Source organism: Chlamydotis macqueenii, chromosome 3 (assembly GCF_036417535.1).
Source record: "Chlamydotis macqueenii isolate bChlMac1 chromosome 3, bChlMac1.mat, whole genome shotgun sequence".
Classification (NCBI taxonomy): Eukaryota; Metazoa; Chordata; class Aves; order Otidiformes; family Otididae; genus Chlamydotis; species Chlamydotis macqueenii.
The window spans coordinates 111,275,587-111,393,454 of NC_141558.1; the positions used below are offsets into that span (position 1 = coordinate 111,275,587).

At 40.5% G+C, this 117,868-nt stretch overlaps 3 protein-coding genes and 1 long non-coding RNA gene across 12 annotated transcripts in view; 3 read left to right on the plus strand and 1 right to left on the minus strand.

Annotated features, from left to right (window-relative positions):
* The first annotated feature begins 487 nt into the window (after window positions 1–487).
* On the plus strand, window positions 488–68,694 carry SYNJ2 (synaptojanin 2). 2 transcript variants are annotated; one of them, XM_086745935.1, is made up of 27 exons: window positions 488–860; window positions 11,367–11,453; window positions 20,798–21,068; window positions 23,448–23,673; window positions 33,245–33,328; window positions 35,184–35,245; window positions 38,087–38,183; window positions 41,801–41,973; window positions 42,380–42,461; window positions 42,670–42,819; window positions 42,917–43,082; window positions 44,386–44,577; window positions 46,731–46,812; window positions 48,029–48,169; window positions 50,987–51,179; window positions 52,813–52,971; window positions 53,178–53,334; window positions 54,852–54,969; window positions 57,018–57,236; window positions 58,380–58,458; window positions 59,728–59,896; window positions 60,263–60,415; window positions 62,945–63,079; window positions 64,290–64,402; window positions 65,080–65,188; window positions 66,202–66,404; window positions 67,507–68,694. In XM_086745935.1, the coding sequence occupies exons 1-27, from the start codon at window positions 740–742 to the stop codon at window positions 68,305–68,307; spliced, it is 4,542 nt and encodes a 1,513-aa protein (XP_086602061.1). In that variant the 5' UTR covers window positions 488–739; the 3' UTR covers window positions 68,308–68,694. The 2 variants fall into 2 exon arrangements, with proteins under 2 accessions (XP_086602061.1, XP_086602062.1); XM_086745936.1 differs by lacking the exon at window positions 488–860 and having other exon boundaries at window positions 11,403–11,453; window positions 20,908–21,068.
* On the minus strand, window positions 68,366–97,861 carry SERAC1 (serine active site containing 1). 5 transcript variants are annotated; one of them, XR_015258306.1, is made up of 19 exons: window positions 96,083–96,103; window positions 94,149–94,240; window positions 92,768–92,804; window positions 92,311–92,447; window positions 91,882–91,971; window positions 90,809–90,940; window positions 88,656–88,777; window positions 88,272–88,400; window positions 86,510–86,623; window positions 84,991–85,153; window positions 82,066–82,216; window positions 81,109–81,250; window positions 80,207–80,307; window positions 77,847–77,944; window positions 77,098–77,280; window positions 76,489–76,632; window positions 74,113–74,296; window positions 72,375–72,480; window positions 68,366–69,847 (listed from the first exon to the last, which is right to left on the minus strand). XR_015258306.1 is itself a non-coding variant. In XM_086745940.1 (18 exons), the coding sequence occupies exons 2-17, from the start codon at window positions 94,237–94,239 to the stop codon at window positions 74,160–74,162; spliced, it is 1,971 nt and encodes a 656-aa protein (XP_086602066.1). In that variant the 5' UTR covers window position 94,240; window positions 96,083–96,103; the 3' UTR covers window positions 68,366–69,847; window positions 74,113–74,159. The 5 variants fall into 5 exon arrangements, 4 of the variants coding, with proteins under 4 accessions (XP_086602066.1, XP_086602065.1, XP_086602067.1 ...); XM_086745940.1 differs by lacking the exon at window positions 72,375–72,480; XM_086745939.1 differs by lacking the exon at window positions 68,366–69,847 and having other exon boundaries at window positions 69,994–72,480.
* Window positions 97,862–98,003: 142 nt separating this feature from the next.
* GTF2H5 (general transcription factor IIH subunit 5) lies at window positions 98,004–100,761 on the plus strand. 2 transcript variants are annotated; one of them, XM_086745942.1, is made up of 3 exons: window positions 98,004–98,039; window positions 98,412–98,531; window positions 100,189–100,761. In XM_086745942.1, exons 2-3 carry the CDS (start codon window positions 98,497–98,499, stop codon window positions 100,367–100,369), a joined length of 216 nt encoding a protein of 71 aa, XP_086602068.1. In that variant the 5' UTR covers window positions 98,004–98,039; window positions 98,412–98,496; the 3' UTR covers window positions 100,370–100,761. The 2 variants fall into 2 exon arrangements, with proteins under 2 accessions (XP_086602068.1, XP_086602069.1); XM_086745943.1 differs by having other exon boundaries at window positions 98,027–98,115.
* A 13,485-nt stretch (window positions 100,762–114,246) lies between these two features.
* The window catches only part of LOC147601401 (uncharacterized), a 20,901-nt gene continuing 17,279 nt past the window's right edge, over window positions 114,247–117,868 (plus strand). For 2 of the 3 annotated variants that reach the window (XR_015258307.1, XR_015258309.1), the window contains exons 1-3: window positions 114,373–114,416; window positions 115,563–115,640; window positions 117,063–117,186. This is a non-coding gene — a long non-coding RNA (uncharacterized LOC147601401). Of the gene's footprint in view, window positions 114,274–114,372; window positions 114,417–115,562; window positions 115,641–117,062; window positions 117,187–117,868 lie in introns of those variants that run through there. The other variant, XR_015258308.1, reaches the window with a different exon arrangement.

The window sequence follows — 117,868 nt, forward strand, 5'->3', positions numbered from 1 at the left end:
CACATGAGGCGGGACGCCGCTTTCTAGGTGCGGCCGAAGCGCCCTGCGGACATGGCGGCGGCCTCACGGCCGGCCGGCCCGCCGCCGCCGTCCCCGCCCCGAGAGCCAGGCCCGGGCGGCCGCTCCCCCCAGGAAGGGGGAAGGAGCGCGGCTTCTCCCGGGGCAAAGCGGCGCCGCAGCGGTCGGTTGGACACCGCCGGCCAGCCCTGGGCGGGCCCGCGGGGGGCTCGACGGCCAGCTCCCCCTCAGCCGCCGCGGCCCGGGCCGGGGTCCGTAGCGCCCCGCCATGCGCGGCAACGCGGCCAGTCGGTCGCGGGCGGTCGCGGCCGGCGCTCCTCCCCTCTCCCGGGGGCAGGGGCGGATGGCGGCGCCTCGTACCTGTCCCGGAGGAGGAGGAGGAGCCGCAGCCGGGGAGCCGGAGGGACAAAGTTAACTGGGAAGTTTACCAGGGACCGTGGGTGGCAAGGGAAAGGCGCAGGCCAGGGACTCCCCGAGGAGGAGGAGGAGGCGGCAGCCGCAGCGGACGGGGAGAAGCGGCAGCCGCGAACTTTCCGCTCCCTTCACCGCTGGGTGACCGGCTCCTAGGGAGGGGAGGCGGCCGCCGCCTTCCTTGTCCCCCTCCCAGGGCGTCCTCCCGTCGAGGAGAAGCGGGCTGCGAGGACTGGAGGCTGCTGGCGGCCTCCCCGCTCCCAGTTCGCCGGCAGCCCCTGCACTTTCCTCCCTGGGGCCGGCGGCTGCCATGGCTCTGAGCAAAGGGCTGCGGCTGCTCTGGAAGCAGGAGCCGGGGCCGAGCGCCCTGCTGGAGGCGCGCACCCGCCAGGACTGCCTGTTGCTGGAGGCCGGCACCGTGGCCGCGCTCAGTAAGTGCCCCAGGGTGGGCCGGGCCGGGCCGGGCGGCTGCCCGCGGGGGAGTCCGCGGCGTGGGGGAGGTGGCGTGTCCGTGGGTGGACACCCCTGGTGCCTCTTGTGGGGCCTGCGCGACTTGGCGTGGCGCCAGCCGATGGGGGTTGCGGGGGAGATGCCCGGGAGGTTTGGGGCGCTCTCCCCCGTGGCGCGGGGGTGAGGAAGGGGGACAGCACAGGCCCGGGCCCAGTGGGGCACTGACCTCGGGGATCTCGCTCACCTCGCGGTAAATCCCGGCCTCCAGCGTGGCTCTCCGGGCCTGCCCGCTTTGCTGCCGGGTTGGGGTGACCCTGCCGTACGTGGAGGGTTGGCCGGCATCTCCTCCGTCTGCTGCTGCAGGCCCCATCCGTGTCTTCTTCTGCGCTGGGTACCTTGAGCCTCTTAACCAGCAGCCGGGGTGGAAGAAGGAGGAGAGGCCACCTGCCTGCCTGGTGGCGGTGGGGTCTTGGTGCTGGGCACCTTTACTGCCCAAGCCTTGTGTTCTACAGCATTGCGCAAGCCTTACAGACTGCAGAGAAGGGTCCAGCTAAAGAGAGGGGGCCCACTGCCTCTTGTAGAAGTTTCTGTTCAGCTACATCAGGTGCCAGCAACCAGCGTGGACGTCCAGTTGACAGTGGAGATTGTTTTGGATGGTTGACTTGAGATTCATGTAATAGAATAGAATGGTTTGGGTTGGAAGGGGCCTTTAAAGGCCATCTAGTCCAACTCCCTTGCAAGGAGCAGGGACATCTCCAACTGGATCAGGTTGCTCAGAGCCCCATCCAACCTCACCTTGAATGTTTCCAGGGATGAGGCATCTACTGCTTTTCTGGGCAACCTGTGTCAGTGCTGCACCACCTTCATTGTAAAAGAATTTCTTCCATATATCTAGTCTAAATCTACTTCCTTCTATTGTAAAACCATTACCCCTCGTCCTATCACGACAGGCCCTGCTGAAGAGTTTTTCCCTGTCTTTCCTGTAGGCTCCCTTTAGGTACTGGAAGGCTGCTATAAGGCCTCCCTGGAGCCTTCTCTTCTCCAGGCTGAACAGCCCCAACTCTCTCAGCCTGTCCTCATAGGAGAGGTGCTCCAGCCCTCTGATCATCGTCATGGCCCTCCTCTGCACTCACTCCAACAGGTCTGCGTCCTTCTTATGTTGGGGGCTCCAGAGCTGGATGCAGTAAAGAAAACTGTGGTGCCATACCTGCCCTTGTTGTTTGCAGTGTGTGTGGTTACTTGAGTGTCTGGCTTTTTGGAGCAGCTTGTCTCACCTGGGGCGGTGGAAGTCATAAACGTGCTCAGGGTTGTCTCATCTTGTGTTTTGATGCTTGCCACCCATGAGTTAATGCAATGGTAATGTTGATGCCGAGACAGAAAAATGAGATGACTGAGAATGCAAGGTGCAAAAAGTAATGCAGGGGAACACATTGTGCTTGTGCTGTGTTCTTAAATTGTTTTCTGTATAATACTAAACTGCTCCTGCAATCGTGCCGCTGTTTGCAGTGTTGTAGAAGTCCATGCTCCAGTAGCTGAAAGGAGAAGAGGAAGTCTTAAACTGTGAACTTCTTGCAGTAAGAACTGTATGTATGTTGTTGTTTGTGCAGTGTCAGTCACAACATCAGCTCAGGATCCAGGCCCACTGAGCTGAATCTTCCATGAAGTATGGTGCCAAGACATCCAGACTAAAATGCTTAGTTTTCAAGGACTAGGGATTTTATGAATGAGGAAAGCCAAAAAGGTCATCAAGTGGCAGCTGATTTTCACCAGAATAGTTATGATAGTGGACAAGTTTTGACCTGTCATGGTAAAGATCTATTATTGCTACGCTAATTTTTTTTTATTATTTTATTGGAATTTTATACAGTGTAATACTTTGGGTGTTCGGTTTCTTGTTAAATTTGTTGGTAATAGTGGATATTAATGTCTTACATTTTTCTAGAGTTGTTTTTTTTTGTCTCAGTTCTCAATGAACTGACAAAGTGAAAAGTCTGATAGTACTGAGCAGCATTTTACTTACTTTCTCTGATTCAAAAACCTTTAGACTTTAAAGCTCTCCATTGAGATCAGTGCAATTTGGTTTGCATTTCGTTATTCTGAAACAAATCAAAAGCAGCTCCACTGCCTAAAGCCAATGTGCACAAATAAAATTGAGACCAGTATTTGTCTAGCCAACCCCAAGCCATTTGTATGACCAGTAGCTGAAAAGATTATTTGCAATCCCACTAATTAAGGGAAGGGCTGATTTATATTTTTCTCCCCCAGTGTTGCTATCCCCCACTTGAATTGCAATAGCCAAACATTATTAGATAACTTATATAGTTTCTCTTAAAATATATGTTTAAAGAATTTTGAAGTAACAATCTCGATAGTGGCTAGTACAAAAGCCTGTTTGCCATGCCTTTTGAAAGTCCAATGTCAACTATTGAGATATCTGTAATCATATATGCGTTGGCATCCGGCCCACTCCATGTTAATAACTTTGTCATTTTATTTCATTTGTTTTCTCTTTTCCTGCCAGGGTTGGTTCCTACATTGTAGGAAAAGCTAGTTTATCCAGTTGAGCCTGTCTAGTTAATTTCTTCTCTTTATGCAGCAAAGGACCAGAAAATGAGGGAAAACCAGCAGTAGGTATTGTGATGGTTAATTTACAAGAATTGTGAAGAGGGTGCCCGGCAGCCAGAGTGGTAACAGAAACAACTTTAATTCTGTTTTGTTTGACTACCCTAATCATAGAATTCTTCAGTGGAACCTCAACATCTTGTGTATGTGTGGTTTCCGCTATACTGGTCTTAGGATTGTGTTCATTTTGGCTTCCCTGTCTAATTTTCCATTTCTAAAATGAAGCTTTTTAGAAAATCAGATACCTCTGGTGAGGTGGAATTATGCATCTGTGCCTTATGCAAACTTCCACACTAAGTAAAAGCAGGTGTATATATACGTGGAGCGCTTCAGTTGTACAGCAGTTGATGCAGTTTTGCAATAACAGCCTCACAACAATGGAACCCTGGAGAGGAGTAATCACGGATGGACAGCGAAGGCCTGTGAGCAAGTTTTAGTCATTGTTCTTTTTCCGTAATTACCAGGTGTCTCTTTGCACTTGAACAGGCATAACAGCTGCATTTTTTGAAAGTTCAATTGCTTCTATAATACTTTAGTACTAGAAGAAAATTAAATATTGAATTTAACCTAGTTCAAATGTCAGAAAGGCGTGAGAATCACCCTAGAAGAAGTGGTGTTACAAGAAAGGAATCTAGAAGACCACACAATTGTGTCTGTGCAGGCCATAAACTTCTGGCAAACTCATAATTCAAATAAACCCTTTCTGATATGTAAACAAAAAAATTGATACTGTCTTGTGAATGGATGACTATACTTTTTTCCTCTCTTGGTATATTATAGAGATCATGATGACAATTTTAGTTGTAAATTGGTTATATTTCAGAATTTCCTTATTGCATATAGACATTTAACACTTTCAACTGGAAAAAATATTTGCACATTTGATATCAGTGGTGGGAAAGTATTATGGAGATCTTTAATTGTCCGAGTTGTCAGCAGTTTGTAAAATGAGCACACTAAGGCTGTAATGAAAATCTAACAAAAGAAACTTTTGGAAAAATCAAGGAATCAAAAATCACAGTGGGAAACCTAGCTACATAACCCCAAAACTCTTAACTTAATCTGTATAGCCATGTAATAGAAACATAACAGTTTTCTATTCTGTCATAAATTCCATAGTATTTTTGAAGATGGGAGTTTTTCTTCCTCTTCTCATGATGTCGCTGTAGGGTGTAGAGTAAAACTCACTGTTTTGAATTTAACAGCAGGTTTTGCAAGAGGCTTTCTTTGCCACTGGCAGCCCTGAAGCTTGAGTGCTCACCAGAAGGATGTGTGACAGCCTGAGACAATTCTTCCAGGAATTCTGTGAGCTAGAACATCAACAATTAGCTTCTATGAGAGAAACTTGCAGTCATGAAGGGTGAAGAAAAATTGTCACTGATTTAGAAGTGTTTGCTTCTCCAAGAGGAGTACAGATACAAATGTTGGGCCTACTTTTAACACCTTACCGTTTTAATGCTGTATAGATTAAGCGAACTGCACAAGGCGGTAAACTGAACTGCACTGAACTGAACTAAAGCTCTCACACTGAAATACAGTAATTTATCTTTAGTATAGCAGGTAATCTCAGTGAAATGATGCAGGAGTGCTCTGCTATTGAAATTCAGCATTAAAAAACTGGTTTTGTAAGGGCAGAGCAAAAGGGTGCACAGAACTTTTTTTTTTTTTTTTTGGTAAGCACTTTGATTCTGGAATTGCCATTATTAAAGGTTGTTTACAAGCTATTACAGTGGATCCTAAATGACCATGGTCTTTTGAAAATACTGAAATTCAGAGCTGAAAAAGTGCACATTTTTGCAAATACAGCTGAAGGTTTTCTTCCAGACTCACCCACAGATCTGGGAAGTAAGCCTTTACTAAGAGTTAAGGGGTGTCTGTGCTCTGTAGAGCAGCTCTGTGCCTCCTCTGCTGCTTCAGTTGCCTGTATGTGTGTGGTTCTCTGATGCAGCTGAGTGAAATCAGGGTGTAGCTTTCCAGGGGGAGGGATGCAAAACCAGGAAGTGGCAGTTATTTACCTAGGTCTCTTATTTTTGTACACAATGCAGTTTCTGTGCTGTACCTACATTCACTGTTTACAAATAGTTTTAGTTTTGTAATTAGGTGCATAAATATGCCACGGAGTGGAGTATGGAAATCAAACATCAATACTTGTGTAAATGGATTGTGAAGGTATTTCTAAGCAGTATACACTATCCAAAACAATGAGCCCTACAGCATAACTGATTTTTATTCTTATGCCAGGATATTTATATAGCTAATCTCTTATTCTGTCTATATTCCTAAGGAGGCAGTAACTCTTTAGCAGGGCCTATTGTTATAGGATGAGGGGTAATGGCTTTAAAATAAAAGGAGGTAGATTCAGGTTAGACATCAGGAAAAAAAAATTTACAGTGAGGGTGGTGGAACACTGGAACACGTTGCCCAGAGAGGTGGTGGATGCCCCATCCCTGGAAACATCCAAGGCCAGGTTGGACGGGGCTCTGAGCAACCTGATGTGGTAGAAGATGTCCCTGCTCCTTGCAGGGCGGTTGAACTAGACATGCCCTTCCAACCCAAACCATTCTATGACTCTATGAAATTAAAAAAAAACTTAAATAATCCAATTACACATTTTTATGATTTTTTTTTTTTTGTAGTTTAGTGGTGTTCGAACTTTTTCTGTTTGTGGATCCGCAGGAAACTTGTAGTGGAAGTAATCCACATAGCAGGAGCCTTGCTTTCCTTGGTTACGCTGGCCACGGGCACTTGCAAAGTATGGTTTCTCAGGCTGAAATTCACTGCTATGGTTTATGGGAACAAGTGTGTATTACAGTTCCTTTGCTGTTGTTGAAATGGAAATCAGGTACACAGAAGAGGGAAGATGTATAGATGTGGGGTGTAGATTACAAGACTTGTTATCTGTGCTAGGAAACTGGTAGTGGTTATGAGATAGGAGTTCTGCTTGGTGGTTTACGTCTGTAGTGACTACAAGTTTCTATGTTAATGTATGTAATCTGTGACAGGAACCACATAAAGATAATGGTCAAGCTGCAGAGAAATGATTTGGGGACTTCCCTTTTATCTTCATCTTCTTGGCTGCCTGCAGACCACGGCACTGGCCAGTAGAAACCTGGTGGTTTTATGAGTCCATTCTTCTTTGGTTGTGAATGAATGCATTCATAGATACACATGCACGTATGAAACATATCCCTCACTAGAAACAGAATGTTCTCCATTTAATATAGAAAGCCAGTGAACTGATCTTTCAAAAATGTCATTTTCATAGTTGTTTGTTGCGTCTTCAACCAGAAATAACACTTTCTAGAAAACTGGTAAATATCTTGCTTAATGACTCTCTTAACTGTAACTCTGACCACAGACCTCTTCCCAGCTCTGTATTGCTTGACCTACAGGGTGTTTCTGATTTGCATAATGCCTGTGTAGCTGAAATTGAATGTGAATGGGAAGATTTCAGTGATGAAAGATAATGAAAATAAATGAAAATACAACAAAGTGCTTTAGATATGTCTGAGGATGACAGAAAACAGAATTTGGAGACAAGTTAATTATCTAAACTCGTATAATACCAGACATTGGATGTATTTCTAGGTAAGATGCTGGCAGGAGTGTGTATGTGTATGCATTTTCTTTTTTCCTCACAAGTTTTGGGGTTTTCTTGTGTATGAAATTTCTGTTTGAGTACAGATTTGCCCTTTCTGGGCAAAATTCACACCTCTTTCTCCAAAATGCTAAGCAACACAAATAAAGGAAACAAGCTACTGAGACCCCATTGCATCAAACCTATGTTTCTAAAAGTACTTAGAAATGCTTCAGAATATATATGTATAGTGGTACCTGCAGCTAAGCAGGTGTCTGTTTCCAGAATCAGGGTTAAGAGTCAGAGGAGAGAGCTAGAATCTGTAACCCAAACCCATACGCTCTTCAAGAGCTTTTTCTTCAGTTTTATCTTTTGGGTTGAATAAAGGAAACTGTGTGTGTCTGGCCAGTTCCCACTAGCCGTTAAATTGAATTTGCAGCTTTTACGAGCAGGAAGTCGCACTTGGATAGACCATGTGGTATATGTAGTTGTGTGTCTTTTCAGGGTGGTTTTCTTTGGCTCTGAAATATTTTACGCATGGAAAAATGTCACTTCTAGTTGAGTTTCTTGTAGCTTAGTTTCACGGAATTATTGTGTGCCTCTTGTTTTGCAAGGTTAAAATTCTGAGCTGATGTACCAACCTTATATGTAATTTACATCAGGAGCTTTTACATAATTAAGAAAAGTGCTTGAGGAGGGCAGGCAGTGTGCAAGTCTCTGAAGCTGTTATAAACACAATATAGGTGCAGTAATTATTGCAGAAGGGTGGATGCTCAATTGTATGCTTAGTGAAAATAAAGATTACTAAGAAGTATTAATGGGAAGCTTTAGTGGAGTTTGGTAATTACTACGTGTACTGTTTTGTTACCTATAGTTGTTATTAAGTTTTAAACAAATGCACTATGTATTTGAAAATTTGACTTGTTCTCTGAGTAGAAAACTTTTTCATGAGTTTCATCAACTTTGGTAGCACTATATATGTATGTATCTCAAGCTGTTTGGCTTGAAAAAGGAAGGATTTTACATGTGAGCACAGTATATTTAAACACCCAGTCCTCGTCCTAAGTTTCAAACAGACCGCTCTCACTGCCTCTACGTTTCAGAATTTTTATGAAAGCCGTTGCAGAATAAAAAAGCCCTGACTTTGGAACATGTCACGTTTAATCATTTTCATGTTACCGGTTAGAAAAGTGCTGTGTCTTTGGACACATCTAGCTGTCGAACGCTGTTGCTAGAACAGTATTTTCAATACTGTTGAAACTTCTCTGATACGGTTTATATTTTCCCTGTTCATCAACAGTCCTTTAGAGTTTCGTAGTAATTTCTCCCTTTAATTCTCTTCTTCATCCAGCAAAGACAGTAGCACATCAGTTAGTTTTGTTCTCTATCTAGTCTCTCTCTCTCTCTGATTTTGGCTCTTGTGTCCTAGCATTATTTGTGAATACTCTAGGAGATGTTTCAGACCAGGTCTTGATGATAGTTATTTGAGTTTTCAATACTAACTTTTACAGATATTTATTTTTAATACTAAGATATGAACTTGGCTCAAGCCCTCTGCAATAATGTCCTTTTAAAGTCACACTTCAGTAATCCTTTCTAGGTATTGCTTTTTGTGATGATTGCTGGGGATTCCTCCTCAGGATTCCTGAGGCTCCTGCCCTGGCCCACACAAAATGGCGGTGGTTGCATTGCATCTCAGGAGTTTGTGCGAGACAGGGGAGTATAATCGGACAGTAGATTTCAAATTCCACCAATATCTGTAACAAAAGGATTTCCCTCCCACCCCCAAAAAAATTTGGTCTCTATGCACTAAAATATTCAGGCTTGTCCGTTTGTGTGACCCACAGGCATAGCTGTGTCTGTTTGCCATGTTCCTTCCCTCTCAGATGATCCACAGGTGAGGTCTTAGAGGCTGCTGTGTCTTCAGAGAGTGTGTGGAGATGTCCAGGAAAGACCACTTTGTCGCTGTTTTGGTTTTTGAGTCTAAGTTGCTTCACGGAGCAAAATGAACCCTACAATAAATAACAGAATCTGCCATGTGGTAGAAGTTACTGGCAAGTTGTCAGCCAGCCAAAAAGAGTGGCAAAGCTGCCCAGAGTCCTCCTGGAGCTTCATGTTCGGAGCCTGCTTCTCCCTTCCAGGCAGCTCTGCTGGTACGGATGCCCTGACTGATGCTACTGTGCAGGCAAGTGGCCTGCCCAGAGTGACGGGGTGTTTCTGTACCAGTTCTGGCAAAACACAGCTATTTGTCTGTCTATTTGGAAGAGCCTCGTGCCAGGAGCCGGGGCCAGGAACAGGAGCCATGTGATGCCGCTGGGAAACTTTGGTGGCTTCTGTACATGCCAGTGTCAGGTGCTTCTTGTCGTGAGCGGCATCAGTTGTGTGTTGCTTATTTCTGCACTGAAATAAATTCCATTCTTTTGGATCATGCTCTCACCAGACACTTTAACAGCCAGCTTTCCAACCCATAATTCTATTTTGAAGAGTATTACTGTGCTTTCAAGATGTCTTTTAGATGTTTTCAGGTTGTGCCTAGCCTGCAAGCTCCTGCATCAATCTGAGATCTGAATCTCTTGCTGTTTCTGTTCTCTATTTCTTCTTAGAGGTGGAGTATTTGGAGCAAGAATTTTGTAGGTAGTTTTTCCTTTTTATTTTAAAGGGAATGAAGATAAGGTTTTAAGGCAGAGAACAGATTTAAGAAAAAAAGTATGTTGTTGCTGCTTTTTTCTAGTGAAGGTGCCATGGAAAGTGAAACATCACTTTATAATTTTTTTTTTAATAAAACATTATTCTAGTTTATCTAAAGTGTTTTTGTTCTTTTGAAGTGCCAGACATCTGAGCTTCCAGAGTCTCGGCTCTTAAGAGGTGCTGATACTGAATATTTAAATCGTTACTGTCCAGAGGTCTGCCTTACCCAGTAAAAATCTCTTTATCTTCTTTCTGTTGCTTATGTTTTTTTTCACTGGTGTGTGTGGTATCAATGTTTTACTAGTTTCTATAATTTACTCAGTGTTTGTAAGAAAGCAAAATAGATAACTTGTGAAAGTCTGAAGTAAAAAATAAAATTAGGAAAAAAATTAACAAGTCTTCTCTATTTGTCATAAATGTAACAAGTGAGACAAATGTGTTTTGGTTTCCTTTGCGGCTTGCCTCTACTAAGGACTCCACAGAATTGTGCAAGTGGAAGTGTTCTTCCTTTCACCTCAAAATGTCAGCGATATATGAGATATTTATTTGTTTTCCTTGCTTCTGAGCTACTTGCTTCTTGAGGTTTATAAAGAGAAGTCTCTTACTTTTCTGTCCTGTCATCCATTGCAGGCAGTTCAGTTTGTCCTTTTTATGCCCAGAGGTTTCTGGTTTTTTTTAACTGCTCAAGTTTGTTAGGAGCGTAATGTTCTGAAGTATTTGCTAACCTCTGAAAGGACCGTGTTGCTGTTTATTTGTGGTTTGAGAAGTAAATGGGCATTTGAGGGTCACAGCCTGTTTTCCCCATTCATGAGACTGACCTTGCTCCTCCTTGGGAAATACATACAAAACACAGACTTACTCATTCAGGAAGTGCTTTGGGTTTACTTTGAAGTAGCCAGTGACAAGTTTGAGCTGTGTTCTGGCTTAATATCTAAATGTTTAGAGTGAGTTGTTGCAGAAATATACAAATCTAACATCAGCATCTTTACTTCTATTTATTTATTTTATACAGCTAATTCTTACTTACTAAAATATAAGTTTAATTCCTCTTTAAATCAACATCTGATGTGTCTACATCAAATTGTTCTCTTGCATAAAAATATTCTGATTCTGTCTGAAATGAGACTGAGAATCTGGAAACACTTCCATATTCTGGAAGACACTTCCAAATGTTTTGAAAATAACTTATTTTTGCATGTTAAGAGAAGATATATTATATTTTAGCTTATAGACAGAGAAATTATTATTTTTGTTCTTATTTTAGAATGGTGTAGAGTTTACATGAGCCTGCATATTCCTTTACTTATTCTGAAACTGATGTGGCATCTATACCATAGAATAAGAACATTAGTAATGATCACGTTGTTTGGAAAGGTAGTCGGTGCCCCTCTTTCTTCTCAGGTGGTGTGTGGAGTGGCTACGCATTTCTGTCCAATCGCTTTTTAATCACTATTCTTACAGCATTTTAACCCTACCCTTGTACAGTAGTTTAGGTTAGTGAGTGAAATCAACTGGGAAGCATTGGTGTAGGCTGTAACAATCTGAAAATTTGATGAAGGCTGGAAAACTAAGTTTTACTGCCTTTTGTTTTGTTTTTCAGCTCCAGAAGAAAAGGATGCAATTAAAGGACAATATGAAAAACTCACGGATGCTTACGGTTGCTTAGGAGAGCTTCAGCTTAAATGTGGTAAGTGACCATCTGTATGACTGAGATTATAAAATGCCCAGACAATGCCAAACAGCAACAGAAAGTGACTAAAGTTGTCTTATTCCTTAACTTAGGAAAGCTAATGGCACCTTGTTATGTTCAGTCTGGTAAAGATCTATTTCTTTTTCTATACTGTGCCAAAAGCATACTGCTAAGTGATAGTCTAAGAATTTTGGATTTTTTCTAACTTTTGTTTTGTCTAACATTCTTAGCTGAAGATAATTGTCTTTTTTTTTTTTTTTTTTCTTTCCTATCACACTTGGCCAAGGCAAACTATCATAGAAGCATAGAATGGTTTGAATTGGAAGGGACCTTAAAGATCATCTAGTTCCAACCACCCTGCATGAAGGAGGGACGTCTTTCACTAGACCGAGTCACTCAAAGCTCTGTCTAGCCTGGCTTTGAACACTTCCAGGAATGGGGCATCCACGGCTTTTCTAGGCAACCTGTTCCAGTGCCTCACCATCCTCACAGGAAAGAATTTATTCCTGTGTCTAATCTAAATCTGCCCTCTTCCAGTTGAAAGCCATTACATCTTGTCCTTCCCCTTGTCAAAAGTCCCTCTCCAGCTTTCCTGTAGGCCCCCTTCAGGTACTGGAAGACCGCTATCAGGTCTCCCCGGAGCCTCCTCTTCTCCGGGCTGAACACCTCCAACTCTCTCAGCCTGTCCTCATAGGAGAGGTGCTCCAGCCCTGTGATTGTCTTTGTGGCCTCCTCTGAACACGTCCATGCTCCTCCAGAGCTGGACGCAGTCGTCCAGGTGAGGGTCTTACTTTTTCTGAAGGATGATGTTTAAATAGTGATTAATCATGTTATCTGAGACTGCGGTGCTACACATTCCCAGTCCTTGCTATAATGCCTAATTGCTTTTAGTTGGGTAATTCACATGGAGAAGGATTTGCAGAAGCAGGCCTTTAACTTCAACTAGTATAGGAAGGAATATTTATTGTCATTGCTGTAAATTTCTGTACAGTTTGAGAATCTCGATTTAGCAAAGAACTTGCTATTACACTGCCTGCAGGAATGTTAATGGAAATAGCATGTTTTAGGAAAAGAACTGCAGTCATTGATTTGAAGATAATAGCACCTTACACAGCAGACTTCAAGTTCACTGATGAAAGAGATGCGTTAAACAAAACACACTATATGCCTTGTTCCTGTGGCCTTCTTACAGTAAGCCTTAATTTTGACTTGGAGGAATGACAAGACTGTTTTCCATGTAACTTAGTGCTTGGTCAAGGAATCTGCCAAAGGCAGTGGTGATGTGAGCGCTGGTGTATTTCAGACCAGTAGATATAACAGTATCTTGAGTAATATGGCTTGAGATTGATCTGAAGAGGCAACCTCAATCTGAAAGATTTCTGTGTCATAATTTAAAACTGTAGGCCCATCTAGTCTTTTTTTAATGAGTGTGGCTTTTTGTTTGTTTTGTTTCTTGTGGAGTTAATTAGGCATTTCTGTGGAGATTAATATCAGTTTGTTAATGTAATTAAAAATGGAGGGCGTGTGACTAGTTTTTCTTGGCACTTGGACCTATTTTTCTTCATAGAAGTCTAATGAATCCTGTTATAATAGTAAAGGAGTGTAGCTATTGAATTCAAACTCTTCAAGTTACAGATCAGGGTAGTTTCCTGTACATAATGGGAACTAAATAGATCTGATTTTAGTCTTCATATTAAAAGGTGAATGATTTCTAGTGGGATATTAAATGTTCTCAGCCTTATTTTTTCTCTTTTCTCCTTTTATTTCTGTGTTTCCCATGTCCTTACTTCTTTTTGAACAACACCTGCTGAACTTTAGTGCCCTTAAGGTATGAGGTGTTTCCTCTCCGAGCTTTGTCACTGCACCTCTGTCTTGTTCTAGCATTAAATTACAAGTCCTGGTACATGACTTCCTCTGAAAAGGACTGTTAAAAAAATTTATTGGTAATTGGATAAAAAAGTTAACTACTGGAGGCAAACTTCTGATTGTGATTGAGTGAAAAGTCAGGAGAGTCATGCTGTAATGGTAAGCAAAGGTAAGCAAACATTTTCTGCTGCTGAACATGTTTAAAAAAAGCAAAGATTGCATGCCATCTCACCATTCAAAAGGTAGCCCAGTTTTTTTTTCACAGCCTTAGTTAGATCTTCCATCTTACATATAAGTTCCATCCCTTTAGCTATTGCTTATATGAAAGATTGACACAGGAATGCAATGTAATTTTTTTTTTTTTTTTTTTTTTTTTTGTATAATGTATTCTAGCAGCTGCAAACAAGGGCATAATAGGCCAGCTCTTCACTGAGCATCAGTGATCACGTAGGTTTTCTTCAGGAGTGTCAGTATTTTCTTCTTACTACTGGAAACCTGCAGACCATAAGTACGGACTTAACTGAAAATATTTGTGAAAGTACATTCCACTGGGGTATTAAAAGAGTTTATCTGTAGAGCAGAAGGGGAACCTTTTTTTCAGGACGTGAAAGATGTCTCTTAGCACTTCAATTAATCTGTAAATATCGCTACTTAGGAATGCAAATAAATTACATTGTCTGCCTGCCAAAGTAGATTGTGCTTTTCACAAGAAAGTAGATGAAATATGTGAAACTGACTCACAAAGTTAATGTTTCCCACCAGTAATAACATTCACTTCTATGTACTTATGTCTCTTAACATGACTAAGTTCTTCTGCTTCCTCTTGTGAGATGGATGGCAGCAGAATGAATTGTACAGTGTTTCTGAGCTGTACTGCAGCCGAGATTTTGCTGCCAAAGAAGATCTAGCAAATACATCTTAAGCAAAGTGTTAAAAGACCGGGCTCTGCAGTGTTTGGTTCAGACCTGATGTCAGGATGAGGTGTATATATAAGGTAGTATTTTGACACCGTCATCACTTAGGTTGTTTAGTTTAATACGGCTGCTGTATTTGGAGAGGCCTTCTGAATTAATTTGAGTGTGTATACTCTTACTCTTGCACATATGCAATGTGTAGTTGAAAGAAGGAAGTTTCAAAGGCAAAAAAGGATGACTAAGTATCTTTCTTTAATTTTGAACATTTCCTAGTATGTAATTGTGTTTAGAAGAGGGAGAAAGTATCTTTGAGACTAAAAATGTAGTTTGGAAAATCTTGATACTTTTCATCATTCTGCTATAGATTTCCTCAGAGATTTTCAGCTAGATGGTTAGAATCTGCTCTTCTGCTGTCATCTGTTGCTAATTTTGAAGGCAGATGAGAGGCAAAAACACCTTGCGTATTGTTTTTCAGTGGAAGTGAAGTGGAGCTATGCGTGGAGATAGAACAGGCTGAGGGAACATGAGACAATGGCATGACTATGTTGGAATGGAGAAAGAGCAAAAACTGGAGGAAATTAATTTTTAAAAGGAAAAGGCAGTATTGAGTGAAACATTTACAGTTAAGAAGGACAGAATAAGAATTGAATATTGCCTCCTTTTCACTGCAGCTCATAATAAGTGACTCTGAAGTCATCCCATAAACTGCAGGGGAGAAAATTGCCTTGAGTCATGTAGACAGGTTAAATACAGAAACTACAGCTTATTATTGTAGAGTGTGACGTACGAGAACTTGGTTTCCTGTTCAACTTGGATTAAGGCAGTTAGTTTCACAAGAGCTTTTGAAAAAATGTTTGCAAGTTATTTTCGTCTTGTTTCTATGCCAAATATTCTCTATCCTGTGCCTCCTTTGTGCAACCTGATGAAAGGGCATTCAGCGCATACTGCTGTGAGTGAAAGAATTATTACATTTCTTAAAATGTGTTCTTTATAGACAGTTGTGGTAATTTATAGCTGTAATGGAGCAAAATAATGATGCATGAACATTTATATGGTTATGATGCATGAACATTTATACCCATCTGTCTGAGATCAAAATTTGGTCCACAAGCTTTGAAAGATTTGGGTTTTTTTCTCTTTAGTACTGTAGGTGGGTCTTACTTTTTCATAGATGTGTTGCTGTAGAAAGCATGACCAATAAGGAACACTTCACTTCTTGCTCTAAAATGGTTTCAGAGATTTCTGTAAAACATTCCAGATTACATCCTGAGGAAATGAGGGATATTTGCACAGGTATGATCATCAGTTGCAGTTCTTATGTTCCTAAATCACTTTAATCTATGTGTAAATTTTAGAAAGGCTAATATGAAGCAGGATTGCACATTAAACAACTTGTAAGTTGTTTTTTGTTGTTGTTGGTTTTTTTTTTGTTGTTTTTTTTAAAGTCATTTTCCAAAGTAGGGAATCTGGTAAATAGTCCGCAGCTGATGTGGTTGTTGGTGCAAAGTGAAGTGTAAGAGCCGGACCTGGAGCCTTGACTACTTCACAGGAAAAAGTTCTCAATTTTTTGGGGTTGCTTTTAATTGGCCTTAGTGCTGGCCCCATTCATCATGCACTTTGTGGTTGTCAGTTGAATATAACATGCTATATACTACTGTACTGCACATGAAATCAAGGGAAAATTACTATAATTTTTCCACCCAATGTACTTCCATTAATTACTTTTTTTTTTTTAATAGGACCTGTTGGGCTCCTGTTTCAAGAAATAAGACTGGAGCTTGACCTGTCCCCTACTCCAGATATGCAGTGAGCTCCTGAGAGCAGGGAGCCTCCGTAGACTGGCTGCAGTGGTAGTACTGGTAGGGCCACTGACTTTAGGGAATTTGATTTTGTGTTAATTCTCCCTTTAATCTTGAGGATAGACTGCCAGCATTTTAAAACTCAGCTTCCTGACTTTTTTGAGCTTACACATAAGTGGTGACTGCTCATTTCACGGCTTTAGTATTTTTTTTTTTCCAAGGAGCAGTATTTTAATGTAACTACAGAATTGGAAATGGTAGTGAGCTGCAGCTTTGAAAATTAGGGCTGCAGGGATTAATGGAATAGTCTCGACTGTTTTAAGGGGAAATACCTTCTAGCTTTAAGGAATGTCTGGGTGTCTCATTTCAATCTGTTTCATTAAAGTTGTGATGTTTTCACAGTTTGCTCAGCAAAACCAATTTAATTTTTTAAAATCCTCTCTTTCTTGTGCCATGGCCTCACAAATCCACCTACTATAGGAAATTGTATGTTGTGTTGATAGCAGGATTTTGTTGTTGTTGTTGATTGGGTTTGTTTTTTTTTTTTTAATTTTTGGGTCATGTGGGTGTAGTAAACCAGGAATGCAACTTCTTGCATTCTTTTGTGAGATTTACTGGATAATAAAAATGAATTATTTAGGAACTAAAAGAACTTCTCAGTAAATTCTTGTCAGCTAAAAATGATATTTTCCTTGCAATGAGTGAACAATTACTGAATAGCTTAGTATCTGCAATTTTTAGAAATGGAGAAATTTGATTTTAATTTTGATTTTTATAAAAATTGCTTTCTCCAATAGTAGCAACCATCCTAATTGAACGAATTTCTACCCTTAAATTTAAGTGAATTTAGGCAGGGTTGTGGTTGATACAGCTGTTTTCATGTTAAGTATCTATTTTCAACAGGAAAGATTATGGCTTGTTGACATTTATGTACCAGAAAAGAAACCACATTGACTTTTTAAAGTTTAAATTTAGAAGTAAATGGACTGATTTTTTTTTTGCTTTAATGTGTCCATAATAATAATCAGACTTGCAGTGACTGGCAAATAAGCAGAAGCATTTCTCCTGTGGCTGGTAATGTTAGGTTTCTGCCATATTAGGTACTATTTGGATATGTAATGCTTTTGTTTTATTCGTTGGAATAGCATTTTCAATCTGACAAAATGCCAAAGTGAAAGCATGACTGACGGGGAAACAGTGTGAGAGAAGAGGTTTGGGTTTGAAAGAAGAGAATCCCAGAGATAAGTTAGTTTTACTGGCAAAGAAGGAAAGATGTGGAAAGCTTTGTTTCATTGTATATAGCTGTATAGCATAGTGGGGGGTAATTTCTTAAACCTTAATGGAGGATGATTAAAAGATGAATAGCAGAATAGTGTTTTGGTAGCATTAATTTTGCTGCGTGAGGTTCTAAAAGGGTGAAAGGCTGACGGGAGCCCTACCTCTGCTCAGGACCCAGTGGCTACATCTGTGCTGTGAGTAAAAATGGGGCAGAGCACAGGCTTGAGCGCTGTCAAAAGGGTAATGTGATTAGTTTGCTCCCTGTGCCAAAAGCAGCATGCACATTGGACAAGAATCTTCCTCACCTCACAGTGCGGTGATAGCATAGAGCTGATTCCTAGGAACACTGCTAAATACCACCTGGGATGAAGGTGATACCAGGGGATGAGGCTTGGGACTTTTCTCCAAGTTACGGAGTCAGAGAGATTTGTGTTAAGCTGAGGCTGTGTTGTTGTAGGGATTTCTGCATTCTAGCTGTTCTGTAGTGTATCCGGAGTTATTTAAGCAAATCAGAGAGATTAGAGTTGATCTGAAGGCCACCTCAGCTCATAGAGCAGTCTAGGAGGACAAAGCAGGCTAGCTTTATCATAGCTTAAATCTGTCTTCTTTCTTCCTTTTTCTCTAATTTTCTGGGCTGTGTGAACTCCTTTGCCATCCTGTCTCTGTTTAAAGGCATAATAAAAAGTGCATGAAGGATGAAGTCTGCTCCATAATTTGGAGTACTGTAAGGAGACTTACACTGCATATATAGAATCATAGAATGGTTTGGGTCGGAAGGGACCTTTAAAAATCATCTAGCTCTGCCATAAGCAGGAACATCTTTTGCTAGGTCATGTTACTCAAAACCCCATCCAATCTGACCTTGAACACTTCCAGGGATTGGCTATCCACAGCTTCTCTGGGCAATCTGTTCCAGTGTCTCACCACTCTTGTTGTAAAAAATTTCTTCCTTATGTCCAATCTAAACCTACCCTCTTTCAGTTTAAAACCATTGCCCTTTGTCCTGTCACTACAGGCCCTAGTAAAATATCTGTCTCCGTCTTTCTTATAAGCTCCCTTTATGCATTGAAAGGTTGCAATAAGGTCTCCCCAGAGCAATCTCTTTCCCAGGCTTAACAACCCCAGCTCTTGTCATGTGTGGTTACTGCATAGTGGCAGGAAAGCGTGTTACAGCTTCAGAAAGCTATCGATCTCCTGATGCTTCAGGGACAAAGCGGTAGCTGCTTAGCTGTGATGGCTATTTTTGAGCTCGTTAGCTAGTCATTTAGGGGGAGTAGAGATGCTGGATGTCTCCATGTGTAGATGTGTCTCCGGTTTTGGGGGTTAGTGGTGGAGATAGTAAAAAGAGTCTAGAGTCTCTGCTAAGGGACAGCAAGTTTCTAGGTAAGGCAAAAACTGTGTGGTTTTGATTGGCTTTTCTGTCATGCTTTACTCCTACTCATTGCCTTCTTAAACTAAAGAATTACTTTCCACCGGTTACAAGCTCCTCAAAGGGCAGAACCACAGGTAACAAGACCACTATTATTAAATATTTGTTCTCTTTGGCTGTTTTGATGTTGACTTTCTAATTCAATCTTTTCTGAACCCTCTGGGAAAGTTTAAGGTCACTGAAGCCAATGAAAGTGTTTTTATTCTTTGTCTAGGCATCCCAGCCAGACAACTCTCCAAGTCTGTCACCACTGGTTTTCTGCCCCTGAAGCTGATAGATAGAAAGGCATATTAACATTGTTTCTTGTCGTAGTTCAGCCCCGATCCGGACTACAGAAGCTACCACCTTAGGCCCCCCTCACTAAACAAAACCAGAACATTTCTATACATTGCTTCCAAATTCTCATGAGTGAAGTTTACTTTGAGCTGATCAGTTTTGCATGATTTCAGCAAAGTCACAAAAGCTGTTAGCTATCCTGAGAGACAGCTAACTCCTCCTAATCCTTTCTGGATTTACTATTTAGTCAGGTATGAACTACCATGGTGATAACTGATGTATCTCCTACTCTTAATCCTTTATAATTATGCACACTCATGTGCAAAGGAGGAATAAACTGTCAGGCTTTATGTATTTCTAACCCTCCACTACAGTGTCATCTAGAAAAGTACAGCAGACATACTTCTTAAAAACACTCAAGAAGGAGAACACAGCATACCCTTGTTATAGCAAGAAATGTGATGAACAGAGCTTTTTAGTGAACACCACGTACGCTGGCCTTTATGCAAAACTGGAGTCAGCAGAACAGAATGAATAAGATCTGATCTCCTACCTTGTCCTGCCATTCCAGTCCCACGTGCCTACGCAAATATTCTAGCCCTGCTGAAACCCCTCCTCACTCAAGTTTCTGTGGCCGACCTGCAGTCTGGAAGCAAGGACTCCTCTGCTGGTGTTTCAGAAAAAAAAAAATAAATAGTTGTTTTGTGAGAGTCGGTCTGCATTTTCGGACAGTGGGCCACCGTGGAGGGTTGAAGAGTGGTCCTACAAAGTGTTCCCTTTTGCTGTCTGAAACCATACTGTCCCAGATTGTCACTGTGCCCTTAGCTAATTAGCTTGCTCTTGGCAGGTCAGCAGTTGTTTCTGCTATGCTAGAGCAATAAATCTTGGCTCACTTCCACCTTTTCTTACTAACTGGAGTAAATAGGATAACATTGTCTCCCTTAGAGGCCAATTTAAGTGAATCAGACAGTTTCTTCCTAGCAAAACCAGTGTTTTCAGGACAATTGCTCTACTGTTTGTTGATGACTTTATCATTTTAGAGAGAATGAGCGGAGGTTGAAATCCTACTGTATATGAGAGATCTGGTTACAGTGGTGTTCTCAAGCTTCAAAATTTGTCTCTTAGTTCTGGGGCCTTGGAAGTTCTGCTGCTTCATGATTTCGCACTTTGCTTCACAGCCATGACAGCAGGAATTCTTTTTAGTGATAGTTAAAGTTGTCATCTAATCATGTATGCTCTTTTATGGCATAAAAAGCAAAATCTCAAGAATTGGTAATACTGAAACTTTCTGAATGGCTGAACACATCTGAAGCCAGTAAGAAATCTGAATGCTTCGTATTCGTAAGATTCAAAAGTCAGCTGAAAAATCTGTAGTGAAGAATACACTTCGTCTCATAAATGACCAATCTTTTACCTTTCCTTTCAATCAAATCTGGTGAAAACTGTATGTTCTCTAGAGTGGTGAAATTTGATTTTTGAGTAGTGTCCAAACACCAAGCTCATTGCTGTTCATAAAGTAAGTGGGGAAAAACACATCCTGATGCAGCAAAGGATGAGAATGTATAAGTATTGTGGAATATTATGCAATTGCACTCACTTACCTGCAGTCGAAAGGAGTTCCGAAATGCGAACGAATGTAGGCCATGTGCATGTTTTCTTCTAAAGCAAAGATAGTGGCCTCTGCTGGAGCCCTGCCAGCATTGCAGATGACAGAGCTGATGTGAAATGACATAGCCTGTGGCCACCTATAACCCTTTGTAACTGTCTGTCACCTTCTAGGTAACACTCGACTGCACTTTCTGGTCCTGGTGACAGGCTGTACGTCGGTGGGAAAAATCCTGGATGCTGAAGTTTACAAAATTACTGCAACAGATTTCTGTCCTCTCCAGGAAGAAACCAAGGAAGAGGAGCGTGTTACTACATTGAAGAAAATACTGAACTCTGGGATGTTCTATTTCTCCTGGCCTAATGCAGGCTCAAACTTTGACCTGACTGTGAGGGCTCAGAAGCAGGGTGATAACCACTATGAATCTGGTAACTCGTTCTTCTGGTTAGTACTGCATGTTATACCAAAGTCTTCTGTCATCCCCACCCGTATCCTATGGGTCAAACATTCTCAGAAGAAAATGAACATAAGCATTTCAGGTGCACCTCCTTTCATTGTCGTGTCATTTTACAGGGCATGTGGTGTTAGTGAATTCATGGTAAACCCTGGGTCAAACAAGTAACTTCTGTTTAATTAAAATTAATCTGATAGTGAAATGCGGTTCTAAGAAGTGGATATTTTGTGTTTCTAAGAAGGAAACACAAGGTGTATTGCTCACACTACAGAAACATGCCTCTATATGTCATGAATAGTTTCTCCTGCAGTTCTTTTTAATAATTTACTTTAAAAGTTATCTAATAGAAACCTGGACTTGAACTGTTCATAAATCCCGTCATCTGTGCTGCAGTATGTTCTGTTTCTTAAAGGTGTATGTGTTTAAAATCTGTAGTTTAGTGTTTCAATAATGTGCCCTAGTTTTTGTGTTGAAAACATCAATATTAATGTTTGCAGCTCAGTGTAAATGTGTGTTGCACAGAAGGAAACTCTGTGATACGCTGGCCTGTATTTCTTACTTTCTTGAGCTTATGAAGCAAAGAAAAAGTATTTCTTGTTGTGTAAGTACTGGTTGAGTGGAAAGGAAAACACAGGATTGCTGGGGTTTTGTCTTCCCTAGGTGGGTTCACCATTGATGTAATTCAGTTTGTTTGCTTTGCAAGTTCTGGCAGAATGCTTGAATTCCTATACCCTCTTTTTTTTTCTTTTAAAACAAAAAGATAGTCACACAGGAAGCATAGCTATACTGGAAATAAATGAGGGCTATATGATGTACATGGAAAATAACTGGCAGAGTTACAAGTGAGTGTGCTGCTAGAATGTGTGATAAGTCTTGCGGGCCAAAGTAGGTGAATATTAAATAAGCAAAAAAGTTCATAATGGATGATAAATAAACACGAGAGAGCAGTTCATTCAGGCTAAGTAATCTTTTTAGCTATGACTACATAAGATGTAGTGTTTTGGGTTTAATTCAGAAGAGAGATAGAGAAAACTGTGCTAATTATGCATCCCTCTCAAAAAGCTCTGCAGGTATATCAAGTTAGACACGTGGCACAAACGAACTGTGTTCCAGTGATGAAACTCTTAAGGTGGAAGTATCCCTTAATAAAGAAAGAACCTTTTAAGAAACTCTTTTTACCTGAATTGTCTTTTGAAACTTTTCTTCTTGGAAGATAAGTATTTGAACTTTCCTTCTTTGCTGCTTTTGGCTAATCTAGAAGTAGCACTTGAAGAGGTTCCCTTCTCCTTCGTGTTGTAGAACAGGGATGAGTGGTGACAACATCATATTTAGGGCAAAAAGATGTTCCAAAGAAAATTTATCTTGAGGGAATTATGTGATATGGGACATTTCAGACCAAACAATAAATTCTTGAGAAAATTAAACAATGAGATAAATAGTTACATGATGAAAAGTAACAGATGACCGTAGTTTTAAGCAACACAAACTGCATGTTAAATGAACTGCAACAACAAAAAATTCTACTGGAATTTGTCTGAGTGAGGACTTCCTCTATGAGTAGACCTAGGAGAAGGAGGTGGAAGAGATACTGAAAATTGTTTCAGAGCAGCTTTTCTTCAGTTACATATTTAATTTTAAAATGTAAGAATGACTTGCATCTTTTTCAGAGAAATCCTGTAGTCTAGAACAATTCTTCAGGAGTTTCACTAGATGTAATAACTCTTGTTGAGCGAAAAATGATCATAAAAGGGCCCTAATCTGTGACTAAAAGGACATTTTGAAAAATGAAATTAAGAAAAACATCATAATGGAAGAGACTAGCATCACTGTTAACCATGCATGTTAAGTTTCTTGGGTTGTCAGTCGTTAAATAAATTGAAGATTCAAACAGATGTTCCTCTTAATTTTAGTAGCACTTTTTGCAGTATGTCCGTTGACTTGTGGGTCCAATTTCTGCTTGGAAAAAAAAATTCTGAAAATCCCAATGGGTTTTAAAATGGCTTTTCATCCTGTGGTGTATGCTAGGATCTGTGCAGTACTGTTCAAAAAGCAACTAGTTTGACAGCACTGTAATTTATGAAAAAGATTACTAAATATCAATGTATTTTTGGTGCTGAAAGAGGTGACATTTGCAACTGAGTTTATAAGACAGAAGGTATAAGGACAGCACCTTGGTGGTAGCTGTGCTATTAAAATTTGCCATGTTCTGTTCACTGTAGTAGTTTGCAAGGATTTCTTCCTGATCCTTCCTGGTTTAAAGCAGTCACAAAACGTTAATTGCCTAAATTAGTGGTTGTTGTGGGGTGGCACCCATGCCCATCTATCTTATTTTATTCAGTAATGTATCTGTATGTTGTTCAACCTTTCAGGAACCAGCTATTGCATGTGCCCTTCAAACACTACCAGGTGAACTGCTCTGACTGGTTGCTGAAAGTGATCTGTGGTGTAGTGGACATCCGCACCGTTTATGCTTCCCACAAGAAGGCGAAAGCCTGCCTCATCTCTCGCATCAGCTGTGAGCGAGCTGGTGCCAGGTTTCACGTCCGAGGGGTCAGCGATGATGGGCATGTGTCTAACTTCGTTGAGACAGAGCAGGTAAGTGGATGTATCCAATAGCTTTGCATAAGTCAGTCCACTCAAATTTAATTGAGGTAGAGTTTCCAAAAAGAATTAAAGGAGTTCAGCAAGTGGTTTTTTTTTTCAAGAATATTTAAAATATTGTTGCATGACAGATCTATTTGTTCTTGCCCATTAAGCATTTATTTCTGATCTGTTCTTTTTCTGTGTTTCTGAATTTTCTATTCACACAATTTCCATTAATAGTTTTGATTTTTTTTTTTTTTTTTTTTTTCCCCGGATGTGAAAATCTGTCCATTTGATATTGTAGTGAAATACAGACATTGGTTTTTAAACTGTTTGGAGAGCTCTGTGTGTTAATTCATGTGAAATCAACATGTGTAACAATTAGTTTCTCAATTGCACAAAACTTCCTTAGAGTTATCAGTCATGACGCCCGTGTATTAAACGAAAGAATGTTTTCAAGTCAGTTCCAGAATAAATGTCACACTTTTATACATTCTGCATGCATTTTAAAGTGTATTTTTTTCTAAAATTCATCATGTTTCCCATGCTATAGAATGTTGGAGAAGAACTAGTTTGAATATATTCTACGAAGTAACGGTCTTTACGCTTGATTTCTCTTTCATTCATTTTAAGTATCTCCGTCAGTTTGTACCACCAGGTTTGCTGGACTAGCCATTGAAAGTCCCTTGTGCTACAATGGCTTACCTTTGTCTACACTGCTGTAAAAGAATTTGGTTAGGGATACTGGGGGTGATTTTCAGCAAAGACTATAACTGAGATTTGCTTTTGACTCTAAGGAAGTCACTTTGATCGTTAAGATTTTATATGGTTCTTAAATACTCATGTTTCAAGTTACTCCTGTCTGCTGTGTTGGATTGAAGCTGTCACTTCTTTGTACACTAAATTTTTCAGCTATAAAATGAGGATGATTCTTAACTTCCTGCCTCACAGGACTTTTGCAGACCAGTGGGGACAACATTTATAGAAGATAAGTAGTATATGCTGTGCTATGGTGAAGAAGAACTCTCAGCACTCAAGTGTATCTTTCTAGTTAAGAGGAAGCTGCCCAGCAAAGGAGCTGTGTTTGCTGGGGCTCAAATAATCTTTGTCTAGTAAAGAAAACACAGAAGAAACACTGTCTTCTCAGAGTACGGCAAATTCCAGCGCAACTCATTTAGGAGGAGACCTTGCTTTATATTCCCCTTTGCTTTGTGGGGGATTCTCTCCAGTGAGAGGTGGTATGACACAGTTTTTGTACATACTTGGTAAAAAGCTTGTTTCCAGCTGATACTGAGACAAAATACATGAGTGTGAAATTCCTTTAGCAGGCTCTCTTGATTGACACAGCCAAACAAAATAACAGAGTCAATTGGTTCTATTACACATGGTTTAGCTTACTGCCTTGAAAATTAATAAAAAGCAATGGACCCTGCAGAATCTGAAATCCTCTGTGCCAGCTGAAATGAGTGCTTTCTTATTCAAGTATAGCACCTTTTCCTTTTAGAAGTAGTAATTACTAGCAGTCAGAACCATCATACAGAAATGGATGTCTCTATAAGCGGAATAGATAAATGGCTGGTAGTAGTTTTCAATAAAGGACAGGATCTGCTCCTAAAATTTGATTGTTTTCAGTGTCTTCCGGGCAGATCTACAAACCTGTGTATGTAGCATAGATTGTTTTCATATGTGTATGTACGTGTCTACGTATGTAGGTGCACAGACAACGGAAGTACATTGCTTAGGTGATGCTCATAAGGAGAGGCTAGTGAGACATCGCTGCGTGACACAGTGAGTGGAGCACAGAGATACGTAAGCTAGCTGTGTCATTACTTGTTCTGGAAGAGTTATAGCTGTGTCATTGTAGGAATGTGCCTGACTGCTGAGGGTGGCAGCCCCCTTCAAAAGTGCCCATACTTTAGCACTTGTATTTCCTCATGGCGTTGTGTGAGCGCAGCGGCTCGTGCTCAGTGCTGTCCGTTCTGTTATCCCACTGCATGAGGCAGGCATGCCTTCAGGCACCTGTTTGTCCAAAATCCAGCAATATTTGGGCACTTTCAAAATTTCCTCTAGGATGTTGCGTTGATGGTACAGCTTTAACCTCTTCACCTGGTTCTGCGTAGGGACACATGTAAAGCTACCTCAGACCTGACAGTGCTGTGTTGCTCAGCAAAAGGCCTGGAGGAGTTGCGGACTGGTCTTCCCCAGTCTGCTGGTGAGGTTTGATCTCCAAGACATGCTCAAAGCATGCGCAACGTTACAAGTGTGACTTCCTACCCAGTGTTCAGAGTTCTCACTGGGGACGTGGGTGACTTCTTGCTCATGTCCCTCCTTTTCCTGGTTTCCCTGCATTTTCAGTAGGCTGGTCTGGCAGCTTTCCACTTAGTGTTCAGGCTTTCACAAATTCTGCTTGTTGGATGCCAAACTCTTCCCCTGCAGTGCTTGGGTCTCTAGTGTCAGCCTCTGAATTCTCTGCTAATAATTATCTTTTTTGTGCCTCTGAAAGCAACTGCAATTCAAGTCCTGCTGCATCTACATCTTTCTAGAAAGTCTGTTGGTGCATGGTATGTAGATAGGTCTGTTCACCGAAAAGTGGAATTTTCCCCTGGAACTTGGGAACAGAAGAAGGGACATATGCCATTTTAAGTAATAACTTGGTACAATCTGCTGTTTCAGTTGAGTGCCTTCTCATGAGCATTAATGCAAAGTACGTTACTCAGGATTTGAAGAATGTTCTCTTGCTGAAATGCAGAGGAAAGGAAATGTTAGAAAGGGTTATCAGCTTGCTTTCAGATCGCTCTCACATTTGCGGCACGGCACTTAGCAGTTGTCTAATTATGGGAAATACGTCTGCTATCCTGCTCATTGGTTGGGTCAGAAGTAACTCATTCTATTTAATTATATTCCTAGAGTACATTATGTTGCAGATAATTAGCATGAAAAATAAGATGGCCTTTGCATCCCAGCAGAAAACCTGAGGATTGGCTCCCGGTGAGTGGCAAAATAGTACTTGGTTGCTAATGCTTCCCTTAGCTAGGGCGGGGTCAGGCTCTCCACAGGAACTGCTGCGCTTTGTTCCCGTTCAGCCAGGGGCTGCTGTGAAATGAGAGGACTGAAAGCTTTTGAGTGTTTTACAATTGGATAAGCAAAAGCGCAAGAGTGAAGTGGTTATAGGGTGAAAGGCTTGAGTAGGTTGAAAATTACAACAAGGGTTTGTAGTCTTAAAGGATTGTGTGTTTTTGTTTGTTTTTTGTATCTAAAGGAGAAAAGAAAGTTGCTGTTGCTAATGGTGATAAACACTAGTTTCACTAAGCAGTGTGTCCTAAGAAAGCAAAGTTGGCTGACCACTGAGATGCCTGAGATCCAGTTCAAGCTGGCATCCGCTTACCCTGAGGAAGGAAGAGTCCTAGAATAAACTCTCTCCTACTTTAGTAGTAAACTACTGACTAATTGCCTATGAGGTAATATCTTGGCTGAATAACATTTTGTTTCCATTTGCTGCAGCCTATACAGTATAATGGCATGCTGGTTATGTGCTTTCATGGATAAATAGCACCCTAGGATTCTGAAAAGCTAGGACTTTTCCTCCTTCATAGGAATTACTTCTAACATTTTTTTCTGTTTTTAGAAGAGGGAGAAACAATTAATCTTATCTCCGGCAGCTCTTTTATGCATAGATGGTATGCTTTTGTCTCCCACTGAGTTAGCCTTGTGGCATTTTAGCTCTGCAATGAGTCATTTTTTTGTGGGCTCACTTAACTGCTGTGACTCAGTGTTTGAGAAGACGAGGGAAAAAGTTAAATACCTCACTTAACTTTTGCTTTTTTTAAAAAAAAAGCTACTAGTAGATCTTTCAGATATTTGATCATTTGGCTTGCATCTTTACAAATTAAAAAGAAGAAAGAAAAAATGGTAGGAAACACTTAAGGAAAACCAAAACACGACAGGAAGAGGGCTTTTTTGAAATGCCTCTAACTCATATTTTAATATTTGCTGCCAAGATTTTGTAATGAGATGGCAGCCCTTTCTACTTGCAGTGTTGCAGTTAATGCTCAAGTAGTTTTAAACTCCATCTCCGTTTTCCTAGTGATAGCTTAAATATTTCCCTTCACCCTTTCTTCCTCCCATAGTAATCCCCTAAAGTTGAGACTGTATCACATTCTTTTAATTCTTTTCTGCTGATAGCGTTGAGAAACAAGCATGCTTTCTTCATTTAGTTTGTGTGCCTGTCCCTGTTTACATCTCAGCTCCTCCCCCAGTTATCCTCCAAAGAGTTGGGCTAAGCTTTTAATATCTCAGTATGTCACTTACAGGGAACAACTCTGATATACCAAAGATAAATGAATGGTTTCATTTTTTTTCTCCTTCATGGAATTGTTCAGTAAAGAAAATGGAGACCTTGACAAGGCATTAAAAGGAAATGCCATGAATTTGGATCAACCTTCCCTTTCTTCCAGTTTAAGGAAAAAATGTCGGGCATGGATTAAGAAAAATGATCCCTGTTTCACAATAACTCCTAGACCATGTTGGATAGCTCTCCAGGAAAGGAATGGATGCAATCATGTGGTTAATTTATTTTCTGGATCAAGTTTTAGTATGGCCCCAGGCAGGGCAAGGAGGATTATTTTGGCAAGTATATCCTTGGATCCCGTGGTCTGAGTTAAAGGGACTTTTGGAGAGGTATGTCGGGCCATCTGTTATCCATGCTCTTCGTGGGTTGTGTGGCAGAGCTGGAGATCCCAGAACAAGCCATACGAGTATCCATTTCATCGTGGACTGTGTCTTTGTGCCCCTTGAGTCTGTAATTAATTCTACTGTTTGAAGTTACAACTGGATAGTCATTTCCTTCTAATGAAGCTGAGTCGTGGAGATTAGTGAATAAATTATTCCAAGCAATGAATGGGAGCAGCATGCTGGGATTAGAACACCAGCTGGTTGACATAGGTGTTTGCTTCTTGCTCAGAGGCAATACCAGTTTGCTTCTTGCTCAGAAGCTTACTAGCAGTACCTGTGCATGAAGCTTGTGTTGCTAGGAAAGGTCTTTGGATCACAGGGGCAAGATCTATCCCCATGCAATGGAAGAGAAAGATTGAGAAACACCCTCTTGAACTGTCAGCACTATCACCCTTGATCCTGGAGTCAGAGAAAGAGACCACAAAAAAAGTCTAAGACGGCAGAAGTCAGAAGAAGAACATGGTAAATTCTAACACCAGAGGTCAGAGGGCAATCTATTATCAAAGTGAAGAGATCCTCCAGGTGGGTTAAGTATCCAGTTGTTGTTATGTTATCTGATAGGAAACTGCTGGAAGCGTGTCTGAAAATTCATCCAACTGACTGGATTGGATTGTTCTGTGGGCCAGACCCTTTGGGATTAATGAAGTAGTTATTGAGTGTTTTAAGGATTTGATAGGAATGAACATTCTCCGTGGGGCCAGTAGGCAACGACTTACTGTCATTTTGGGTCTAAGACAAAAGATAAGACTCCACAATGGTTTTTATGAAGCCCAAAGATAAAGATTTAGCAGTGTGTATCAACTGGAATGACAAAGTATTGTCCACTGATGTGGACACTGATTGTTGTTGAACTGTTAGAGGCAAACCCATGTGATCTTCTTAGGTGTATTTCTTGTGCATGAGTTAAGGAAAACAGAGGACAGGAAAATTCGGGAAGTAAAGTGCTGTTTAAGAAGGAATAGTTTCTTCTCTTGAAGATCTATTCATCTTTTGTATCATGCCTTAGAATAAGAGAAATGGATCTGCTAAAGGACAGGGTAACAAAGTCAAAACTGGAACGACGAAAAAGTGAGACAGGTACGTGCTTGTAGAAAACATGACATTGTGAACAAAAATGATCAAGACTTGGAAGAATATGAGAAAATAAATTCTGTACTTATCCATGCATAAATGCTGGAATTGCATAAGCAACGAAGTCATAATCTTTTATTTATAAGCATAATTTTAACCTGCATGTATTATCAATACTTATTTAAGATTTTAACAAAAGTGGTTTCTTATAGTGTGTATGAGTGTTAAGATTATGTCCCTTCCTGAACTGTAAAGTCTTCTTAGCCTCAGTCTTTCAACCTGCTCGCTTAAGAAGTCTGCTGGTAGGAAGGCTGTTGCCACTGTTATTGTAATGCCAATAGGCATACACAGTAGAAGGCCATGTCAAGATCAGGGATCATGTTGCTTGTAGTGATGAATGAAGGATAATGGATATTGCTGAAATTCAGGGAAGATTTGCACAGTTGTAATGCTTAACGAAATGGTTACAGTCTGCTTAGGAAGAAATGGCTGGCAGAAAAGGGTGTTACTCTCCCATTCATTAAAAAATACTAGGTCTTCTTCCAACTCACTGGCAGCTTTGAGGAAAATAATTTTGGATTCATCTGGGTCACGAGAATGAGGTGAGAGGATTGTGAAATACCACAGAATTGCTCCAGAGAACAGAACGATGAGCCCTGTAAGTGAAAAGAAAAAAAAATCATAGAATCATAGAATGGTTAGGGTTGGAAGGGACCTTCAAAGGTCATCTAGTCCAACCCCCATGCAAGGAGCAGGGGCATCCCCAACTAGATCAGGTTGCTCAGAGCCTCATCCAGCCTGGCCTTGAACATTTCCAGGGATGGGGCGTCCACCACCTCTCTGGGCAACCTGTTCCAGTGTTCCACCACCCTCATTGTAAAAAATTTTTTCCTAATTTCTAATCTAAATCTACCCCCCTCTATTTTAAAACCATTACCCCTCGTCCTATCACATCAGGCCCTACTAAACAGCCTCTCCTCATCTTTCTTGTAGGCCCCCCCTAACATGTGCTAATGTGGAGAACTTTCTTGTGAAAGACTGTGTTGGAGAGGCAATTGCATGGCAATGCACATAAAAATGTCTTTTTTTTTTTTTTTTTTTTTTTTTAAATGCCCTGTCATCATAAAGGAGTTTTTTGTATTAGACCTCATCCTGACGGAGGATGTCCCCAGCCCATCACATCAGGATGTGGGCATCCGATTTAGATCACAGGAACAATCCCCACGTAGTTTGAATTTTTTGTTGTTGTTGTTCAACTCTCCAAATGGACAGCTTAATAGAGCAGAAAACAGAAGAAGTAATGGGTGAAAACCAGTGGACAGAAAATGTGAGTGATAGTAGTAACAAACATCTGTTAACTCTTACGATGTTGAATGGCTAATAAGTGGAAATATGAGCATCTGTTAATGCAGAAAGGCAGAAATGTTTGTTTGGTATTTTTCTTCTGTATTTGGCATAAAAAAGGCAAGTTTTGTATTCAAGGTAACTGTGACGTAATACTTTCCATTTAAACAGTAGGTCAGGAAGATGTTAAACTGCAGGTATTAAAATTGTAATTATTATTATTACTATCTTTTAATCAGTGAGTCTAGAGAATTTGCAGCTGAGACTTTGAAAAGAGCTGGCCAAAGAGATACTTGAGCTGTCAAATTTTTCAGTTAGTTGTGGAAACAGGATGTTCCAGAAGATTTTAAAGAAAACTGATCCTCTGTAGCAAGCTGTTTGAGTGGCCAAATTGTAGTTCTTATGAAGCTTTGTCTGTAATAGTCATCATTAGATGTTTCATTTCAACTCATCACATCACTAATGTGATTATTCACGTCAAATTCTGAAGTGAGCCAGTCCTGACTCTTTTTTGCATAGATTCAGGATCTGACCATCATTTAGTGTGAGTCAGGATAATGCTGGGGCTGTCAGTGGAGCTACACAAATTTACTTTACCTTAGAATTGGCTCCTCTGGGTCCATGACTGTGAATGAAAAGATGATTCAGTGTTTAGAAGTCATTGACTCGTCTTGCTCCAACCTGTCTCAGTGAGGATGTGATAAAGAGGAAGAAGGTGAGCCTGCTCACTCCTCCTGTAGATCAACCCCAAGATGAACTCTTCTGAGCACAGAAGTGCAAAGAGAGGTGCACCAGTGTGTTGCCATGGTAATTAGCTCCTGCACTCAGGTACCAGCAATGTTTAGAAGACTTTACTGGGAGAGCATGTTTCTGAGCCACATCACTCAAGCTGTGAGGCGGGCCTTGAAAGAAAGCTGCGAGAATACCTCTCTCTTGCGGTATGTTGTGCTAGGATGGAGTGCAACAGAGGAGGGTTCTTAATTCATTGGTGTGAGACTAAAAACATCAAAACATACAGTTTTGCACTACATCTGGGCTAGCCATCATTCTAACACTGACATTGTGTCCTTGACAAAGCCACTTAAGTCTCTCATCTCAGTGAAATCAGGGTAGTTGCAAGTGCTGTGCAAAAAATATTGTAAAGATGAGTTAGATAAAACTAGTGACAGAATATTTAAATCCTTACCTCTCTGGTGCAGCTATACTTCTTCTTTTCACATGTGTATCTGTAAAAATTATATATTGGTAGTGATTATGAAGATGAGAGGTGAAGGTAAATGAAGGCACTTCCCCTGGGCCGCCCAGCCAGCACATCTAGTGGCAAATCCAAAAGCACAAACCCCAATAAAGCTGTAGAGTAATCCATTTTCGTGTTCTTTTCTATTTTGGGAGCTACTAGCCAGCTGGCAGCAGTTGTGCTAAATGATACGGTGCGGTTAGAGAAGCAGCTACCTGGATGACCTGGATACCATTCCTCCGCAGGGCTGCAGAAGACTCATTGTCGTGCATGAGATAACGGAGATGTGTATCGTGGGTATCGCGTATCCCCCCTGGAAAACAGCCAGGATTCCACTGCTAAGTATAGGCCAGGGGGGGGAGCTGGGCTTTGCACAGTTGCTCTGTGGTCGTACTGAATCTGAAGATAGCACCTTTTGTGCTAAGTTAACGTATAATATAACACTTTGCTTGGGGGCTGGTGAGGGGGGAGGCAAAGGGGAAAATCGGTCTTTGTACTTCGCGTAGATTGATTCAGAATCAGCTCGTTAGCAGTGATCTTAAGAACAAATATTAAGGGAGCGTTTGAGGTCTGGTTAGGGAAGGAAATGGGGAGTTTGGAGCCTCCTGGAAAGTAAGTCGGTCATGTGGTGTTCACAGTATCTCAGAATGGGAGTGGCGAAGCTGCTGGTTTCACTGAGATTTATTTGAACACCCTGACAAGGCACAGCATGCAGTGAAATAAGAAATAGTAAATAAAGCAAGAGAGAAGCTTATCCCACACCTGACATGACCCATCATCGGTCACAGGAAGCAATGACATTTTACACAGTTACATTTTGTGAGAGAGACAGAGGGAGTGTATGTGGCTGGACTTCCTGAGTGTCTCCACCAGTAGATCAAATCCATCTTCATTGTGGATGAAAGACTCCTTCCTTCTTGCCAGTGGTGGTGTTTTACATTTTCTCTTTTTTTTTTTTTTTTTTTTTTTTCTCTGGTGAGTAGTGAATTGAATCTGCTGTGATGTCATGAAAGCAAATAGGTTGTGCTTTGTTCCACTGCCTGTGGAACAAAGTGGCTGACCAGTAAGTGGATACAATGAGATACATGGTTTACTTTTTTTTATCCTTTGAGTTCAGTGTCTTAAACTGTCACCTGATGACAGGGTCACAGACTGATGGATCTAACTGCAGAACTCCTTCCCTTTGTTTTATTTTTGCAGACAATTTACTTGGATGATGACGTCTCTTCCTTTGTGCAGATCAGGGGTTCTGTTCCACTGTTTTGGGAGCAACTGGGGCTTCAGGTAAAGAAATAATCAAAAAGCCTACCTTACTTATCTCTCTTACTACTTATAATTTAGAAGTTACTTTTTTTTTTTTTTTTAAATGAGCTGCAAAGCTCATTCCATGAAAATGCTGAGCTCGTTCATTTTAGGTTTACCTTGTAGGAAATTTTGCATGTTTAGATAAATAGAACTAAACCAAGCAAATGGCAATAGTTAACTGAAGTTTGACATTTTCATGTCTTCATGTGCCTCTACAGGGAACTATTTCGAAGGGAATGTGTCCTAATGTTGTGAACTGAAGCTTACATCAATATCTGTATAACATTTTAAATTTGAATTGGAATAACCTTTCCTTCTGAAATGCTCGGTTGGCTTGATGATGTTAACCTCCAGAATAAAATTGTAGTATCTAGGGATACCAGGAGGTCTATGGAAACATGTTACCTTGAAACAAAGTATAACGTCTGGATGGTGTGTTTGCTAGATTTCAGTAAAAAGGATGATAGTGATCTAATCTGATATTCTGCAAAGAAGAGAAGTAGAGTTTCATCAGGAGATTATTGCATCAAGCCTAGTGAGTTATGTACAGTCTGTGACTTACAGTTTATATACAACTACAAGCTCAAATAAGAATCATCCTAGCACTGTATGCGTTCTCTGAACAGAGGGATAAGCAACTGGAGTGACTATGCACATATATGCATATATGTTAGTAGAGAGAATATGTAATAGGTATTTTTAATAGATTTTTTTAAGATTCTTTAAAGATCATTTGATAACTCTCTTTATCATTAAATCTAGCACCTAGGTACCATTCAGAACTACTGGTTTTAGCACAAAATGAAGATGACTAAAGGATCTGAGTTGTTGTCTGTTAGCATCACCCACTGCAATACTTGCTTCTTTTTATAAAAGCAGGTCTGCCCATATGGTTGTGCACACGTCCTGCCCATGGTGCAGCTGTATCCAGCACTCTTGTAATGTATGTTATGAAGCCATAGAGCTTTTCCCCATATATTTTTAGGTAGTGGGTAGCATCTCTACATAAACAGCATTTTCAGGTTTTTAGTAGGGACACAGTCTGGGGTTTTTTTGCCTAATCTGGATTAGATTATGCAGCTTTCATTTATGTTGGTAACTACTCGCAACTCTTATTCCTTGAATGTGAGTGTGCTGGCACTGATGTTAGAAAGAATTGCAGAAACCAACCTCAAGAAAAACAAAGGAAGATGATGAAGTACAGGAAACAATGCATGATCCTATAAATAATTAGCAGTGTAGTTTTTGGAGAGGAATAAAGCCCTCTGCATACTGTAATAACAGTAGCTAGCATTCAAAAGGAGCTTGAAGCTACTGTTGTTGACATCCATATTAAAAGTTGTGTTAGATTGATGGCACAGGATTTCATCCCTTATATTTTCAAAGGACTGTTCTGATGATTTTTAGTTTCTGTAAATAATGAAAGAACTCAGGACACGCAACCCATGCAGCTGGCATAACTGCAGCCTTTTCTGCCAAGGGAAGGGCAGGAAGAATGCTGTGCACACAGCGTACTCGTGTGAGGCAGTGTGGGATATTTGGGAGAGGAAGCTGGCAAAGGAATGTGATTTGGCCATTAAAAAGGTGTGTAGGTATCCCTTTGCTTAATGATAATAATGTTTTCACTTGTAGTTGTAAATGTTGTTGATAATAAAAGCTGTAGCTTTTGTATTAAGGATATTATGTGTGTGGGTGTGTGGAGTTTGTTAGAGGTGTCTGGTGCTGTTAGAGATGTTTTTCTCTGAAGGAAAAAGGGAGACATCTAGTGATTTAAGACTCCAGCAATTTAAGAAGTTTTTTCTTTCTTTCTTCTCTTCCCAATATTTTATTTTAGGTGGGTTCTCATCATCTAAGGCTTAACAGAGGTCTGGAAGCTAACGCTCCTGCCTTTGACAGGTAAGCTTCATTCCACTTTGCCAATAACACAGCAGCCTGCCGTTTAACCAAGATTCCACAACTTTATGCCTTCCTAGTAAATCCTGAGAGATGTGAAACGTCTCTCAGATGATGTAGCAAATACGCCAGGTGTTGCAGGGTTATTAAGTGGGTTTACTTTATTTATTCACTTGTTTTTGTGCATTTCCTGTTCTGTTTTCAATAGTAATTGAATTAATTTGGTCTCCTGGCTTGTTTCTGTAAAAGCTAAGAAAGAGTGAGTGGTATGCAAAAGGAAGGTCTGTGTAACCCTTTGTGAGCCAACAAATGTGAGTTTACATTTAAGATACACAGAACATATGTTCTTTACCACTGTAACCCAGGCCATTAAAAGGTAAACACTGCTTCCTCTCCAATCTGGATTTGTTTTCTCCTCATTGTTTTACTGCTGTACAGAAATACTTGTGTCTTATTCTATGACCAGTGTTGTATGATGCTGTCATGCTGATGCTTTTCTACTTTACCCAAAGACTGGCTTGTAAATGTTTTTAAACCATTAATACTTTGCTTGTCAGCTGGAAACTGTAGAAAAACCCCATAAGTTAGCTTGATTCCTTTGAATGTCTGACTGTGAAGTTCTATCCTTTAAGAGCAAACTCCCATGGACATCAGTGGGAACATTGCCTGAAAAGGACATGAAGGATTTGGCCTGTGGGAAATTTTCAACTTGTAAGTGCCAGGTCATGTGATTAATTCTATTTTGATTTGATTTTGGCAGATCAGAGTTTATGTTGATTTTGGGTAAGGCCTGTTAATTCCTTTATTTGCTGGTTAGCAAATGTAGCGTTAGTGACTGTTGCTAGTTTTGCAGCACTGAAGACCCCGAACAAGAATTAGAATCTAAAGCGACTATGCACCACAGCAGTCCCTGCTCCTATAGGTCTTAGCCTACATTCTCCAAGCTTTTCAAGGCTCTTAAATCCTAGTAAATTCAAGACTTGTGGTCTTGTGGCCATCTGGTACCATGGTAACTTGCCCTCCCGGTGTCCCCAAAGCTCCATCTTAGAGGTTTGCATTCCACAGCAGAGATAATTTATATGAGAAGGAAACACTAAGTTATTCAGCATCCTCTTGGGCTGCCCAAAAAATTGAGAGTACCTCAGCAAGGAACAACTCTGTAAAACCATTTAGCTCAGAGAATCTTTTCTCTCTGACCCTGATGCAACTGGTGAATAGTTTTCTTGTAAGAGACATGAACATGAGGATCAACTTGCGCTATTCCTCCTTTGCCTTGTGCACAGTAAAGCCTTTAGGTTAGATGAAGTTAGGGATCTGTCTGCTTACAGATCTGCAAAAGACCGTCCTTTGAAAATGGGCAAGAAGTAAGCAAGTGCTTATATGTAAAAAAACACTGAAACTTAACAACCTGCTACAGCTTTTCTGAGAGTATTAGAGTGGATTTAGCCTGTTACATTTTCCCATCTGATAGGTTAATGTGTTGAGAAGGCATTGTGAGAAATTAATGGTAGTCTTGTTAGTGGGTCTTCTTCATCCCCTCTCCCTAAGAAATCTGCAGGCAGCTCTGCTTACGGTACTCAAGCAGGTGACCTGAGCTTCAGCAGTTTTGTTGTAAGGAGGAAGCAACATTGGCGGAGAAGTAAGATCTTGATGCTGAGATCAGAGGAGTGCAAATGTATGGGAAGAGTTTGTGTACAGAGAACTGGTTGCAGAATCACGAACATAAATAGCACCCGAAAATATATTTAGGCATTTCTTGAAGGCCATGCTGATAACTTTTTCTTTCTTTTCTCCTATTCCTTTGTTTTCTGTGTGGCTTATATCTGGTTATAGGCCTTAAAGATGCATGCCAGAAGATGCGTGCATGCCAGAAGATGTGTGCTTGCTGTTTTTCTGACACTTTGCTGTTGCATGTTGCTTTGCTTATTTTATTTTTCTTGTCTATTTCTATCCAACTTCCTGTTAAATACTACTGCAATGTTGTTAGTACATGATGGAAGATGGCTTTTAGATCTAATTGTTTCTTGATGAGCCAGCACAGCGCCTGTAGCACACACATGCCAACTTGAAAAAAAAATTTATTGAGAGGAGAATGGGTGCCTCTGCATCTGGCTAAAAGCTCTTGACTTGAGAGTCCCTAAATGTCAGGCTTTGAGAGGTTGGGGATATATGCCAAAATAAAATACTGGTTTATAGTTGTCTTATTTTGTGTTTTTCCTGAAGAATCTGGGCCAGGCCACTTGTCTGAAAGGACCTTTGGTTTGATCCAGCCCAGCAGTTCTTATGATTACTAACCTTCCTGCTTAATTTAATTAAGTTGAGAGTGGATGTCTCAATGTTGTGGTAGCTCAGAGATGTTTGAACCCTGTCACCTATGACATAAGTGTTTGGGCCTCTCTGGCCTTGGCACTGGTGTTCTAGGCCCCATTGCTGCTGCTGACTTTTTGTTGGCTCAGCCCTGCAAGACGCTGGCTAATTCCTGTTGAAGTGTGATATGTTTTCCTCTCTTCTTGTCTTTTCTGTGTAGTTCCCAGGCTGACAGCCAAGAGGTGGGAGCATACAAAGGGCAATATCAAAGCTAACAGTGACAAAAGATCTGGGGCCTGTTTCCTAATGTGCTTCTTTCTTCAAGTTCAGTACAAAATACCGTGTCCATTAATTGTGTACTTTCACCATTTGTAGTATTTGATTGCAAGGAAGCTAAGGAAGATGTGTGTAGCTGCTGTGGCCTAAACTTTCTGCTGGATGGAGCAACCAGTGATTTATACTTCTGTATTTTGGAAAAGGTAGTAGGCAACGTAACAAGATTTTGTTTAGTACTTATTATGGTTACTTTTCCTGTAGGCATATGACGCTTCTGAAAGAGCAGTATGGAAAACAAGTGATTGTTAACCTGTTGGGAAGCAGAGGAGGAGAGGAGGTGCTCAACCGGGCTTTTAAGGTAAAAGCAATTATTTGTTTGTTTATTTATTTATTTTTTAAACTACTGATTGCCTCTGAGCCTTTATGTTCTTCTGTTTCCCATCTGGCCCAGTAGGTGATGAATAGTATATCTTAAGAAATGATGTTATCTATTTACTAGATGTTACATACTGAGAGAATGGTGCTTTGTAGTCTCGTGGCTTAATTTCCAGCACTGCTTTCCTGCTTATTTCTTCATACATTCATGCATATTCTCTTTAACCAGACTTTTAAAAAAATTACCCTAATTTTCCTAAGAGTAGTTCACATTTGCAAAAATGAATTGTGGTCAGCTTTATCATAGTATAGTCACCTATGCAGTCAGGTGCCTCTTGGGACTGCCAGAACTGCTTGGGTGCCAGGCCCTGACCTTGTCTCGCTGAGCGTAAGCAAGCTGTCTTGCTCTGATTGTAATGGAAAATAGCAATCTTGCTCTGATTGTGGTGGGAATTGGCTGCCTGAGCAGCAGATGACAGTCTGGTGTAGGAAGAGGGAGGTTTCCCTGGCCCCTACACGTCCCTAGGCACAACTAATACCTGAAAGCATCTGGATTGTGCTTTCAGGATGCCAGGCATTTTAGAATTAAAGCTGCGCTGAGTTCTAGTGCAGCATTTTTGTTGCCACATACTGAAAGCTCATGTGTACTTGAAGCCGGGGATTGGCACTGAGTGGGATTTGCAGCAGCGCGTAACTGCCTGAATCTGGCTGGAGGCTGATGGAAATCTGCCTCCTAAGTGCCTGTTGCTTTAAAAATCCGACACGGATACTTTGGAGTGTATCTTCCTAGGAATCATATGAAGAATGGTTTAAGTATGCACCTGGAGTAAGTGTTATGTATTTATCATTGGTAAAGGATGATACAGCAGTTGTGAGTTCAAATGTTTACTGTGTGGAACTAAGCAAAATGAAAATTGTAGTTAAATAATTCCTGATTTGTTTCCCCCTCTGTTGGAGTAATGTACTCGAGGTGGAGTGTCTTGAGTTTTTCGGCAGTTTTTCTGTGCGACCCTTTCCTCCTGCTCCAAAAGAGCTGGTGAGGACTGTTGGCTTCCCCAGAGGAAAGTGACAAAATGAAAGTCCCCTGTACAGAAGGTAGCCGAAGAAAGTGATTATGACTAAAGGTTCCAAGGCAATGAGGAAGGTACAGAAGTGAAGTCTGGTCCTAGCTTCTGTTTTCAGCCTCTAACTGAATTTCTGCATGACATAGGGCAATCAAGAGATTATAGAGGCTTATCTATCTTTAAAATAGTTTTTATAGTTTATTTTGCAAAAATATTGAAATTTAGGGGTAAAAGATGATCACCTGCAAAACACTCAACTTACGAGGATACAAATCTGACTTTTCTTGTTAATGTAAGACTGATATTTTATCAGACACTCGCATTCTTGAAGACAATGTTCTGGCTGGTATCATACAAATAGAGATTAAGTCAGAAACAGGGCATCTCTAGAATAAAGATCTTGCATTCGTTCATTTATTTTAAATACAGATCTGTTTTAATTGCTAAACTTTATTGATGTTTAAAAAGAAATAAATTATGAAAGCACTCTGAACTGAAAGAGTTTGAACTGACAGCACTAGAAACTGAAGTTTAGTACCTGTTCCAAACAACCACCTCTTAGTTTTTCTTTACCTTCGTGTTTTCATAAATGGATTTTTTGAAAGAGTAGATAGTTGATATTCACTTTGATGATTTTAAAGAGCTTGAATGACAAGGAAAGTAATTCATAAAGGAATGATTAAGAATGAAAACTTTTCTCCTTTTCTGTCATTAGTTTATTTCTTTGTTTCTCCATAGAATAGTTCGAGTTGGAAGGGACCTTTAAAGGTCAAGCCCCCTGCCGTGGGCAGGGACATCTTCAATGAGATCAGGTTGCTCAGAGCCTCATCCAACTTGGCCTTGGGACTGCCAGAACTGCTTGGGTGCCAGGCCCTGACCCTGTCTCGCTGAGCGTAAGCAGGCTGTCTTGCTCTGATTGTAATGGGAAATAGCAATCTTGCTCTGATTGTGATGGGAATTGGCTGCCTGAGCAGCAGATGACAGTCTGGTGTAGGAAGAGGAAGGTTTCCCTGGCCCCTACACGTCCCTAGGCACAACTAATACCTGAAAGCATCTGGATTGTGCTGAATGTTTCCAGAGATGAGGCATCTGCCACCTACCATCCATCTCCCTTTGCTTGTATTCCTTCCTCTTCTCCCAACTCTTGCTGCAAGCTTAGTAATTTTTATCAGAGTTCGTTCAAAATATTCTTGTAATTACCACTGCTGAGTTTCATTGATCAGAATGTCACTGCTACCATTTGTCTATGCAACAGGAACAAATGAAAAATTGTAAATTACCAGCTTACCTTCAGCTGTTACCTGGATCAGCTGTTACCAGACCAAAAAACCGATACCGTTCCCAGTAATGCTGTTGCTCTCATAAGCATCCACTATAGCAAATGTGATTATGTTTACAGTAAAAGCAGTGCTGTAGTGTAGAGTTACGATTTACACTGATGCAGTGGGTAAATATCTTCAAGTGCATTACTAGTGCCAACAGGCTGTAAAGGTAAGTTGAGATGTCGACAACAGAGAAGCAAATACCAAGTGTTTTGGCTTTTATAACAGTAATGAAATATATTTTGCATGTCTCTCTCCAAACACCAGGGAACCCCTTTAAATTTGTTTCTGCAGGGAAGGCTTAGTGCCTTACTTGATGCAATTTTACTGGTGTAACTGCTGCATGTACGCTTTTAATGTAATATCAGAATTGTTTTGTTTAGTTTTGTGCCACAATCTAAGTGGAGAAAAGCACTCATCTCTTGAGATGAGAATGTGCAGGAGGGAAGGGAATAGACAAAGGCTTGCATGGTTGGAGTCAATATAACAATTCTCTCTGGCTTTGTCCTGGAAAGCAGGATGTGTTATTGCCCTATCTGTTACGCATACCTTAATGAAATTTGTGGTGATTACGGAAATGGATGTGAGGTCATGGAAATGGGAGATGAAATGATGAGGCTATTTGTGCCTCTTCTTTCACGTTTGTGGTTCACCACAAACATTTTATAATTTATTTCCTGGGACATCATTTCCTTCTTACTTGCTCCCCAGGTACCCTCTACGTAAATTTAGAGCCACATTTTCCCATGTCTTGGCACTTCAGGAATGGTTAAAAAATACACCCATGCGCTTTTATACTCTTCTACCTTAAGTGTCTCTGGATACCCTTCCTATCAGGGTCCTGGTCCTGAGCCTGTCCCGAGCATCACCATTGCTGTACACCCTCACGCGCAGAGGTAGCAACTCACTGCTGCAGGGCTGCCACTAGCCAAGGTGCAGACAGGAACAATTCTGATGTATACTTTGCAGCTACAGTTTGAGTTCCCCTGCAGAAAAATTGAGGTCTAGCAATCCAGTTTAGTTTTGGGAAGAAAACAAAATAGGGAACTTCAGTTGCTCTTGGCATGTCTGGCCTTTTAAAATTCCCTGTGAACTTCTCAATATGAAAAACGTGATAAACAATCAAAGCTTAGCAATGATAAAAGCATGCTAGTGTCAATCCTTACATTGTGGCTTGAGTAGGATTTGTTTTCCTTCATTCTCTGTCTAAACAGAAACTGCTGTGGGCCTCTTCCCATGCGGAAGACACTCCCATGATAAACTTTGACTACCACCAGTTTACAAAAGGGGGGAAAACTGAGAAACTGGAAAATTTGCTGAGGCCTCAGCTGAAGTTGCACTGGGAAGACTTTGGAATCTTCACAAAGGGCAAGAATGTAAGTCCACGGTGAGTGTCCCTGCCCCTCTGTCCCAGCATCGCCACGCACCACCTGTCCTGGCCTTCCCAAGTTTCTTCCTGTGTGTGGACCATGAGTGTGAATGAACATCCTGAAATACAATTTTGAGTCAAAGTATAGTCTTGGCGCTAGATAGATTATTTGGCTTAATTACATTCCCATTGTTTGGAATATGCAAAATTACCAGTATATGGATTTGCTAGTACAGTGTTGCAGATGTAGTCAAGTAATTAAGTGTGTTAATGGAATACATTGTGCACAATGTGCTTGCACCATCAAAATGTGGGTGGGTGTATTCAGGCTGAACATTTGATCTTGTTCAATCAACTCATAATTAGATGTTATTTTAAAATGTACCCTTTTTTTCCTCCCTCCTTTTATGTTTGGTTACCAAAGTCTGCAGACAGGTACTTTTCGAATGAATTGTTTGGACTGCCTGGATCGTAGTAATAGCGTACAGTCCTTCATTGCGCTGGAGGTGAGTTTGTCATGGATGCCCGTACTGCATACATTGTCTGTTCCATGGGAAAGACAGGAAAGGAGGCTTAAACCTCAGTTATACAAGTCTGTCTTGCCAGCTCTATGATACAGAATGGTGCTGGCTGGGATACTTAAACTGAGGATAGAAAGTAAAAACACATTTAAGAACAATGTTGTTGATTTTTCTCCTTCTGCACCTAATCCAGATCCTGCTTGCTCAATTAGAGAGCCTGGGGTTGAACTCTAAATCTGTAATTGAGCGCTTTGTGGAATCCTACAAAGTGATGTGGACTCTCAACGGTCATAATCTGAGCAGAGTATTTACTGGCAGTCGTGCCCTTGAGGGGAAGCACAAGGTAAAGAAAAATGGCAAAACTGTTTATTCGCAAGTAAAGAAAGATGTCTGATTTACTCTTCAGTGTCACTTGCACTGATGATTCCTGTCTGATGTAGGTTGGGAAACTCAAGGATGGCGCCCGCTCTGTGTCTCGCACCATTCAGTCAAATTTCTTTGATGCAGTAAAGCAGGAAGCCATCGAGTTGCTGCTCATGGGTGACTTCTTCAGGGAGGAATATGCAGACAAAGGCAAGATGCTCATGGACCACACTGCACTGCTGGGTAAGGCCTGTGTAAATCCTTCGCTTTTCTCTTGTGTCTGTTTTTAGCTGTCAGATATAAGCAATTGCACTCTTTTGAAAAAATCAATTAATAAGCTACTTTTGCACAAATCTATTGTTTAAAACACTGCTTTCAAGTGACCATAGCGCAACTCTGTGTGTTTTAATTCCACTGTATATATTTCTCCTATTTTGTTTTGGACTTCTGAGTGTGTTTGTCTGCTCTTTGATGATGATCTCCTCTGACAGCTTAGAGGACTTGGACTAGAAGGAAATATTTTAGGGCTATATTCTCAGTCTAATCCTGCCTGACTTTGTCTTGAGGAAGCCTCTTGAGCTCAGATTTTTTTGTCTCTTTATTTTTGGCCTGCACTTTGTACATGCTTTTAACCATTTGGATCTTAAAAGGCACATTTATGTTGTTATGTGTTTGTTCATTCCCTGCTTTACTCCAGGGCCCTGATAGTCCACAACATTTACACACTTGTTTGCACCCGTTTAGAGTAAACCAAGTTATCTTTCTCTGAGAAGATACTTGTGTGCAAAATATAGGATAATTGCACCCACAAGCATTATCAGGTGGCCAGTTTGCTCCAGAGAACTACTGGATTTTAATAGGATAGATGTGAACTGTTCAGTGCCACTTCAATCCTGGGGCTGTTCCCTGATGGAGACCACTAGGAAAATATAGATAGCTTCTCTATGTCGGGCTGCCTGTGCAAATCAGGTGGTTAAAGATTAAGGTTACCTGAGTTGCTTACACACAAAAAACCCCACATTGCTAGTTTTCTAGACTCATAAAATATAAGTGAATATAGCAGTTTCCTGTGAGGAGTTCTAACCAGGCTAGAGAGCCATGACAGTGCTAGTTTTGAACTGATGTGAGACTGATGGCTCTCCACCTTTCCCTCCACACTCTAAACTTCTTAGGGCTTCAGTTTAAGTCATAACTTGTGACGTGCTTGATTGTTGTAGGCTAAACTACAAAGGAGGATGATTAAGGCAGGAAGAAGATTTTGTTTCCTTATTACTTGAAGAAGCGCAGGAAAACATATGCGAAAACTGAGTCACCAGCCCTTCACAAATTTTTAAAGGGTGCCTGGTTTCTGGAAGAGAAATTGCTGATGTCAACCCCAGTTATCTTGTAGTTATTGCCATTGGAGTTATCCCTTAGCTTTTGTGTTGCTGGTAGGGTGATGTCATTATTTCACAGTGACTGTGTCGCTGCTGTCTGTATGTTTTCTGTCCTTTTACAGCACATTCTTCTCTTACACACCCTCTTTCTCTCTCCCCTCTCCTGTCAGTAACTCCAAGTATTTTGAAGGCCATGTCAGAGCGCCAGTTTGAATTCACAAGCTTCAAACGTGTTCGTGTTGCTACGGGGACCTGGAATGTGAATGGGGGAAAGCAGTTTCGAAGCAACATCCTCGGTACCAGCGAGCTGACCGACTGGCTGCTGGACTCCCCTAAGCTTTCTGGAGTTTCTGAATTTCAGGGTAAGACTTCACAGTCAAAATGGGTAAGCAATATTTGCTGGCATCTCTAGAGAGGGTGAGTTGGGACACAAGATTCGCTGTTCTTTTCAAAGGCAGTGCATCTTGAAGGGCGTTTTATGTCAGTTCTTAGGGGTGTATTCAGCTCCATGTAGACTTGTGCTGTCCCCCTGCAGCAGTGGAATGGTGCGTGAAGAGTTGCTGACAGCCAGAGCAACTCCTGAGTCTATACCATGTCACTGTTCTGAACCTTCAGCAGGGTAGAATTCAGATGTTTCTTTTATGCTGTCATGAGATGTATCTGCCTATTCTGCATCTCATATTTCAATTTCTTCTTCTGTATCTCTGTTCCTTGTTCTTCATTGTGAGTGGGAGCTACATGCTTAGGTGCCCTCAGAATGTCTCTTTGGTCTTTATCTGGAGCTAGACATACCTGTACAATCTGAACTCTGAGATTGTCTGGAACTGTTACTATCAAAGCCTTCAGACAAAAAGATTTATTTTGTTGAAGGCAATTTCCTTTTTTTTTTTTAGCAGTATAGAAATCTCTTGTGCTTGTGGCTTGCTTAAATTGGCTGCTGAATTTCTTATTTACAGAACAAGGTCAGGTATTGGAATTGATTTACAGATTTTTATTATGGAAAATGAAAAGTGAATGCTCTGTAATTTAAAAATTGAGTAGTTGCAAACCTATGGCAAAACCTGTGCTTTTGTTGTTACAGTGGAACGTTTAGTTTCCTGCGGGCATCAAAGGGATAGTCCTGTGCCTAACCTTGAAGCTCAGAAATTTGTTCCTCAAATCCTTAGCTACTTATACAAGTTGTCTCAGTTGAACTCTTAATGCTTGAGTGAATGGATATGTGATTAGGTGCAGACCACTGTACTCTGAGAAGCGTAGGTGGATCATTGGTCCAGTCTGTTTCAGAAACAGTTTAGATGTGTTAGCACATGACTGTGCTCATGATATTAAAATTTGTTGAGAGCCTGTCATATGCTAACCTTGTCAGGCCTTCCCCAGAGAGAACTGGAAGAGTAGATCTACATGGTATAGGCAACCATAACGTGATAGGTCTAAGCAGCTTCTGGAAGAGAGCTGAGTTACGTGAATGGGCAGAGCTAGGGTATGACCATGCAAATATGTGCCCATGGCAATGTCAGTGCAGTGCCTACATGAATGGGTAAGTGTTCAAAGACAAACGTCCAAAATCATTAATGGGAAATCCACATGTGACAGTGCTTGTCGTGTTAAGCCAGTGAAGGAGGGTAGCTGTTATGTGCTAGTTGCACCCTTGTATCTACAGAGAGTTACTGCATATTTTACTTTACTTTTCGTTCATATTTTCTGAGGCAGATCCGATTTAGGTTCCTGTGGTTGTCTACTATTTAGATCTTCGTATTGAATTAAGTTGCTGTTACTTGGCCATATGACATTTAAAAAAAAGAAAAAATCCTTTTAGGCAATGGGCAGTCCTGGTGAGTCAACAGATACACCTCACACTATTATACGAGAGCGTTTGATCTTTGCTGTTTTACCTGGGCAATATCCGCAGGCCTGAGCCAGGGAAGAGAGGGTCACTGCACTGTGCTCTAGAGTGACCTAACCTAATCTTAAGTGCAGGTCATCTAGGAAGGACTCAGAATAAAGAAAATAAGAAGAAACTTCAAAGGCTTCCTTAAACTAGTAGATACATTTACTAAAGGCGTTGAGATGGAAGTGACATACCAGCGTGTGGACAGTAAGTTCAGTTACATAGGAATCAGTGTTGAAAAGGAAAAGCATGTTGGGTAAAATGACAAGTGGGTGAAAGATGGTGGGTAGTGACATGTTGTGGCTTTAGTGATGAGTGGGGTGAGGGAGAGAGAACACTGAATGTTTTCTCATCTTAACATTGCTACAGTATAATGCTCTGTACTGAGCTGCTTCCTGCAAGCGAGATGGAGACCAACTGGTGGGAGAAAAGCAGGAAAAAAAATTCAGAGGAACTGCAGGGGTTGTTTTGTGAGATTAGATTAAAGGAGCTATGAATATGTATAGCTTGGCAGGGGATACACAAGATAGAACTGCAGGAATGAACTCTGACAGAAATTAGAAAATAAGTCATTAGAAGAAGCAACAAAATAGTAACTTTTGTATGGCTTTTCCCTCTTGCCAACAGATGATAACTGCCCTCCTGATATATTTGCAGTGGGATTTGAAGAGATGGTTGAATTAAGTGCAGGGAATATTGTGAATGCCAGGTAGGTAAAAAACCCCTGAAAATAACAGAAGAACCCAACTCACAACTCAAAACAAAACTCAAAAACAACCCAAAAAGAGCACCCTCTCCCTGAAAAGAACCAGCCAAACAAAAACCTCCAGAGTAATTATTTTTTTTATGGGTCAGATGTATAGATACTTCCTTTCACATCTGTTGCTTGTAATCATAGTGGGAAATATGTTTGCTGTTAACAAATGATACTGGGATGGTGTTGAAAGTGCTGTTTCTCTGTGAACTTCTGCACAGTAGAGCACACTGTGTTTTCCAAGTCTTTTAAGTCTTTATGTTGGCAGAGAAGAATTCCGATGGTTGACATTGATTTAACGCTTGCCCTTAAACCCCTGTCTGATCTTGGAAAAATGTACTCAGTGACTACAAACATAATTGGCATTCATGTGGGAATTCTAAAATCAACGAAATGTCTCTGTGGCTAATTGAGTTTGTGAAAATTACGGCTAAAGAAGGAGTTAAAGGCAAAGCCTTAGCTTGGCGTGTCAGCTGTGGTGTATACCGGTCCTTTTGAATCTGAATCGAGGTGGATCCCTGAAGATAAAGTTTCCAATGCTGATTCATCAGGCTGACCAGTTAGTTGTCTGTTTTGGGAATTACGAGTTTACAGCAGTGCTTAGCACGGCTGCGGGTCTGGCAGTATATTTGCGCCTCTCAGTTAACTTTGGAGAGAAGAAATAGCTAGGTCTGCAGAAGCAAAAGTATATGTACCCACCCACAAAGCTTCAGCTAAGGACAGCCAGCAGCTGTGGGTAGCCAGACATCTTGCAGTCAGAACAGATACAAAGAAGATCTCCTCTTCACTTGAACACAAGAAATCTTACAAGTCATGGGATTGACATGGATTTTTGTTTTTTGGGTTATGATTGCTACAATCAGCTTCCAGTTGTCCCCAGTGAATGCGGGTATCAAACGTGATGTGAGCGTGGATCTTTCTAAGCATACTAGACAAAATCCCTCTCACATCCAGAAGTAGGATGACTGGGTTTGTGCGCTGTACCTAGACCCTGCTAGCTCTGCACTGGCTCGTAAGGAGGTACTATCTGTCTCTGCCAGGCGTCCTACAGCACTTCCAGTTCTGCAGCCTAATGGGATGTTTGTAAACCTAATGCACAGTTAATCTGCTCATTTTATTGACACTATGTGGCTTGTTTTGATTCCATTAAATGATTTTATGTTTGTTCCAGTACAACAAATAGAAAAATGTGGGGAGAGCAGCTTCAAAAAGCTATTTCCAGGACTCATCGCTACATTCAGTTGACATCAGCACAGCTTGTTGGTGTTTGTCTTTTCATCTTTGTACGACCATATCACGTCCCCTTCATCAGGTAAAAAAAACCAAAAACCAAAACAAAACAATCCCCAACCTGTGTCTTTAGTAACGTTTGCTGCTGAAGTGTGGCCAGAGAGAGTGGGACTGATTTTTCAGCTTGATGGGAATCATGCAAACCTGGATTCTGGTCTCTGCTCAGTGTGGGAGAGAGACATGTTTCCAGGCAGCAGTAGTATGGAGTCCATCCTCCTTGGTAGCACAAAGGCGAGGCAGCCCTGATATCTTCCTCAGTTCAGCTGAGAAGCTGAGCATGCTCCAGGTGGGCAGCCAGGATGTATCACCTTGTTTGGGTGCTGTCTTTCTGGAAAATAAATCACCTGAGCTAGTAAGTCCAAGAGTGTTTGGAGCACCAAGTAAAGGCAAGTGCCTGCCTCTGCCTGAAGGGCAGATTTTACCTTCTAACACTCTCTTTAGTGTTTCAGTATGGAAACAGGGCTGGTTCCAGACCTGAAAAGAGTATTGGGAAAGTTGGAAAGGGGAGTGGGAGAAAGAAAGCTAGTTTTGCCCCTGACATTTTGTAGAATTGAGAGCTATAAGGGCCCATTAAGCGTTTGTCTCTCCCGGATGTCACAAGAACCTGCCTAGTCAGGAGGTTGCAGAGCTGAGTGTCCTCAGCTTCCTAGCACTGATGTCCCTGGAGACCGACCAAGCTCCTCTTGCCCCTGGAAGATTACCAAGCCGCAGAGATATCTGCGTTAAAATGTCTTTGCTGTGGGCAAGGGTCATGCAGGCTAAGTGTTAAGGAGAGGAAATGAATAATTAGTCAAAACTATCTTTGGATATCTGTCTGACCTTAAAGTTCAGAGTGATCCAAATCATGCCCTCTACCCCTGTTAGGGGAACTGATTGGCCACTGCATTTTGTGATTGAAATATCAAAAGCTGCCTCTTTCTTCCTTGTGATCTCATATCTACTGAGAAGGTGAGTGCAGAGCTTGTGCAACGTCAAGTGCTGTAGGCTAGGCAGAGTAAAACAATCCAGGTAACCCCGATGGTCTTGTGTTGCGATCTTCCCAGTAGTCTTTCTTTAACATGATTTTTAAATATTAAATATTTTTGCTGATATGAAGCAGTCCAGAGGAGAAATATTTCTGTCAGTTTTTGAGTTTTCACCTGGCTTACCAGAAATGTGATTAATCCAGCAGGAAGTGCATGGTTTAAATCAAAATTGGAAGCAGCACATGACAGTGGCTCTATTGCAGCTGTCAAACTGGTAGGAATTGGATGTAGCCCTTTGAAACTCAAGAAAAAAAGGGAAGAGTTTGATTTTAGTGAACAAGTTTCATAATTTAATGCTAATATGCTGCTACATGTTATATGAACATAATAAAACCTAACCTGTATGCTTGTGTAGTTTTCCCTATGTCTAGAAAAGGAAAACAAAAATGATCAGAAGTGCAGAAAAAAAAAGCTTCTGTGCTTACAAGAGATTAGGACAGAAGTTAGAGAACAGAGAAATGAAATGAGAGAATAGCTGAAGCTTATACAGCAGTGAATGCATCGATGAAATAAAAGCAGTTGAATGTACAGTGGGTTATCTCAACATGACCTTTGCCTTGAATGAAAGTCAGATAAATATCAGTTGGCAGATGGGTAGGCACACAGCAGGAAGGGAGAACTCCTTAGAGTGAAAAGACTGAACATGTTCATCTTTTGGAGTGCTTAAAACCCATCTTTGCAGAGAAAACATCGATGGTCCTCTTTGCCTCCCTGAGGGTGTCTTCTGGTGGTTTTCTGTAGTCAAGAAAAGAGAGGAACATAAGGAGGGAGAAAAAAGATAGAAAAGACGAGACGAAGGAATAGAGAAGAAAATGAAAGAAGGAAAGAAAGAGCTTGTAACACCTTGCGTCATTCTGATTATAAATGCCTGACAATAACTCAAATAAGACTTAGTGGTTTTCTGCCCGCCCCTTGCTTAAAGCCGGTAATATTCTCCCCCAGATCTGCTTGACTTCTATCTGGAAAGTAGAATTTTCTCACTGGGAAGGATATGTGAGGTGCTGGGGTTGGTTACAACAATGATTTCATCACTTACTTATCTGATCAGACAGGCATGCTTTATTTTTGCCTGGCTGGCTATCTGGGAGAACTTTTCCTGCGAGCAGGTAGTCTGCTTTGCCACGGCGTCTTTCTGTAGTGAAGTGTGTGCTAAGCATGACATTGAAGTACTCTGTAATTAACAACGTGGAGGCCCTAAGCAATTTGTCATCAGTACAGAACTCATTTTAGTAGTTAGGTATAAATAGTTGTATCCAGTAATCACTGATTTTATTGCATCTGATTTAATAAATTATGGGTTATGATCTGTTACTCTTTAATTAACTGAAAAATCCGGCATAAACTGCGAAGCTGGGTTTGAACACATGGTAATGCTAATTAAATTGTTAACTGTCTGAAAAGCAGATTCCCATATGTTAAAAAGTGAGAGGAAATACAGTAGTAAAATTAGTTATCACGGTTTTAAAGATCATGGTAGAGGTAAACTTGAAAAGTATATTCTGTAGAAATTCCCAATATTTGAGAAATACTGTCCCTTCAAAACAATACAGCAAGATAAGAAGAGGAGACAAATACTTTGAAATAGTTTTATTTAGTGTTGTGTTATACTTAATTTGAAATGTAAGTACATGAAGATCATCAGGAAACTTTGCTACCTAAAAGATGGTGCCTAAGAGCAGCAAGCTTTCTGCATGGGAGAAGACATGGCATTGTAAACTGGCTTTTTTTCCTTTGTGTTGCAGTCCAAGTTAATTGAATGTTTGTCCCTGTAGCCCTTTACTCTCTTCTCTTTCCATTTTTTTTCTTAAATACAGGGATGTAGCAATAGACACCGTGAAGACAGGAATGGGAGGAAAAGCTGGAAATAAAGGGGCAGTGAGCATTCGTTTTCAGTTCTATAGTACCAGTTTCTGCTTTATATGCAGTCACCTAACTGCTGGGCAGACTCAGGTGAAAGAGAGGAATGAAGATTATAAAGAAATCACACAGAAACTCAGCTTCCCAATGGTAAGTGTAGGTGTATGTATGCTAAAACCATTTGAGGTAAAGACTTATCTTTATGCTGTGAAAGCTGTTATCAGGCCACCTTTGATGACAGGTCATCAGAAGTCATCTCAGTGCCGTGGAGAATGGGCATAAAAGAAAATAGTAAAGAAAATTAAAAAAAAAAATGGCATGTTTCACAGGAGACTAGATAACACCCAATATAGCACTTGCTTTAAAAAAGTTCTGTGCCTTTCAAATAATGTAGTTGCTGCGGTGCTTGAGAAGTCCTCACCTTTGAACAGTTTTCAAGATGATCTTCCAGAACGATGCAAGTCTGTAAGGTCTCATGGATAAGATCCAGGTGACTGGTGGTAGAGCTGGAGAGCATGATATTGATAGCTCTTGCTGACACTCCTTAGAATGGGTTCCTAAAAGACCATCCATGCCACTCAGTAAATCAGTGCTTTAGCTGCTACTGGTCAGGTACGATATATCAGTTCTTGGTCACTGATGTGGTACTTTCTGTTCCCTTCATTTTTTTCCTCATGCATGTGTCACTGTCAAGGAACTGCTCGCTTTCCTCAGAGTGTGGCAAGTAGGCACTGTTGGTCTGTATGAATAACTTTTCACCTAAATAGTGTCAAATCGATCACCTTAGTGTTTTATTTCTCACTTGTCTCCTCAGGCGAGCGGATAACCCATGGGATTTGGTAGCAGTGCTTCTTTGCTTCGCTTAATGTTGGTTGCTTGAATTTCCGCAATGCTTTCTTTCTCAGACCTCTCTGGAGAGGTCCTAAACCAGGGAGGGAACGGACCAGTTTGTGTATTCTGGTTAGTCAGCAAAAAATCACATTTAGTTTGCAAACATAAAATTTTAACTTCCTGTTGTTTGCAAGGTTTAGAGGCTTGGCACATGCAGCTTATCAATCAGTTGTTTTATGTAAGAGCTAATACTGACAATCTGAATGTCCTGCCTAGAATATCTGTTCCAAATGGCCATAAAGTTGTGCTTATGGTAGTTTTTCCTTCTAAAACCTCATTAACTGTTTTATGTCCTTTACATTTAGAACAGCCAAATATACCTTGTGTGTATAATGCATATAAAGAGTGCCCTCTAGTGCTGTGACAGCCACAGCTCTGGAACATTTCCTTTAGGAATCTCTGAGGTTTATAGCGTAACTGAAAAAAAAAAAAAAAGAGGACTAGTTAGAGGATAAGATATTAAACTTAGAATTGGAGTGAATTTCCATTGACGTTTTATTTTAATACATTTACAAAACTATCGACGTGCACATAAGATCAAGTTTGGAGCTTGTCCTAACTCAGGACCTTCATTGCTGAATGTGCCTTGTGCCAGAAGCACATTTTGTGTTATATTTAGAATATGTAAATATTTGTGTCCCAGTTTAGACATACCTTAGGAAACAAGGGTCAGACTCTGACACTCTTGTTTACAAAATTCAGCTCAGTGAGATGCAAAAGACAGTGAAGGAACCATTCAATTTTAGCACAAGATGGATTTTAACAAATAGAATGTGCTAAGTAGGTCCAGTATTTAGTATTCAGAGAGACTGAGTTGTACACTTCAGTGCATTTAAAAGGTGTTTTCATGACTGTGATTTAACATTAACGGTATGCTATACCTCTAAACCAGGGGCGGAGCGTGTTCTCACATGACTACGTCTTCTGGTGTGGCGATTTTAACTACCGCATTGATCTAACGTATGAGGAAGTCTTTTATTTTCTCAAACGTCAAGACTGGAAGACACTTTTGGAATTTGATCAACTACAACAGCAAAAATCCAGTGGAAAAGTAAGGCAGTGTGTCTCATTTTCTTTAATACCTGTGTGTTGGCTTGGTCTAGTTCCTTGAGAGACTGAAAAAGTTGCATTTTCAGACCCTTCTTTGTAGTACTCGAATGTAGTAATTTGTTTAAAAATCAGAATGTTGTTCATTCACAGGGAAAATGATATGTTATAATGGCATATCAGTTAAATGTATGGTATTTCTTTTCATAGATTTTTAAAGACTTCCATGAAGGGACTATTAATTTTGGACCAACGTATAAATATGACGTTGGCTCAGAGGCTTATGATACAAGTGATAAGTGCAGAACCCCAGCTTGGACTGACAGAGTGCTTTGGTGGAGAAAGAAACTACCTTTTGAAAAAACAGGTATGTAGGATCTTTCCTCCTTTATCTTAAAGTTGTTTTGGATTTCATCCAGAACCCTTCCGACCCAAACTATTCTATGAGTCTATGATTCTTGAGTGTGTGAACAAAGGCTTCATGGTATAGATTGAAAAGGTGCTGGGTGCTCACTGAGGAACTGAAAACAATCCAGCTGTGGCAGTCTAGAAATTATTCTGTTGCTTTTCGACAGAATCATTAGTCTACATAAAGTTCCCATGTTCTAATGGCTAGATTGTTATAGCTGTTGTCCTCAGTACAACACCAACAATGCTGGTGGATGAGAAGCTTAACATGAGCCGGCAATGCGCCCTTGCGGCCCAGAAGGCCAACCGCATCCTGGGCTGCATCAAGAGAAGCGTGGCCAGCAGGTCGAGGGAGGTGATTTTCCCCCTCTACTCTGCCCTGGTGAGACCCCACCTGGAGTACTGTGTCCAGTTCTGGAGCCCCCAGCACAAGAAGGACATGGACCAGTTGGAGAAGGTCCAGAGGAGGGCCACGAAGATGATAAAAGGGCTGGAGCACCTCTCCTATGAGGACAGGCTGAGAGAGTTGGGGCTGTTCAGCCTGGAGAAGAGGAGGCTCCGGGGAGACCTGACAGTGGCCTTCCAGTACCTCAAGGGGGCCTACAAGAAAGATGGGGATAGGCTGTTTAGTAGGGCCTGTTGCGATAGGACGAGAGGTAATGGTTTTAAAATAGAGGGGGGTAGATTTAGATTAGAAATTAGGAAAAAATTTTTTACGATGCGAGTTATAGAACACTGGCACAGGTTGCCCAGAGAGGTGGTGGATGCCCCATCCCTGGAAACGTTCAAGGCCAGGCTGGATGAGTCTCTGAGCAACCTGATCTAGTCAGGGATGTCCCTGCTCCTTGCAGGGGGGTTGGACTAGATGACCTTTGAAGGTCCCTTCCAACCCTAACCATTCTATGATTCTAACAGCGACCTAAAAACTTTCCTGTTATTGATGGCAATATAATACCTCACTCTAGCATAACGTCTGGAGCACTTTCTGTCACCCTAATGGATTGCAAAAGAAGTATTTGGAGGTTGGATTTGCATAGTTTTGCTTTCTCCGATCTCTTGTGTATTATTTCTCCAGTCCCTGTGTGTTACTCAGATTTACAGTGTATTTTGCAAGTACAGGGTCTGTTTCTGTGCTCAATAATGGGGCAGGAGGAAAAATACTAATATGACTCTGTCAACCCAGATTGTACAGGTAATTGATTGGGTGACATTTAGGTTAGCCATTTTGCAAGTGTCTTATTCTAGTGATCAGCTGTTTCTGTTGCACTCCCTGTCCTTTCTGTATTTTTTTCCTACTCCCTAACTTGTAAATCTTTTAAGATACAAGCTCTTCTTTGAATGTACCTACAAGAACAACAAAAAAAAAAAACCACTTCCCACTACTGGGGTCTGTGAAGTGCATCTTAATAAAATAGGTTTTAACTGTTAATAAAACTAGCTTTGAGTGAGTTTTAAATCATGTTTTGTGCTTCGTAGCTGGAGAGATCAATCTTCTAGACAGTGATCTGAATGCTGAAACTAAAGTCAGACACAGCTGGACTCCTGGAGCCTTGATGTACTATGGGAGAGCGGAGCTGCAAGCATCTGACCACAGGTAAAGTCCTAAGCAGATAATCGGAGGAAAGGCTGCTAGGTTAGAATGTGTCATACTGAATGACACCTTCAGAGTGGGCGGCTGAGTCTGACTGTAACAGGAATTACACCCTTAGTCTGTGCTCAGTATCTGTTTGGTGGGGTTTTTTCCCTCATGGTAGGTTTTATACCAGGGTGGCAAGTATCTATGGTCCTGTGTTGATTTCTGCTGCACTGCGATCTCAGGAAGGGTTGGCTAAGTTGTTATAGCAACAGGTGTAGAAAACGGTGGCCTTCCGGTTGCTTGGTTTTGGAAAACTCCAATACCAAAACAAGCTGCTTTGATGAATTCCCGCTCAGCTTTGCTGTGGGAGAGGAGGAGGTTAGGATTGTGTGGCCTGAAGAGTTGTAAGCCATGTGGGCCAGCTGTGACCTCTTCAGAGTAGCAAAGTGTTGGGCTTCTGAGCTTCCTGTAGAAACTGAGATGGGAGAAGGGTGAAAAAACAAAGACCAGTGCCTCGGGTTGGTCCATATCACTTAACTTCTCTTCAGGGACATTTCTTTATTAAACTTGTCACTGCCTCACTTCTTCGGAACAAATTCTGTAATAAATACACCTTGAAAGCTCCCTTTCATTCAGAATAATCTTTGTCTCGCCCCTTGTGTGCCCTATGGAAACACTGCAATATTGTTCCTCAGAGCAGCGCTCAGTGACCCACAGTAGCTGGCTCTGTGCTTCTCAGGATGCTCTTGCGTGCGAGGATTGTTCTGTATTCCTGCAGCAATGCAAGAACATGCCTCTTGCAATCAATTTCTCTGTGCCAAGGCTTTGACATTGCTGTGTTCTGCAAAGCACAGTGAAACTGCTGCACTCATTATAAAGGACCCTGGGGATGCAATCTGTGAAACATGGCTGTTGTACATTGGTTTTCTATTTCTGCAAACTTGACTGCAAAACCTGCTTTTTTATTACGGTCAGCAGGTTTGCTTTCCCAAGGTTTGTGCTGGAAAAAGGGCTTAGCTATATCTTTGTGACATATGGGAAAACATTATGATTCACTGTGCTTATAGAAATGGTTAACACTTCCTATATGTTGGGTGTTTTTTTTTCCTTTACTATTCCTTTCTAGCTCTGCTGTTGTTGCTTTCGTATCTTATGGTAATGCGTATTCCAGAGCCTGCTCTGCTGCAAGTAGGAGGCAGCAATTTTGACACAGTTAGAAGAGCAGCCATCCCAGTTACTGCTTTGTGTCTACGTGCAGGTGGAAATCTGAGAATGTGGACTGCATCCACTGAGATGAGACAAGCTTTACTCTTTCGGACACCTTTCTCCATTTTATTTAGATCTAATACACAGAGAGGTCATTTGTAAGAAATGGCTGAAGAAGCAAGTTTGCAGTGTTGGCTGCTTATAATGTGATGGACATATGTTTGCTGCATAACCAGATGATACACTTAGAGTACCTTGTCCTTAGTTTTTGGAAGAAGACATCTTTATGTGGCTTTGTCTGACAGAAAATAATACATTGCCTTCCAATCTATAGATGTTTTGGGAGACAGCTCTTTGATAATGAGTGAAGTATCTTGGTATTTTTAAACTGCAGGTTTGCTACACACAATTGTCACTTGAATTCCTTTATGGTGTGTCCTCACTGTTACATTCAGCTAATGCAGGGCTGGTAATTAAAATTAACAGTGCTCAAGGCATGATCAGGAAAAATTAAACAGTCCCCCAGACTCTGAACTTATGGATTGTATTGCCAGCCACAGTGCTTTTTCGCAGTGAGACCTTAAGTAATCTGTTCTGCTTCTCTTTCTGTGTAGAACGTACAAAAGAATCACTTCCTTCTAAGGTATAGCAGGCTTAAATATTTGCAATGAGATTTGACATCATGGAGTTAAAAATGATCGTAGATGTACAGACTTTAAATAATACACTGTTGGTTTGTCACACAACTAACTTCTTACCTGTCTTATGGCTTGACATTGATTTTAATATTATTTAAGCATTTCCTGTCGGGTGATGTTGATCTTAATTTTAAATAAGCATGTCTCGTTTGCTTCATCTAGGCCAGTGTTAGCTATTGTAGAAGTGGAAGTTCAGGAAGTTAATCAAGCTGCCCGTGAGAGTGTTTTCCAGGAAGTATCATCTTTCCAGGGACCACTGGATGCCACAGTAGTGGTAAATCTGCTATCACCAACACCTGAAGAGAAAAATGAATTTCCTGAGGACCTGCGTACAGAGCTTATGCAAATGTTTGGGGATTATGGCACTATTGTTCTCGTCAGGTAAGACTGGGACCTTAAATGGCATGTCATCTATTAAAAAACACAGACTAGAAATTCCCTTTTTGTCCTGACAGAATTAACTTTGTATTAGAAAGTAGTATGCTGAATACTTTACTTCCTTTACTGCATCATGAATTCTTCATTAGAAGTTGAATATACGTGTTTTGAATATCTTTTACCTCTTGTCACCCTGTTAAAGAAATAGTCTAACAGCTCTCTTGGCTGAGTGGAGGAGAATTTTGTTCAGTACAGCACTGTAAAGCAGAGGCTTTGATGTGAATTATCACCTTTAGATTAAGGCCTCATTTCCATGCATTCCTTCTGCTGTCAGGTCCTCAGCGCCCGGCTTCACTTCCTCCAAGGAGGTCTGCTCTCTTCCAGCACTCTTTCACGCTCACGAGGATTTCCTGGCTGGCTCTCCTTTCTTTGGCGTGTCAGTTTGCTTATTTTTTAATAGTGTGGCTTCTTGCAGTTTGAGATGGAGAGTGTGATACCTTCTGACACAGCAGTTTAATTTCATTCTGTACAGGGCTCCAGCGTAGTTGTGAGGCTTCTCTTTTGAGAAATACAGGTGAAATAAAATACCTAATAGTTGACCTGGGAAACAGGACCAGAAACTTGCTTATGTTGGATTTGACCCGTTTCTTAATGCAGAAAACTGATGTCCTGTTGTATGGTTTTGTGAAGTACCAAATATACATTGAGGGTTCAAAAGCAGCCCTGCAGGAACAGCAGCACTGCTTTGCTTGTCAAGAAAAGGAGCAAGAGAAGAACATGCTTTTCTGGGTTTGGTTTGGTTTTAATTGTCCTCTGAGATGAAGTATATGTGGAGCCATGGAAGTTAGTACAGAGGGAGCGTGGATGTCAGACTGGCTATCCTGTCAACAGCTGCTGAGACGTTTGTACTGCTGCTTCAGGAGCAACCCGGTAAAGGGCAGGATGCTGGGGTCACACAAGGGATGATGGGGGGAAGGAAGAGCCCACCTAGGATTACTCACTCCTCCTGAAAGAATAGAGTTGAGAGAAAGTTACAACTAAAACTAAATACGTAGCTGTACAAAACTACCACACTTGCCTTTAAGACTTTTCATTCAGTGGTGAAGTAAAATGCACTGTTTTCTCTCCTCTGCCTTTTTTTACTAGGATCAGTGGAGATCAAATGCTGGTGACGTTTGCAGACAGCAAGTCAGCTCTTCGTGTTATGGACATAGATGGTGTCAAAGTAAGATTCTTTCAAACCTATAATAATGATTTCATAAGAAATTTATGAAAAATGGTTGCTTAGAATGAGATAGTTGAGTTTCTAGCTAAATCAAGTAGCATTCTTTTAAAGAAACTTAGTGCTCACCAAGTTCATAGCTTTCACAGCTGCTGAGGCTTTTAATGCAGTATTTCAGTTTCAAGAGGGCAGGAGGTGACTTTTCTAGGAGCTCCTAAGCAGTGCTTGGAATCTGGCCTCTGCTATCACTGCAGAATACATGGACTTGGTCATTGTTCTGGTGCTTGAAGCGGTTCTCCTGGGATGATGTCTGACTTTATACTGTTACCAAAGCATCCTCACATTGTGATTTGAAGTTTTTTTGTTGTTGTTGTTGTTGTTTCTCTTAAGTGTATCAAATAAACTCCTTCTACCAAGCTGGAACAGCATGATTCATTGGCCTCCATGGCAAACTCAGCATTAGCAGTAGGCGTTTACCTTCGCATCCCCTGCTCTTCCTTCCCATGCACATACTGTACAATTCATCAAGCCCTTCATTTATGCTGACTAAACTGTGGGGCTGCACTATAAACTTCACATAGAAGTCATGGATTTAACCCTCATTCTTCTTTCATATTTGGGGGTTTATTAATTTGGGTCATTTCACTGATGTAATTTGTAGCACAGAACTAAACACAGTTGTATGTGCACAATGTGTGAAGGTGCTGAGAACCTGATTCAGGAACTTCCCAAAGTAATTTTGCCGCTGATGCTGCTGCCTTGGATACATCTCACCCCAAATGTCATGGAACAACACACATCAGCAGCTGTGCTCTTAGTTTTTTTAATACTATACTTTCCATGTACATCAACCATCTTATTTGAGATTTTCTGAGGAGAGTCTCTTTACAGATGGCATCAGTTAGCAAATTCTTGTGTGTTTTAAAGCTACTGACTCAAAAATGGAACCCTCCCACACCATTATTACTATCACAGTATCGTTCTGGCGATATTTAATGTTTCACCTCTTTCTCAAATATTTCCCAAATGCAGCAGCAGTGCTTTCAAGCTGTGAAGTTAATTTTCTTTCAAGAATATTGTTGCAGTCTGAAAATTTGGTTATGGGTCTAGGAAGAGTGCTTCCTTTTCATTTAGCTTCTGAAATGAAGCTTTAGTTATATCAGTTTCTGAAGCAGTTATACAATAGACTGGCAGCACTTGCTTGTTCTGTTCAGGTGTTCTCATGTTGTGAAGTTGCTTGGCAAAGCAGAAACAATTCTCTCTTTGCGTTAGGTCAAAGGCAGAACAGTGAAGATCCGGCCCAAGACCAAGGACTGGCTAAAGGGCCTTCAGGAGGAAATTGCTCGAAAACGGGACAGCATTGCTCCCATGTCCCCCACAGCAAACTCCTGTCTCCTGGAGGAAAATTTTGACTTCTCAAGTTTGGACTATGACTCAGAAGGTGAGCAGCAGGTTTCTAAGCTAAGTTGTGAGAAATTGCTTTGCTGGCTTTGGTTACACAGAGAAGGTACAGTATGAGTGTTGGTGGTATCTTAATTTGTAACGAAGCCACACTTCTTAAGAAGAGGATTGTAACGAAAGCTATGACTGGGCACTGAGCCTGGGCAGACAACTGTTGTCTATTTAGAGTTATATGTTAGCAAATCCAATGTATGATACAGTTGTCTGTATAGAAACAAACTAATGAAACACATGGGTTACAGAAGAAATTTGCCCAACCCATGTATTAAATTAATTGATTGGTAGCAGAGAGAGACGGAGAATGCATTTGCTCACAAAGTCTTCGTCATCTAATATTTTAATTCAGGTGATATAGTGGAGGATGAAGATGATTATTTGGATGATGTTTTCTTGCAACACCTAGTAGCAGACACAGCAGAAGATACGCCTGATGGCTGTGGACATTTCGCATCCACAGGTCATTCAAACAAATCTGGACAAAACCCACGGCTATCTAAAGGTAAACTGTTTATATTCCTTAAAGTAAGACCTGAAGGTTTGTCGTTTGTTCTCCTTTCGTCTCTATTTCCCTGTTCATTTATAGTCTCATTCTAGGTCCTCCAAAGATAAGGATCATCTTTTTGGTACGTGTTCATAAGAGCGCTCGACCCTCGTGACTGTAACTGAGGCCCTCAGGCATAACAGCAATATGAATAAGAAAGCTTAGGTTCTCCTCTCTAGCCCAGGGCAAGGCAGAAGTGCTGAGAAATGCTGGGTTCCTTTTATAGTTAGGAGGAATTAAGTCTTTTTATCCATTTTATGTTGTTTGGCACCAGAATATACCACAGTCTTTTATCTTCTTATTGGTGAGGGCCAGAGCAAAATCAAACCAAAGGAATTTTGTTGATTCAGTGATCAGCTTGGCCCTGTCCTTTGAGCAATAGCTGTGGCAGTGCAGACAGGTGTAAGCCGGACAGTCCAGAAGGTTGTTGTGTTCAAATTACTTACTTCAAAAAAGCCTAAACTTTCTCCTTTGTTCCTATTTTATTTATTTCTGAAGAAGTCTTTACACAAAAGGTATATTCATTCTTTTAGTGCTTCATAAATGTGTTACCTTTTTTCCTGGTCACCTGTCTTGCTTGCCCATTATTGTGAAATGACTCAGTAAAGAGAAGGTAAAGCTGTGAAAACAGCACTGATAAAAACTGCAGCAAGAGCTAGCCATGCCTTACGCTGGGATGTGATCAGGACGTGCTTCGGTGGCCAAGCAGTGACAGGCTGGGTCACGCATTAAACACTCCGTCGTGACAGCAAATGATGCAGTGGCTGTCTTTCTGCACTCTCCTGCAAGTGCTTTGTCTTCTGACATAAAAGTGAAAACTTTAATGCCTTCAAAGGTGAAGTCAGAAGTACAGTTCAAAAAGATCAAATGAAATTCGTTAAGTTTGCACAGACAGATTTTCCAAACAATCAGAGTGATACACAGCTTTCTTGTGCACCTTGAGTCATATGCTGGGTGCAACGTGGCCAAACCCAGAAACCTAGCCCCGAGCCAAGGAGTGAGCTGTCGTTATTAAATACTGTGAGGCCAATTACTTTGTATTATAGGATGTCTTGCCCTCCAAACACCTCTGGCCTACTGTGTGATGATTCATTAAACTACGGAGAATTGCAGTGATCCTTTTCACCCGCACTAACTCTTCTCCACAAAAAAATACCACAAAGTAGATGGAGATTATAAAGTATAGTTTGAAGGAGGTCAAGGTGGAGTCATGGTCTCGCACAACTCAAAATATGATATATTCAATCCATCTTTAAAGCCTCTGCAATTTCAGGTACCTCCATAAGCTCCCAATTCTGCTTGAGTAACTCCCAGTTGAAGGTATGATGATTGTATAGCTGGTGTTAGACATAGGGGAAACCAGTGACGGGCAGAACAGCGTGTCCGTGTGTTTCTGAGGTCAGAGAAGGGCATAGCCTCACAAAACTGATGTCGCCTGGGAGCTGTTGCCTAAAACCTGCAGGCTTTTAGGGGAAGGAATAAAGTGGTGGTGGCTGGTTTTTGTCTTATGTTCAGTGCTGCTGCCAGAATTTCAAGCCGTGCATTTAGGTGCCTGCATGACTCCTTGGATCCTACTGATAACCCTGTATCTGCAGCTTGGAAGCATTGAAAATGCAGAGAGAAGGGGAGGGCAGGTTGGGCAGATCACAGGCTGTGTCGCTGTGGCTGCCATCCGCTGCTGAGTGGGAGCGGGAAACTGTGAGGCAGCTTGGTATTCCCTGCAGAGCACAGCTTTCTGAAAAACAGGAACTCGTGTAAAAATGCCTGAAGTATGAGAGACTGCTGCTAGCACAATTCCTTCCCCATCCTCTCCAAACCACAGGGACAAAACTAAACCCACTGGATTTTGGAGCCCTCAAGAACATAGCTGCCTGGCTGGGCAGGGAAGGGCAGCAAGAGAACGGAAGGGAAAACCGTCACTTCAGCAGGCTGTAGGACTAAAGCAATCCCTACTCCTCACCTCTCCAGCTGCCAGAGAGGCTTAGACAGGGTGAAAGCCTGCGTTAATAGCCTTGACACGTACGGTGCAGCCAGCACTATCAGACTGAGGCAGGTGTACCTGTTAGGAGACGTTGCTGGAAAGCAGAGATGTGATGAGTGAGCCAGAGAGATTTTTCTCTGGCATAAAACCAGTTCCCCTGAGCAAGGAAATTTGTCTCATCCTGAGAGGGAGTTCCTGCGTTCAGGAAGGTGACTAGTAACCATGAGAGCAGATGCAGGCAGTCTTTCTGTGAGCCCAAACAGTTAATAAATGCTGGAAAAGGAGAGAGAAACGTTTGACAAAAGGGTGGATGTTTCCTGGAGTGGTAGCAGGGAGACTTTAGGGGAGAGCAAAACGGTGTGAAAGGAGTCGTGTCGTGTTGCTGAGATACCTGGTTGAGGCTTGATGTTCATAATCGCCTCTCTCCTGACCACCCAGATTTGGTGCATCTCACCCAGAGAATATTATTTTACATATTATACGTATCCTTTCTAAAATTTCCCTAGATGATACAGACCTGGCCAATTTGAAGCGAGAGCTGGAGGCAGGTGGGGAATGCCGTCGCCGGACTCCAAGCAGGTCACTGTCCATCCCTACCAGGCCTCGGCCGCTTCAGCCACCACAGAGGCCTCCCCCTCCTGGTGAGTTTAACTTTTTTTAATGTTGCTTTGGCCCCAGCTGAACAGTTTTACCTGCCACTTCTGGGTGACAAAGCAAGTAATAGCTTGTTCTGAAATGTCACGCTGTTGAGGTACTTGTGCTGGCTTCCCAGTCTGTTTCAGCCTGACTGTGGCTGCAGTTAGCAACAGAAGTTTGTCTTTAGGATGACAGATACTCCACAAAAGATGCTTTTAGAGAGGATGGAATGGCCCATATGTTTCATTCAAACTCATCACTCAGGTTAGGGAGTTGACCAGCCACTTTGTGGCAATAAATACCAGTATTTCTGCCTGCTGACTTCCAAAGTCACGGAGTGTTTTCTTTAGACTGTGTTTTCTAACTTAGTTGTAATCCCCTTTTATAAAAAGCTTTAACAAAATACTTGTTCTGAGAGTTTTTGTCCTTTCCTGCTTTGCAAGCAATCCTTGCTTGCTTTTATGTTTCTGAAAGAAATGCAAAGTGGCTTATCGTTTTCAGTGAGGCACAAGGGGAACAAAGTGATGCTCTTTACCTAAGCTCTACCCGCCAGTGCTATGCTGCTCCTGTTTTTATGGCTACTTCGGGGTGAATGCTGATTGCTAGATCAGCATAATCATCTTTGCCTTCTGTATGACACAAGCTATACATCACATTTTTCTTGCAGCCCAAAAGTCTCTTTTCTGTGTCTATTTTCCAGTCTTAAATTAAAGATTCTGTCAGACTCACTGCTGGAAGGTGAGTTCTTGAGGATTATTCCCATTCATTTCTGAGTGTGTTGCACAGAAGTGACAACACTGGTACCTGTATTTCTGTACCTGGAATGCAATATTAATGCTCAGCTGAAGTTATTAAATCAATTAAATTAAAGCAAGACTAACTAGGAAACTAATTCCTTATACAACTCAAGATCCCAGCATTTTATTCTGTGTTGAGACTTTTTTTTCCACCTTAGATTAGACCAGTAACAGTTCAGCCCATCACTTCTCCTAGATTAAAGTGTCTGGCTCTCGGCGCTCTAGGCAGAGGGACTCAAGGTCCCCACTGTCCTACAGGAAGGTCTTGCTTAATATGTCTGCCCTGGAGGAGCAAGGCCGGTTAAGCGTCTCTTTTATTTATCGCAAACAATTTCAAAGCACATTGGTTTTGCTCCATTGCAGATAAAGTGTTGTACCAGCTCTTGAATGTAAAAAGCTATTTTTATTTCTCTTTCAGCTGGAACATCAGGAAAAAAGTCCCCCTCAGATGGTTCCCTCTCTCCAGGAAGCCACCCCACCTGCTCCATCCTGGCAACGGCAAAGCTGCTTCCCGGAGCCCCGCAGCAGCCAGTGAGTCCTGCCACTCAGCATTGTCCTGAGCAGAGTCATGGTCATGATGCTCCTGTCATACAAGGAAGGAAGTCCATCACGTGCCCGAGCTGGAAATGTTAAGATGAGCTTCTTGTACTGGAATACTAGACTGTAGGACCTGCTAGACACCAGAAAAATGTTATTAAATTGCCAGGAATTGGAAAGACCAAAGAGGGAGAGAGGATGCTGCAAGACCAGAGCACTGTTGGTTTATTCTACGCAATTTGAGTTTTCAACATCATGATAATACGCTTTGATTCTTTTCTTGCCTCTTTTTTGATGGGCCATGCTAGTGCCCAGCGTATGGGAAAAGTCTTGACCGTTGCCAGCAAGGCTGCTAGCCCTCTGAGTAGACCAAGACCGGAACGTCTCTTGGCTCCTCTTTTGTTGGACGAGAACCCTAATGTATTGAACAAGGGGTGGCTGAGGGGTTAGCCGTGGCAGCAAGCCATGGGCCTGTCTGTCAGCTGGTAACAAAGATGTAGTATCTGCCAAAACACTCCCCACCGTTTCTGTAGTATTTATAGATTGCTGAATAGCCACTGGCAAAACCAGAACTTTACAGGTGTGTGAGCCTGGCTGTAAGATGAGAGGTGTACAAGAAAACCTGGTTTTATCAAGATTACTCATTCTCTTTTTTTTTTTTTTTTTTTTAGCCTAAAGTCCGGACTGGTATAAGTAAACCTTACAACGTCAAGCAGATCAAAACCACCACAGCTGAGGAAGCAGAAGAAGCTATTAGATGTCTTATGGAAGCTAAAGGAGGTGAGGAGAGTTTTCGAACTGACTTTAAAAATCTTTAAGTAAAAAAAACTGTAGGTGTATTTCTATTCAGAAGCTCACCTGAACACTGACATGCACGTTTGAAGATGGTACTTGGAGTTCTCTGTCAGTTTTGACCGTATTAACCTTTTTTTTTTTTTTTCCCCAACACGACTCAAGTTGTGTACTTTGTGGTAGAATCTGTTACTAGGAGCACCTTGTGTTATTTATGTCCAGATTCAAATCAAAAGATAAGGGTGGGATCTTCCTATACTGATGGTGCCTGTGTTAGCTCAGAGTTGCACAAAGGATATTTGCCGCTCTGTTTAGCAAATGCTCACTGTTCCAAGCAGGACTAGAGAGCAAATACAGCTATGGGAGAAATAACCTGGGTTCTGTTCACGTTTGGACAGCAAGTGTAACCTAGATAGAAGCTCAGACCACTTCAGCTTGAATAGCTAAGCTACAAGGCTACTCTGCAGACTGGCTCTCTGTAATCCCTGGAGAAGACAGCTTCTTGCAAGGGCAGGTTAGAGCAGGAAGCTGGCTTAGGAACTGGAACGCAGGCAGTGTGAATATACCGCCAGGTTTGCAAATAGTCTTGCTGCTGATGCTGTGTGAATGAGAGAGAATGCAGTGTGACTGAGATAGCGACCTGAATTTGCAAGGCTCTCAGTTTGGGAGAGATATCCAGATAAGGAAACCAGGGCAAAAGGAGACCCGGGACTTGAGTCCAGTACTCCTGAAGTCCCAGCCAGTGTTTTATCCGCTTGGCCAAATGGTGGCACAGCACTGCTGTTTTGGCATGAAATTATTTCACACAGGGGAGTCCTTACCTAACTGCCTCTCCCAAATGTGACAGGATTGCAAAGGTCTGTGTTTATTTCTAAAACCTACCTGCCTGGCCCTGCAGGGTCCCTTTAGGCATGCACATTTTGGCAAACATGATTGTGAAAGAAATTATCTTGAAGCTACATTCTGATCAAGCTGAGACACTAATTGGTTTTGCTTTTCAGGACTGCAGGAAGATGCAGTAAAGCCTGCTCCAACTAGAAACCAAATGTTCACCAAACCTGAGCCTCTTTCTGGCGTCGCAAAGTCAGCATCATTTCAAGGGCCGCAGGCAGGACCAGTGCTTGTGCCCCATCGCCCGCCACCCAAAGTTCCAACTGCAAAGAAGCCAGTACCTCTGCAAAGGACCGGAGTCAAGGCGGAAAATGTAAGATAGTTGAAGCAAAATGTATTCAGCTTCCTTTACGCAGTGTGAATGATGGCAAGAGGCGTAAACAATTTGTATGAAGTCCTGTCATTGAAAGTTCTTAGCCAGCAGGCACTGAAATCATTTCGTGTACATTTTTCTGCCTTGGTGACTACAGTACTAGGAGATCAGAATGGAAAAAGAGCCTTGAATTTCCTTACTTGGCCATATTCCGTTTTTCTATTTGTCAGTCCATTCTCTTAGGTTTTGTTACTTTTCTTCTTGTTTGTCTGAACTTTGTCAAGATTTAAGACTCATCCCTTCTTTACCACAGTATTTACTTTTGACCACGTCATGACTGGTCTGCTCTGTATTGATTTGAGGAAGCTTCTCGATCAGTGTGCTGTTCTGTGTCCTGTTCAGGACCATCTGACTTTTCTCACACATTTTATAATGGGATTTAGCCTTTCACTTTGGATTCTGGATTCTACTCAAGAGTTCAGGTTCTTAAAAATACAAGCCTGTAGGTGTTGTGGTTTTAATCTGTCTCTCTGTCGGGTCTCTACAATACAGATAATAGTTCTTCACCTCTAGAGCTGCTAAAATGAGTATTTAATGGTGAAAGCAATTTAAGTACAAGAGAGGGACAAATATAACCTTTTATATTCTTCCTTTGACAGAAGCTCTGCTAGGAAGCTTTGTTCTAATTTGTTAGGACTCCTGCTTTACATTCCTTTCCAAAGGCATTCACTCCTGCTCTGTCATGGACTTTGTGCTGCCTCTACTTAGCAGATTCACAAAAGAGGAAAATGCCATGGAGCAAAATCCTAACATGAAAGAGAGCTGGTCAGAAAGAGATGAGCAAACAGGCTGTAGGGTCCTTGTCCTCAAACAGCACTCTGTAAATGAACGCTGGTTCAAGGCACAATGCATGAGAACAGAACCAAGCAGGTACAGCGTAGACCTGTGCTGTCAGGCCTCCTCTTTGTACTGCTTTTTTTTTTCTTCCCTTCCAGTACTGTCAGTTTTTCTCAGTAACGCCATCAATAAGACTTGCACTAGTAGTAACTCAGAGTTTAAGGTTCCCTTTTTGTTCTCAAATTTCTTGTTCTTTTTCTCTCAGGCCACGTCTAGAGAAGAGCAATTTGACCAACAGACACTACAGTCTCCTTTTGGCTTGCCAGAGCCTTGTCTAGAAGCTGGACCTATTCTTAGTCCCACCAGGATTACTCCAGTCCCTAAACCCAGAACACCGCAACCTGGGAAGCCTCAGGAGAGCGGGGGTGGCAGTGAAAAGCAGCCCCCCTCAGCAAGCATGGCCGAGGCCAGCATGCTGCCTCCCCCAAACCCTTCCTTTGCCCCAAAGGTGCCACCACGAAGAAAGAAGTCAGCTCCTGCAGCTCTCCATCTGCAAGTTCTCCAGAGCAGTGACAACGCGCTTTTTAGTGGGCTAATGTTCAACTCCAACAATAACAATCCTGGGTTCTGCTCCCAGACTCAGGACGCGCACATCCCCGTACAGTCTGCTCTCTCAGCTCTCGTGTCCTCTGCCAGCCTAGAAAACGACACAACTAAGCAGGTGGCACCAAATGCCGCACAATCGATAGCTAACCTTTGGGGCCCTCCTGTGCCAGAAGGCCAGCATCCACAGCTCTCAGAGAGCAGCTCCCTTCCAGAGAACACCAGTCTTCTGAATCTGGATACAGATTCCTCCTGCCCTCTGTCCATGCAGGCAGCATCAGCTACTTCTCCAGCACACACTCCAGAAAATGTAAAACGCCCCAGCTTGAAAGATTTCAGTCACTGGGTTACATTTAGTGATGATGAAGACAGTGGCGCACTGTCAGAAGGGTTCAATAAACTGCTCCTCTTGGAACAAAACAAAAACACCTTGATGAACACAAATAATGATTTAGAATTGTAAATTTTTTTCCCTTAACGTTCCTACAGAAATCATAATTATGATGGAAAATGAAAATAAATCATTTGCACAAAGATTTTTATTTAAGGAAACAGATAATCTGTCCATGCTACATTTCATTCTCATGTTTAAAGATAAAGATACTGCCCCTGGAGGGAAGTGTACAGAGTACCTAACATCATCTGCAGCTAGTCGGAAACGTTCTTTTATTCTAAGTTATTTCTTTTTATTAATCCAGCCTAAGATGTTTTATTTCATTTCAGGTACAAATCATATGTAAGAACATATAACAATGTATGGAATAAAGATGTTAAGAAAAACATTTTCCTCTGGAAGGTAGTTATAAATTAATCAACTTCTGTCACTTGAAATAAAGCACCCTTGTCTTGAGTAGACAGACTGCTGCAGTTATTCTGGCACAAACATCCAAAAGGGGAATATATACCAGTGTAGCTACAGCAGTAACACAGGTATTGTTCTGCTACTAAGTTTCTGCTGTGGAAACAAGGCTTAGACAGCATCTTCCCCTAGCTCTTCGCTGCCTGCAGTGGTGGCAGGCCCTAGCACTTACCTTGTTAAACTCAAGCCAGTGCTGAAAGTAAAATGGCAGCTGGCTACTGTGAGGCTGGAAAGCAGAGCCGTGTGAGGTGGTGCCCAGGCAGCAGCAAGAAATGCCTGGTTTTCCACCAGAGCGGGCAAGTGACCCCTCCGTATTACAGCAGAGCCTCTTCTAAGTGCGATGCTGTTAATGGCACTGAGTAACATGCCTCGGCTATGCTAAAAGGACAGGGTAACCTCTCAAAATGCTGCTTGCTCTGACCTACAGTGAGCTCAAAGGGTCCCGAGTTAGTTTTCTACCATGGTTCCAAAACTCACCCTGGTTTTTTTTTTGTTCACAGCAAGCCACTGCCAGACAACATACCTTACACTGAAATAGCACATGGACAATGATAGTCCATTTTTGAAGAAAAATGCTGTGGTCTCTTTGTATATTATCTCTGCAACTACTGTGGAAATATGGTCAACAGCTAACATAGGTCATGAGCATATTAATATCTTATGCTGAAGACAGTTTGGTAATACAGCAGTGTCCCTGTTCCCATTCTGCTGCTTTGTAAGAAAATGCCATGTCAGGTTTTTATTTCCACAGTGCAGCTTAGCAAAGCACTGGTCTTGGAACCTAACTTTATGCATGTGCAACACAGGCTGTTATGCCCCAGAAACGAAGCCACAAGCACGTGACTGTGGATGGCAGAACGCTTCTGCAGAGAGGAACAGTCACTTCCGGCCTAATGAGTCTGCCCACTCACAGTAAAGCTCAGCTTGGACACCAACCTGGTGGAGGGGGTGGAAGCACGTAGAGCTACTGCTCTCACTGTGCATGTCTGCTGATCATCAGGGATGCAGTCTGTTCATTTTGTGCGAGGGAAGGAGCTGCTGTCTCTTCGTCTTCACCTCAGCAGCTGTGATAAAGCTGTGCTGCAGCAGAGGGCCATGCAGCCCTGAGAAACCACGTGATCGCAGAACTTTTGAGCTGGGAAGGCTAATAAAAAAAATATGGAACTAGATGTGGGCAACTGCATCTAAGACTGAGGACAAATTTAAGCAGCATGTGCACCCCTGCAAATAAAGCTGTTGCTCGGGTTCGCTGTGCATCCGTACAGGAAGCGCAGTTAGGAGTACAGACTAAAAAGGCAAGCAAACACCAAAACCTCATCTATGCAGGGTCTTGCGAACAGAAGGTTTAAAAGATGATCCTGTCCACTGGTTCAGACTCTGACAGCCCAGCTGGGGAAGCACCTCCTGTTAATTACTCCTGTGTGCCTAATTTGCTTCTCCCCTCCATTTACCCAGTATCCCACCAGAGCCTGTACGACCAGAGTTCAGCTGAGTCTAGAGGTCACTTACTTACTGTGGTGGGCTGACTCATGAATTGTTGCTGCTCAGCTCAAAGCAGACTTGATCTTCATAATGAAGTCATCTCTCAGCAGTCACGCTTCTCAGAAGCCTAAGATGTTGGCAAGGATAAGCCTTGGTGCTAAATGTGTCCGTTGTCTGCTCTCGCTGCGCAGGCTTTTGCCTTGCCTGTGCAGTAAGCCTGTACACTACAGATGCCATTTGTTCAAAGCAGGCAGTTAAAAATGACAAACAGATTGCAACTTGTCGTGGCAGCTTGTTAAGAGAAGCATCAAGATCTTTTACTATTAAAGTAAGGAGAGCATTTTTAAGCAGCTGGTGAACCTAAAAAAGCGCCCTCATTTTCAGATTTTTTTTTTTTCCAGAAAAAGTGTATTAAAAGTTCAGAGGGTGGTGTGTTGTTTTTTTTTTTTCCCCCCTTTTCACAGGAAAATTAATTGGCCTGTTCTCAGCTTCTTGGAAACTGGGAATTCAGCCACTTCCTTATACTTGTAATGCCTACCCCTCTTTCACTGCTACGTCCAAATTTTGAACACAAGACATCCTGTAAGAGAGGATACTGCCTTTGTCCGAGCACCTGCCATACTCCTCCGTTCCCTCGTTTGCCAGACACTTTAAAAATTCCCAAAAAAACACCTTCAAAGGCCAAACCAATGAAACCCAGTGCTAAGCTTCTTACGTGTCAGTTCAACATGGCAGCAAACTGGTGAATAATGCTGAAGCAAGAGTTGTTTCGCTATAAGATGACACAGAGCCTTAGCCTCTTCCCGTTCCTCTTAAAAAAAAAAAAAATACAGTGAATATTTATGGGCACATTTCAGTATAAAACATTAAGAGCAGTAAAAAAAGAAAGAGTACATTATATGACCATATCCAGCATTTTCAGCGAAGATAATTAACAGCTCTAGGACAGCTAATTTACATGTTAATGAAAGTGTTAGCAGGAAAGCCAATTAAAGTGGATTTATACAAGTCAAATAAAATCTGCTTTATTACTCTCACTGAATAAGAGCTGTAGCCTTCAGCATTATATCTGATGTCTACGTACGTGGCAAACTGCCCACTGAATGAATCCCTGCAGCTAGCTGGTTTAAATGATCAGCGACAGCATCTACTGTTCAATCACAGCAAACCAAAGGAAAGGAACGGACGGCCCAGCTGAAAAGGTTACAGCAAAGAATGAGGAGTCTCCCATCTCAATGCATTATCTTCCTCACTGGTGCCCAGCACCCCAGCCAAATGTTTTTCAGAGGCAGGTGCTTGTGACCTGCCTCTGAAAAAATAGTTTTAATGGTCAGGAGACGCTAAGCAGGTGATCCTTTCCTGCTCACTCAGGATTAAGCCAAGCCCCACCACAGTATGAACAGGGGCCAAGTAACCTGAACCATCGTTAGCCGACATCTGCAACTAGGGAACGCATGGCACCGCTCTCTCGTCAGCTCTGCTGCCCATTCTCACTGGGACACTACCCACGGAAACCAATGTTCTCAGTGATACCTACCAGTCTTGAGGGCCATATAATGGGTGGTAGGGAGTGGCTATCTCACGACATTTTTCATGTTGTAAACCCAGCACTTGGAAACCTTGAAATTGTTGACAGTCGCTGTGAAGCCAGGTACGAATGATTTACCAGATGCAAATATATAAAAGTATCTCTGTGCTTAATGTGAGACTTTTTGGCAAGAGACTGACACCATGTGAGCTTGCCCAGGACGCTGTAGTAGAGCAACTTTAAGTTGCTATAGGCATCCTGGTTGTTCAGCTGCATTTCTGTTTGGGGTGGGCAAGCGGTTCTTCTTGGTAGAGTAACTACCTGACTTAGCTTTTTTAGGTGAGTGATCGCTGAAACAAACAGAAAGAAAGAGAACAAAAACCAAAACACCATTTAGAATTTCCACTCTGACAAAACAACATTTTTACTTTTTCCTTTTTGTCCAGAATTGACATTTTCACCAGATGGAAAATTTCTCCTTTCTAGCTAACTGCTCTGCCTGGCACCCTGCAGTACAAATCACAGTGAAAGCCAGTTTGCACTACTGTAAATCACAGCCATTAAAAACTTGATTATTATTTCTACTGGAAATACCAATACAGTTATGCAAGAGTGCTGGACAACAAGCGCAGGAGGACTGACAGACTCCTATTAGCCCTACCTTCCCATCTTACTACTTCAGTCTTGGATGCCACAATGCAGATGAATACCATCTTCTCAGACCATTCACACATTCCTGCCAGCCACATCCGCAGCTGGGTCCACAGCTAGAGGGAATTAAGGGCATTGTTTGAGACCTAAGAATTTACGCAAAGGCACTATTCTCAATTAATGTGATACCAGGGAAGCACAAAAGCATAACTTTCTAATGGGAAGCAGACATTAATGCTACAAAACAGACCCTCTGGCCCTCGAAGCAACGTCTGTACATGGTTTAGGAGGTTCTTATGCAAAATCTAAAAGCACAACTGAAAAATTGTTCAGATTGGCAGAACAGCTGCACCTCCCAGTACTATGCCTCTTACAGAAGGTGAAGGGTAAACATTACGATCTTCCAGCATAACACAATCACTAAAAAAATAACGCAGGTCTTTAACAAAAGGGAACATGATCCAGAGCATTCGTTTGGCGATCATTCAGTTTTAATACATTTTGTGGCATATCTAGTGCATTTTTAAAAACACATTTAATTACTATATTAAAAACAACCAACATCCCCCTCAAAATATTAGTTTTAGAAGTTACACATATATACAAACAGTTACAAAAGGAGAAAGTTGCCTCAAGAGTTCCAGTTACAGTAGCAAAACATAGATGCATGTACTGAGATTAATGTGTAATGGCATCGATCTGAATCCCTGTAAGCCAAAGAAGTCTGTTAAAATCAACACAAGATTTGTCATGCTAAACATGCGTTCAGTTCTTAGAAATCTTGTCTATTCACAATGAATTCCACGTACTCTCTACTTTGTGTATACAAAGCGCTCCAATATATTTACACTCTAAAGTTTAAACCACAGTGTAAAAAGGATAAATCTCTTCAGCAGTTCCAACGGTTCTGTTACATATTCTACCTGAAACACCGCCACGCAGTGTTCTTACCTAGATCTCAGTTACTGGGAAAAATGTTCTTTTTCCCCAGTGTACTTGTGAATTTTACTACACAACTCCAGCAGGTCAAGGCTCAACTTCCAGAAGCGTATTTTCAGATGTACTGCCCTCCTGGCCTGGGGTGCTCTGAAGTGGGAACAGCTGAGGTGGCCTCAGGAACCTGGCAGGACTGCAACGGCCACTGGTGCCTGCAACCAAGCCTGTGGTAGCTCTCATCATCATAATTTTGAGGCCAGTAATATTAGATCCATCTCACAAAAGTGGCACTAAGAGACATCTTAGGCCTGTCATCAGTACAGGCCTTATTTAACAAACGGTCAGCGAGGGCAGTATAGCCTAGTCATCGCCCATGTTTGTTTTCAGAGCGGGCTTGGAGTGGAAAGGAAGGAAGGAGACCACAGTTAGACTAGACTGCTTTTAACTACATTGCAAACTATCTAAGACTTTAAAATTAAAGTGACTGAGCGCTGCTATGTTTTTCCCCAGAATATGTATTTCTCATCAGTACTGTTAATGTATCCCTAACGTAAACACAAATAAGACAGCACTGCTGATTTTCTCTGTATCTACACCAATAAATACACTTAGGCCTCAAAAAACCAAAACATCTGGGATCTTCTGCATTTCCAGTGGGACCTTATGATCCCCCTGAATTTTTTCCTGCTTTACATTTTCTCCATCTGAGTTCCAAACTCTTAAGCATCAGCTTTCTTGTCAGGGCCTACATTTGTCTTACTCCACTTGAGCATCTTCGATGTTCCTCTTCAACTTCTAGGAGAAGAACTTACTGTGTGACACCAAATGGAGGAAATATGCAGCCAAGGAAGACAAAAATTCAGTCTCCAAGTTCCTGGGCTAAAACATCCTGAATGAACTTCAATGTCCGTTGGTACAGGAAAGCATCCTTCTTCTTTGGCTTACAAATATTTAGATGATTAACATCCACTGGAATAAGGTCTCCAATTCCCAACTCTGGAAGAGGGGAAAAAAAAAAAAAGAAGAAGAAAAAACCTATTAGTTTGTAAGATCACCTAGATTGAAGAGCACATCTTGCATTAGCAACTTCTCTTTCAAAAGCAACTACTCCTGTCTTCAGTTTAACTTTTGGTCTTAATATTTTTGAATGTGCTAAAAGCATGAATACACACTGTTCTAGTCAGACAGAGCTGTATATCGCTACAAAACCCACACCAGTAAACCATTAGGTCAGAGTTCTACTATCTTTATTCGGAATACACAAAGGCACATTTCTCCACACAAGACAACTCTGAAGAATCGAAACTTCATTTCCCAGCACCTGACTGACAGTAAAGTCCTGACTGAAGTTTAAGCATTGACATGAACAGAGGTAGGGTTTAATCCGGGGTATCCAGATCCTGATCACCATGAATTGTCCATATTCCTTATAAAATACTTTGATGTGAAGATTGAAAATGGGACTAGAAGGAACCTGAAATGTGCCACAAGTCACTACACACATTTCCAGGGAAATAAAAAATTTACATTGCTTAATTGTAGAATATAAGTATTCCATTTTTTACTACTGATTTTGGGGCACACTACAGCATTTATTCTCTCCTGACAGCTATTGCTTTTCGGGAACTTTCCAGTTAGGATGCTGTGACTGCCACATTCCAGTTTATTATTCATTCAACCTCCTGAGAAATCCTCCATTTTGCTTGGAACTCTTTAACTATGTAAAATTAAAGTGTGTCTTTAACCACGTAAAATTAAAATAGAGCAGGATGAAGGTTTGCTTTCATGTGTCCAGAAACAGTGAGTGTACTGCTTGTCAGTCTGGGTTTTGAACAAAATTGAGTGGCTTGCTACTGAACTGTCATGTGCTCTCTAAAGGCTTTTGAGAGAGCTCACGTGCTGCATTGTGTGTCATCTTGCACTGCAACACATCATCATGTTGCACTGGAACAGGTTGCCCAGAGAGGTAGTGGATGTCCCATCCCTGGAGACATTCAAGGTCAGCCTGGACAGGGCTCTGGGCAACCTGATCCAGTGGAAGATGTCCCTGCTCACTGCAGGGGGGTTGGACTAGATGACCTTTAAAGGTCCCTTCCAACCCAAACCATTCTGTGATTCTGTGACCTCTAGAACAGAAGAAATATGCTACAGCATATTATAAGTGCACAGCGCTTATTTGTGCACGCAGTTATCCAGCTTTTTTTCATTCAATTTTGTTAAATTAAAAAAAAAAAGCAAAAACAACAAAAAAAAGAATGCTCAGTTTTTCAGTCCTCAGCAATAAAACTGGATCAGCAGCATTTTCACAAACAGTTGCTTCTTGAGAAGACATAAAAAAATACTTGAAGAAAATACTGCTAAATATTGACTCAGGAAAACAGGGATGTATAGGTCACCTTTTCAGAGCAACAACCTTGCATTTCACCTAGTGGATTTAGCTGGTGGAAAGTCTGATCTAAAACCCAGCAAAGCAACAGTTTCTGTTCAAGGCCTTACAGCTACCTTGGGCAGTGCAGAAGAGGGTTTTGCTCAAGGAAAATATGAGACTGAAAACAATTCTGTAAGTTGAACACCCACAAAAAAGGCAAGAAAAAGAACTGTCTGATGTTCCTTTCTCCTACAAAGGGCAAAAAGATGGAGGGAACTCTTCAGAAAGCAAACACTACTGCTTGAGTACCTGAGATATGGAAGACAAAGGATGCCTAACACTGAAAAACAGACTGAAAAACAGCTTCCTTCCATTAACAGTTTGTTAGTTGTCTTTCTTATCTTTTAAAGGAGGAAATACCTGGAATTTGCGGGAGCTTCAGCCTACCTATTACAGGCCACAAAGATGAGCAGAGGGCTGGAGCACCTCTCCTGTGAGGCCAGGCTGAGAGACCTGGGGCTGTTCAGCCTGGAGAAGAGGAGGCTCCAGGGAGACCTGATAGCGGCCTTCCAGTACTTAAAGGGGGCCTACCAGAAAACAGAAGGGACTTTTAATAACAAGGCGTATAAATGTAGCAGCTTCTGACCTCAGCAGGGATACTGCAGTTTAAACTCAGCCAAAAGTTTAAACAAAAAACTCCACAATGTAACAGATGCATTTTCCCAGGTCTTTCTACCACAGCATTTATAATCCTTCCTTATTGTTGATGCTTACATGAACATAAATAAAATTAAATAAATTAAATGGCTATTTGACTTACTTGCTGATTCCAGAGGTACGACATGCAGTTTTAGCATGCTGCCTATGTGTGTTGGTAAGGTTTCTGCAAAACTCAGCACTGAAAATTGTTTATCTTTGGCAAAAGACAGGAAATCATCATTCAGCTCTTTAAGGGCAGGAGAATCTGAGAAAAAGCAACATAATGTTTGCAGCATTAGCTTGAACATAAGCTTTGTCTAGGAAGACTGCACTCCTAAAGAGATGTTTTGGAAAAATTAATGCTCTAGTAAAAGCAGAAGCATTTTGTTTGTAACTCCTTTTTCCAGCTTCCATATGCAACAACTATTTCTGAATAGCATGGAATTTGTTTAGAAGGTCTAAGGTCCAGCACATGTTGAGTTACTACATTCCTAAACGGTACAAACTACTCTTCTATAAACTTGTTCTGACTCCCTTCTTTCCCCTCACCTCTGTAACCAAATGAAACAGTTATTCAGAATTACTTGCAGTAATTCAATACACAACCCAAAACATAAAAACTGTGTTTGTTGTTTTTATCCAGCTTTTTCTGACAGCACGATAAAAAAAAAAGCATCATGAACAGATTAGCATAGATCCCCGCTGCTAAATGGTAGCACAGTGAGCGTACCCTTGCTGAGTTCTTTAACCTCCGCAGACGGAAAGAGAAGATATCTGGCATTTATAGAATATTCAGCCAGCTGGGAACCATGGTGAGGTACGCTATAAAATATGATTCCTCTGGTGTTGTTTACAATTTTATCCATTTCTGGATTCTTGGAAGCATCCACCAGCATCTTTTTGACTAGAAGACCTGGCAAAAGAAATTGAATCAATGCAGGGATTTAAACCACTGTGAAAATAACGATCAAGCTATATTGTCCGTGAAAAAAAGTAACAATATTCTTGCCTCAGTTGATTAGTCCTTAGTTTGTCAAATATGCAAGATTAAGTTGAAAAAAAAACCAAATCAAATCTGAGGAGGCATTAAAATAAAATGTCAATGAGTGATGCAAATTCAGTTTTGGTTGGCTTTAAGTGCTACTATTGACATTTATTACATGTGTGATCATGGAGAAAATTTTGCCTCTGGATTCCCATTTATGTGAATTTCAACTCATCGATTTTGTGTTTTTAAATCAACATAGTAAAACAAAACAGCAATAAAAAACCTTTCAAAAATGTATGTACTACAGAATGTAATCTGTCAAGAAAGTATAAATCTATTTTTTTTTTTAGTTCTTTGCAATTTTTTTAGATAAACTATCCTGAACAACTGCATTTCAGATTGAATTTCGTTAGCGGCTTATTCTGAAATATGGGATATATTCTGGAATATAAGCAGATAAATACTTTATATCAAACAGGCAATGTGCTTACCACCCATGCTATGTGATACCCACACCAGAGGTCTGTCTCCAATCCCAGCAGCTCTGAGCTTGTCAAGAAGCTCATTGCTCCTGTAAGCAATAGACTTCCTGCACAGAAAAAACAAACACAAGCATGGTGAAGCATGATAGGTTAAAAGGCAATGTTAAAACAGAATGAATTTTCAGTGCTGCATGTTTATGAAAGTGAATTAGGTACATAAAAAAAATTAATTACCTAATTATTGCTGCTACACTGAAAAATGCCAAAAACTTTTGTAAGGTTGGCTTCACAAGGACAACAGGAATTGAGCTAAATTCAGTGTCTTGATCTTGCTAGAAAGTTTTATTTTAATTTAACTCACCACTCATTTCTTTTAGCTTTAGTTCCACAAATCTCTTTGTGAGTTTTTAGAGAATTTAATTCACACATTGTAACAAAATTATGTTTTCATTTTGTGAAAGCATAGTAAATGCACAATGAACTTTATCCCCTGAAACAAGAATACATCTAGTGTCTGACAAAAATGTCTTTTGCTGAACAATGCTCCAAATGTACAGGAGATTAATAACTAAGTGTATGATCAACCAATACATTAAAAAAACCACTGATAATCTCTGTTATACTTTCCAGACAATAATCTCCAAATGCTTTGTACTGGAATAGTATAAAAGCGTAATAATCTCCACTTTATAACTGAAGAGAAAACAAAACCAACACCAATTCCCACTCGAAGCTTGAAAGTGCAACATCATTACTCTCTGCAGTGCCACAAGAATGAAACACAGAAGACCTTCAGATAATGGAAACCTCAGCGCGCTGGGGCAACCACTGTGCAAAGTCTAATTCACTTCATCTCTGTTGGTTCTCAGCATTCTCACTAGAAATTGCTTTTATAACACATATGAAAAAGATACTCAAATGTGTCTTTTCAGCCAAATAATAGGCTTTAGGATAGCTGAGGCACATAAAAATTCTCTTTTGAAACGGTGAATGAGCCTATACACTTATTGCAATCATAAGGTTGTGACTCTACTGCTACATCTTTGCTCCTGCTAGTTAAAAATAACTTCAACTTTGATTTTTTACTAATCATATCAAATTATAAAATAATCAAATACTATGCTTGCATGACCATAAATAGTAGGTAATGTAGTTTTACATTTTGTAATGAAAAAGACGTTATCTTAAAACAAATAAGTAAATGCTTATTTCTCTTTCAAATTTTCTCCCATTGTACTTACTCCAGAGAGACACAGTAAAAAAGTTCTCCTGTAGAGCTGCTCTAACCACCTACATGTTTTTTACTGTCACCGTTCTGCCTAATTTCAAATAGACATATTAACAGCCACATCTTCCTTATTTTTCCCTTGCTTACATGCTTTCTTTAATGCAATAATTGCGTCAATCCTTTGTACATCCATAGGGAGGGGGGAATGAAAAAGAACCAAGTTCCCAGTCTATTATACACAAGCTGAATTTTTTTCTCCCCTACACAAAACACAATTCATTTTCTGATTCTTCATCTGTGAGCAGTGATGCATATGCCTTCACTGAAGTACACATGTTGAATCTACAGGACTAGGTACACGCTTAAATATCTGCATGAGTGTTTGAAGGACTCAGATTAGGATCTTATTCAAAGATCACAGAACTCAATTACTAAGCCTAAAATCCATTCAAGCCAAATAATCTTTACATGCTCAAAGTATTTTTAATTTTGAGAAGGAACATGTTTGGAGGTAGCATCTTCCTCTGGCCTACCTGGTTCATGATCAGTAAAAACACAACTCCTCTGACAATTACACTGTCAGACCAAACCAGATACAGTTGCTGTATTTTATCTATCAAAGACCTATATGAATCTCTTTTCAGGAATTATCACTTCTTAAATAAAATTATATGCTTCATTTTACTGTGAGTAAAAAGTCATAGTACAGTGAATTTTTTTCCACACTTATGAAACATTATTGAGTCATTTTAAGAAACATACCCGCTGAGATATAAAACTAGTATTATATTTACATCACCTAATAATGCAATTCAGTGTCTCCCCTAAACATGAACAGACTGTAAGAATTTAGGAAGTTGCCACAAGTACTTATTCATGAGGCTAAAAAGCTCAAGTATCCTTATATTTTCTCTCCCTGTTCTCTCGGAGGGTGGGGGGAGTGAGAGAGAGACTGCGTAGTCTGGTCCTGATCAGGGCTGAACTACGACAACCATGACTGTACCTAATCTTTTTCTAAACTGGATTTTCAAATCCAACAGGAGAAGTTAAATTCACTGTTTCACACTAGGTGATCCCCAGGATCAGCTTTACAGCTCTCCCTCCTCCCTCCATTCCAAAGTGCAGATACTTCATTTGTTACCTGTGAGCCTCAACAGGACATTTTGCTTTCCAGTCACTCAAATGGGTGTCATATTCCACAGATATGATCCTAAGGGCGGGACAGTCTGAAGCCAGCCATGTCTGAATTAAAGAAAAATGAAACCAAATGTAGCTTATCATTGAAGTTGTTAACAAACTCTTGCAAGCAATTTGTCAGCAATGGAGCAAAGATGTTACTATGGAGACAATATCGAGCAAGATTTCAGCTCTCCAGATAATCCTCAAATAAATCTTACACCTAGACTATTATTCTTTTATTACATGCTGGTTAACTCTAGCCTGTTTTCCAGCCACAAAGTAGGCAAAGTAGGTAGATGGATTACTAACTCGTGCATTCCCGGCTCCCTCTCCTGGGTGAAAGAAGAATGACTAAGATTAGCAACAGGACCGATCAATTTAAGTTTTATAGAGGAACTTGGTGGTATCCCAATGCGAATTGCTTGAAGCAGTAATTACTTATTTTACCAACAATATTTAAGCAGCAATCTGCAAAAATTGAGGTACTCAGATATCTATATAAGAAAGGATACTTAATTTTAAAAGTAATTTCACGTATCTTTCTCTCAGCAATAATGTTTCATCAGAAAAAAAAAAAAAAAGAGATAAGGAAAGCAGTCATTGCCTCCTCTTTCACTACCAAGTGAGTGATGTTGAGAGCATTAAATTTAGCAGGGAATTTCCTTTGCAAGAACAATCTGTTCAAAATTTCAGTTGTCTAACAAAAAAAATATCAGGAACTTGGAAAGTGCTACTTGTATAACAGATTACAAGTAATTTGATTCAAAAAAGACAACTGTCAGACAGTGTAATTCTAGATCCTCTGGACAGTTCTCGTAAATGAGAAAACAGCAGCTGCACGTGAAAATGCTATTGTCATTTTACCTTTGGCCAGCACTGGCTATAGTCCTCTTCCCCTTCTGAAGCCTTTTTATCCAAACGCCGGTCAATGTCTTGCTGTCGCCAAGTTTTAAACGCTGCTCCCATAAGACCATGAACAAAAAGGATGTCTGCTCTGATGGGCTGACTGATATAAAAAAAGAATTTTTAAGAGATGCACAGTACATATTCTTTTAGCAAATTAAATTTACACAGAACTTTTAACCTAAGGGATGCCAAAAAGCTATTTTTAATGCTATATGTGATTTCTAATCTTATGGACAACATTTTATGATATTTCAAAGAAGATACTCAGATCAAGATAAAAAACAGGGATCCACCCAGAAGAGAGAGATAGAAAATGAGGTATGGAAAGTAACCATCTCATAAGTCATATTTTTCTGTAAAGAAAAACACCATTCTCTCCAGCTACTGTTAATGCAGCTTGGTAGTTTCAGCTTTATCATCAAATTAGATCTTCACTGTAAGCTGACTAACACCAATGACCCAGGGAATAGTTGCTACTAAGTGACATTACCACGTTGGAGACTGCTTCAGTCCCAGATACACAATCACTATTAAAAGAAGCTGAAGCTGGACATCTACTGCATCTTAGGCCAACACGTGCTGCTGCCAGCAGAGTAATTACACGGCTGTAACAAGACAGCCAGTGCAAAGGTTAAATGGTTGCAACACATGCAAAGCAATAACTCATCTCATGGCTTGTGTTTGGGTTTTTCCATGCAGTACAATAATACTCCTTTCACGGCTACGGACTGCTCCGAGCATATCTGTTGTTCTCCTGAGAATCTGAATTCAGTCCTCTCAACCCACCAAAGAACAGGAGGAGCAGGTGACATAAGTACAGCAACACTCCAACATCAGCTCTTACAAAGTTCTGTAACTGAACAGTGTAACAAGCAACTCAAAGTACAGCATGTACAGTATCTGCTTCTGCTTTACCTGCTACGATATTGTGGATGTAAGATATAAACACCATCTGGATACTTTTCTTGCACCGTGTCCCTGTCTAGATTAGCCAAAGCTCTGGATGCATGAGAAGACTGAATGACATGAGGAGATTTCATTACTTCAGCAAGTACAGAAATCCAACCTACATTGAAAAAATAAAATGGCAGGTTAACTAATTAGAAACATCATCCAAACAAAAGAATTCAGAAACAGCATCCTTCAAAGTACACCTGTGAAAATAGATTTTAAAACTTAAGAATGCTAACATCAAAACAAATTATTTCAATCCACTCTCTTTACTGCAGGAAAGCCAACGCTAGACAACTGGAACCTCAGAAATTCAGAGTGGTGAAGAGGTATTTTACTACTGCTTAGCTTATGATCTGAAAGAGAATACCTTCTCAGAAGAAAAAGAAAGTGTATCAGCAGGTCAGTGCAGTTGCTAGAGAGAGAACAGATCTCAAGTGTCTTTTTGCAGGTAAGATGCAAGAAAGATAAAGAAAATAAATGTCCCAGAGAAAAAAATGAAGTTTAAAGCATAAGAAATACATAGAAAACAACCCACAGGAATAATGGCAGGTGGAAAAACTGATGCTTGCTGTGAAGAGTACAACCATTTCAGACTTTAAAATCCAGTGTGTGAAAAACCATTTAAGGAATTAAAATGCCCTCGCTATTCTAAAACCAGTAAACTCTTAATACCTAAGAAACATAAAAGAAGTAATGAAGCAAACCTTTGAATACAATCCTCAATAAAATTTTAACTCATAGCTACTTCAAGAAAAAATAGACACTTTATAATACCTTACCCAAGGTGTAAAATACAGTTTCTTAGACACAGATGGGGATGTTCATAAACTACTGAGAAATGCAAAGGAATATCATTTATACACACAGACACATATTTTTCTTTAAAAACCTCATAAATCTTGTTGCTGCTAGCAAGAGTGGTCTATTAATCATAATTCCATTGAAGCTGAGTTCATAAATAAAAACTGAGAAGACTTTGAAGAGAGATATTCAAATAGAGGCTGATTTGAACAAGAAGAAACAGTTTACTTAACGAGGACTGTTTCAAAATCATGCACAATACATTGTTACTAGTATATCCAGTAAGTTGCTAATTCAAGATGGTTTGTTCACTGTGGAATTAGGAAAAGAATTAACTGACACACTGATTAAATGCAAGTACCTTTGAGAACTGCCAATTTTATAAGACTGATATATTTAAATTACATTTCTAAGCAGAATATATGTTGACCACTGTGCAAGTTCTCCTTAAGAAGAATACGATCTAAAACCTATTTTCAGTTCCCCAAATACAATGAAAGACTAACAAGGTCTCTGGTTCTGGATTTCTCTTAAACGAGCCAAGACGGAGGATCAAAAACAGTGTTCAGAGTCCTTCTGCCTCCAGACACCATGCCACAGCTACCACACAGTGCATCACTATTTTTCTTCCTCTTCCTGTGCCAGCAGTTTTTGCAAAGGGAAAGAGCCTTAGAGGTTCTTTCTTCTTAAGCATCATCCAGCTACACAAGGGAAGTCTTATCAACTCTTGACCAGCAGCATTCAACTGCTCATCTCTGGAGTCCAGTTCACTGCCAAAAATTCTGTTTGTACTGGGAGCTCTTGCTGCTGATTCTTCTGTTACCATCTCTTCCTCTATATGTATGGTTTTAGCAGTCACCATAAGAATGTTGCTAGAGCTGAGACCAAAGGCCTTTGTAGTCCACTGTCCTTCTGAAAAAGTGAGCAGTAATGGAAATTGCGGAATAATAAACAAATAGAACAATAAAAGGGGAAGCGTACAGTGTTGATTCTCCACTACACCCTCTCAGCTTTCTATAATCAGCTTGGCTTCTGTGTGTAGAGCTTTATATATTTTTCTTTCCACCAATTTGTCTGATCACTTTTTGAAGCTTTGTAAGTCTTCAGCAACCACAATGTTTTGTGGCAAGTTCTAATTCAGTCATGCACTGTATGAAAGAAATATATATTTATTTGTTTTGCCTCTCAATAATTTAATGTACAAGAACTGTCGGTCTGCGTTATGAGAAACAGTAGATGAGTATTCCCTCTTTGCCATCTCTATGCCAGTGAGGATTTTTTAAGCCTCCATCACATTCTCCTTCAGTTGCTTTTTCCAAACTAAGTGTCTTAGTGTAGTTATTCTTTCTACCACAGCTATTCCAAATTTTTAATCACCCTCGTGGTCTTTCCCTGTGCCTTTGGTACTTCTTTTTGCAACAGGCAGATTAAAAAAAGAGGCAGACACCAGCTCAGATGTATATAACAGCATGTTGATATTTTCTGGTTTTCTTTTTATTTCTTTCCTAATAAAACATTGGGAAATATTTATTTTATACAGAACTAGAAAGATTAATTTCATTCTGATATTTAGGTTGTATTAAAAAAAGGGGCATCAGAGCAAGGCTTAGCAGGTTAGCATCCTAACATGAAACAAGGGAGGGCAGGAAGGCATATTTCACTTTCTTGCAAAAGGTAAGGCCTGCAAGCTGGTCTTTTCCTTTATGAGACTAAAACACAGTCAATTAAAAAAAAAATAATTTACAAAGCAGATGATCAGTAAGAGTAGGAAACTCAAAAGATTTTTGCTAGTAATGTGAAACGAGTATCAACCAAGTCCAAATTTTCACCATTCATCAGAGTTAGAACACCCCTGTTGCACTGACATATATTGGGTAGAGAGCATACAGGAGTTCTTAATCAACACAATCTAAACTGTCCACATTTTTTTTATTTAAAAAAAAAATCCCAACTACCACACCTCCCCACCCCCTAAATATACAAACCACCCCACTCTCCATTGCATTTTACAAAAGCACTGAATCCTCTGAAAATTTTAGAATAGAAATCTGACACGCAGACTGCTTGCACTTGCTTTCCTTTTACCTGCACGTACTATGGATGAATGAAGACGTTCATCCAAAGCCATATTTCCAATAATGCGAATTATGTTCCTTTGGATTTTTGCTGAATCTTTACGTAGCTGGTATATCCTCTGTAGTAGCTGAAGGCCTCCTTTAGCTTCAATTTTATCACAATGAGAAGAAACCTAGCATTATACAGTAAATATAATGACAATAATTAGATGTTTCGTAAAAGGTTCTTTGAGATGCTGTTAATTTACAAATTAGGGAATTTTTAAAAGCCGATGCAATGCAGAGCCCTTATTACATATGAATTCTTATCCATCTAGAATTTATTATGCTGTAGTTGAAGAGGAAGTACATATCTTAATATGCTAAATGTGTGATTTCTAGGGATTGACAACCTGAAAGATGCTGAGTACCATCACTGCTCTCCTTCACATCTGAGGGAGATGACACTGCTCTCTACTTGGCATGATCAAATTTCAACTAAAGTTCAAGAGTCTGAACAGGACAATTGTTTGCATTTGTTAAAGCACTATCTCAACCAGAGCTACCTGTCTTGCTGTACATCACCTCAAATGCAATCATTATAATCCCTTCTCTTTGAAATACAAAGGTATTTCTACTTTCCAAATAGTACTGCTATCATTATTGATTTTAGGGGTAACAATAGATTCTATTTCAAGCAGATGAACAATTAGCTGCAATGTCAACCTGTGACATTGGCCAGATGCTCGTAACTTGAACGTGTTGTCTACAGTGCTTAGAAATGTGTGGTACACAAAATCCTCAATACTCTTCACCTGTGTCTGCAAAGAACATACTGGTCCTGCAGTATGCACCGTAGATGCAGTATGAAGATGCACCGTATTAGCTGTACGCCGTGCAATATTCTGTGCAAAGGCAGTGACCCTTGAAGGAGGGACCTTTGTGAATAGTAAAGGTTTCCATTTCATTCTGGCTTCTGGTTAGAGTGAATTGATGAGGCTACTTTGCTTTCTGGAAACTTGGCACTAGCGTTAGATTAAGAGCCATAAGAAGAGATTGCTTGTAAGTTTTCTGAATTGATGTATACCAACTCACACAAACCCACACACACTTTGCACTGAGAATTTCACATAATTACTTACTAAGAAGCCTCAGAGCGGAAACACTGTTTCCTCATAATATCTATCTCCAATGACTCTGAGTGCCAGCTGGAGGCAGCCCTACATAAAGAAGACTTGTCCACCTGGACTTTAGGCATTCTCCCCTGCTGCCTCTTTTACTTCTTGAAAGATATATACAGATCTATTACAGGGGAACTTATATGGGCTAATTAGAAACAATAACAGGACTTACATACACTTGCCATGAGAAAAGAATACAGTTATGCTGCCTTCCAATTCATACCAGTCTCAGTTGTCTGAACACCCTTACAGAATGGGGCAAGGGGTAGGATAGAAGGAAATAGCAACTCCTTCCCAACAGATGAGAAAGCACTACAAAGAAATGTTTATAAATGTAGCTTTTCAGTTACAATTTAAAGGACAAATTACCTTAGAATGCTGCACTAAAGCTTGCAAGCAAAAAAGTTCCACTGTCTCTGAAGGGATTTTACTCAATGTTTCACAGTATGGAAGTCCATTTCCTCCAAAACACCATAAGCCTCCCTGAAATGAGAATCAGTAAAAATTATACCACATTCCAAATGGCTACATAAAATAAGCATTTCTAAACTAAAACATTGTGTGTAATGATCTATAGGAATTGCTATAAAGAGTGCACAGTATGCATCTATTTTTCAAAATGTACAAATTACACAACAGTACACCATAAAAATATCTACTAATTTTAACTGAAAATATTAAACAGATTTTCAGTCAGTAACCTCTACAGTCTATTAACTTCAAAACATGCAATAAAGGGGGAAAATGTAGGATTTTCACATTGTTAATGAATCTCTTATTTTAAGACTGTTTGCTTAAGCAAAAAAAGCAAGAGTCAGACTGAATCTAGACTTCCATAGTTGCAAAAATAAAAAGAGGAGGGAAAAAAGGTCTTCAACATAGCACAGTCCCTGAAGACCAGTCTGTCTCAATCATGCAGTAGGAAGACCAGCATAACTTCACTAAAGAGCAGTTTTCTAGAACAGTGTGATTATCAAAATGCCTCCTAGTGTGTTGTCTTACCAAAGCTCCTTTTGTATAGCAAGAGCTCTGGCTGCAAAAACAATAAAGGAGTCATAGTGTAAAAATATTACACATAACTGTGTCATAGGAAATAAAGAGTTATTGCACTTGAAATCTCTAAATAAAGCCTGTCAGGCATAATTATTAAAATATGACAGTGATTATTATTATTGCATCTTAAAAAAAAATAACCACCAGTTTTTAAAGATCACAATTTTTAAATAAAAAATAAAATGCACAAGAGAGAGTGCATGACACTGGCACTACACTTACTATTTTTAAGCAATAACAGCACCTTAGCTAACATTTCTAAAGCCACTTAGGAAGTTGCTGGACAGAGAAAGCTGAAGAATTCCTAAAGTTCCAAGTCCAAAGAGACCACTACACTATTCCAATTCTGGTTTTGGCAACACTGATCTATTACAGGGAGGCATTTCCACATGATACAATGGAGTTTACCTTTTAAAAGTGTGCTGACAGCTAGTTTGCTAGTGAGACTTAACAGAGCTTTAATCATCTTAGCAGTAAAAGAACACTCAAACAACAGTAAGATGGAATGTGAAAAACCATGTTATGAGCACTGCAAGGGGAAGGAAATGTTCTGGACAAAATGTTGAAATATCTGCTTTATGTGAAGGCTTGTAAGCGAAGATAAACAAGCTTTCAAGCACACAGACTGTATCACAGAATCATAGGATCATTTAAGTTGGAAAAGACCTTTAAGATCATTGAGTCCAACTGTTAACCTAACACTGCCAAGTCCACCACCAAACCACGTCCCTAAGCACCACATCTGCACGTCTTTAAAAAGCCTCCAGAGATAGTGACTCAACCACTTTCCTGGGCAGCCTGTCCCAATGCTTGAGAACCCTTTTGGTGAAGAAATTTTTCCTCATATCCAATCTAAACCTCCCCTGGTGCAACTTGAGGCCACTTCCTCTTGTCCTATTGCTTGTTACTTGTGAGAAGAGATTGACACTCACAAGAGATTTACTTATGTTGTACAGTCACAATGTTTCTGTATTTCTGTTCCTCTTATAATGCTCAAGAATATGGAAATTGGTTTGTATCTGAGCTCTGCAGGAACAAAGAACCCAAATAGTTCTGTTCTGCAGGTGGGGAAACTCACCCTTTGTGCAGCGAGAGTCTGACTACTTTCACGTAAAGCAAGAGATGTGAAGTACTGAACACATGGATCAAGACCAGTTTGAGGTAAAGATACTAACAACAAGCGAAGTTCATCTTCTGTGGGATAATCCTGTGAGAAATAAGCATAAATAACTTTTAAATTTGTTCAAAGCATGAAGCCAAATACAGAGAAAAGAAAGATCTGAAATAATGGAATCAGCTGTATTACTAAGGCCATAAAATAGGAACTCTGGACTTGAGTGCTCTGCAACTTTGGTTTAATAGTTACACCCATAAAGACTGATAATTCTAAAACCACCAACCGAGTGATGAAAAGTAAGCTTTAAACTTCATACTTTGGTATACTTTCTTTTAATTTACTTACATTCTTTATTTTTGGCAACGGTGGAGGAGGCAGGAAAAAGCGTAGGTCGATGTCTTTGGACCGAGCCAAACCTATAGCAGTCCTTTGATCGCAGGTTTGCGCAACTGTACCATACTGATAATCTGTAGTACAAGAACCTCAGTGTTAGGGCTAAAGCTAACCTTATGTATTGCATTTGGTTTTAAACGTAGTTTCTGATCTAGTTTGTTAGCGTACTTGAAAAGAGAACCACCTCTCTGCAATCTACTTAAATAAGCTCTGATTTTGTAATCACAAATTCCGAAAGACAAATGTCGCAGTTGTTAGGCCAGCCTATACTAAACTGAAATACACCTGGGCACTGATTGTTCATTATAGACCAGTTTGACAAAGGAGTATGTTGAACAGGTAAGTTGAACACAAGCAAAAGCAAACGTTCAATATTGCCAAAGAAGTACAAGGACTTCAAAGCTAAGCTGAATCCCCCGGACTTCAGTTAAAATTTGAAAGGCATAGCCATATGCATATTTTCTTTCTGCATACAGTATTAAAAATATAGCCTTAAATCCAAATGCTGCCAAGACACAGACACCTAATTTTAAATGATACAAAAGCCTTCAACAAAATTTTTGAAGTCACAAAATCAGGTGACCTCAGAAAAGGCAGGATAGCACCACTGTAGTTTTAAGTAGCCCTTCCTTACTGAAGATACAAGACAGACTTTCAGTTGCCCTACTGAAGGGAAATCAGACTTATACAGTAACTACTGTTGCTTTCCAAAACCCAAAATGGAGAAATTGAAAATTACGTACTGAAATTAAGTGGCAAACTGAAGGAAAAGAAAACATAATCTTAAAGTGGATCAATACTTTTTTATAAAAACTAATTTCTATCCTTGTTACTGTTACAAAACTCTAGAATAAAACTGACAACCCATCTAAAACACACTTTTCACAAACAGTTATAGATTGACCATCTTTTTTCTTTGGTGCAGATCACAGCTGCAAATTGAAGTCACTGAAGTTGTGCTTGGACAACCGTATTTATGGTAACAGGTTATGATGAACGTGGTCCTAGCTGTGAAAAGTGAGCACATATTTTCAGTCTTAATCTTTCTTGGACTCAGTTTTGGAATATCAGGTTAAAAAAAAAGCCTGTTTCCCTCATAAGGTAGCTTGCAAGAATAACTAGCATTTGCAAAATATCCAAATACTATACAACGAGCACTACAGAGAAAAGGAGATAACAAAAAGCAACTAGATTTCCAAGTACTGGCCATCTTGTACACTGAGATCACCTGCTAACAGATAATACTCTGCTGCGAACACAAGATGGTTATACTAAATTAGTACACATAGCTTCATTTTTGGTACATCCTACCTTTCAAATGTTTTCAAACACAGCTTTTTTTGAGGTAAACTGCTTGGGATAATTTATTAGAATTTCACAGAGACAATCTGAAACAAGACAAATTTCTTGGCGTGGAATTGCACTGGAAGACTGAAAGGTCTTCGACTGACTAGACTACCAGAACAACGAGCATCGAGATTAGAGAGTTACCTAGCTTATATGGACTAGTGATGGAGGGTGGAGGAGGACACACATATACACACAACCCTCCCTCTTTACTTGGAGTTTCAAGGATACTCGCTGCTAGAGGAACAGGGAGGACTTACTACTACTAAGTTATAACTGGGATAGAAAATGGCTTACAAATAACGCTTGCACATACAAATCCTCTACCTCTAGTTTGCCGTTACTACCTATTAGCTCCTAATCAATTTTTATTAGCTGAGCCATGCCCTTAAACCCACTCCCCTACAGAGCCTTATAAAAATCACTGCCAAAACTAGTGACCTTGTCAGCAATCCCAACAGGAAAGCTAAGGAAGTAACGAACATGAATGCTCTCCCACACCACGGCAGTGGCTGCGATTCTCTAGTGAGGAAACAGAGAGAGGCCCGCGCTACAGATACACACTCTGTATCGGGGTACTAGTGAAGAAGAATTGCTTGAAATGTAAATAAATCCTCAACATTTTATACCAAATTTCAGAGCATATTTACACTCCTTGCAGCTACTAGCCTTTTTTCATGTTGGTAGCAGACTTGCAACAGCTAACTGAGACTTCATCGCATGTCTGGGATGAATTAGGCTACATCAGCATACGTTACCATGCCAGTGACTGTTTTTTGCCAGGTCTTGAACAGCCTGCAGTCGGACCTCTTTGTCTTCTGACTGACTTCTCTTTAAGAGGAGCCATAAAGCACACTCATGATCTTCTCCATCAAATGTACTGAATTGTTCTTTACGAGGAAACAAATAAAACCCAAGTTGTTACTAATGAGCATTTTAACAGTCACCTTTCTATTCGTTGAGTTAAAAAAAAAATCTGTTTCTTTTAATATTTGAATATTAGCCATTAACAGTAATTTAGAGTGTAATATTTTAATATTAAATATTAAATTAGTACAATAAACAATGACAGAGTGGCATTAATAAAAAGCTGATCCTTAAATTAATAGGATGGTTTTGACTCATTTCAGTGGTACCAAGTTGATATTTCATACATATGTTACACATACACACCCTGGCTGGCACCTACCAACCAGAATTGCCAGCTTCCAGCAGGAGCTGGAAATTATTAGCAACTCTTGAGGCTCTGACCTTGAACAATTAATTTCACAGCACCACAGTGGAGGTACATATTGTTATAACCATTTAACAGATAGTTAAATGAGAACAGATAGTATGCCTCAGGAGCACAGTTTCCTATATGAATTGAAATTTTTATTTTAAATTACTTTTACAAGCAGTGACATACTGTTACCAAAACATCATGCTGATTTTAGTTAATATTGGCAATTCTGACGGAAGTATAACATACTTTTCTAAAATGAAATTTTGAGAGTACTTCATCCTGTAAAGACTTGTTGTACACAAAACTGGTATCAAATATTAACCTGGTATCTTAAGCTTCAAACCTCTTCTGAAACGGGAAAGAAAAAAGATCTCAAATCTCTTCTTAACCATCACTTTCATTTACTTTAAGGAAAGGAATGGTTGCAATGCATAGCAAAGATACCAATATTCTATATTAACTCAGAAAATGATAGTAATATTACCACCATTTCAAACACAAAAGAACATCTTAAGCTTACAAGGAAAATTATTTTACTTTCTAAAAGGCTTATGTTTTACTATTCAAAATAATAGTAATAGATAAAGCCATGTTTTCAATACCTACCATTAAGAGGTCTCCGGAAAATTTTAGCTTCTGTTTCTAGAATTTTCCTCACTGCTTTATGGATTTCTTTTCTGGCTTGGTATGTGATACCTACAAGAGTATTTTTAGATTACTGGAAGTCTGAAAGGCAGTTCTATTACATTATTTTTCATATACATATATCTATATGAAATACACACACACATATATACATATGGATATACATAGAATTATCTCATATAGAGAACTGTATGTATATACAGAACTGTATGTATAGAACTATCTTAAAAAAAACAACCACTAGCTTAAAATAAACTTGTCGACCTTGTGAAAAATATTATTTTGGTAACATTTCAGGAAATATATCTTTCCTTACATAAGGGTGACTTCCAGAAACATTCTATTCTCTTCAAATTCTATTCTAAAAATCCAAACAATTATGCATCTTACCTTGATATTCTCTTGGATTTAGAGAAGTTGTCCGTACATATACATAGGATTTAAGTTTTTCTTGATGTATGGCTTGAGTATCGATTTGCAGTAACTTCTTTAAGGAAAGGACTTCATATGTAATGAATATAAAGCCTCTTTAAATAGAAGAAAACTGCACATGAATATTAACTTTTTAAAAATTATGATGGCAAAAAATATGTTAAAAATCATGTTGGTATAAATCATACAGATTTTACCAAATATATAATAGTCTGCAGATAATTTTAATTTAACAAAGTAGAGAAAAGACTCTAAAATACTTAAAATAACTAATAACTATCCGAAAATGTGCTTCAAGATTATATTCTACCACGTCTAAAGGTCCCCTAATATTGTCATGTTTTTTGAAAGATACGTGAATTAAAATTTTACCTGTATGCATAAATTACATATACGCTTGTCAGTTAGAACTTACCCTAGTATAAGTGATCCAGTTACCTTTGCAATTTTTCCTGGAAAAAATGAAAAAGCCATGTCAAACAAAGCTGTGCGGATCACTTCAATATAAACACAGCTAGCATTTGATTACCAGATAGTAAGAATTTCAGCCATTGAGAGTACGCTTTTTAAAAATTTTCTATTGCTCTCTGGCTTTCAGGAAATCAATACCTAAATTTACAAACAGAGAAAACATTACTTGATTAGAATTTCCTGCTCTCCTAAGCAAGATGATAAAACATGTATCCTGCCAGTGCTATTTACTTTGAGTATTGCTACTTATCAACTACATTCATTGCTCAGCTGCAGGAATCAACATTAAACTTTCTCTGCGTGCATCACTAGCATTCATATGGAACTCCAGACTATTTTAAGGAGTTAACTTTTTCTGATACGGCATGGATATCTCTTCAGTGTATATAAATACATACAGGAGTAGGTATGTTCATTGAAAAGTCCTGTAGAAACTCCCTAAGAAAAAATATTTTTAAAATAATTCCATTCATAATTTATAAAGCAAATAGTTGAATAAACACATATCACTTGTAACAATTTCCTTTTTAAGTCTAAGGAATCCTGTCAGATTTGAGCTATTTTATCTGGACAAGTTGAGCTGATTATCCGGATGTAAGGATTTCAATACAGAGAAACTCTTACTATTACGGTAGCACTAAACCAAATGGAACACATAATGAATAATTTATTTTCCTCAGCATGAATTGGGAGATTTGCCCCACAACCACTACCACCAGGTTCTATCTTTGCAAGACCATAAGAATTTTGGAATGCAGACAAGAGGCAGCTACATGTTAAGGAAATAACTGGCAGAGAAGGTTGAAAAGGTAAAAAAAATGCAATGCTTCCTGGAGAGCAGAAACAGAAACGCCCTACCTTTAAATGCTCAAAAATAAACTTCAGAATTGTAAGAATTGTCATTCTATACAGAAGGCACCAGAGAAAGAACAGACTAAGCAGGGAAGACTGCAGAACAAGTATCAGTAAATAAGGAGGAAGAAACAATAGAAATAAACTTTATTCACCATTTATGGATGTAACATTTTCATGGCTTTAGAGGTTAAAAAGTAAAAACAGAGTTTAAGATAGTTTAATAAGATTGGGTCTGAAGGGTCCCTCATCTCATGTTCTAATCCCAGATAATCTGCTGGTGTCATTTTACGTATCACTATGCAAAGCAAAGTTAGAAGCAGACACCCACTTTAGGCAAATAAAAGCTTTTGATGAGCAAGTATTCAGGGATTTAGATCTTTTCTATCATTTAATTATGCGTGGTGTCATCCCAACACAGATCTTTCCTTTTTATTAACACCTCAGATCAATATATATAGAACTGTACTTACTGATATCATTCCATGGTAGGTGTGTTTTTGTGGTTGGACCAGACGTTCCTATTTGTCTATAGCAAAATATACAGTAAGTGGCCACCGACATTCTGTATATAAAAAAAAAAAAAAAAAAGAAAAAAGTAATGATTGATTTGAGAATCACAGCAGAAAATCTGTAGCAGTTGTTTTTTCCTATCTTTTTACAGCAAAGGTCATGATAGCAGAGGTCATGATTTGTAGCAAAGGTCACAATAAACCATATTTACGTCATTTCACTCCATACAAAATGTTCTAATTAAAGAAGTCTATACAGTCCTTAATTTAATAGGCTGGTTTTCAATTACAATAAAAGTTCAAAGCAGTTTTCCATACAATTACATGTTACTGTTGATTTTAATGAGTATGTATCTCAATCAACTTCTCTGCTTGTAAGTCTCCTTTCCTACTTCTCAGTAGCTCTCCCTTAAATACCAGATATGGCCATATCTTCATCAAGACATTACTCATTATGACATAAGCTTTAATATAACTCAGTAACCAACTGCTTTTAAAGTTCATAACTGATTGCGTTAGCAAGTAAGTCTGTCTTTTTTTTTAACAAGGCTCCAAGAGCTACTACATATTTTTACCTTGAAAGGGTATCAGACTAATACTTCAAAAATGTATAAACTCTACAATTAATAAAAATAAGTACTGGTTCTAAAATGCTCTGCCTCTATGGGTTTGTGAAACTCATAGGGCATGCTTACAGGTAAAACATAGAGGACGCATCTCATTCTAGAAAAATTCTTACACATGCAAAAGAATGAAAATCTGGCCAGAGCCATGAGGAAGAGGAGAATCTTTTCTAAAATTAAGACCTCTAGCAATTCAACACTATAAAGACACAGAAAGCTAACAGAGTAATTGCACTGCATTCACTCAATGCTGAAATCAAACCAAGCAAAACAGATTTTTTTTTTCCCCAAATGGACCTCATGTATTTTAGAACTACCAAAGTTCTGAACGTAGAAGCAACACAATGCAAGCATGAATCTTCTCGATAGTAATATGGTCTCCACGAAGGTAGCATCCTACTGCGTCGGAAGTACGAAAGGATTTATTCTTCTGACCTATCTATGAAGCAAGATACTGTATTTTCCCCATTTTACAGGTAGGAAAATGAGTTAAGACAAGCACACTTCCTCACACATTGTAGGTATTACCTGGCCTCTCTGAACAAGTGGGACTATTCAGGAGGTACTGTAAAGAAGCCGTGCCTTTTAGCCCACTGATCAAGGCTGCATCTTAACCACTGCACAATGAAGTTCAAAGAAAGTATAGTTATATTAGACAAGCACTGAAAACCAAGGCAAGTTAGGCCTGGCAAATCATCAATTCCTGTTTCACATGTATATAATATACAGGAATATACGTGAATGTACATAAATACATAACACATGTGAGTTCATGAACTCACATATATTTACTATTTTATGTATTAGCAAACATTACTGCCTTTATATTTGATTTAGATAAGAAAAATTTACCTAAAGGTAGAAAAATACACAAATTAGCTTTGGCAACCCACAACAATCAAATTCTGTACCTTACTTTTGCTGAAGACTTAATCTCAAGTCTTAATAGCTAGGACACGTAGATTTTCAGTGCAAAAACTATGCCAAGATCCACAAAGAATTTTAAACTTCCATAACAATCACAGAATACACAGAAATCTGTTGCTGCACACACTGCAGAAGTAACACAAAATTCCTGTTTTACGACAGGTGAAATTTTATTGTCTGCATTCATACACTTACGTTGACTGAGACACTGAATTAAGTTAACCTATTTAAAGAGATTTAAACCCAGACCACTACCTATCATATATTTAACAAATTATTATGTTGGAAACATAGGCATCCTTATTAAATGTCAAATTAAGTCCACATCACCACAATGACAATTACCTCAAAATAATAACGTCATGCATGTAAATCTTGATCAGCAAATCTGATCTTGAATTACGGGAGCACTTTATATTCTCCTTGAATTTAAGGTAATCTCTACAGACCAAAAAGAGAGCCTATATCACTTTTAATGTCAGGGTTCAGTTTCTCTAGGGGGACATTTTTGTTTCCTTCCACTAACATGCCTTTCTTCTTCTTGTTTCCCCAGAAGTTTTCAATTTTCCCTGTTCTCTTGCTTGTGTTTGGGACATTTTGGAGAAATGTCAGCACAACCCCAGCACTGTCACAATCACAACAGACAACTTTTTGGCTTCTGTCGTTTCAGCGTTGTTCATCCATTCACTTCACAGGGGACACAACACTATGAAATACTTTCAAGACATTAATAATCATAGAATCACAGAAAAGTTTGGGTTGGAAGGGACCTTTAAAGGCCCTCTAGTCCAACTCCCCTGAAAGGAGCAGGGACATTTCCAACCAGATCAGGTTGTTCAGAGCCCTGTCCAACCTGGCCTTGAATGTTTCCAGGGATGGAAACCACCTCTCTGGGCAACCTGTTCCAGTTCTAATCAGTCCCCTGGAGACACCACCTTCACCTCCAAACTCTGTCTAATTTATGGCAGTTCCTTTACTATCCTTATTCATAGAACCACAGTATTCACATTTCTTCTTCTACCTAACCACAGTCTATAACTGCAATAAACATGTAGTTCAGTGACAGCAGGTGCCACAACTCCCTGCATTCAAAAGATGCCCCTGCAAACACAAGAGGCCAAAGTGAATACCATTTCCTTGTTGCCAGGACCCTCTGTTCAGGTCTGAGAGCAAATATGCATAGGTACACACAAATATAATGCAGGAGGACCCATTTTGCACCCCGTTTCACAGCTGTTTCAGAAAGCTCTGCAGTCTGCAACAAGCTCCTGTACCAGCTGATGAGGCTGTGCGGTGCCAACGTTTCTGTCACTACCCCAGCATGAGGCATGAACACTGCTGTCTCACAACTAGTGTACATTTTAAAAGAATTCTACAATTTTAGGCAATGTGACATCTAAATGGCCAAGGAGCAAAGTGTGCCTCTTTCCAAGGGAGAAAAAAACCCATTTCATAGAATCATAGAACATTTTGGGTTGGAAGAGACCTTTAAAGGTCATCTAGTCCAACCCCCCTGCAAGGAGCAGGGACATGTCCAGCCAGATCAGGTTGCTCAGAGCCACATCCAACCTGGCCTTGAATGTTTCCAGGGATGGGGCATCCACCACCTTTCTGGGCAACCTGTTCCGGTGTTCCACCACCCTCATTGTAAAAAATCTCTATTTTTCACAGGCTCACACGGCACAGGCGAAGCTCACAGCACCGCTGCTGTTGCCGGAGGTTTGTAACAAGTACGGCCCCCCCCCCCCCGCCCCGGGGCCTCCCCGGACCCGGGCGAGGCCGCGCCGCTCGACAGGCCGAGGACCGGGCGCTGTGGAAGAGGGGGCAGCGCAGCAGGGCGGGCGCTCTCGCCGCTGCGGGCTCCCGGAGCCCGTAGGAACTTCGAAGCCGAGATCGTTAAAATAATAATAAATACGAAACCAGGAAAAAACAGCTCGCAAACCCTCTGAGGGAAACAAGCAGCCTCGCTTCGGCGGGCAGTGACGCCGGGGCTGAGATCCCCCGTGTCCCGCCCCAGAGCCCGACCCTCACCAGGCCCGACCAGGCCCGCCCTCATTACTGTGCCCCCCCGCGCCCCTCCCCGCCCCCGGCGGACGCCACCGCTACCTTCCGCCTCGCCTCTCCGCACCCAGCGCCGGCGCTCACGCTACTCCCGTGACGCCAGCGCGTTGCAGGCGGCTCGGCCAATCCGGAGGCGACGCCGGAGGCAAGAGGCGGGTAGAGGGGAAAGCCGCGCATGCGCTTGGCAGAGCGGCGGCGACGGCGGGGCAGGGAAGGGAAGCGGTGGGCCGCAGCGGTGGAGGTGAAGCGCGGGTGGGACCGGAGCCCCTGGGAGCGGCAGGACTTGCCGGTCGGGAGCCGCCCCGGTTGTCCCAGGGGTGGGTTTGGGCTTGTCTGCTTCCGCCCAGGCTGCTTTTCGCAAGGCCGTGGCTCGCCTCCGGCGGCAGGAGGGGCGGTAGCTCGGCGGGGCAGAGCTGCCCGGGCCGCTCTCAGCTCTCAGGGGTGAGGCCTTGAGTTTTTACAGCTCAGTGCCGGGCCTGAGCGGGCCCTGAACTCCCGGCCTGGCCCTGCGCGCCTCTCTCCGAGCCCCCGGCCCCCCACTGCTGGTCCGGGGAGGCGAGCTGTTGCGAAGGGTCTCCGAGTTCAACCAAGGCGTCGTTTCTTTTTCTTTCAGATTTCCCCTGTTTTCCTGTGTTAACTCAAAGCAAGAGTCGTTCTTGTCACCTCTTCCTTTCAGCGTTTGTAAGAGAACTGAGAAGATGGTGAATGTTCTGAAAGGTGTTCTGATTGAATGGTTCGTAACACCACTTATTGTCTCTCTTTGTGTCGAAGTCTACTTATTTCTTTAGAGCTGGAAATATTCTAAGCAATTTAAGTGTCTAGACCAAGCATTGTTGTGAGGAGGGGTGATGCTGAACAAGCAGACAAAAAAAAAAAAAATGCGGCCTTTGAAGGAAGGAGAGAGGCAGTTGTAGGCAATCTGAATTCCAAGCTAATTTTTTCTTTTCAGGATATTGTTTTCCACTTATGCTTAACCATTAGATGTTCCCTTTTGTTCTTTACATTGCTTACAAATAATGGGAGGTTTGTTGTTGTTTGTGAGTAATGTGTTTCTTTACTGATTCTAGAGGCAGATAGGATAATCTTTCATGTCTTTTTTTTTTCATCAGCTTCAGTCCAAATTCTGATAAAGGCTGATGTGTGGCTCCGTTTGTTGATTATACTCAAAAGGAATATGCTTGTCACTTGTAAAAGTAAACTTTTGATATGATGTATGTGCCGTAAATGTGTTTTCGTGCAATCTGTAGCCTCTAGACTAAGAATCAGATAACTAGTTACCTCCAAAGTAAAAACAAGTGTTAGTCAAGATTTGTGGGATCATTGCATGGCATTATATGACATACAAGATTTCTGCCATACACTTAGATTGTAAGTGTATTAATAGATTGTAACTGCACAAAAATAGAAGAACTTGGAACCTGTTGTGACGTACCTGCATGGTGCATATAGCTGTGAGCTTGCAGCAGCTAACTTCTCAGCTGACTGAACATTAACCAGCTGAAGTCTGGATGTTTAATGGCTATCTGTGAGCAGTTCAGAGCCTAAACTCTGCTATAACAGAAAGACAATCTTCTCAAATTTTCATGCTAGTACATTGACAAACCTTCTGAAGCACAAGAAAAATTGCCTGCCCTCAGCTGATTATGTAAGGATGTTCAAAGCAGAATTCTTGACTGACAGGGCAAGTTCTAAAATCTCAGGCAGTTAGCAAAATATTTTATTTTGCACCCTATGTGTTTATTTTACACATTCCTAAAGCTCTGTGTCTTCTTATTGAGTTCCATGGCCACATCCCACTTAGTATTAGCATGAAACTTAATCATCCTCCCTGGAAGGGAAGGGTATTTTCTATCTGATAACAACTCTGTAGTGTTTGTTATGCCATCAGATGGTTTCAGCCATTCCTGAGAAACTGACTTCTGAGTTGGTTTTGCTACCTCTTGGTTGTTTGGTTTTGTTTGTTTTTTCTCCTTGCCTTTGCATAAGGATAGGCCATGACTGGCCATAAAATTCCATCCTAGGAGCAGACGTGGATTTATTATAAACCTGTCCCCTTATTTACACTTCAGATACAAGTTTTTTTAAAACCCAACTTTCTGAGGATGTTTAAGATACCAAATAGACAAGGAGCGGGAAAAAAAAATTAGTTCTAAATGTTTAAATCATACTATTGTGAAAGAAACAACTTTTTTCAATAGCTGCATAAGTGTTCTTTAATTTATGAGCAACACTTGAAATTAATATTAATCTCCCAAAGAACTTTGGGAGTGTCTTCAAAGGGTGGGGTTTTTTTTTGTTTGCTTGGGGTTTTTTTTTTTGTTTCTTTTTTTTTTTTTTAAACTGTATCTTATTACAATGAGGTGGGATCTGATGTGTATCTGTCTCTACAGTGACCCAGCAATGAAGCAGTTTCTGCTCTACTTGGATGAGTCCAATGCACTGGGAAAGAAGTTCATCATACAAGACCTGGATGAAACTCACGTCTTTGTTTTAGCAGAGTTGGTTAACTTCCTCCAGGAGAGAGTGGGAGAGTTAATGGACCAGAACTCTTTTCCTATTACTCAGAAGTAAAAAGACCAGAGAAATGATGTTACTGCGAGTTTTGGAATAGTACATTTCAATAGCTTGGGTTGTTACTGTTTTAATAGATACACTGTGGTTAGTAAGTTCTACATGGAAGTGGCTACTCTAGAAAATGGATCATTTTCATAGACAAAAGACTCTCGAATTGAATTTTATTTCTCATTCCGAAAAATTATGTTATCTTTATTAATATCTTTAAAATTATACACTTGAGGACTTGCCTAGAGAATTTTTCATGCATGCTCTCTGTTTTTCCTTTGGGATTTTTATCTTGCAAGACAGTATGACTCAAAAATTAAGAGCAGTGTTTCTGTATTGAAATGCTATATGAACTCTATGTTACATTCCTGTGGAATTGGTTAAATCTGGTTCTAGTGTGACAGATAGAATGTAAAGACTGTTTGTTGAAGTATGATCTGTGCTTGATAGAACATCTCCGTAAATTGAAGGCATGGTCAGATACTGCTTTAATGTAATGGTTTTGATATACCACAATGAAAGTTGGTGTGAGTTTTCTTTTTGATTTCAGGGAGTGGGATTGGGTTTTTGTGGTTTGTTTTTTTTTGTTTGTTTGTTTTTTTCTCAGACACTTTACAGATGCTCCATACTACTTGCCTGCTTTTAGCAAGGCTACGCTTTCTGCATTGTTCTGCATTTGGGGAGTGGTGGTGAGAATCTACGAAATGTAATGTGCTTTATAATGATAGGGGGCTTTTTGTTCTATGTAGCACAGTGCTGAGAGCTAGATGGTTAGTGTGATGTGCTACGCAAATAATTCTACAAGTGCTGTTGCACATGAAGAAATCCTATTTTACAGTCTTCTTGGATTTGCAGGGTGTATTCAAAAGCATATCTTCTGATTATTTTTCATTAATGTGGTATAACAGATCTTACTGTTTGTTCTCACTTAACTCTACAGGGCCACCTCAAGTATGCAAGAACATACTGGAGAAAATGTATTTTATGCATTACTGTGAGCTGAAGTAAACAGGATTGTTTACTGTGAATTGAAGATAATGGTATTTCATGGTGTTATTGAAATGGCTTGTTTTAACTTCTGTGGTGATGATGCCAACTAAGAAAAGTGTCCAATTTCAGTCAGCCCCTAGGTTGAGCTTGAAGAAGTAAAGTTCTGAAAAAAAAAAATATTTTTTTTTAAGTCTATATAAAATCAACAAGTTTTTAATCATCTCAACCACACAGGCTGAGAGGTGTATTTTGCTCTTCCAACCTTGTAATAAATCTTTTTGCATTTCCCAATTCCACAGCAGATTTTGATCCTCTTCCCACACTGACTCGTTCATTATCCCACAAATGATCCCATTAAAACTGGTGGAGGTTGCTGTGAAATGAAGCATTACTCACTATGTCAGAATTGGGTGTTCATGTTTGTTTTGTAAATCAGGCTTTGGCAAGGCTTACATGTGCTATACAAAACTAAGGAGTCAATAAATTGGTGAAGTTCATAATGATGGAAGAAAAATTCTCCCTAAACAAAGTCATTATCTTTGGTCTTATGACTCAACAACTAATGAAAAATTTAAAAAATAAGATCTCTGACAGAAATACGATGTGGGATATCTTGCCCGTCTTTGTTTCATATAAAAAGATTTTTCAGGACTGAAGACTTAACAGTTTGAAGGCAGACCAGTAAGGGGAGCTCTTACCAATATTTTAAACTGCTTTATAAAAAACTGCTGCAGCATAGGCAATGGCGTGCTTTGGAATATTAATATCTTTCTCTCTGAATGTGCTTTCAGCTGGAGATGAACATTCTACTTCAAAGGAGCCTTCTAGAAAGATACGTGCAGCAAGAGAATTTAGAATGTAGTATCTTTAGCTCTAAAATGCATGTGATTGTAGGGTAGCTGTTCCTCAATGCACATGGACCATACTGTATGGAAGACACAAGAACTATCCAATCTTACTGTTCAGTCTGCACTGGGGATTTCTGTATCTGTATCCCTAAGGCGTTGCTAATAGTACCCAGAAATGAGACATAGAAAGTTTTTCCCTGATTACTCTCAGAAGTGAATAGCTTTATTGGTTTACAACAAGTAAAATTCAGTATGTTCCCTAAACAAACAAAACCCCCACAATGCCTACCAATTAAGTTTTGGTTTGTTTTTTTTTTGTTGTTGTTGGTTTTTTTTTTTTTTTTTCCTTTTGGGGGGTGGGACACACACACACAGGATGACTACTACCTTGGACATTAGTGGTTGTATTTTTCAAATAGACATAAAGAGTAATTTTCTCTCCTCTGATTGTGTACCAGTAATAAGCAGATTAGTTGCAGAATAGAAATGGACTATAAAATTGCTCTTCAGTGAACAAATTTATAAAGTGAAAATTTTAGAGTATTATCGTTAGCTTTTAGCTTTTTGTGCTTGAGCAATTCAAGATGTTGGTAACAACAGCAAGTACAAGGTTCCTGGAAGAGATCTCATTTTCAGATTAATATTTTTTCTTTTACTGAAAGAGAAGCAGACTCATAATACCCATGCAGGAATGTGCTCAGACATACCAGAGAAAATCCACCCAACACCAAAACTCTGACAGATAATTGTTTAGTCATAAAACTAGCCCCTCAGGGAAGAAACAGCAAGCAAAATCTCTGGATGACTACAGATTGAAGAAGTTGGCTGTCACAGCTATACAGTTGTTCACTTTTCTATTCCAGGGAAGATGGACCCAGTTGTAAATTGCAGGATGCGCAGAATGATGGGTACGTTTGCAGCTGTGAAGAGATCACTTGCAGATAAGAAAGTATTACACACTTCTGGGATGTTGGCAGAGCTGATACGCTGTCAGTAGTGAGAGGTAAACACACTAAGTAAACCTCTATAATCTGTCAGCATTTTTTGTGTTGTCTTCCTGATGTTTTGAAGCTAGAGGGGTGAGGATGGAACAGAAAGGTGGGAAAGAGGGAGAAGAGTATTTTAGGCTTGTAACTAGCATTTCCTGTTAATTCTGAAATTGAACAAGACAAGGAGCACAAGGACAATATTGAGAGAGATTGCTCAAATTAATTTTAATTTTGTATCCAAAAATGTACTTGCAGTTAACTAGAACTTAGCTGGTTTACTGAAGGTCCTGTATTTATCATTAGAGACAACACATCATAAGGACTGTGAGTTTCTTAATATTATGCCTATTATTCTACCTTCCTTCTATCCTGGATGGGACCACTTTTCCACGTGGAATGATAGTGTAGTTTTGCTTCCTTTTAATATCTGGATTCTCCTACATTGGCAGATTTATTGGGTGTAAAATGTGTTTTGCACGTGTATGGTGTGTATATTGTTAGGTGTATAGGTATTCAAGGAGCTAGAGATTAAGCAGTGATGAGTAATCCTGGAATAATGATAGCTTTTCATATCATCAACCAGCTTAAAATTAAGATATGAAAGAAAAATCTCTCTTCAGCTGTAATATGAAGTATGCTCCCTGCATTTGGTTTTGCTTTTGGTCTAAACTGAGACTAATTATATCTTTTAATTTTGGGAAGTTTTAAAGTCAGTATAAGATGTAAGAAAAAAATAGGTCTGGTTTCTTAAGGGATATTGGAAATATGTCAGTGTGACAGAGGATAGTGACAGCTTTTTGCTGCTGACGAGGTTGCTATTTGGGCAAAGGCAGCTGCAAACAGCGGTTGAGAGGAGCAGGAGATAGGGATGAAGAGTGGGCAAAGCTAAGCATCTGAACAAATATGTCAGGAGGACCAGGGAACTGGAAGTCTTGGAACTAGTAAATGTTTCCCCTTTGGACTTGGAGTAGCTGGGGGTTTTTTTGTTTTGTTTTTCTATAGCCATTTCTGCCTATTTAGTCCGCTGTGTGACAGCGGGAGCCAGAAGCAGCTGTAGGGAGTGGGAAGCAGGGATTCTGAGGGTGTATGTGTTTCAGAAGGTGGTTCCTAAAGTTGTTTGCTACAAGTATTAAAAACTAAGCCAAGCTGACACTGCCTTTTCAACATGCAGAGTTATTGTAGCTCATTTCTTCTTAAAAATGTACTACAAAACAAAAGGAACTGTGGAGGTGCTGGGAAGAATTTCTGTTGTTTGAATTGCTAGGTACAAAAAGCACCCTGCTACACCTCTCAATTTGAAATGGTGAAGGAGGCTTTCATGGAGTGGACTTTATCATTATTGTCATAGTTACACAAAGATCACAACAAAAACAAGTCATAGAGACTAAGAGAGAAGGCTGATACAAATGGTCTAAGTTTAAGACTAGTGGTCAGATATCGGTAATGCTTCATCTTTGCCCAAGCTTGAGATTAATCACTTGTGCCAGTATTTTAGTTTCTAGTAGTTACGAGGCTTGCTTTGGGACATCTTGGGCAGAATCATAAGTTGAACATGCTGTCACTCTTGGGTCAAGAAAACAGCGAAGGCTGGATTTTTCAGTCTCAAAAACTGCTGCACTCAAACATGACAGGCACGTTTCTCCTTTGTCCTAGCACCTAGTATGTAACGATGATAGTCATGCACATTTGTAATATCTGTGATGCCGTGAAGTAATGAATAATAAAGTATCATGTACAATTAAAATGTGATGTACAGATTTAATTTTCTTCTTTTAAAAGTATGAAAATAAAAAACCATATGAGAGTAACTTGGGTGCGTGCCAGCAAGCGCTGAATGCAATTCATTCCGAGTATGATCTCTGGTGCCGAGTGATTGATCTTTTTTTAATGAACCAGCCATTTAAATATATGTAAATTGTGTAACAAGCATTGAGAACATAGACAAAATGCCAAGTCATTAGTTCCAATTTCTTGCAGATGTTGGTAAGAAAATCACACAAAAAAAAGTTATAAATATACAAAGCAAATATTAGCAAAGCAATTAAGGGTTTGTACATGCAAATGTGAGCTTATTACCAAGTGCAGTGAACTTACTACTCAGCGTGCTTCTGCTAGCTTTCAAGGCCTGATCATATGTGATATGAAGCACGACATTTAACAGTAATGTTTTTTGCTTCTGCCTTACTACTAGAGCTGTGAAAATACTCTTTGAGAAGGGAAGATGTTAACAACATTATTTCAGTGAGACTACCTCACCACTTAAAGAATAGTTCACCTTTATGTTAACTAGTATAATCTAGTGGAGAAGTGAAAAGTCTGGCATCGCTTTACGGTCTTAAGCAGGTAGCTTTCCTTTGCCCTAGTGTAGCTTTCCCAATCTGTAAAATGAGGATTAGAGTACTTACTTTTCTGCTACTCCTACTAAGCAGGACTGCAGCCTTGCTTTCTGTTCTGTCTCTACAAAACGGATGATGGAAGTCTGTCCTGCTGTCTGTTCCTATTAAAATATAAGTATTCTTTAGTAAAGGTAAATGTTGGGGTACTTCATAACATGCACAGGAAGATACGCATTCAGTTGTAGGAGATCTCACTATGCTAGCATGTTAGCTTACATGTATGCATATAAAATATTGCTGTTAATCAAAGATTCTTAGGTTGTCTTAGCACCGCATCCTGGCCTAACCACAATTCTGAGTGTTACGAATATTCTGTGTGTGTGTCTAATATTTGTATATGTACACAGATATGTATATGTGTATATATAAAAATACACACACACAAAAATAACTTTGTGAGTGTGCATATAGATGTGTATATGATGTATGCATACATAATCACTGCAGCTACAGTATGCTTACCTCATGGGAGAAAGATACACTCCCTAGCCCAACAATTTTTCTTACGATTTAGGGAAGAAAGGGATGCTTTTGCAGTCCTTGCATTGAGTAGCATCACTGTACTTCTCAAGCGGGTGGTGGGATTGTCAAGGGGGAAGAAACATAGGAAACTGAGGTGCTAGTAAGGATAACCAGACCTTTCACATCTGGAATTTATTTTGTGTCCATCTAAAACAGATGAAAATAATCAGTGAGATCCCTAATCAGGGATTCATTAAAGTAAATGGTGGCTTTTTTCTTTTTTCTTTTTTCTTTTTTTTTTTTTTTTTTTTTACTTAGAGCCGCTTTTTATCATTGTATTATATTTTGCTAAACCTGCAAAAAAAAAATGCAAAAACCAATCAGTATATTCATCATATTCTTGCAGTGTATTTTCCTACTGCTGAATCTAGATTGAAATGTTTGGGTTTGGAGTTTTTTGGTTTTTTTTTGTTGTTCTTTTTTTTTTTTTAGTGGAGTAAAGGACTTACATATTTGATCATGTTCCTTTACAGAACTACCCACAGCAAATGCAGGTATCATGCTATAATTATGTTACTTCTTAAGAACTAACATTTGATTTTGCACCAGTCTCTGTATTTGTTGTATTTTCTACTTTGGAGTGTGACAGTACAGAGGATACTTACTTGGGACTCTGGTGATAAATTATTAGAATTCTGGTGCTTAAAACCTTGAATATTTTGATGGCTTATCTCTTACTCTTTCATATTTTTTGAGAACTTTCTCTTTATTTTTGTATTTGAATTTTATCTCAATTGAATTTTGCAAAAATAGGATTGCTTAAGCTTTGCTGTGCAGTCCTCTTACTTGAACTGCTCATGAGACCACACTTTGAAATGATAAGAGGTTTTGAAAAAAAAAGATATATATGGCATGGGTCTCTGTAGATTTTAGTTTAAAAAGATACATCTCAGCCATTAAAGTGCTTGTCTGAAAAGCCTAGGGACCTTGGAAGTATTTCCACAAGCTGCTATTTATTTTAATATTCTAATGTGGGCTTTGCTGAGAAAGTTATATTAATTTTTTTTTTTAATATTGTAGACATATTCAAAGGTCTCACTTTGAACTAGGGTTTCATAATGCTAAACATTATGAAATGCATAAGAAGGCATAACCTGATGTAGCAAATGAAATAGGCAAAAATTGACTGTGTTTGACAGAGCAATGCATAGATAGAATAGTTTGGGTTGGAAGGGGTTTAAAGGCCATCTAGTCCAACCCCCCTGCAAGGAGCAGGGACATTTCCATCAGGTTGCTCAGAGCCCCAGGGATGGGGCATCTACCACCTCTCTGGGCAACCTGTTCCAGTGTTCTGCCACCCTCAGTGTAAAAAATTTTTTCCTAATTTCCAGTCTGAATCTGCCTCCCTCTATTTTAAAACCATTACCCCTTGTCCTATCACAACAGGCCCTGCTGAAGTTCCTCCCTGTCTTTCCTCTAGGCCCCCTTTAGGTACGCTGAACAGCCCCAGCTCTCTCAGCCTGGCCTCATAGGAGAGGCGCTTCAGCCCTCTGATCATCTTCATGGCCCTCCAGTTAGCAAAAAGAAATATCAAATGTGAGGTATAAGCTATTTTTAATTGCAAATCAACATCAGTTTAAGGTTACTATCTAGTAACAGGCTTTCTTGCATGAAAGGAATAGAAATGCAAAATCAAATTAAAATAGTATATTTAAATCAAGTTTTCTTGCTTGATGATTGTATGATCATCTTTGTGGCCTCCTCTGGACTCGTTCCAGCAGGTCGATGTCTGAACCATGTCTGTCTCCTGGCCCTTCTCTGTACCTATTTCAAGTTTAATTTATCGCTCTTCAATGTAATTGATGATACTGTATGCAGTATTCTAGGTGAAGTCTTCCCAGTACCAGTGCAATAGTGTTTATATTCCAGATATCTCTTGGAAAAAACTCCTTTGATGCTCCCTTAGGAGAATCAGCCCATTTCATGATCTCATCAGATTGATGCCTTATGGATATTCTGTTGTTGACTGGCAGATACAGATTTTTTTTTTTCTTCCCCCTCTCTTTTCAGTTGATGCCTTCAGTTTGAAATTAACATTTTAAAGTCCTTCAGTTCATGGTTTTGAACTCCGTGCTATCATATTTCATCCCATTTTTTTATTAGTCTGCTTCTGTGGGTCATCCGTTCTTTTCTGAATGATACATATTCTGGTTCTAGTCTGTACTGTTCCTTCTCAAGTTTGTGTCATCAGCAAATTGTTTTAGCACACTCTTGGTTTTGTTCTAGGGTCAACTAACAAAAATATTTAAAAGGTCAGTATCATGGCTGATTGTTCAGGAACTCCATTTATAGCATCTCTTCAATCTAATGGATTTCTTTGGAGTACCATCCACTGCCATCCTTATTAATTCCCATCCCCTTCTGTCTGTACGAATCCTCATCTCTTCAGTTTAATTAGTATCTCGTGTGGCATCATTTGAAATGCTAAGCAAAGTTTAAAAAAAAATGTGAATCTATTTCCCTTGTTTGTCAGTTATCTGACAAATTAAAAATACAGAAGTAGCATTTCTATTCAACTTAGCGTGTGTTGTCTCATCTTTGTATTTAGCAAAGTGTCTTTGTTATTCCCTACAAAATGTTTTTCAAATCCTTATGTGTCATTCACACCAGATGGATAACTCTGAGCTTGCCCTTATTGTTCCTTTTCTTGAGTACAGATACAATGTATTCTCTTATATATCCTAGGGTTTACAGAATTAATTGAAAAAATTGTTGCTACTTTTAATGTGTCAGTTCTTTCAGTATCCTGGGATGATATCTTGTTTTCCCTGTACAGGTTACATTAATCTTCAAGAAGGAGAAAAAAATTATGTGGAAGGTTGGAGCTGCTTCCACAACGAAAAGGAGACAGGAGGGAGCTGGAGTGAACAGCCAGTCGACTGGAGGGTTTGGCTTGGCAGCCAGCTTGGCTGTTCTCCTCAGCTACTGAGGAAAGCTTTGCTCTTCTGCGGAGTCTGCCCAGGCAGGCTGACTTGCTTCTCTTTCTCTGATGCGTTCCTCTGTGGTGGAGGAAAACTGCAAGGTTAGGTACATCGAAAAGGAAATGCCTTTTGGAATCAGTTGAGTGTATAAAGCAAACAAAAATTAGTTCAGCTTGCATGTGAAAAAAGTATGAGTGAATAGATTTGCATATGGAAAAAAGTGAGCAAGAGCATTAAAAATGGGATAGTCATTCATGCTGGAAATCCAGACAGAGGCGAAAGAGGAAGACAGAATAACGGAGGCATCGACACGAACAGTTTTCCCATTGTGATACAAGACACCTAAGTACCTATTCTAGTTTAGGTCTTGTGAGATACTGTTACACAAAGTGAACTGTTCATGTCCTTTTTTACAATGTGTAAAGACAATTTACAATTTTTTCAATTTATTTTGATTTAGGGTATTTTGGTATTTCTCAGCTTCCCTTTCTTTGCTGAAGGACTGAGAAACTGGACTGAAATAATGACATACCTTAATTTGAGTTTTAGGCTTCTTGATTGTTTGTGTAGCAGAAGCAGTTGAGTTGGGAGCCTTTTAAAAATCTTCAGATAATTATTTGTGTTATTAATTATATTTAATTTTAACAGCTTGTAATGAAAATGAACTGAATTAAAAGGCTAAATTACAATGCCTTTATACTGATGAATAGTACCACTGATGAACTCTGGGTTCAGAAGAAATCTGTATTTGGTCAAACACAGCAGAATTCCCTATGGCTAGGAGGGGCAGGGACACTTGAGGAAATCCATCCAGTACTGCCAACCAGAGACATTTCAGGTTGGCCAACTGAACGGAGAATTTTGTCTTCTTGAAACCTGTGAATATTAATGGACTTGCTATGGTGTTTGGCCTATGTTTCTAATAAATTAATACCAGAATCTTACCCTGAGCTCAGACATCCTTCCACATCTATTCTACTAAACATTGGGAAGTCCAATTCAGGAGTTACAGAGAAGCAATACTGATGCAGTCTTCTGAAAAGTCACTGGCCAGCAACAAAAAATGCAGTTGTGGTCTGATGGAGGCAGCTCTTGTAGATCATCAAAGCAACGAGAGGTATGAGCAGGATTTTCCCTTTACATCTCTGTTCTAGACTGAAATGGAATGAAATATTTTTTTTTGGTGTGAGTTTAAATGATGTATTTTTCAAAAAGTCAGGCCAAACTTTGAATGCAAAGACCTCAGTCCTGCAAATACTTAGGCATATTAGTTTGTTGAACTACAAGATATTGGTAAGTTTTCATAACAATGAGGCCTGAGTATGGTTTTAAGTGGATGCCAATGTTGAACTCTTTGCTTACCTGCTAATGATTACACCTGAAAGAGGACAGAACTTTTTTTTTTTTCCTTTGGTAGAAATAGGCCACTTTTCCCTTGGGTAACTCGAGAACTGTTTTTTGCTTTTCCTTTTTCCTACCTTAGTTATCTGGACTTACTAGATCTGCACCTTTAATTTAAACTGTCTTTGGGATGAGATTACTTATGAAGAGCTACATCCTCTAAAGAAACTAAAAAAAAAAAAACCAAACAAGCTCTTATTTAAACCAAGCAGTTCAAAGAATCTTCACAATAATGGTTACATTTGATTTTTGAGGTGTGCTTCCCCTTTCTCAAGGAGCATATGGAACACTTCTAGGAAGTTACTGCATTATTTAAAAAAGCACCCTTGACTTTACATATAAAGAATATTTAGAGAACTATTAGCTCACCAGTTCTGGGAATATAATGCCTGCAGAAATTGCAGTTTTGTTCTTTGCAGTGCTGATGTCGCTTGCATTTGGAAGGCAACCAAATCCTGTGCTTTGTTTTCTGTCCCAGCGTACCCAAGTTGTATAAATGAGCATGAACAGTGAGCTTCTGAGTGGGGAAGAAATAATGACAAGTGAAATTACATGGGCAAAAAAAAATTGCCTGCAGTGCATTTAATTTGAGAGAGTGTGAATATTTCACCTGTACAGAAAAAAAAATCGAGTTGTTCTCATTGGGCAGACTAAGGAAAGTAAGTTGAAGAAATTTTTTCCTTTTCTTTTTGAAATAAAAAATTTCCACATTCAAAAAGTTCACCTACTTGCTCATAGACAAGTGGGATTTATAATCTGCCTTCATAAACAGTCATAGCTAGCTATTTTAGAGGTATCTGCCTTTAAAAAAAAGTAGGAGGTATTATAAGAAAATCTTCTTGAAAAAGAGGCCAGCCTTTGGTTCTTTAGAGGGGGAAGGGTTGTGAATATGGGAATAATGGTTTATAGAAATGGACAGATGTTGGAGTCATTGCTTACTCTCGCAGCTGGGTAAGATTAAGAGCATTGGCCTGGCCATGATTGAAATGAACAGAGCTGAGTTCCTTCTGAAAAGTTGCATATCTTACTGCCTTTGACCTTAAATTCACAATATTCCAATAGTAAAAATGGATTTACAACTTTTCTGTACAGTTTCTTGACTGATCTTTTATTATCCTGTCAAGTTGGATAGGTAACTAAGGATTTCTTTAGATCGGTAACACCAAGAAGTGAGGAGAAACACAACTTAAAAAAAATGTGAGTTTTTTAGGCTTCATAATAAAATTAACAATGTTGCATGATATGATGATTTTGATAATGTGACTTTGTTGTTGTCTCTATTCATTTGTACTGCTGAAGTTGCATTAAACGTTGCAGTTGGACTATTGAAAGGTTTATGCTTTTAGCTCCGTAATGTAATGAACTGGTGCTTTAGGTAAAGCTTATTACACTGGAGGAAGGCATGGAGTAGTCTAGTGAAGGAAAAGATGTCTCTCCCCTTTGAGTTTTCTGGGGTTTACATATCTTTTTATTAAAAAAAAATACTCTGGAGCATGAATTAAGTGGGTTTTAAAATGCTTGGTTATCCCAGAGGTGTACCTTTATTCACAGAAAAAGTACAAAATAGTAGTTGCACAGAACCAATGCAGTGCAATAGTGGGATTTTCCTAAGTGTGATCTCCCTCCGCATTTATAAAGCAGCAGAGTCCTGTAGGCAAGTTAAAAGAGCATGTGCTATTGTCATAAATAATAGAAGTTTTGACTTGTGTTTTCACTTTGGAAGCTGAGGCCCTGTCTCAACTGCAAGGATACTCCTGGGTTCCAGTCACTCGGATCACAGCCTTGGTTTGAGGTTGCTGTTGCTCACCTTCTGATATGGACTCAGGTCTTGCCGATTCACACACACAGAGGAAAAAGATAGGGAATTGCTCCCCTGTTGCAAGGTTTAAACATAGCCTGAAATATCTGGTTCTAGTTCCAGGGACTTGTTTGTCTGTGTGAATTTGTTTTTGGAGAATAAATGTGTTACATTGATAGAATGAGCTGCAGCGATGATAAGAGTTCATCTTTCTGTGTATTTTTCTTCGGTGCTCAACGCGTGCAGAGTGCAGGATGTGTAGGACTCCTGCAAAGGCATCGCTCAAAGTCATGGTCATAGTTTGTAGAGGCTGGTGAACAACTGCCAGATATCGTTTTCTCTTGTGGTTATGAACCCAGCTACAGAAAACTTGTAATACAGCTGAGAGAAGGTGCTAGCAGGCCACACTGATACACTGTGCCAGGGGTGGAGAGGACAGGATTACAAACCAGGTTAAAGCTGCAGGTGTGTTTTGGAAATCTCTCTGATCTTTTTTGCTCTGCTACCTAAACTTAATTCTTATGATTGTCTGTAAATTAGGAACTGAGCTAAGGCACAGGTGCTTAAATTAAACACAAGAATTCAGGGATACAGCGGTTTTAACGGCTTTGGCTCCTCAGAATTTTCTAATGAAGTGGTGGTGGCCGTTGTTGTCTTTTGCAGGAACCTAGGTGGTAATTCAGGGATTCTGATCTTCACAGCTCACCAGTTGATAATAACTGCTGTAACGCATCCAGAAATGGAGTCAGAACGCCCTGATAACTTTTTATTGCACTTTAGCTATGGGACACCTTTACAGATGCCCAAGAGTTTAGCCTGTGTAGTGCAACTGAAAATCTCCAGTAAGAAAAAGCAACTTGTTTCCAAACGAGAATTATATTAACAGAGGAAATCTATACCTAGCTCTAACACATTATCTCAGGCTTCAGATTTTCACAGACCTAGATGGTTTATGGCACAAAGTTCGACCTCTTCTGGCTATAGGTTGTAAGAGAAAATCCTCATGGAGCCTTGGGGAATAGTGTGAAAAATATCTACCTTTTTAGTTTCTGAAATGGTCAGTAAGTTTTGATTACTGAAGCAAGCAGGGCATTGGGCCTTCTCACTTCTTGCTCCCCGTGCTATTCTTTAGATGGCTTTTTTTAGAGCCACAGTTTGATCCTGGTTTCCTTAAAGTACTGAGTGCTTCACACTTTTTATGTTTAGGAATACGCGTTGAATGTGGTACCTGAATGCAGCTTCAGAGTTCGCTTGCAATACAAATCCTCTTTTTTTTTCCCTGAGGCTCCCCTAGGTCTGGCAGCGTTGATATCTCTGGATTGTTACCCGAATCGACAGGTTTGAGGACCAAGGCATTCCCTCCCGTAAGACCCCCCCCCCCCCAGCATTATTTTGTGGGAGCAAAAGTTAGGCTTAGCGTGGGGCGCTGGTCAAGGTGGGTTAATTTTCACTCACTGCCGCTTTTGTCAAGTGTCAGGACTCAAAATGCGGGAACGTAGCGGTGCCAGCGCCCCTGATTTTTGCCGGGAGGAGCGTCGATGCCCCAGCGACCGGCACCAACTTCTCCGTTAGCCCTGACGGGAGGAGGGGAAGGTCCGCCCTGCCTGCTTTGTTATCAGGCAACCCCCCCCGCCGTGGCCTGCTGTAATACAGCCTGGGATTTCTTTTTCAGAGGAGGGTAAGGAAGGGTAAGGGGCTGGGGGGGGGACGGGTATGTGGGGGCGCCAGCCTCGCCCCCCCCCCCTTCGCCCGTTTCCCCCTGTCAAATGAGCCGTTATCACGTCGCGTTACAGTGTCATGGCGCTGGCCGGGCGCCACGACCGGGCCGTGGCCTTGCACGGAGGTGCGGGGAAGCTGCCCACGGCCTCGCGGGTGACGGTTTGGGGCAGCACTACCCCCTCCAGCCCGCCCCGGCCCGGCGGCCCCGCCGGCGCTGCGGGAGAGACGGCGGGGGCGGAGCCGGGCCGGGGAAGTGTGGTGGTCACGTGGCGGGGGGTCACGTGGCGGAGGAGTCGGGCCCAGCCGCCGCCGCCGCCGCTCCGGTAGCGGTGAGAGACAGAGACAGAGACGGAGCCGGGAGGGCGGGCGGGGAGGGAGGGGGAGGCGGTGCGGGGGGCCGGGGCGGGCGCGGGGGAGGGAGCCCCGGGGGTGCGAGTGGCCGCCGCCTTCTCCGCCGTCGCGCCCCGCCGAGGTGAGTGCGGGGCGGAGGGGCGATGCGCGGGGCAGGGCCGCAGGGCGGGGGCGCCGCCGGGAGCGGGCTGGGCCAGGCCGAGCGTTGTGCGGGGCCGGGGGCGCGGCTGCGGGGCTGTTTTTCCGCTCGTTCCGGTGGGCACCTGCCTACCGGCGGGCGGCAGAGTTGTCCTTTTTTTTTGGGGCCCCCGGGGGGGGGGGTCCCGGGGCGCCGCCGGGAGTTGTGCGGCCGTTGTCCGCCGCGCCCGCTGTTTGGCGGTGCCCCCCGCGCGCCTGAGGGGCACCGGCTGAGCTGCCCCTCCCCCCGTCAGCCGCCGGGGCGGGGGGAACCCCGGTCCTTCCCTTCTGCCGGCAGCCCCGAAAGCCGGGCGGCCCCCGCCCTGTCCCGGAGGCCGCTGCTCCGCCTCGCCCAGCGGCCGGGGTCCGGCAGCGGCCGGGGTCCGGGAGGCGCGGACGGCGGCGAAGCGGGGAGCAGGGGCGCGGCCTTCGCATCACCTGTGACCGTCTGAGCTGCGATTTTTAAATTTTTTTTCCCCCCCCCTTTTTTTTTTTTTTTTTTCCCCCGCTACGTTTCCCCCCCACCCTCGCGTTGGGGGAGCGTGCGGTTCGGGAATTTGCCCTGCGATACGGTAAATTTCGCCTCGGGAGTGCAACTCCTTCGCCTTCTTTTGTGCTGTGTCTTCACACCGTGCCTCAGTAAATGTCTGCGTGCGAACGTGTTCGAGCACATTGGCTTCCTAAAGGTTTCCTAAAAAGTGCAGGAATCATCTACCCATTCAGTACTTAAATTTGACTTAAATAGCCAAATGTACCGTTAAAACAGCGGTATGGGGTCAGATCAAAGGTCTGTCTAGTTTAGATTCCGGTTTCTGCAAGTGGCACTTAGCAGATGTTTAGGAAACACCATAACAACAGAGTGAGCATGCTGTGCAGCTTTGGGAAACTAGCCAGGCCTCCAGCAATTTGAGGTTAAGGGACTTCCGAAGTCAAATGTGATAGTTTAGTATTTATGAGCCCATTTTCTTCCACGATTTAGTTATGCATGTTTTCAAAAAAGAACAAGACAAAAACCTCTTAAGAAAAAAGGTTTCTTTTTGCCTTCTTTAAAAAAAAAAAAACAACAAAATTGCACTTATTATTGTCATAGGCAATTTCATTTTGCGAGGATGAAATTTGCCTGTCCAAGGATTACTGATTCGTGAGCAACATACTGTGTTTCGAAGAGGTAAGGGGTATTTGCAACGGTTATTTTCTCCACATATGGGAGCTCTAAATAGTAAAATTGGTTCTTAATAGCTGTTTTTACAAATCATTTGTGAAATTTAAGTTCTAAAACCTGAAATCTCGGTTTAATAAAATGCAATATAGTAAGAACTTGCTCAAAATAGCAAGTGTTTTACTGTAATACAGTATTAGCAACTTCAAAGATGATTACGTGAATACAAACTACTAACACTTGACTATTTCTACTTAATCTGAATGAGTTAACTTGTATAAAAAGAGGAGGTTTATTAATGGAACAGATTGCTCATTACATCAAGATTTCTGGTAAAATTATTTCAATAATACCATCATAGATTTTTCCATAATAGCAAAATCATGGTGATCCCTAGGGATGCTAGTTATCAACGTGATCCTGCAATCCTAGTTCAAGAAATAGCTTCATGCCAGGAACTAACTTGATTGCTCTTGTGTTGCATGAGTGGGCCTCGTTTTTCACAGGCAAAGTGAATGTCAAGCAAAGCAGAGCTATTTCAAAAAGCTGCATATCCCTCCACGCCCCCAGTGGAATTTTATAAGAAGGTCATTAGCAGTTTCTTGGGGGCTGAGAGGAGGCAGTGGGTTGAGGGGGATGTGCGTGCATATATAGATAGATATTTATAAGATTAAAAATAGCTCAGAAAATCGACAACTATAACTGTTGTGAATTACTTCAATGGAAATATTTTTTTTTTTTTTTGTACAACACATCACTGCTGCTAACAACAGACTATGGAATTTGTTCTCACCTAGTCAACAGATGTTTGTTACAAAGCTCTTAACATAGTTCACTATTCTGTACAAACCCTACTGACTTTGAAATATACTGAGCTCCTGATTGACAGTTTAAAGTATTCAATGTATTTTCTTCAGTAAGTTGATGGTTCTTTTGTAACCTTACAAAAATTGTTGCAGTGCAACGTTCCTTGGCTCACTGAATAATTTTTATCACAAAAAATGATTGGTTCAGCTGAACTTTCAAATACAATCAGGGTTTTTTTTTTTTTTTAAGAACTAGCCTCTAGAAAAAGTTGCACTTGTTCTATGTAATTATTAAGCATACTTATAATACACAGCTTTTAACAGTACTCTTCATTAGTAGGTCTCAAAGCACCTTGCTAAAGAATTCAGTGTAATTATTCTCCTCTTATCTCAGGGTAATTATTCTCATCTTATCTAGTGCTCATAAAGAGATCGTTGTCTGCCTGTGAACACCATAAGAAAGTTTGTAAGAACGTCTAACAATAAAACCAGATTTTTTTATTCATTTTTTTTTCTCAAAACCCCATGAACTCACTTTTCTGTTTTGTACAATTTTCTGTTGTAGTGTTTTTTATTTCGTTTAACAATGCCTGAGGTAATTTCACACTGTACCTTCCATATCAAGGTTGGAAGCTAAGCCTGTGCTTTAAGTAGAACAGACTTCTCTTCATAGTGTCAGAAGACCCTGCTGAAGACTTCACCAGATTCGCTGATGAGTTAGAGAATGTTTCAAGACAGTTTCTGTTAAGGTGATCGAAGTCGTAATGGTGCATGTCTGTAGTTCAGTTACCAGGGAGCTTGGCTGCTCTGAGAGTTAGTGCAGATGTCTGTTGGTATCTAACGGGGGGGGGGGCAAAAAAAAAAACAAACCCACCAAAAGTGTCTGTGTGTGTGCATGAGTGAGTTACATGGACAGCATCCTCATATCTGCTTGGTTTTCCTTCATTTCCACATTGCCGAGCTGGTAGAAATGGTCCAGAATCTCGCATTTAATTTTTTTTTGGTCTGGAACCACCAGTTCCAGTCATCTTCAGTGTGCCGTTTTTGTAACGCATCTTGTAGAGGAGCAAATTTCTGATGGTAGAGGTATGAAGTGCACACCCTTAAATTGTTGTTTTCCAAGTAGCTCTGTCAGTTGGGATGTGCAGATGATTATGACTAATTAGATTATTGGTGTATTTCAATAATTTAGTTTAGAACTTGAGGTGTTCTGCTGGGTTAGTGTCTTTCAAAATAGAAAAGAAAACCATTTATTCATGTTTTAATTCAAGACAATACATTAAAGGATTGTCATTTAGGGATAAAATACAAGTTAGGAAATACATGAAAGAATTGATAATGGAAGGATTATAATTTGGGAAGTATCTGGTATACTATATACTAAATAGGATGGGAACTGTATTCCTGGGTAGTGTAATGCTATCCAGAAAC

Excerpts from the sequence above, each read along its gene's own strand:
- SYNJ2 (XM_086745935.1), top strand. The coding sequence starts at position 740 with ATGGCTCTGAGCAAAGGGCTGCGGCTGCTCTGGAAGCAGGAGCCGGGG. Across the intron at positions 35,246-38,086 it reads AACGCTCCTGCCTTTGACAG|GCATATGACGCTTCTGAAAG; the intron begins GTAAGCTTCATT and ends CTTTTCCTGTAG. Across the intron at positions 52,972-53,177 it reads AGCAAAAATCCAGTGGAAAA|ATTTTTAAAGACTTCCATGA; the intron begins GTAAGGCAGTGT and ends TTCTTTTCATAG.
- SERAC1 (XM_086745940.1), bottom strand. The coding sequence starts at position 94,239 with ATGTCGGTGGCCACTTACTGTATATTTTGCTATAGACAAATAGGAACG. Across the intron at positions 80,308-81,108 it reads ATAGCCAGTGCTGGCCAAAG|ACATGGCTGGCTTCAGACTG; the intron begins GTAAAATGACAA and ends TCTTTAATTCAG. Across the intron at positions 74,297-76,488 it reads CGTACCTCTGGAATCAGCAA|AGTTGGGAATTGGAGACCTT; the intron begins GTAAGTCAAATA and ends CCCCTCTTCCAG.
- GTF2H5 (XM_086745942.1), top strand. The coding sequence starts at position 98,497 with ATGGTGAATGTTCTGAAAGGTGTTCTGATTGAATG. Across the intron at positions 98,532-100,188 it reads AAAGGTGTTCTGATTGAATG|TGACCCAGCAATGAAGCAGT; the intron begins GTTCGTAACACC and ends CTGTCTCTACAG.